The sequence below is a fragment of the Telmatherina bonti genome, assembly GCF_933228915.1.
Source record: "Telmatherina bonti genome assembly, chromosome: 13".
Classification (NCBI taxonomy): Eukaryota; Metazoa; Chordata; class Actinopteri; order Atheriniformes; family Telmatherinidae; genus Telmatherina; species Telmatherina bonti.
In genome coordinates this window covers 8,558,730-8,702,908 of record NC_136611.1, presented here as the reverse complement: position 1 = coordinate 8,702,908, position 144,179 = coordinate 8,558,730, and the positions used below count along the sequence as shown (strand labels likewise).

At 38.5% G+C, this 144,179-nt stretch overlaps 1 protein-coding gene across 1 annotated transcript; it reads left to right on the top strand.

The window, feature by feature from the left end:
• Positions 1 to 69,180: 69,180 nt before the first annotated feature.
• srrm4 (serine/arginine repetitive matrix 4) lies at positions 69,181 to 143,799 on the top strand (the record flags this gene model as incomplete). Its single annotated transcript, XM_079252068.1, has 13 exons — positions 69,181 to 69,383; positions 116,434 to 116,568; positions 131,050 to 131,133; positions 131,249 to 131,329; positions 131,415 to 131,441; positions 131,685 to 131,741; positions 135,115 to 135,198; positions 135,647 to 135,812; positions 141,053 to 141,375; positions 141,567 to 141,755; positions 141,875 to 141,976; positions 142,085 to 142,240; positions 143,550 to 143,799. The coding sequence occupies 13 exons, from the start codon at positions 69,181 to 69,183 to the stop codon at positions 143,797 to 143,799; spliced, it is 1,857 nt and encodes a 618-aa protein (XP_079108194.1).
• Positions 143,800 to 144,179: the final 380 nt, after the last annotated feature.

The following is a 144,179-nucleotide window of genomic DNA, read 5'->3' as shown; positions in this document are numbered from 1 at the left end:
ACTGAAAGTGAAAGCTGTAAGGTTTGGCTGTGGGAGTGTTGCAGCAATCACTTACTGGCTTCTCCCTGAATAGCATTAATAGATGTAAAATTAGCAAACACGCCTTCGGCCCTCAGCCTATTATCCGGCCATTACTTTGCAGAAAAAAAAACCAAAAAAAAAAAACCACGAAGAGTCAATTCATTTGGAAGATTTCACACTCCAAAAAACACACTCACAGATTTGGAAGGAAAAGAAATGATTAAGTGTGCTGCTGAGTAATGATACACTTCCTCAAGTGTACCGCTAATGAGACGGTCTGAGAAATGGAGTGAAGCTTGTGAAAACGTTTTGCGTGAGTTTTGCAGGGAAGACAAAAAGGGCTTAAATTACTCAGTGTTGTCTACTTTTGTACGACCTGTGCCTGACTTTTTGTAAATGAACTGAGTACAACTTTAGGAATCCTCCTCTCATCGAGGACGTCCACTTGGGATGACAAGGAAGGCGCCCACAAGAGTTGTTAATACACTCATGCTGTGAGAGACTGAACAAGCTCCTGGCAAGGAGAACACCGCCGGCACTTCCTCTTTCCCTCCGTCCACTGATCGGGATAACAAGAGGGGTCAGTGGCAGTGATGGAGGAGATGGGCGGGAGTGGCCCCTGGGGGGGGGTGGGTGCATTACTCACCGCTTTAATCGGTGCACTGGTAATCATTTGTGGCAGGGACTGCAGGGAGGCAGTTAGGGCCTATTTGCAGCTCAGTCAAAAGTACGCACACGCTCTGATTGATAATCTTCAGTGGTGTTTGGAGGATATGTGTTGGAGAATCAGAACTTCAGGATGTGCCTGCTGACGGTTGGCTGATCAGCGTCTGACAACTGGGTCTGACCTCAGTTTTACAAATAAGGGAGTTTTTAATCTTGTATGCAGAACTAGAACTTAAATTAGAAAAATAAGAAGTGTAGAGATGTCAATTACATATGGTTCTTTTCATTTTTAATGAAAAGAAATGTAGGTATAAAGCTTTAACCAATCCAACAATTAAATGCCCCAAATGTCCCCAGTGTGGGGCGTCTGGCCCAGCTGCTGGGATGGCCATAGATATAGTGGATATAGAAATGGATTGATGTCTTATTGAAGGAACCCCTGAAACTTTGCAAACAAAAGGCTCCATCTGGGATCAGATCCCAGCTCATAAACTTGTCAGCACTAGACGTGAAAACTTTTAAATATGTCAAGTACTTTTTTCTGTTACGAGTTAAGACTCATTTATGTTGAATATGGATGGATGGAACCGTTTGTCCATCCTCTGGATGCATTTTGTGCACTTATCAGTACATTTTCAGAGAACTTGTGGATAATTATGTCACATAGCAAACAGAGACTTACTACTGGAATTACATGGGATCAGTGTTGCACAGCATAGCTCACTTTTTTTGAGAATTTGCAGGCTGATCTGTCTCTACATTTGCTTTTGTAGCTTACTGTTAAAACCTCTGGATCTTGGAAGTGAACTTTGAACTCTGCACTTCTTTCTGGTGGATATATTGTTTAACAACCATATAAATAGCTGTGTTTTTATCACCCAAAAAATTGTACAAAACCTAATCATTGCCAAAAAACAAACTACATTTAAAACAAAAAAAATTAAGAAAAAAACTCAAATATCACTAAAATATTTTTACACTCTCAGGTATTTTTTCATGCGCTCCGATATATAAGAATGTTTCAAAAATGTAATGTAAAATTTATTTCTTTCTCGCATTTATGCATTCCTGGATGTGACATAGGGGGTCACATGACCAATTCATTTCAGACAAAGCTTGTGTGGTATGAGTAGACGGAGGAGTTTTACAAGGGATCAGAAAGAGAAATGATGGAGAAGGGCTTTGAAAAGTTGTGGCAAATTTTTTTGCAGCAAGTGGAAAAGCCCTGAAATAACACCACATGGCTACCTGGTAACCTAGCAACCTGACAACATGGCAAAAGCTGTTCTCGTAAAATTTTTCCAAGATCTTACGAGAACTGTGGTTTATGTGATAAATACCATTCAATCAAAACACCTGTAAATCGTAGCTGCAGTTTGTCAAAATTTTAGAAATATCGCCTTTATTCCTAAAACTGTAAAGGAAATGTGGTGACAGTAAAGCAAATTTTTAAACCAACTTTTCCTATTTACGTCTACAAAGTTGGCATAAATGAGCCCTTATCAAGTGTGTGAAAATACTCACGCTGTGGTTTTGGAAAAATGTTAGTTTGTTGAAGAGGGTTTAAATCGTTAGCTTTAGGCAGAAAAAAAATATCTTAGAGGAAGCAGAAACTACTAAAATTGGGTTAAGAACTGTTCAGCATATTATTAATAACTGGAAGGATAGTGGTGAACCATCATCTCTCAGCAAGAACATTCAGTTATTAAAAATCCTGAATGATGGTGATCTAAGATTGTTTAAACATTTGGTGAAGTCTGACAGAAGAAAAACAACAGTGGAACTCACAGTTATGTTTAATAGTGACAGTAAGAGCATGTCCACACACTGTTCAAGGGGAACTTAAGGGACTGGAAGGAAACAGCTGGTTGAAGTCCTAAACCATTAATCAGTGAGACTTATTGCAGCAAAAGGCATTCAGTTTGCAAGGGAACATAAAGATTGGACTCTGGAGCTGGAAGAAGGTCATGTTGTGTGATTGGAACAGATTGACCCTGTTACAGAGAGATGGGAGCATCAGGGTAAGAACAGAAGGAGAAGGGAGGCAACCATCATGTCTAGTGTCGGCTGCACAAACCTTTGGGAGCAGTCTATGATCTGGTGTTGTTGCAGCTGGTCAGGTCTAAGTTCAGCAATATTATGTCCAAAAAATGCAGTCTGCTGATAGCAGAATATACTAAATGTGCAGGTTTCATCTAGTTTAAATTGCAAAAGAGGTATTAAGGGAGCATGAGACGTCATTTTCATATGGATTAGCCACCACAAGGGTCCAGACCTGGACCCTATTGGGAATGTTTGGCATGTGATGAAGAAGGCATTGTTTGTTTCATTGATTTTTTTCCCCTCTCATCATCAGTTGTCAGCGGTTAAAAAAAAAAAAAAAAAAAAGCAACTCTGGATGGAAATTGATTGTGTGACGTTGCAGAAGAAGTGTGAGATTTCTGCTTTTGTTGGCGACCTTTGGTTATTTGACCAGGCAGCTCAACCAAACTATACAAACTACAAGAGAAAAGTACTAAAACAAATTTGGATTTAAATTATACAGTGAAGTCAAGAATAAAAGTGATTAAAAATAATCAAAATGAACTGAAATGACAGTCGGCCAAAAATACATTTTTAATGAAAAGACAGGTTCATAAAAAACAACTGCTGGATTCACAGCTGTAATCCAGCAACTTGGAAAAGCTTTCACCGTTTACATTTCAGTAGGAGGAATACAGAAGTCTGCAGAAAATTATGTCACAACACTCGATTGACTTTTTATTTTTCACTGAAACACAGAAGCATCAGTGAGCGTGACGCCTTTTCCTCTTACTTTAAAGTGCTGTTTGACATGTTAACAGGAGTATGTGGAGGTAAGTCTGTTGATAGAACACTGCTCCTCCTCACTTCATCTAGAGGTTCGCTTGCGAAGGAGAAGCGAGATCAGCGCAGAGCCCGTATCACAGGAGGCGAGATAAAATTAGAACTTTGCAATGATGCAGGAACACTTTGCTATAACACACAATTTTATTAACTCAAATTCATCTGTTATTTGTGTTTATTACTTTAAGTTCAGAGAGTATTGGCTTGTACAGGAAATGAGCTCCTGTGTTTCCTTTTGAAGAGCTTTTTTTATATGATGTGCTGGCAAACCACCAGAGTTGTAAGAATTATACATGAATGACGACTTTGAGCTTAACTTCATCCCACTAAATGTCATCTTCTTTCTCTCAACCTACAAATGAACATGCTACCTAAATTACAGGTGTTAAGCTCCAGTCCTCGGAGGACGGTATCCTGCAGGTTTTGTTGTCTCCATGCTGCAACACACCTGGCTGAAACTTATAAACAGGTTGACAAGAAGCTGCTGGATCCATTTGATTTGAATCAGCTGTGTTGGTAGAAGGAAAACAACAAAAACCTGCGTGAAATCAGCCCTTTGAGGACTGGAGTTTGACACCCCTGACTTAAATGATCTCATCTGCAAACATCTTGTCTCATTTTGTTGCCAGTAATCAAAGCGTGTCTGGTGTTTGGTAAGTTGTCCATCTGCTTGAATCTAATTTTGAGCTTCCTATCAGATGAATTGAAAGCTCTTCTTTCTTTTGCTAGTGAAGGACATTACTGCACTGGATAACATAAGACACATTTCAGTCATGCTAAAACATTCCTTTCAAGACAGTTTAATTAATGAGAAGTATAAATTTGCATTACTGTGTTCAGATAACTTGTTGCCAGCTCATAGGAGGCTCATAACCATCAGCTAGTGTAGCCATCTTTTGGCCAGGCAGTGTGTTTATATCACATTCCAACCTTTAACTGCATGATGGAGTCACTAAATTCTGCTTTCTATCTGATTTACACCACAACTTACATGGCGAATAAAAAAGAGCCTCTGTGCTATTTATGTTGTCAGCCACTGACATCTTTTCTTTTATTACTAGCCACCCATTAGCACAAACAGAAAGACTTTCTAAATGCTTTTTCCCATTAGATTATCAGCTCAGCTCTCTGGTTTTGCATTGCATCAACAGATGTTATTACACACATTTTAAAACAGGCCTCTGCTTGTCAAACACAACAAACGTGTTTCTACAATGATAACATCTCTGAAAGCCTTTGAAGCAAATCACTGAATAAGCTGATGGTTTCTAAATGAAAATATACTCTCCATCAGCCATTCCGGGCTGCGGGTGAAGACAGAGCACTCAGCTTTAGTTTCTGTCTGTGGTTCTTATTGCTGCAAAGATGCATGGTTTATTACAGCCCCTTTTACGGACCCTCTGCGTTGGGGTTTGGAAGTCAGGGTTTGGCTCCATAAACCGGCATGTTGGATTGGAAATGAAAGAGTGACTGTAAGGAAAAAGTGCTGACTCACAGCTTTACGGTGAAAGTGTATGAGAGTGTTCTTAACTTTATTGATCAAACAAGAATGATGCTGAATATCATACTGTTCCTATATTTGCTTAATAATGGTCTGATATATATAATATGACTGACTGGGTAAGCTGGTAAAAAAAACAACCCACAATGTCCACTGTGGGAAAAACCAACTTAGCATCAATTCCATGACTTTACAGAAAAAGTGTTTTTTGCACTATTATTAAAGTGGACATGAGAAAAATCCCCACAGTCAAAGTCGGGCAACTATTTTAGCTTCTGTAGATCAAGGCAGGAAAATATTTAGTTAAGTGATTTTCATGGTGTGGGTAGATTTTACCTGTTTAACCAATAAAGGTTCTAAATATTTTTATTTACTTTGTTGGCAATTTAGCCTGGAAAAAAACTTTAAATCTAAAGAAACAAATCTAATCATATTGGTGTTTTTGTTGTTGTTTTTTCCAAGGTTGGCCATTCCTAATTTTTTACCCAGTAAGCAGTTCCTAACGTAGTATCATTTCTGGGGTTTTGAGCTGACTACGAACTGTACCCTCATCTAATAATTTCACAGAATTTCCCTTTGGAATTAATAAAGTGTTTCTTATTGAGATTATCTGATTTTGATTCATTTTATTTGAAGTGCTGGATGAAATGTGAACAAAAGAAACAACCCAGCTTTGTGGTTTCCCAACAAAAATAGTTTGTTAGAAAACAAATAAAGAAACATGACACTTAATATATCATTGAACTGCAGCTCAAAAGTTATTTTGGATGGATGGGGTTGGTGGGGGTTCAGCAAGATGCTTTGTTTCGATATTAGCAATGCCACCAAATGCTGTAATGTCACCAGATGGCTCCATAATAAACCAAACAAAACTGTTGTTTCCATAAATAAACTCATAAACCAAAAATATTAAATCCAATATTTACTGTCTCTACATAACTTTCTGAAAACTTCCAATCAAACTGCAAACATAATTTTGCAATTTATGCATAAGTCATGTGTGAATGTGTTCTCTCATCACTTCAGCACTGAAATAATGTCAAAGAATTTAATACAAGAATCTTTTTTTTAAATTATTATTATTTTCATCCATTAACACTGTAATAAACAAAATTCTCATAAATGTAAACAAATTAACATTATCAGCTCCTAGTGATATCCTTATATGGACGACATAGTCTGATCTCTCACTGAAGAGATCTGAATAATTTAGCGTAACACCTTATATCGCTCTTATTTTCCAGTCCTAACTAATGTGTTTATTTGATAACCAGAACCTGAAGGGTGATGACTGTTGTTTTTAGGGAATGGCTTAAATGCAATGATAAATTCAGCTTGTCAGAAAGCACAGGGAGCGGTTTTATTGTGTATCACCGCAGCTCAATCCTGTAATATTAAATCTGTCAAGCACAATTGGTTTCCTGCCTGATTAAAGCATAAAACTGTGGGGAAGACACCGTTTTCAGCTTACCACCATCTGTGCTGTGTGATGTGACACTGAAGTAAGACTTCATAAATTATTAGGTCATTAAATGGAACGGCAGTGCATCACCATTTGCTGTAGTTTGTTGCCGTTTTTAACTCTGTATTTGGATTTAGGATGAAGGTGTGTTTATGTGTTACTCAGGAATGCAAACAGCATTTATTCCTCAATAAAATGATCCCACAGAAGTATGTAAAACATATGCAACCTCTTTGCTCCAATACATATTGTGGCAGTAAATGGAAAAATAGCTGCAAAAAAATCAATAATCTGATTTCTTCTCATTCATTTGATGAAGAATAATTACTGTCTCAGGGTTATAAAGGATGTCTTCATGAAGATGAGTGAATGCAAGACTCTCAACCAAGAATTTATGCTCTCACCCAGCTTTTAGTGTGTGTGTCGTTTCCAGCTGAACTGTTGTCATGTGTGAATGCATGGAGGTGAAATTGGGTCGAAATGGATCTGGATCGGATCCTTCTCTGGGCCAGACTTGTCCTTCAATCTACATATCTTACAAATTAATGTAGCTGTCAAAGACTGAGCTTCCTTGGAAGAACTACTCTTAAAATCAATCCCAGCTGAAAAATCTTCTGAGGGCTCGTCAACACGTAGCAGGTATCTCACAAAACAAAAATGTTTTTCTCCGACTTGGTCTGTCATCCACACATAAACACATTTTTTCTACTCAAAAATAATTCCTGAAAAACTCCTCAGACCAAAGTGAAGATTTGTAAATACTCCGTTAGCGTGTCTGTGTGTGGACATAAATAACTGGGGTTTTAGGTTTTGAAACGTCACCTTTTGTGACAGACAATACCATGACGTCACATGTGCGACCTTTGTTTTCAACAGCATGGACGTCCTCGAAACTGTGTTGGTGTTATCCCTTGTTCAGGTGCTTTGTTTATGTTTTTGCACTGCCATCAGTACCGCTCCACAAAGACAACCAATCACGTAGGATCAGATCCAAGACAGTTATTTTCCACCTCCTAACCATACCATTTTGGAGGAATGTTTTGTTTTTTCGTGGAAGTGGCGTTATGAGATGGAAGGTTATTCTGATTGGACAGATAGGTGTGGATGGATTTGTCTTTGAAAAGTTAGGTCATGTGGATTAATTTAGAAATTCGGGTTTACAAAAACCCAGCTATGTGTGTACATGGTCTGAGTGATTACTCTGTTGGAAGACTGGAGTGTAATCAAAGATAAATATTTAGAAGTAAGACATCAATCTATGTAGGTTTTTCGTGTGGTCTCATTGAGGTTTGAACTCAGATTGCTGGATTCAAAGTCCAGAATGCTGACCATTACACCGTGGAACCCACACATGTACACTTTTTTAGATCAAGCAACAATGGCATGGCATTTAACTGTCATGATTACTGGTATAAATATGTTGGCCCATTTCATTATGGCTGCCCTGTGATGGACTGGCGACCTGTACATGGTGTACCCTGCCTATTGACCAATATTGCTTGGAAAGAGTCCATCTTAGGTTACATTAGATTGGACTAAGCGGTTAAGAAAATGAATAAATAAATGCACTCTTGCAAGCAACACAGAAGTAAAGCACCACATTACACATTTTGTTTCACCAATTGGGCCAATATTCTCCCGGACCAGCGATAATAATCCATGCCAATGTGCATTTTTATTGTAGCATGCCGGCAGGGTTCTATGGTGTAATGGTTAGCACTTTTGACTTAAAATCTAGCAATCTGAGTTTAAATCTCTGTGAAATGCTCTTATATGGAGATTACAGGTTCCCAGTAAGTGACTGTGGTTCCTGCTTTTACAAAACTTTATTTAGAAATGTGCAATGAATCACGGCTTTGTTGAACTAAAAAAAAGAAAAAAGAAAAGAAATCATGGAGATTTTCAAACATTTTTGCATGTTCTTCACCTTTATCCCACATTTCCTCTTCTCCAGCTTGGTCACAGCCATATTCTTGTGGGACAGAGTTGAAACGGAGATTGGTACCCTTCACAAAGAGCGGCGAATTCGCAAACACCCCAGTGACAAATGGATCCACAAAACATAAGTTGTCAGTAGCTGGACATGTGTTTTCAGTGTCTCGGAGAGCATCAACATGCTGTCCAAGGCTTCTTGCTTTGCTTCAAGATCAGATGGTTGGCAAGGAAAGAACAGCCCTATCTGACCAGAAATTAATAGGAAAATATTGCTGCAAAAAATGCCAAAAATGACCATGTGTGATATATTCATTTCACTCTTCCACTAGTTTGGCTGGTGTTGTGTTGAGATGAAGCTGGCACTCACAAGCAGCAGATGCCTCTGATGAGCTGCCATTTCTCCTGTGTGGTATCAAACTGCAAACTGCAAACATATTCCTCTTTCTTCCCATGGGTAATCACACATCCAATATTATTTTTTGTGCATCTGTGTGTGTGTGTGTGTGTGTGGGAAACAGTGAACAAAGCTCTTCCTCATCCTCCTTCTTTGGACGGAAACACAGATTCAGGTTGAGAGACACCATCAGGCTGGATCCTTGGGAGAGGGTGCCAGAAGATTAAAGCAAGCTGGTTTTGATGCTGCTTCAACTCTTTGGCGAGGAGAGTGGAACAGGATGGAGAGCTGAGTTGTTGGTTTGTCCAGTATTTGAGTATCCTCTTTTGTCAGGGTGAAAAAGCAGCCGTCGTCTCACACTGTTTTGTTTTGTGAAATCAGTAAAACCTGATCAGAGCTCTACTTGACCTTGCAATGAAAACTGAGCTATTTCACATCGCAAATGCAGTTTTACAGTGAAAGATTGATGTGGCATTTTCTTTAGAAGGTTTAGAACAGGAATAAATAGGTTTAGATTGAATTATTGTAGTTACGTTTAGATTATAAAAATACAAAACATACATGATCAGTTATCATGATTCCTGTCATCACATGTGAGTTTTCCTAAACTAAACAACAACCACATCAAGGTCTATATCAGGGATGTCCATCTCTGGTACTCGAGGGCCACAGTCCTGCAGGTTTTCCATGCATCCCTTCTGAACACACACATGACTTAAAGTAATAAGTCACTAGGCAGAATGTCATTGGCTGTTGGATCTATTGAATGGAAACCAGGTGTGTTGGAGCAGGGATACATGGAAAACTTGCAGAGCAGCGCCTCTTGAAGAATCGACTTTGGACACACCTGGTCTTCATCTTACAAAATACTCACCAGTCAACTTCTTCAGTTGCTTGGTAAAACAATAATCAGACAATCAGCACAGCAGCAGCTCTATACATGCAGGCATGTTGACATGATCTAGATGAGCTGCTGAAATTCAAAGTGAGCATCAGGATGAGGAGGAAATGGGATTTGAGTGGCTTAAAATAGGGGATTGTTGCTGGTGCCAGAAAGGCTCGTCTGAGCATTTAAGGTTTGCGGTCTGGGGGTCAGTCGTCTGGGTCAGAAAACGTCTTGTTGATGTCGACGGTCTGAGGAGAATGAGACACTGACTGTATGTAAAGTGCCATCTCTGAATACACAACACGTCTAACCTTTTAATGCCACTCCTGTCAACCAGAACAGGATCTTAAAGCTACAACTCACACAGACTCACCAAAGCTGCAAAAACATTGCTGAGTCAGATAAATGTCCATTTCAGCCACACATGCATGGTCAGAATGTAGCATAAACAACATTAAAGCATGGACCCATCCTACCCAGTATCATGATTTAAACCCAAAATCCTACCTGAGTATTGTAGCTGTAACTAGAATGAAAGTATTACATCACTTTGCACACCTAATCGTTTCTGTCTGAATCTCCAAACACAGATGAAAAACCCCGTAAGTGTTTTTCGTTTAAAATGTGACAGTTCTTTAATATTTCCTTTCAGTTGTTTAATACAAATCATTGAGATGTCTTTTATCACTGACCCAATAGAAGAAAAACATTTCATAATATACAAGAGCACGACGTCACACTGGTTGTTTTTGTGTTTGAAAACTGATGAAAGCAAGAAAATGATCCAAATCAAGAGGGGAAAGATGGAAGGGAGAGATATTTCTCCATGATTGGTTGCTTCATTAGTTTGTTTACTCTGTTATTTATTAAGTACATAATTAGCTCCTCAAGATGACTAAATGCTCCTACGTCAGCTCTGAAGATGAATTCGACTTTCGACTTTAATATCAGTGCTTGATGAATTTGTTCTATATCCCCGTAGGACGGGATGAGTCATTACAAGTTATCTTCACCAGGCACATTGAAGGATGATGTTTTGCGGGAAAAATCTGAGAGAAATCTGCTGTAATTGATTCATGCTTCAGTGAGAACATCAGCTAGTTTTTATATTGTGGTTTTCATTAAAACAAAGCAAAGATAGAACAGGTGAATCTAAATTTAAAGGTCATAATCTGGATTTATATGCAGAGTGTTCTCTTTAGCTGATTGAATCAACAGTGTGCAGCATTAATCACTCTTTCTTTGTTAGCACTGTTTGTTTGTGTGGCTCTGTCGCCGAGCTGTTGATGATCTTGAGGGGCATTCAAGTCTGAGAAAATTAAGGCCATCAACGATGTGTCACGCAGAGTTGCTGATTGCAGAATTCCCACATCAGGGAGCAAAGTCCATTATCATTACTTATCCACAGATATGTGCTGCTGAGAGTCGGGGATGACAGAACGAAGAGGATGCGAGGAGGGAAAGGTGAGAGGGGGAAAGGAGACGAGCTCAGAGGAGGACGGAGATAGGAGAGATGGAAAAAAGCAAGAGGTGGGAAGAAGGGACAGTGAGGGGAGAAAGTGAGAACAAAAAAGAGCTATTGATTGTGACCTCTGCAGCTGCCATACTGTAAGAGAAAGCACCAGACAAAATGAAATGTCATCATTTTGGAAGAGACCAGTGGGCTCCCTGAGTCACCCTACACAAGGAATACTTTAGTTGTCAACTGTCATTCGCCTCCAGCATTCGTCAGTGCATGCCCAGTGTTAGTCATAGCGAATGCGTGCAAGAGAAATACAGGCAGTTACTCACAAACATAAAAGTCATGTAAGAGATTAGCAAGAAAGCGGAATGGAGCTCCAAGTGAAGGGAGTCGCACAGGAATAATAAAAACAAAGTGAAAGGGATTTTTCAGTTCATGCTTTTTGATGGTCAGTATTTCGGTATTTTCAGGGTCCATAACAGTTTAACATGGACAAGATGCGAAGGAAAAAGGAGAAATAACTCTCATCAGAATGAACTGTTGTCCTGCGGCTACCAGCTTACATAACAGAGGAAGAAACACCAACTTTAAATCACCTACTAGTTTTAAAAGTTCTCTGCTGCCAATCACTTTTTATCAGTGGGGATATTATGTCGCAGCAGACACTGTTGCTATGGTTACCTGCAGTTAAATTATCTATATGATGTTTCTTTTTCCAGAGTTAGCTTTCATCTTATACATCCGTTCATTATGTCAAAACAGCAAATGCAGAAGTATTTTTGTTTTTAAAGTGATGCTAAATGTGTTGATTTCCAAAGATTCTTTGAATTTGCTGAAATTACAGCATCATGCCAGCCTTTATGGAGAAAAAGCAAGTCAACCAGTTTGCAGGGGTTCATTTAGGAATGGGAGCATTCAGCGAAGTGAGAAGTTTTCTGTGGGATTCAGGTCAGGAATCCATCGCAGCTGCATGAAGTCCTCGTTTTATCAATGCAGTGTCAATGCACTCTGTACGGATGAAGCTCCGGAGCAGGTTATGTTCTGGAAAGAGATCGACAAGTATAAAAGCACCAGCTCCTGACCAATCAGCTTTCTTGTAAAATGACCTGCTTGTGTGTGGCTACTGAAGAGGAGCACTTCGGAGAGAAAGAGTTTTTAAAAATACCTGCAATCCTTTTGATGCCCTTGATGTCATCTTCATTGGTTTCTGCTATATTTGTCAACTGAAAGGCTGCAAACAATATCAAATAAAGTTGGCTGATTTTGTCCACGTAGCAGAGTCAGTGAGAAAAAGTAAAACCTTGTCACTGATCACTTGGAAGTGTGTTTTTATTAAGTCTGTTCAGCTCCACTAAGGTTGCGTCAGAATGAATGAGGTTAAAAAAAAATAGTCACACATTGCAGAACCATGACTTTATGCAAGGCGCAACTACTGGTTCCGTCACATTGAGGAATTAATATTCCAACACTAAACACACTCACACATGGTCCTGAGCCTCAAAAGAAAGGAATTGCACTGAGAAAGCTGTGCCCGACACATCTGCACCATATTAAAGTAAAGATGAATGAACTGAGTGGCGTCCATTCATAATGTCCGATGAATTAATGTTGCATATTTTAGTGAACTTATTCATTCAGAAAGTTTGCCACCGGCCCCTCCTGGTTGTCGCTGCAGCAAAAGTGTTGCTGTAGGAATGGATGATGTGTTTGAATTCTTCATATGTTGAATAAGAAGATACATATGCATATTTATATATGCAAAGATAAGATAAGATAAGATAAGATGATAAAAACATACAATTTTTGAAAAAAAAAATGTATATACTTAATTTGAGTAAATTCAGCAGAGAAAAACAGCTTCATGGTCTGTCTTTGTGGCCGTCTATTAAAACAAATCTATTTAACATCATTCCTTTTCAGCCTAATCAATCTTTTCATTCTGCAGTGTGACGTTCACTTGTCTCCAAATGAAAAGCTCTTCATTTGGATGGCGTACTTCTCCACCTTCACTTTCAAGGCCCTCTAAGCAATGACTGGAGAGAAAAATGATTTCAGAACTAATGCAAATAGCTCCTTATCATCTCTGCAGCAATGAAGCATTTTTCACACTGATTCTTGACCCCTTTTGACTGGTGGATCTCTAGGCGAACAGTTTCTTTGCTTCCATTGGTGCAGCTTTTTCTCTGACAATACTTTGTTGCTGTTGTAAGGTAAGAAGAGAGGGAAGGTTAACGGGACAAAATGAGTCAAACATCGAGTGTCAACAGCTTTACTTCCTTCTTATTTGATATATCTGCTGAAACAGGCGTTCTTCTCTCAGCTCTCATGACGTTGTGTGGACTTGACAGATATTTTTAAAGGAAGGTAGGTGGCATGTTTTCAGCAGCATTGACTCACTCCTAATGAGCATGCCATTCTTATTGAATAAAAGGAGAAGAATTCAGATTATTATTCATCACACTTGAACAAGCTATAGCTGAACCAACCCTTCTTAAACATAAAGGCTGTACTGATGTCCTTCCTGGACTTTCACAAAGGTTTGATCAAAGCAGTTGGAGAAAGCGTAGTGCAAATACAATATAATCATTTCTGTTCCTACATGGGTTGTTTGAACTGGAAACAGTTTAACAGACATTTAATTTTTTTCAGTTTTTGAAGCACCTTTGCCAGAACTGGTAACCTCGATTCTTCTTGGAAATTATCCAAGTTATGTTCACCTAACCGCTCAAAGTTTTTCAATTTTTTTCTTGGCAGAAATATTTTTAAGATTCACAAGGTTGGATGGGTAGCTTCAGGGCGCAGCCATTGTTCAGTCTTTCTAAAGATAAAGATTCTGGATGGTTCTTTCCAGGACTTCCTGAACAAAGTCTTTAGTCTCCTCACAGGCAAACTTTAAGCCAGTGTCTTTACCTTTTGCTCTCATTTATATGTATTATTCATTAAAGCAAATTCTCTTGTACAAGCAAGCCATGTCCATGTTGGTGACACAATCACACAAATAGACACGACGACTCCTGAATAATCTGCAAATTTAAGTCTCCATTAAAAAGTCGAGAAGGTCAATTAAAATACCTACCCCCAAGTCACATAAAATATCTTTTCATGGAAACAACAGTTTTAGCAGGAGTTTCTTTTAATGTAAGTAAGTCAGCAGTGTGTTCCAAGCCAGAGGTGTTCATTATTGTGCAGGCATCAGATGCAAATGTTCTTATATCTACGGACAGTTCTACACCAGCCTTGCTCTCTTTTATTCATATTCTGCACAGATGTTTCTGTGTCATGAGGTGTGTTTTGCATCTTTAGTTCTGGTTTCCTGTTTTAGTTTGTAGTCTTCTCTGTTTAATTCCCTTGAGTCTTGTTTCTTGTTTAGCCTTTGTTCCTGTTCATTAGATTCACCTGGACTCATTAGTTGATTCATTATACTAGTGCACAGGTGTCAAACTCCAGTCCTCGAGGGCCGATATCCTGCAGGTTTTTGTTGTCTCCATGCTCCAACACACCTCACAAGTTCATAATTAGGTTGACAAGAAGCTGCTGGGTCCATTTGATTTGAATCAGCTGTGTTGAAAGAGGGAAACAACAAAAACCTGCTGGATACCGGCCCTCGAGGACTGGAGTTTGACACCCCTGCACTAGTGTCTTGTTTGGTTTCCCTGTATTTATACCCCTTGGTTTCTGTTTCCATTGGTGGCCCATTTTGTTTGCTTCCTGCGGTCATGTGTCAAGTTTTTTGGATTAAAACCTCTTGGTTTTGCATCCTGTCCCTGCATTTGGGTCCACACCTCCACCACTAAACCATGACATTTCTGTAAATTATGCCAGTGTAAGCACCGGTTTCTGAAGAGCTGAATTGAAGCTCGGTGGGTGGTTCTTACCATCGCCATCTTGGCAGAGTTGTGCGTGTCATCTCGCCTCGAAAATATATATATGGACAAAGAGGTGGAGCTGAGAGGGGGGCTGTGAGTGTCATGGTGGATGATTGACATCGAGCGAACTCCGAGCTGCCTGCAGCTAAGAGCTAACCGAGCTAACCTGGAGATAACAGGAGCTAACCAGCTAACGGAGGTAAGCGAGCTGATGCTGAGTCACGTTGTTAACCAGATAAAAACCGCGATTGTTCTACGTTCTTCTGACTTGAAGCGGGAGATCGGTACCTGTCAATTAAAAGTCAACATGCCGTATTTCGAGATTAAATTACTTTGAAACGGGCGAGTTAGAAAAAAATTCACTTCCTCCACATTTATCATGAAGGTAAACCTGACCTATTAAACCGAAAAATGGATTTTTCAACGAGGCTGTAAACATGTTTATTATTGCTGTGAAGTTGGTCTTTTTAACATGGGAGTCTAAGGGGATTCACTTTGTTTGGCAGCCAGCCCCTAGTGGATAAATAGGGAACTGCAGTTTTATGCACTTCCGAATAGGCTTTAGTTTTAACCGCCGGAGGTTGCTGCTTGGTTTTCCTGCTGCTGTAGACGAACAGTTGCATTACTACTTCGGCAATGTCCACTTGGTGGTGTTTTAAGCACAAGTTTGTAATGTATTGACAAGTTGTCAAAAAAATAAAATCAATACATATTCAGATTTGAAAAAGGTTTATCAATATGAGGAAAATAAGTTTCTATTGCCAAAAGAAATGGAAAAAAAAATAGTAAAAGCAAAAATATCTGTTAATAAGAGACCCTTTACAGCTTATTTCATTCTTATGGAGTGCAATTAAGTATGACATCATCAGCAGATCTAACTACCCGAGCTGATACCAACACCGGCTACTTGCTTCTGGTGTGCCACATATTCATTGCCTGCCAGTATCTTGAATCTTGATGTGACGTACTGGATTGTTTCAGGGCCCACTTTGCACATTCTGCACCTGGAACTCTAATCCACTTTACCAAAGGTTTGGTGGGTCTCTCAGGGCTATTAAAACCAGGAAGATAGAACAAGTAAAGGAGAAAACTTCTGGAGCACCCAATAACAGAAGCTGCAACAGGATGAAAGGATGTACTTGCATGGAGCCTGTAGGTTTATATCCAATTGAAAAATGTGCTTTTCTCTGCATCAGGCACGGCCGGTGTGGGAGAGGGGGGCTATAATAGACAATAATGGGAGTGTCTGTTTTGATGTGCGGCATTCAGTGTTGGGTTGTTATGGCTTTAAATCTTTGGAAATGAAACATAACAACTCCTCTACAGTAACAGCGAGCCGCATCACAAACCAAGTCTGAAGGAAAGCAGAAGCTGAGCCGACTGTGGGGATGCATTGCCTGTTTTTATTATTTCATCACTCAAACACATCTTGCACTTGGATACACACACACACACACACACACACACACACACACACACACACACACACACACACACACACATATGATTTTACTAGGAGGTGCAGAAACTGTGTTCTTTCCTGTTAATTAAAACAGACATTAGATGTTTCCTTGCCCTTAATCAAAGTAACAGCCTGATGAATCCAATTTTAAACACTCGATACTTTGAACCCAGGTAACACTGCTCTGCTCTGGGCTAACTTTGCAAGTTAATAACTTTGACCTTGATGTTCCACAGAGGCAGTGGCTGTTTTAAAATAAATGCAGTCTCACAGAGCTGTTGAGGAGACTGAAATCAAGCAAAAAGATGTCCAAGGATACGTGGGATCTGCTGCAGAGCCACACTTTTTATTCAAATGTCAAACGCAGACGCTGATCTTACTTCATCTGAAATGCAAAAACAGAAACCAAATGATTAAAAATGTAAGATGCTTGAAGATGCTGTTTGAAAAAGAAAAGAAGATATATTTATCTAGTGAAACACAGAATGATGGTATTAAAATGCTGGATTAGATATACTATAATTAATATGATTATAAAGAAAATGTATGTATATATGATAAACTCATAGTTATATTAAATACAATAATAGAGAAATACAGTACCAAGGAAGGTGAGGCGCAGTTTATCAGTACTTATCTGCCCGTTTTTTATTCATTTCTTCTGTTAGCCTGCTTTAAACAATTACATGTTTTTCAGTGTGGGGAAAAAACTCATGGTGGACAGAATTCACTACTGTTCACATCTGTTGTTCCATCCATCCATCCAAACATGTTTTTTATACCTTTTCTAGCAGCTATCAGGGTACACACTGGAAACATCACCAATCAATTGCAGGATCAACAAAGAGAGACAAACAACCAGTAATGCTTGCTCTCATTCCATGGGAGAATTTAAAGCAGCGGAGTGTGAGAATTACTCCCATCCAGTGGTGCGCTAAGCCAGGGATCCCCAATCCCGGTCCTCGAGGACAGGTGTCCTGCAGGTTTTCCAAGTGTCCCCGCTGCACCACACCTGAGTCGAATCAATGTGTATTTAGCAGACATGTGCTAAGCTTGTTTGAATCTGGGTCAGGTGTGTTCCAGCAGGAACACTTGGCAAACCTGCAGGACACCGGTCTCTGAGGACCAGGGTTGGGGATCCCTGCGCTAAACGAATGTAAACAACTGTGTAGCGCTCTCTGGCACCTCCTGGTTCAAACACATAATCCCTATTACTAAAGTCACAAATGTCAAAATCTTGCACAAAATGGAGCATCCCGTCAGGTGATGAGGGACAGAACGATGCAGAACTCTGTTTTGTTATTGATGTCGATAAGTTACAAACATGAACTCAATGTGTTTGGTACCAAGCTGACTAGAGTGAGTAGAGGGAGGATAGTTGCAATAAAATCCTCCCTTTCCAACTATTAATATTCGAGAACTGATTCTCCAACTCGATGTCTTTCTCACATTAATAAGTACCATTAACATTAACAGAGTGAAAAGCAACTAAACTGTAAGGATGGGAATTATTCCCTCTCCCACCTGCCATTTTCATGTGCAGAATAAGTCACAGCGTGTCACGAAAGCAGTGGAGATGTGGTGTGGACCCAAACGCGGAGACAAGGGAACAGGGATGCAGGTTCAAGACTGATTTATTTTTAACCCAGGAAACTAAGAACAGACAAACTAACTGAGGTACAAAATGATCCAGCAAACAATGAGTGAACACGAGTGGTATAAATACACAGGAAAAACCAAACGAGAAACAGGTGAAACAAATGAACCCAGGTGAACCAAATCAATGAACAGGAAATCTAAGAAGCTAACCAAGATCCAAGACAGGAAAAACTACAAAATAAAACAGGAAGCCCAAAAACAAAGCACAGAAAAACCCAAATCATGACACAGCGTAGCGTTGCACTCACTGCTCAGGGATCAATCAGTCCAAAGGGCTGATATTTCAGCTCCACAAACAGTAAAGTCACACAGTTTGATGTGTCTTTAAAAGTTCTGAGAATCAATGAGAAGGCAGAAGCAGAGGTGATGAGGCGATCTGGTGAGAAGGACAGGTCGACATCATAATGAGTCATTTGGTGCTGCAAGAAGTATCCGTGCATTAGCAGGTACTGTCCAGGTACGACGGGAGGAAATGTGGAGCTGATGTGTTGCTGACATTTGGGGAAGCCATTTCTATCTGTCTGCTAGGTTTGTGTTTTTCTATTCTATTCTATTCTATTCTATTCTACAGTCATTTAGCAGACGCTTTTATCCAAAGCGACTTACATATGAGTAAACAAACACAAACATGAAATCAAACAGTAGAGGACATCGTAGGAAGGTGCTGGTGGACTGTCCAGTTGGACGCAGGTCCTTACATGAAGTGCTCCAAGTTTTTTTTTGTTTGTTTGTTTGTTTTTCTTTTTCTCCCTTCCCACCTCATATTATTACCTATGTTAAAATACAAGGAATTAATACCATGATGTTTGTTGCAAAGAACTGGGCTAAGTTCTCCAACTTTCCAAAAAAATATAGCTAAACTATATTTATATTTATACAAGTGGTTTTCTTGTGGATAAACGGCAGGAACTCCCTGCAATCTGAAAACTAAGGTTTCCCATCTTGTTCCAATGTGCAGCAATAAGTATGGTTATGATATAAGTAATGAAATGATTAAATGCTACAATGAAAAGCTCACATTTTTCAACACGCCACAATGAGGTTGTCTGGAGCGCAGATCTTACATGGACCAGCTGAAATGAAAATATCCAGTAAAATCAGCTGCTGGCAGCTTTAAAAGAAAAAAGAACAACAGTGAGACATTTGATAAGATAAACAATGACATCAATCAGTCTCAGCTGGTTGACCGAAGCTTTTCAAAAGGAAGAATAGGCCGATAGACATGATGGCCTCATTCAGTTCAGTATGGACTGCTGACTGCCGAAAAGGACAAACTAAGGAAGGTGTAGATAATGTTTTTAACACTCTTTGAGGAGGTGGTGAGAAGACGTGTAGAAGGAGCAATGAAAAGACAGACAAGGTGGAGAAAAGAGACAAGAGGGCATGAGAGAGAGGGGGAGTGGTTTAAGCGAAACACAAGTTGCTTCAGTTTTAATAGATCCTGGTTTTTATTTTGGCATCTTGACACGGGTGGGAATGAGTGGTGGGCATCAGTTTTATCTAAAACCTTGCTTGTGTGGACGTCGGCCAGCATACTCCGCGATGCAGTATGAACAAAAAGACTGTGAACAGGAGATGTTTCATCACAATGGGTGATGCCCTTAAATGTCTTTTATGTGTGTGTGTGTTTTCTTTTTTTTAACCGTATCCGCCTCCATTTCATCACTTCCTCCTCAGCATTAAGGTAATGCATGCCAGCAGCAGTTCGAAGCATTGATTGGTGCACTTTTAACGTTTTCTGGATCTGTCCTGCATCTTTTGTTTTTTTTAATGCAAACAGAAGTTTTTCCTTTAATGACATGAAGTCTGTTGCTGTTTGAAATCCAGAACGGGTGTAGCTGCACTTTTCATTCTTGTCCAGCTTGTAAATGGCCTTTTGTAGCATGACTCGGGTATGTAGCTTTTGTTTGTTCTCACTGCAATGGACACCATAGTTTATAGGTTGCTATGGTTACATATAAAATACAGTATGTGGCGAGACAAATTTGGCATTTTTTTTGTTTGGCATGAAGTTGTACCATCACTCGTTTAGTGTCAGAAAGAGACCATGGTTAGGGATGATCTGCTTGCGTGCACTTTCACCATCCGGGTGTTTGGGAGAGGAGAGTCTCTGTGTTTGGTTTTTTCCATGACGCGGAACATCTTTAGTCTGTTCTAAGAAAAACTCTGTTCAGAGTCTGCGAGACAGATGAAAGGAATGGAGATAATTGCAGCTCCAAAGATTCACAAGATGTTATTCAGTATTTGACTCTTTGTTTTCACCAAAGATGACAAAAGCTCTGAAAATGAATCACCCTGCTGAATCACAAGGAGAACACGAGCCGAGTCCCTTCACGCTCAATTTGTTCTTCTGAAGGGCAAAGTTGACAGTAGGTGGTCAATGCTGACATCCATCACAGGGCGCAAATGGATCGATTCGGCCCCCGCTCAACGCTAAACACTGTGACTCACACACGAGCACAGAGCAACTGGGAGGAGTTGAAAGCGTGGCCTGTATGCCAAGATCTTCACCAGATCTCATGAGAAAGGCACTAAAGGATGTTTTCAGACTGATTCAAGCTCATGAGTTCATTTGTGTGAAATAAGTCCTCTTCTGTCGTTTTAAAACTAAGAATACCCTCATCTGTTTTACAAACTATGGTACATTAACGTAATAAATATTCACCCTTTCATGCATATTGGCCATGTAGTAGTAACCTATTCACAAGTTTTTTTTCTTGCATATTCATGAATGAGGATGGTATTTTTGTAAACAAACCGTTTCTGTGGATGTTAGTGAGTCATCCAATACGTTTCCACTCACTGGAGAATAAATAAATATGTGATGTAATTGAACATAATGTAATTACGCAAGTTTGCCTTTGCAATTATTAGGAAAAGAAAATGATATAGCTATGTTTTATAGAAGATTTACATATTATGATTATATAACATTTTATAGAAAATAAATATTTTATAAATATAATTAAATAAAAATAAATATTTTACATAAATGATAACTCATGATAAATTCTAAATGTCACTAATAAACAAAAAAGTATCATTGCATGTGTTTGTTTAGGTAAAATACTGTATTAAAAAAAAAAAAAAAAAATTGCATTGTGTTTTATTAATTCATGCATGAAAGGGTTAAACTAGTTCCCAAATGGACAACATTTCTATATCAGTTGCATACGGGGCTTTTAATTCACATGGGAGCATGAGGGATTAATGACTCATACCTACATTGCACTGCTTCATGTCACTGTGCTGTTTGTGCTTGCCCAAAGCCCTCATTATGTTCTTATCCCTCAAACAAGCAAGCATTACTCAGGATTTACCTCACCTCAAAGGTCCTTTTTTTCCCTTTTCCCCTCCAGTTTTGCACTCACTGGAACGCTGCATCCGACTGAAATTCAGTCATAACAAGCTCTCACAACGCAGCAAACAAGTGTGCCTCCTCTCATCTGCTGACATGAAATTCTCAGAGAAAATAGCTAAAACTGCTAAAATTGTTCTTTTTTCCCCCATGTTTTAGGAGATTAAGAATAACACAGGATGATGTGTTTACTTGGTAAGTTGTCTCTTTGGGGAATTATGGAAAGTGTGTTGTTGGATTTTTAAACTAAAGTTTTGGACACAAACAACTTCTGGTGACATTTTTTTTCCTTTAAGTCTAAACACAAAATTTATTATCAAGGTGCTTGGCTCCTTCTGATCCAGTCTCTTCTCTGAGCTCTCTCCAGCCAGTAAAAGTTAGTCTGATGTCGACTCTTGTCTTATCTTTTGGCATGTCCCTTTCTCTTTTTTTCCCCTTATTTCATAATGTCTTCACAGATTTCTTTGCCAAAATGCATCTTCAAAACTGCTAGTGTGATGTACAACTTGTGTATAGGAAAACTGTTATGAGTTTGGTTTGTATTAAGTATTAGACATATATGCATTGATTTGCTGTGATCCTGCTGTGTTTTGTGTCTATGCACAAAGCTTTCTTTAAGTTATATGATCCTTGTCTGGGATGTGCTGACAAAGTCTGAGACAGGAAGAGTTTCCTGCAGGGCATCTGTTTTTGTCAACTGCTTGGTTGACCAGTTGTCTAAAGGTTAAAGGTAATAAAGTAATATAGTGAGTGATTGATGCTTAGTGAGCTCAGTTTAGCTTTGGAGGAGAGAATGATTGTTTTCTGTGGTCTGCCCAGCAACTAGGAGGAGTTAAGCATGGTTTATAATCGGGTGTTACTTCAGCATCTGCAGAGAGCGTTCTCTCTCCAAGCTCCAGTGTGTGCTTGTATTAGTTTATAATAAAATGCATTACAACTTCTCAAGACCAGAGTATTTTCCACCACACTTGCCTGTAAACATCATGCTCATAAACGTGCTGTAACCCAATAAGTCTGACGTTGTCTTGTCTTTATATTCTGTCCACAGTGCCATTAAAGTCCACGGCATGACTCAAACACAGCGACGGGTTGAAACACTGTCAAAAACTAGCCCTACTGTGCTTCGGATCATGTATTTTCTTTTTCCCCTCCAAATACATGATAGTTTATGTTTACTTTTAGCAACCACTCTGAGCTCCGGGGGGGGGGGGGGGGGGGGGGGGGGGGGGGGGCTTTTATGCTGTCTGTTATAAGAAAACAAACAAAAAGATATTTTCTCAATATTTCATTGGTAACCGAAGAAAAGAAGCACTCCAGGAGTGTAAAGGCTAACAATTACTTTAGGAGGGCCAGTGAGGGCTGTCTGTGGAGAAAGTTATTCATATCTTCACAAGTTCTTCACTAGGAGATAAAGCCTCCTGCGATCCCCCAGCAGCACCTCCATATCAGCGGAGTCAAATCTCAATTGGCCCTGCCCGGCTGCCTGGAAGTACCTGGGGGGGAGAGAAAGGAAATCATTTGTTATAACCTTATAAATATATTTGAGTCGTAGTGGTGCACAAGCGCCACCACTTGCACTTTCAATGAATAAACAAAGTGAAGGCAAAGTTGTTTGGATCTTATACTGCAAAAAAAAGGCCTTAAAGCTTCAGCACTTGTTTGGTTTCAGGATATCAGTTTTATTTGTCTATTCTGCCAGATTCTTGATGGATGCTCCAAGATAGTGCTGCTGGTGGACGTCATCTTCCGGCAGTCAGTTGTGCTTCACAAGTTAATCGTCAGCATTACGGAGATACAGAACCACTGTCATGGTGAGGATGTGGACCCAAATGCAGGAGTCAGGATGCAGAAATCAGATGTAATTTAATGCCATGAACATGAGCGAGGGCAAAACTAACAAAAATGAACCAGCAACTTAAGGCAAAAACTGAGGGGTATAAATACACAGAACAAAACGAGACACAGGTGACATTTATCAGAAAATCAAACCAGGTGAAACTAATGAACAAGAACCTAGACATCAGAGAGCTAAACAAGGAAAACTACAAACCCAAACAGGAAACCAGACTAAGGAGAAACACAAAACACATCATGACAACCACAGGATGAACTCAGTCAGTGAGAAGGAAGAGATGGTGCTGCATGGGAAAATACTTTCACTTGTGTCCAGCTGGGACAAGACAGTAAACAGAGGTGCTTATTTTGTCTTAAATGGCTACAGCAGATTGGAGAAATGCCGATCAGGAGCGTAAACACAACCAGTCATGCCGAGTAATATTCAATAATGGACAACACCTGGACATTTCCATTTTAGGTGCAGTCAAATTAAATGGCAGCCAAGATTTTAATCTCAAGTGGTTCCAATCATATTTGCACCTAGAGCCTGAACCAGTGAATAATTCAGTGTTTGTGTGGATCAGAACACACACCCACAGACACACAAATCAGGTGTTAGTGCGAAACTAATGACTTTCTTTGCGGCCCAGAATTACTCCAATGCCATTCAAGAGTCTAGTTTCCCCTTCAGGTATGTAATGATTCATTTCCAGACTGTTCTAATCTGCTGTGATGCTGCAGATGTGTGTCTTTCTGCCACAGGTCAGGATTGTTCCCCGCAGAGCCAGGGGCGGGAACAATCAAATCAATGTGTGGCAGGGAAATGTTAATGTGGCATTTACTCTTGCATGTTGTATTTTTGTTTTCTTTTCGATCTGCCTTTTAAAGCGCAAGCATTTAGAGGAAAAAAAATCATTAAAAAAAATGTTGGATCTTTTAAAAATGACACAGTTAAGTAAGTGAGGGGAACCAATCTGCCTGCCTCTGCATCAAGTGTGGGTTTGTGAGGATTTGGGGGATGGCTGTGCTTGTGTCCACAGTTGCAGGCAAATACACAAACTAACACACACAAAGCTGCCTTCGACTCTGTGGTGAAACTAATCCTGTTACAGTGTCTGGAAATGTGTCTCCTCTTGCGAGCTGTAACCTTGATTCTGCTGACACGGTTACAAAATCAATGTTTTTTGGGGGTTTTTTTTGCCCTCTTTCTCTCTCTTCCTTTTCTAGACTTTGTCCTTTTATTTTATCTACAATGGGCATGCAGCTCTTGTCACTCGGATTTCTTATCAATGACTGGCCAGAAACCCACCCGCTAACCCCCCTGTGGCCACCCGAGCGAGTTACAGCGGATGACTGCAAACATGTGCGCATTTATACGACACACTGACTCACACACACACACACACACACACACACACACACACACACACACACACACACACACACACACAATCACAGCTGATATGAGAGACTGAGAGTTTGGGTTTTACCCAAATGAGTTCAACTCCTGGCATTACATAATCACTTGCAGATTGCTGTGTCCTAAGTGCTTGCATGAATATGTTGTTTGCATGTATTATTTGATTGCAGGTGGAGTCTTGCCACAAAAAAAAGCAGTGCAACTAGCAAATACATGCAAATGAAGACAGCATATTCACCATTTAGATTGCACATCTTCTGTATCTCACAAATGCATCATTATAATTGCAACACAACCTACAAGAGGAAGAACAAGTAAATAGTAACGGTAGGAAAACCACTGAACATGGATGCGATCTGTTCAGAGCCTTAGCGGCAAATAAACGCAAAAAAAAAAAAGTGTTGAAGTTCAAAACAAACACTTCAGAAAGAAATTTTGTGCTCAATATTTATAGAAAATTTACCGCTTCTCTACTCTTTTCACTGATCTTCTCAAATGCCGTCTTTCTTTCCTTTTTCTTTCACATAAAACTCCTTGGTATGGTTTGACAGGGATATTTATCCTCCGAGCATGCGGAGCAAACTTCAATTACTGGTGGGGAAAAAAAAGCACCAGTGATACCAGCCGTCTGCTGCATGTCTTCACTCTCCAGTCATTTACTTGTGACACAGAAGAAAAATGAGGCATTTTATGAAGCAATTGCACACAATGGCATATCTAGATGAGTGTTACATTAACACCCTCTGTTGCTCCTCCTTTTTTCCCCTCTTCTCTTTCCTCCTCACGAGGTGTCGAGCACCTGTTCATGCTTAGTGTGGTGATGAAATTCTCAGTCTAGAAGAGAAAAAAGCCAAAGGCTTGAAATAGAAAATAGTGTATCAATGCAAAGGGGAGAAGCAGCTTATAATAAATGTATAGTGCCGTGTTTCTGCCTTTACTTACCTATGATCAGGGTGCAAAGTATTTCCAGTTTTGATTTGAAGGCTTTACACATCTGGATGTATTTGTTGCTTATCATATCTAAAATACATGATGAAAACCTTAGATCGGGGATCACTAATCCATGTTCTTGAGGGTCCATGTCCTGCAGGTTTTCCAAGTGTCCCAGCTGCAACACACCTGATTCAAATCAATGTGTATTTAGCAGACATGAGCAGAGCTTGTCTGAGTCTGAGACAGGAGTTTTCCAGCAGGGTCACTTGGAAAACCTGCAGGACACCGGTCCTCAAGGAACAAGAGTGGTGCTTAGATGATTGCCTTAGATGATCACTCGATGAGTTACAGTATTTCATTTGTTATTTGTCCAAGGAGTGACCGTTCCTGCAGGCTCTGGGATCCAAGGTCAGATATACAATCCTCACTAAAAGTGCAAAAGAAAGTCTTCTTTTTTTTCATAAGTCCAAAAATCAAAAACACTTTGGCTCTGTCTCTTATTCTTTTGCATGCATCACTGTGTTTTGTCTGCTGTAAATTTTTTTCCTTTGCCAGACACATACTTGACCTCTGCTGTCTTTATTTAGGTGAGGGGTGAACAAATAATAGCAATATAATATATGATGTTTTTGCACCTCCAGTGTATTTGGTTGGCAGGAGAACATCTCTTGTTCGATTCACTTTGTTTTAAAGGGATAAAAGAGAAAAATAATCCGGCTGTGCACATCTTCTTGTTTTAGGGCAGGGATCACCAATCCAGGTCCTCGGGAGGCCGGTGTCCTGCAGGTTTTTCCAAGTCTCCCAGCTGCAACACACCTGATTTAAATCAATGCATATTTAGCAGACATGGTTGTCATGCTTGCAAACAGAATTACTTTAGCATTTGAGTGAATCAGTCACTTTTTTTTCCTCGTTTTTTTAATCCAAAATGCGTTCCCTGATTTTCATGGTCATCCATGATGAACAGCATTTCACCACTACAATGTGACTCAAGAATGTCTCCAAAACTCAAGATTAAATTCCTCCTCAGTGAAAACCAGATGACCTTTCAGAGAAGAAGACTGGTCTCCAACTGCATTGCTATAAGAATGTTGCACTACCCCGCCTCCCAAAATAATCACAGTTGCAGGTGCATGTTGTAAATACTGCAGCTAATGTGTGCAGGATATCTTTTGGTTTCTCATATCGGCCAATCTTCTCATTTCGGAGAAATGCTTTGCCACTGCCACTAAATAGTAGGGATGGCCCCTGTGTTAATTGCATTTTGAGATTCAGTTATACAGCAGTTGGAGTCTGAATTAAGTTAGCTACGGTGAGGATTCCTTGTGAATATTAAAAAGTGTAATATGAGGTACACAATACAACGCACGTCACCAGCTACGATGGGTGTGACTGAGGGTTTTTATACGTTGGGGGGTGCAGAGTAAAATCACAGGAAAAACTATCCAGAATTTGGGTAACTATTTAGAGGAAAAAGTCCAGCATTTAGAGGCTAAACTGATTTGGGGATGAAAACCAAGGATGCCAGATGAGAAATAAATGTTTAGATTGGAGACAGATAGGAAAACTAAGAAAATGAAGCGATATATATATATATATATATATATATATATATATATATATATATATGTGTGTGTGTGTATTTATATATATATATCTATATGTATGTATGTATGTATGTATGTATGTATGTACGTATGTACACGGGGAGCGCACCAGCAGCGCTCCCCGAGCACCAAGACCCTCCACGCACCCATGTACACGCACACATTGTTTTATTTAAACAAAAACTAATCATATTTTAGTAATCACTAAAAAGGTAATTATTCCCTTTAACTAATTCGTAAAAACGAGAAAAATAGCTTTAATTATTAAATGACACTATGGTAAACATCATTCAAAATTGGGGAAAAAAACAAACAAACAAACAAAAAAACACTTCAGACTATCAATCTGAGGTTTATTTGGGCTGCATCCCATTTGTGCATCTAAGCGCCTCGTTTCAGTGGTGGAGCATGCGCAAATGCAGAAGTTTCACTTAGTGGAATGCACCCCTCATTAGCACACCTGCGCTGATTCCGCTGACGGTCCAAATCTGTCCTGTTGGGAAAAACAAGAGCTCTGTTGTCTCGTAACAAACTATAATGTACAATAAGTTAATATGAAACATTTTTAAAGGCTAGAAACATATTTTAAGTAGCCATTATGTTTTTTGTTTTTTTTAAGCTCGCTAGTTTTTACATGTTAGCAAACTTTAACGTGAGGAGAGAAGCGACAAATGGATGCTGACAACAAGGCTACACCTGCGCTAAAGGTAAGAAGGCCGCTGTGATTTCTCTAAACAGAATATGTCTTTCCTAAATCATTTAATCTATCTCTTCCTTTGGTCAGTACTTATACTTTCTCTTGTGGAACAGTTTATTTGTAGAATAATTTTAGAAATATTGCAGAAGGTAGTTGTAAATGTGCAACATGGACGTTGTTTTCATACGCAGTAGTGAATTCGACCTTTCCCTGCTGCAACACACCTGATTCAAATGAAACGGAAAAGCTCTGCACAAGTCTGCCAGTGGACTATTAATTTGAGTCAGGTGTGTTGCAGTAGGGAAAAACTGATACTTGAGGAAAATGCAGTTGCATGGGTTTTAACCATAGACATCATATAAACATAGACGCCGCATCGTATCACTATCTTGGATGGGTCTCCCATGCTCCTCCAATGCATTTATTTGTAAGGTGTTGGCCCAATCACAACAATAATTTAACGAATTTCTACCTGATTTTTCTTAATTTGGTTTGTTACAAAGAGCAGAGATATTGTTATCATACAGATCACTGTAAAACATTAAAAAATTATGTGCTTTTATGCGAAAATTTTTTATAATGCTATTTAATTAAGACGTAAGGTAGCTGCAATATAAATAAATGTGTACATTAAGTTGATACTAACATGTTTTTTATTGATGCATTCGGATTTATCTATTTTTATCTGGTTAAATAAATTATTATTCAACTTTGTGAAATGTAATTCCACATGATCTTTCAATATTTGGCTGGTTATTGCAGCTGTATGCTGAACAAAATACAGGAATAGTTGCTGGCTTTCTCTTGACTACGGTTGACTCTTTTATTTATATTAATTTATCAATATAGAGATACAATGTGCACAAAGTCTGAAAATAAAGTATTGTATCAAAACTGTGCAATTCAGAATACCCAGAAAAACACTAGAAGAACGTAAATCTCCACTAAGGCCTTTAAAAAGTTCCTGGATCCAAACGGTGATCTGGATCACCACCAAAATTAAATTTGTTCTTCTTTTCACGTTTCCAACAAGTCCTAAAAATTTCATGAAAATCCATCTATAACTTTTTATATTATCTTGAACACAAACAGACAAAGCTGGTAAAAACATAACCTCCTTGGCAGAGGTAATTATGCCACCATGTAAAACTCTTTGTCAAGCATTAATATATTTTTCCATAAACACCTCATAGGAGTAACATTTATCAGTTGCATTTAGTATATTATTTACTGAGTTAATATTATTTAGCAACCAGTTATGTAGAAAAGTCTAAGTTTGTGTGTAATATATACGCGTTGTTTCACAGAAAACAGTTATGTGGGGGAAACTACGTTGAATCTGCAGCAAAACTGGAAAGTGGAGACCCATCCAATATGGCGGCGACACTGGTTCACTCTCCAGCACTCAATGAGGCGTCTACGTATATATGGTGTCTATGGTGAGGAGAGAAGCAACAAATGGATGTTGACAACAAGGCTACACCTGCGCCTTAAGGTAAAAAGGCCGGTGTGATTTCTCTAAACAGAATATGTCTTTCCTAAATCATTTAATCTATCTCTTCCTTTGGTCAGTACTTATACTTTCTCTTGTGGAACAGTTTATTTGTAGGATAATTTTAGACAATATTGTGGAAGATAGTTGTGTAAATGTGCAACGTGGACGTTGTCTTCATACACAGTAGTGCATTCAACCTTTCCCTGCTGCAACACACCTGATTCAAATGAAACGTAAAAGCTCTGCACAAGTCTGCCAGTGGACTGTTAATTTGAGTCAGGTGTGTTGCAGTAGGGAAACACTGATACTTGAGGAAAATGCAGTTGCATGGGGATCCCTACAGCAGCTCACCTGAAGAGCTTGTTGATGCTTACGCATCAGGGGTCATCCAGGGCTACCATCCTGTAGGTTTTAACTATTTCCCTGCTGCTACAAATCAATGCATCGTTGTGAAGCTGGTGCAGACTTGACAGCAAACGGTTGTACTTCATTTTTATATCAGGTGCGCTGCAGCAGGGAGACATCTAAAACCTGCAACCAAGTTTAATCAAAATAAACTCATTGTTGCAAAGATGAAAGCAGATAACATGCATCTGAAAAATGGGGATTTAGAAGGAAAAATGGATGAATCCAAACAATGTCAGTACAAAGAGGGAATTACAAAGAGGTGAAAACAAATAAATCATGATGACTGGGCCGGTAGATAGAGGAACTTTGATCAGATTAGCTCCACTCTAGTTTTGCACGAATGTTTTGGTGTTTGAGTAGAAATATTTCCCTGTGGACAGGATGCCATTTTTGTAAATTTTAAAGGAAAACAAATGTTTGTCATGTAACATCACAGTTTGGATTTAAAGTGATGACTTTATGATCTATTTAGTGACATATTTAAGTGATTTAGTGATGATTTCTCATTTATTGAAAACTACAGCTGGAAAACCCACCTGAAAACTTTTTTTCTTGGGAATTACAAATGAATTCAATACCATTTAAAGGTAATATTCATTGTATTTCTATACAGTAAATGCCAGATGATTTATATTTTCTGTTAAAACTTACATAACAATTACAGTTGGTGGCTCAGTTTTGCAGTTTTGTTTTTATTGTGGGACGTCTGTTGGAGATAAATTCCGAAAAAGAAAGGGATTGATTCAGTAATTTCTACCTTGCTGTGCAGGACAAACCCATCCAGAAACTGGGACTAGAAACAAGTTGTTGGTTAAACTGCAGATTTGATCATGACTCCACAGCTTTGAACAGTGACTCATTACTATTGGCTTTGCTAAGTGCAAAGCTTTTGGGATTCAAGCAGATTATTTATGTTTAGTCATGATGCAAACCAGTACATGGTGTGGATGATTTTCAGGGGACTAATACTGGTTTTACAAATGTTTGAGTTCCTTCTTTGTGTGAGGCCACAGCAATTACTGGGAACAAAACAATCCAAAGCTATTTTGTGCATCACAGTTGGGGGTGTGTGCTTCAAGGAGGACCAGACATTGCTGTCTCTACTACGTGTAATGGAGGCCATTTCCAATAAAGAAGCTACACAGTTTCTCACATCATTGGTTCAATATACGACCAAAATGAAGGCGAATGGGGGTGGGTGGGTAGGTGGGGGGGGCACCAACACATCAGCAGTGAGCTGCAGTCTTTGTACGGCTGGACAACTACAACATAGTAATATATCAGAGCCACAGGATTGTTTTTTCAGTTTTCAACTGGAAATATTGGACTGTGTTCGACATGATGAAATTCCTTTGCAAGAGGTTTTCCTCCTTTCCACCTTCTGCTTCACATCAGCCTGAGATGATGTGTTGTTATTAATTATGAATGCTAAAATACCCTGATTTCTTTTGTTTCCTGACAGTAATATGTTTCTCTAAAAGCTGAAATGTATTTTCAAGCCAAACTTGAATAAGTTCAATGTAAAAAACTATGAATGAAAAGAACAACAAAACATTGGGGCTGTTTATTTGTACAACTTTACATTTTAAAGGGAAATTACACAATTTGACCTGATGAGTTAAAGCAGACTAACCTGCTTTACGGCGGGTGAGCTTTTTGTGCTTTAGTAGACTTGCTGATTTATAAACAAGACGGCAGGCGGTAAGTGGAAAGTTGGCACACAATGCTGATCTAAAGTGAAAATGACCAAGAATGTTGAAAAATTGCTCTTGCATTGCTTTAAAAATGCAGGTAGCAGCGATTTGGATATTACCTAGAGACAGTCAGGATGTTACAGCCCCTGTTTCAGTTTTGACCAGCTACAAGTGGTCCTCAGTTTACGCACGAGTTCTGTTCCTACACCGTGGCGTAACCGGAAATTTTGCGTAAGTTAGAATGTTACCCTTAAATACCCCTTTAATCACTAAATAACTATATAATTACAAGTATTATACATCATATTAATGGGAAAACAGTACAGGCTATTGAAATAGACTGTTCAATTAAAGTAAAATAAATATGTACGCACTGAGGAATTGTCTCAGCTCCCGCATCACGCCTCGTAAGAGCTTTTACAAAACCTAGTCACTTTGAAACTCGCTTTATTTTTGCATTTACATTTATTTTATGAGCATTGTAAGTTGAAATGACGTAAGTTGAGAACTGAGTAACCCGAGGACCACTTGTACATAAATGAAGGCTGAATGATAAAACAAAATGTTTACATTAGTTGGACATGATCGCCCCTCTGAGTTAATTTAACCTGATAGAAGTTGGACACAACAGAAGCTTAAAAGTTACATAAAGTGGATTAGTGATGGAGATCAAGTAACAGTTTTATTCAAGGTCCTTGTGTTTTTAGTTATAACAGCATTTGCATTTATTATGTTTGATTTTAAAATACAGTAAATTTAATCTGAAAAGCTCTGCTTAATAGTCACTTGCTTCCATTAATTATTCTGCATGTGTGATCTTGTGGTCGGTGTTGTCGGTCTCACCCAACAGGGCTTCAGCGGTGTCTGCTTTTCACCCTGGGCTTGTTCCATTTTGGCTCGAGGTTTGTTGGCAGAGAATTTAATTGTTGTCTGCCATAAAAACATCCCAGCCAGCAGAGACAGAATGGCTTTAAGATTTAGCCGTACATGTAGCGGAAATGTTTGATGTATTAGTCAGTAAACATCACGGAGCAGGACAATAGATTCTCTTTACAGCTGTATCATAAAAATTAGTGTTTTTTTTTTGTTTTTTTTTTTTTATCACAACAGATTATAAAGCTGGTTATACAACAGAGAGGATGAATAGCATGTGTTTGGCATCATTTGTAGCACATTTTACTTAGATGATAAAGTGTTGTGGTAGAGACATGGTGAGAATATGCTTTTATACAACATGAAATGATTCAGTCTGCAACCTCTTGTATTACGCAACATGTCACATGCCAACAACTGGATATCAACACAATGACTGAGGCAGCAAGGAAAAGAGAAAAAAAGTTGACATCTGACTAGGGCTGGGTGATGAGACCAAAATCTCATATCCCGATATAGCTCATTTTATACCCCTATAACAATATACATAACAATATAAAATTGTTTGTGCAATTTTTGTGTCAGTCATCAGTTATGTGTCAGATGTGCTTGGTAATGTAAGCAGTGATCTCCCATCTGCGGGAACTATGGCCGTATGACGTTTCATAGGTGTTTTGCTGCCTGTTGTAGCGATTATGTCTGGAGTTTATTATGAGCTTTCGCCTCCACTTGACGCTGCTTTTGCAGCGTATGCTCATTGACTCTATTCTTTATTCTGTATTCTTTATCCGGATTCTTGCGCAGGTGATAAAATGAGTTAGTTGTGTCGGAGCCCGTTGTTGGGACTGGGAGCTAGTCTGTTGTCGGTTCCACGTTGGTCTTTTTATATCCAAACCGCATCCATCTGACAGAAATTTCCCCTCTTTTAGGAACAAGCTTATCAGTTTGGGTTGGTTGGTCATCTTTTAGTAATTTATCCTGCTCTGAAACACGTTTGCTACCATCTTCCTTCATGTTTGTTTTTATATTGCAGCGCGCATGCTGAAGCGCATTTTGACGTAAAATACTGTGGTCAACCACCTTAGAGTGGTGTAAACGACAGAGCTTCATATGAAACGATAAACATTTTCTATCATTCAAACGATATATTTTGTCATATCACCCAGCCCTACGTCTGACTGGCTTTTACTGGCTGGAGAGATGCAAGACAGTTGGTAAATTATCTTTCATTAGGGGGCACCAGAGTGCTAAAATCTACCAAAGATCAGTTGTGCTTCCTTTAAAATTGCATTTCCAATGTTTTCTATTTCCTTTAACAATATTATATCTTTCTAACATTTGTTAAATATATAGATAGATATATGTTAGATATTTAATTGATTGTATTTACTAAAAACATGCAACCTAAGTAATTTAGTTTCATAGAGCATCTAAGTAAAGACATATAATACTAAAAGTACAAATTTCAGTAAAAAAACATAGATATTTTCATCCTTAATGGTACAAATTCGAAGTCCTTACAAATGATAGATATGGAGAAAAAAAAAAAGTTAAACAGCATAACTATAAATCACCTAATGCCTCTTAAAGCCCAGAATAAAGTCTCCATGGATTTCTTCTTTTCCCTGTACGTAATAACAACGGTGTTTAGCTTTTGTTGCCTGTGCTCTTGTTTTCCCCTGAGCCCATTTTCTTTGAGACGTGTAGTGTGCCTGGGACAAGAATATTTATTTGAACACTATTATCTGAGAAATAGGCCCCCCGCTAGCCTTCTGTATCCCCATTTAGACCTCAAGTTGTGCAATTATCCTTGTAGATTAAAATGAGCAGAACAAGCAGGAGATCGGTTTTAAAAGTAGCAAGGCGCAGAAGGAGGTGGAAGTTATTTCTGGAGTAATCTGACAGATATCTGATGATTTATTTGCCAGCTGTGGTCAGTCAGTGTATTTGAGTCGTGTCCAATAAGCATTCTTTCAAACTTGTATTGATGTAAAAAGATTTCATCAAGTTCCGGATATTCAGCAACTGATCTTGAAGCAAATATAACGTCAACCAGTAGCATCTGCTGATATTTTAACTGTGATTTGTCATCAACGTCACCAAGTTTTTTTTTGTTTTTTTTAAAATTTCGTTTCTAGCTTGTAACTTTTGTTTTGTTTGTAGCTTTTTGTTTTGTTTGTAGCTTTTGTTTTTTTAAGTTTTTCACATAAAAAGTTTTTCTTATAAAACGTTAATATGGACGGTTCTATGAAACATTTAGTGAGGGTTGGGGTTAATTTTAAAATAAATAAGGATGAAAATTCAAAGTGTTTAAATGCTCAGTACTTTGACTGACACATTTTATTGTTTTCCTGACAGAGGGAAAAGAAATGACAAACGGGTATCAGCCATGCTTATTTCTAATTTCTGAATCAGTATTGGACCAGTATATCACCTTTTATATAACCTTTTTTTTTTTCTTTTTTTGAAGGTTTTTTTTTTTTTTTTTTTTTAAGAAGTTTTTAATCGTAATACAGACTGTGTCATTAGTTTTGACTCAGGCCTTATCCACATATATCGCAGGTATCTCAAAAAACAGAGATTTTTCTCTGATTTGTCCTGTCATCCACACAAAACTTCAGATTTATGCAATCAAAAACGTTTTGTTTAAAAATTTTTGACCAAAGTGAAGATTTGCGTTTGCATGTCTGCATATAACTGAGGTTTTAGGTTTTGAAATGTGACTCTCTGCAACAAAAAGCGTTATCCATTTTCCTTTGTTTGTATACTGCAATCAGTACCGCTCCACATAGACGACCAAAGGTGAAGAACGAGATTAAGGACCGTTATTTTCCACCTCCTAACCAGATCACGCTCGAGAAATGTTTTGTGGAAGTGACATCATGAGACAGAAGATAATTCTGACTGGATACCATTAGGGGCGCTACTGCCACCTTAAGATTTGATATTCTTATGAATGTGCTTAACAACGTGGTTTTCGGAAATGGAGGTTGTGTGGGCTCTCGTCTATATATATATATATAGATATATATATCTATATATATCTATCTATATCTATATAGATATAGATAGATATAGATAGATATAGATAGATATAGATAGATAGATATCTCTCTCTATCTATCTATCTATCTATATATCTATCTATATATCTATATATAATTTTATTTATTTATTTTTTTTTTCTTCTCCATTGGGGGGGTAAACACGGCTATATGTGGACATACCCTTATTTAATGGTACAAATTCATGTCATCCTGTCTTCTATTTTCCACTAATTAGCTTCATATTGTCCACATTGGTTTTTCTTATTTAAAAAAAAAAAAAAAAAAAAAAAAAAAAGAAACATGCACCCATTTTAAAAGTGAGTGTTGTGTTGTGGTTACAAAAAGCAAATCTGATGTTTTGGAGTGAATATTTTTACAGGAATATATGATTTGACAAGCTGTAGCCTTCCTGTCATGCAAGTCTTGCCTATGATATGTCTTAACAGCGCTGCAGGCTCAGCAAATCTGGCAGTGCAGAATATCACAAAAAACAGCCTAAAGTCTGTGTGAATCAGATTGTGCTTATTATTAATTAATATTATTTCTTTCTGTGAAAGAAAGTGGGTTCAGTATCCTCCTCATTCACATTCCAGGTATATTTGTGGCATTAAACCCTTGCTTGTTGCATGATCTTGGTGTGTATTATACTGAAGAATTTATTATATTGTTTTGATTTAACACTCTATTGAAACCTTTTAACAACAAAACTATCCATCACCTCAAAGAAAAACTCCTAAATGCCTTAAAAACGTTCAGCTCGCTCAGAAAACAGAGAAGAAATCTGGGGCTAATTATAATGAACAGCTTGCAACAATAGCTTCAGAGGTTTTGCCCCTCCTTTTTTTTCTGGAGCTTTAGCATTTCTTATTTCCATAGTAACTGATACAGTGTCATTGTGGGGTTCAGCGGGTCTCCACTTAGTCTCTGATCCTGTAACCACCCAGCAGTTGAAGAATTCCCTTCATTGCACAACTATCAAGTAAAACCTTTTTTTGCCTTCTGCTGCATTTCTTTTTTCTCCAGTATATTAGAAATATTAAGCCTCATTGCTTTCTGCATGGGAATTGAATTAAACTGAGAATTTGGTGCAATCTGTTGTTGTTTCTGTGATCTAAACCATATTTTATGAAATGGCATCATATAAAGTCTGTTACACTGAATAGAGCTGAATCACATTTAATGTAAATTGAACTTGTTTGAGCAGAGTTTGATGTGCAGGACTTGGATTTAAAACCACATGATGCTTCTTTAACTGGAACACAGTGGAAATTTGTCAGATGGCTGGAATAGTGACCAACGTTCAGTTCAGCTGAATTTGTTCCTATAATGTCACTGACAACAAAGTCATCTGAAGGCACTTTTAAGACATGGTCGAGTTCAATCCAGTGCTCTTTATTCCAGTAGCAATCCACCTAAAGTACAAGCCAAAAGTCTTCATTAACCCTTAAGAACCCAGCGTGGCATATACATCCAGTTTCTGACACATTTGGTATCACTTTATGGAACAAACTTTGCTCAAACTCCTGTGGAACACAATGTGATTTTTGTATTTTGTCCCTGAATGGACACCGGAAACCAGAAGATTACACTATAAAAAATGTTGCCATAATAAATGGTCAGTACCTATAAAAAATGTTGGTGCTTTATTTTACTTTTTGTTAAACGAACAACTAAAGATCACATATATTAAACAAAAAAAAAAAAAAAAAAAAAATTTGCTCATTTTACCATGGGTTGAGTCTTTATGGGTTAAAGCCAAATCATAAGGAAAAAGGCAATGGAAACCTATGCATCACATCTTCTGTTCAGTGCAAACAGGGTTGGTTTTTTTTTTTTTTTTTTTAAATGTTTTTGTTATGAAAAAAACTGTAAATTTTGACTTGAGTGACAGCAGATGAAATATTTAATCTTTAAATCTGCTGCTAAAAGGAAAACCTGCCAAAAATGAGAAAATCAGAAAGGTTTTATTATATCATTGCCATCTGCAAGTCCTAAAGCCTGACAGGGACAGTACAATATTCTGGTTACATCTTTATTTTATTTTGCCATCTGCAGATAAAGCGACAAATCTTTTCAAAAGAAATTAAGTACAAACCCATCCTGGAGATGTTTTTCCTCTAATCAAAAGCAACTTCTTGACTGCTTATTCACTTGGGTTTTCTTCCAGGCATTTCAGATCTTTCAGATTATGACGAAATCGTGATTGTTACTTACCCACCTGCTTAGTGGTTGTTTGACCATTAAGTGGTTTTTTTAAAAAAAATTTTTTTATTTTATTGTACTGTTTAATAGATAATTAAATGCACCTGCTGCATTACATGTGCCGTTCATGGTTGTTACTGAAGCTGCACTGTTTATTCATCTAAAGATATTAGGAAATAAAGACAGATGGGACATTTTAGATGTATTTTAACTTGACATTTTGCAGGATTCTGATGCTGCATATAAATTTAGTATGTCATCGCACTGGGATTTGCTGAAATCCAAGAGTTAATTTAACTGGCATTACGATGCCCGCATGTTTCTCATCATAACAGGTGCCTTTCTTCAAGCAAGATGGGAAAGTAACTTATCATCATTGCATATGTTTGTTTGTCTCCCCCAGCTGGCAAATGCCTCAAGTTTCGAGTGAATGATGATAACTTGAGAAATGAGACTGATTTACTGTGAATTTTAAAACTTTTTGTGGCACAGCGTTCAGTTTCATGTTTTTCACTTATTCTGTTTAACTTATACTGTTACTTTAAATGACTGTGCAGAAGCAGGCTCTATTTTGGAGCCACATAAGGACGAAAGAATGTTTTTTTTTACCCTTGGGCTGTTGCCACATTTGTGGCAGGTGTAAAACGAGGTGAAGTGGTCATCCACCAATCAAAAGCTGGACCGTCAACCCCGCGAGTCCTCCTCTTGGAGTGTACATGATATATAAAATCAGTCAGCATTTATGGGTGTAGAGTTTTCAGCAGGATGACTGGTTAACTCATTTGTCTATTGTGCATAAAAAAAAAAACACTTTTTAAACCTTTAAGCCAATTACAGAAATATAGCTGGACCCAAAACTGAGCCGTGGTGCCATATGTGGGAGAATTTAAATCTGGTCTGTAAAATAATGTGTACAAAAAAATTATTTTTCATGTATGGAGGAGAGAATATAAAAAAGACAAAAGGAAAAGTTAGACACCAACCTTTCATGTAAATCACTTGCATTTGTTTCCCTTGATTATATTCCTTGTCCCCAAACAAGGGGACAAGTATTGGAGACCCCTGCTTGAGGACTCAGGCTTGTTTTTAGTCCAGCTGCGTCACTAATGTGGCATTAGCTCCAGCTCAGGATACAGTTGTTGTTCTCATCAGAAGGTTTCTGGTTTGATTCCCCAGTTCTAGAGCCCTTGTGTCTGTGGGCAAGAAGCTTGACCCCCACATGGTTTCTGATGTGTAGCTACCAAACTAATCCTGATAAATGGAACCAAACAAGCTTGCAATGTGACATAGATGTATAGATAAATAACTTTATTGATCCCAAAGAAAATTGTAAACACCGGCTCCTCATACACTCATAAACACTTTCATACTGAATAAATAGACCAGATTAATAAAATAAATAAAAAATAAATACTTAAAAAGTACACTTACTAAAATCAATAAATAGATTAAAACATTGTCGGTAAAATAAGACCTAGTGATGATAATAAACACAATAATCAGTCATAATCGTCAGTGTGCTTGAACATATTTCAGCTCCTCTGCTTGGAGATCTCACGTCCACTCCTCCTCTGCCACCCTCCCTCTCCACGCCCCTCCAGAGCATTTCAATGCATACACGTATATGCACATACATATGTATGTATATACACGTGCGTGCACACACACACACACACACACACACACACACACACACACACACACACACACACACACACACACATACCCATACATACACGTACATAATAATTGAAAATTCTATTTTACAAATGTTTAATGACCATACATTTTATTTGCTGCTGTTACAAAGAAATTCTATCTGTCCGTCCATCAGATTGGAATAAAACTGCAACGACATGGTAGAGCTCCTCTTTTTAATGCAACTCAAGTGTTTCTGTTACGTAGTGAACAAACTATGAGGAATGGGGATTTAATAGATCTACATTTTAAGAATGCAGAATTAATTGTCAGAAAATGCAGTGGGCAGAAAAAAATAATTCTGTTTTTCCCTTTCAACTGTTTGATCAAAGCAGAGTAACTTGTGGGATGACGCTTGTTTTTCTCATGTTTGTTTTTTTGTTTTTTATTTATTTATTTTTTTTACATCTAAGTTTTGTTTGTACTATTCCTCAGAGGAAAAAACATTCAGGTTTTGGGTTTTTTTTTTGTGACAATTTACGCATCTAAGAAAACTAAAATGCTGGTCTTCGTTTATTTTTGAGCTAATGCAAATCTAGTGTCACTCCCACTGATGAAGTCATGAGAGAAAAGATTCTCACATTGCTTTTAATACTGTTAAGAACTGTTTCTTCTCTTGCCACCATTATCATCCAGATCTGTACCAGTTTGACTGGAGTGTGGATCTAAAGGCTGCGCACTCAGTTGGCAGGAAGTGTTGGACACCATCGCTGCCTCCAGAGTGGATTCTAGACAGCTGTGATTGTGTATGGAGGGGTTGAGGGAAAGTTTGTAACAGCACTGTGGCCACATGTATGCAGTTTTGGGAAAGAAAAGCTCTCTGATGATCATGCTTTTGTGCTCCAAAAGGCTGTTATGTTTTTGCAGAACAGATTTAGTTTAGACTCAGAGTTGCTGCTCTGTGTCTTCATGTCTTGAGGAATTTTTTTCCAAGTCTGAGTTTTGAGACTTGTTAAACGTCACAGTATTGTGCAAAAGTCTGAAGCCAGCCTTCATTTCTACTAATGCTGAAGAGAAAAGAGAGAAAAGGGTTGTGGCATCTATTTGAATGTGCTAACATGTGAATTCAGTGTAAAAGCGGAAAGGATTTGTACAAGTCTAACATAACTGAAAGTCAGTATTTGGTATTGGCACCTTTTTTTTCACAGCCTGAAACTTCTTGGGCATAGTTTTTCCTGTAAATCTTTGAGTAATTAGTTTTCCAGACATCTGGAAGGACATCCTTGAAGCTCTTTGGATGTTGACTGCCTTTTTGTTCTGTTCTCTGTCAATATGATCTCTCACAGCTTCCATATTTGACACCCATCCTTCCATGGAGACCGTCATCAATAAGGGTTCAAGCCTGATGTGTCTTTCAGGTCCTGTCTCAGGTAATTGTTGATTTTTTTCCCCCTTTTTTTTTAACTCATTCAGTGCCTTTCCTTAAATTTATGGAGGACATATTGCACAGCATAGTGAACTAAGCCAAGCCTTTAACTAAAAGCTCTTTGAATTGCATGTTGTTGTTATGCTTGTCAACGGTTTTAAGCATATTTTATTTATTTTTTTGAATGGAACTAAAAAATTGGGACACGATGTGTGTCTTTGCACAAAGCTGCTAATGGTAACATGCCTGAAGGTCCAATCCAAAAAGTTGTTTCCAAGTTTTGTTTTGTTTTTTTACTGAGAAAACAACCCTGATTCAATCTTTAAAGGATTTTTTTTCTTTTAAATCTTTGAATGCTTCATAGGTCGGTGTCAAATGCCTGAACAAACAAATAAAACAGGAAAAAAAAAGGTCAGGTATTGGAAACTGGTGAAAAGCAGCCAGTGTGCAATAAAAGTCTTTGAATTACTTTTTAAAAGACTCATAAATTCATGAAACCAAGATTAGAAGAAAATCTGAATCTTTTGAAGCAAAATGTGAAGAAATGAGAAGAGAGGTAGGTTAAAACTTTACCACGGTAAAGGTCAACCCTCTCTTGTTGTGCATCCAAATTACATGACTGATTTCAAAAGATGTCAGAAAAATGCAACCCTGCTTAGACTCTGTTTTAACTTTGATATAAAAAGAAGTGGTTTTAAACTACACACGTTTTAAAATTGTAATAGACAAAGGAAACGCAGTTTTGATCAGTTATTTTACTAGATGTTTTTATGTACATTACTGCTGCTTGTATAAAAAAAAATGTTAATAGACAATTCTAAAAAAAAAAAGAATTGTGCAAGAAAGAAAGAAACTAAAAAATGCAGCACATCAGCTAATAAAAAAAAAAAAAACAAAAAAAAAAACTTAATGACATTGTCACTCATCTTAATGCTAAAAGAGAAGTTGTGGAAGAATGGGGACCAAAATCCTCCAAAGAAGTGCTGCCTCCTGGGGTTCAGGAGGACTGAGACTCTGGAAATGTCAGGCCTGCGTCCTCCTCTGTCTTGTGGTGAATGGTTTCTATTTTTAGACATGATTTATGCGGCACTTTATTGTTTCATAAATAGTAAAACCAGCAGAGACTTTGCCAGCATTTTGATTTAAATAGGTGTAACTGTGATTGCTAAACTTGTACACAAATTTTCCTAATAAATTACTTACATTTGGATTTCAGTTATAGTTGAGGTTTTCACACAACAAAGTCTTCCTTTCTAAAATCAGTTTTACATGTTTAGATTTTATGTTAGTATAACTTTAGGTGCAACTTTAGGTGAAAAAAAACTGTAAATTCACACGTGCTGAAGAAATGACAGGTAAACTGGTTTAAAGCTGAAACATAAAGGCAAAATATGGTATTAAAAAATGGCCGATTGTACCCTATATGGTTCACTTAAACCATTGTAACCACGCGGCTGCCCTGCAGGGCCTGAAAGTTGTTCTAATCCTCAGTTAGTGAACCACGCCTCTTACCTGGTAGTTGCTGGGATAGGGACCACTTTCCCAGCGACTTGAATCACAATAAATGAAAATATATGAATAAATGAGCAATAGTTCACTTTGTTTTGCTTATATAAAGATAAGTCTGTCTTGTGTGTGAAATATAACACGAGGCATTTTTTCCCTCTGTATTTCTACAATGAAATATAATGAAGCAAAAAACCAACCTGTTTCTGCTGAGGAAAACCTGCAAAATCACCTGAATAAACCACATCTTGAGGACTGTCAAGCAGCCCGTCAACTAGTAACGATAATGAAATCAGTAAGGTACAAAACAACTCATTGCCCATGCCACACAAAGAATACTATTTTTCTTCAGACAATTTTTCTTACGGGGCCATCTTTTGTGAGTGTCCTCTGCTATTGAGTTTTTCTGGCATAAGAACTCCATTACAATGATTCGGTCTGCACAGAAAGAGTGTGCACTTAAACAAAAGTGCACATACATATCCCAGCACATACACCCTCAGGCTGAGGGACCCATCAATTAGAGTAGGTTCAGTCAAGTCATCACCATCCTACTCTTTTTTTTTTTTTTTTTTTTTTTCTTTTCTCCATCAGTGCACAGAACTGGCACACAATGGACTCTCAAGCCCTCTGAGCACCTCAAATCTGGAGCACTTGCGTAAGACAGTATTTTGTCAGCTCATAAGCAAAAATAAATCCCAGACTCTGTTAGGGTATTGAGAGATGAATCTGTTGCACGCCAAGCAGGGAAAGTAAAAAAAAAAATTAGAGGGGTATTTTTTGGGGAGTGAGGATTGTCAGAATGAAATTGCAACCAGTGGATTGTGTATTGTTTGCTGGTTTCAGTTATACTTTGTACCTCTGCTGTTGGCTGTCCTGGAAATGAAGGATGCTGTGGTTGTCAAGGGGCTACATTTATCTTGTGCTGTCAGGTTTTGTCCCAGGAAAATGTTAAGTAAAATACACACATGGCTGTTTTTGATTGCAAGTATCATTCACTTGTTCTATAAACCAATGTATCATTGCGATATGTTTTTTAAAAAAAAATTAATTCTGTCTAATTTTACCATGTTTCAGTCAATGTAATCCATACAAAATTACTCTTATTAAAAAAAAAAAAAAAAAAAAACAAAGGAAAAACTAATCCCTCATCACTTTAGGTACAATAAGGGTAAAAAAAAAAAAGGACAGTTTTGTTTACCTTTATAATAACACTTGTGTACTTTTGCAGATTGTATGTATGGTGACTAATTGGGCTTCTGTCTTGCAGCCTGCCTCTACTCTGAACTCTCTCCAGCAAGTAAAAGTCAACCTGACATTGACTCATGTCTATCGAGTGCGAGAGCCTTTGTGTTTACATGTTTCTTTTAACACTGATTTGTTATAAAACCATCATTTATCTCATTGTCATGAAAACAAATTTTATTTTCTTCTAAAAAACTGATTTTTCCACATTCAGGGTTTGCACGGAGTAGAAAACTATACCAGCTGTTCCTAGTCCATCTGTCAGGGACCAGCAGTGAAGCCACGAGGACACAAAAATGTAATTTGAAAAAACTGGGCTTCTTTTGACTTGAAATTAATACAGAAATCCAATAGCATGAATAAACCAGCCGGCCTTTAAATCAGGCCAGCTAAATATAAGAATACTCAAAATTTTAGCTTAAAGAGGTCAAAATCGGCTAACAAAACCCTCCCACCCTCTACCCCATGATCCAGTAGGACATGGTTGGGCCTGATAAGCTAGTGTCTGGATTTAAGGCTTCTCAGTCAAGCATTCAAGCATTCAGTCAGGCTTACATTCACTGTAGAGACTCAAACCATAGTGGAGCAATGCTGGTTTCCAGTTTAACTGATGCAGGAGTCCTGGACTTATGATGGGGTTTCTTCACATTTTGGAGCAGTCGGTCCCTGAGGGAGGGCTGCAGGACTGTCGGTGTTCAGGAGGGTTGGGGGCAGCAGGAATGGGGCTGTCCTTGAAATTGGATCACAGCTTAGCTATTATCATCATCTCTCTGACCACCTCAACTGGTGGGTCCAAGGGACATCCCAGCACAGATGTGTTCTGTAATGGAATGACTTGGCAACAGATGCAACCTCATATCAGCGCAAGGTGCATCCATCACTGATAAATGCATCCAGTTTGACTTTATAGAAGTCTGACCAAGGCTAAAATTGTGACATTTGATAATGTTTTGTGAATCACTCAGTTACAGAATTGCACATTAACCTGTCAGAAGTTTCCTCTCCAGCTGTCATTGGGGTAAAGTTTAATCAATAAAGGTGTAACACAGTAACAACACACGTTTGAGCCCCTCCTAATTGTCTTGTTTTGAGAAAAACCATCTTTGTTTTCTTGACATAAATTATCCCGTCATGAGGAAGTGGCCTTCTTAATCTCGAGATAATAAGAAAATGAACTTGTTACGTTGAGATTAAAAACCGTTAGAAAGTATAATGGTCCAGCACAGACCACTCTAGGCTTCCGCTCTTGTTTTGTGTCCTGATCAGTCCCTTTCTGTCTTTCTCTTCTTCGCTTCCTCTGAGGATGTCTTCTTGCATTTCTTTGATGAATCAGCCATGCATGTTTGTTCATACGGTGCTTGCAAAGTGTGTTGATAGTCAGTTATACGCGTGTGACATGGTGCATAAAGTGAAACCTGGCTGTAAAATCATTCAGCGTGGTTTTAGAGTCTCAGGAAACTGTTGGGCAACAATGGCTTCGGGAATGTATGTATGTAATGTCCGTGTGTCATCAAAACAGGTCAGAAACACATCCTTAAGGTTATTCTGCTACTTACTTCCTTGAAAAATAAATTCCAGTTAACTTTCCTTTTAATAGCAAAATAATCTGGCTGAGATGTGTTGAGCAAAGTTCATACAAGATCAAATACACTAGATCATCCCAGTATACTCGGGTAATGTCCCATAGAGCCTCTAGTGCTGCTAGATTTAACAGTACACAAACACAGACCAAGTTTAAACCATCTACTCAGCCATGATTTAACTCTATAAGAGCCCCTGAGGGGCTCTTTTTGTACAAAAGAGCACTCATAGTAATGCAACTTTTTTTTATAGCTGACCTGGAAGTCAGAAATGGTACCAAATTTAAAATATTTATTTTTGTATGTATCCTAACTTGTAAAAATGTGTAAATCTTGAACATTTTTGTTGACATTTTGGCAACCCAGAATGCTACATTTATAAGCTCAAATGAATCCTGTATTGAAATTGGATGAATTGATAGATCAAAAGTTCACACACACACACACACACACACACAGACACACACACACACACACACACACACACAAATGATCCCGACACTTCTCACACACAGCCATTTCAGATTGTTTACATATCCTAGTTTAATTGGCAAATATTTGCATGCTAAAGATAACTCATGTAAACAGCTTTATGATTTATTATTTATTGATCATATGGCATTAAATCTGAATTTAAATCTTAATGTACTTTACAGAGTATTTGTTGATAAAGGATAAACACAAGTATTCAGGAATATCTGTAATTTTCAGGAGACAAATAAGGTCTTGTTGTGTCATATCTTGCAAAGTTTTAGCCAATAATTAGTAAATTTGTCAAAATCATTGTTCAAAAGTTATTTTTTTATATTTTATATATTTCAGTAGGTGTGCTGTATTTCATGTGTGTATGTCACGTTTGCATCTTCATAACCTTGTGTCTTTGATTCAGGAAATTTGTTAAAAGCAAACAGTGTTGCATTCAGTGCTGATTCTACCTGGCTGAAAGACCTGAGAAAGCTTGAAGCACTTGGTGCTTCTGCCAAGTGTGGGTGTCTAATTACACAGGATTACACTTTACTTACCGCTGTAAACTAAATCAGACAAGCCAGAGAAAAACTCAACAGTAGTATTTTTTTTATTTCTTTGTAGTTTTCTTATGTAGTAGCTCAGTATAGATGCAAACGGATTATCGTATTTAAAAGCACAGCAGCTTTATATTACGGCAGCTGAGGCTAGTTTGAGATAAATCAGATTCTGCTTTCAGTTTGAATCATCACAGATAACGTACAATAATGGGCTTTAATGTTCACCACAATGAAAGTAGTAATAATCACTGATCAGAGTGGTTTAGACAGATAAAGGTGTATAACAGTCATTACTATTTTATTTTAAAGATTTGGTTATTAATGAAATTTAGGTGTCATGACTAATTGAATTTTGACATTGTATAAAAAAAAGCTGACCGTGCCAAATTGTATTTTTCTTTACTCAGTGTAGCGACAACGTGTGCAAAATGTGACCTTGTTGACAAATCGAACAATTTCTGTCAGCATATTTGTAAAAGACAATAAAATAGGGACATATCCAAAGCTGGCATCTTTCAGCAAGAAACAGTCAACTGGATGAACTTCATGCACTGCTGCATTTCAGATTCCAGACATTTCTTTAAACTTTATTTCTTATTTGTAAAGAAAGCAAGTTTGTCATAAAGTTTGAAATGAAAAAGTCAAGGCTGCACTTTGTGTTGAGAAAAATGTTGAAACACTTCTTCTTTTTAACAACAGAAAATTCCTCAAGGTGGTTTCTTTTACAAGAAATATCACAATAATCAAATGACCTTTATTGGTTTTTGCATGTTTACATTGTGTTATAGGCTATTTAGAATGAAATTAGTATAAATCACAAACTCAATGTGGGTTTAAATGGTAATAAAGAGTTTACATTCTGTTATTTCTTTACCATCAGTGATGTAACTTTTTATTATCATTTTAATGGAACATCATAACAATTTCTATAGGAATTTCCTGGGATTTTAAATGGTATACTGGAAATTCCCATTGCTTGTACTGATATATTGTACATGAGTGGGATGTTCATGGTCATTTAAATGTGTTTTCATGACCCTGTACCATTTACTGATGTTTGAAGTAAAAAAAAAAAAAAAAAAAAAAAGTTTGACTTTCAGAAGTTGCCTGCACCAGTGTAAGGATGTTAAGGCCATAGAGACTGGAAACCAGGAGAAACGGCACACCCTGGCTCTGCATTGAAATTACCCGTTTATCTTTGAACTTTAATTTGTACAACTATGTACAAAAATTTTGGTGGAATATTTGCTGGTGAATTAAAATGGCCTCACTATGTTCCTGTAAATGTTAAAGATAAATGTTAGGAATTCTTTGTGTGGCTGCATCCAGCTGCATTCATATTCTAGCATTCATTATGCATTCAATCGCTGGCAATACCACCATCGTGTGAGCTTATTTTAGAGCTCCAAACCAAAACACATCCCTTCGGAAAGCTTTCTTCGTTTCTTCCTGCATTGAGCGGTGCCCTTCCTGAGCAACCTGTTTTGTAAGTGAGTCCAGTGATGAGTTTCTTTTGCTTGGGGGTCAGAGCAGCAGCCATATTGATTTTGCTGTTTATAAAGACAGTGGCAAGCATGACAGACTCTGAATGCCAACAGGAGTGATTTGAAAAAGCACAGCCTCAAGGTGCTTCTCTTTTCCCCTGCCTTTGTCTGCCTCTCTGTTTACCTTGAATGCATTTTACTCAGTCTTCTCACCAGCTTTCCTTTTCCTTTCTGTGTTGCTCTCATTCGCTTCCATTTTTATAGATTTTGTTTCACATAGATAAGTCATTTTAAATAGACAGACAAAAATTATGACATGACAAATACAGCTGTTACAAAACAGAAGTGAAAAAGACTGAATTTGTCATGAGAAATTCTTTGTTGTCCTGCTATGGATTCCTCTGACAAGTTGATAAGTAATGCAATTAAAAAGATTGCATGCAGAAGAAGAGGGATTATTTATTCACGGCTAAAGCTCATTAGGTTTTTGTTACGAAATCTTCCTTTGGATATTTTTATGGTATGTGCATGTCTTTTTTTTTTTCTCATTTATGTAACTGTGTCAAACTGTTTCTTGGTTGTTGTACGTGGTTCATGTGTCAGACTGCGACTGAGAAGAAAGTCAACAAATATTTATAATAACCTTTTATTTAACCAGACAAGTCAGTTGAGAAACAATTGTCAGTGATTTGCAGTGATGACATAGGCCAGAGGAAACAAGAAAGCATACATTTAAATGTACAGAATACACAATCTGGGGGGAAAAAAAAGAAAAAAGTAGTTCTAAAAATAAGGAACAGCTAATGATGGGAACAGCAATCGCAAACAATATTTTGCAATAAGTATATTTGACAAAATTTGAAATAATGTTGTTTTTGCTATGACTTAAGCATTCAAAACAACCCCCAAAAGATCAAACGTAAAACATAGCAGAAGTTGGATGTCTGGGAAGTGAGGCGACCAGATGCAGCAGTTCTAGGAGAGAAATCCCCTTTCTTGTCTAATAAAGTATTCTAGCTGTTTTGGCTTTTGCTGTTGGCAGATTTTTTTGGTTCCTGTTTTTATCAAATATTTTCTTTTGGTCCCAACCAGTAGAGGTAACATGCAACCCAAATAAGTCACATAGGTAATGCAGCTCCTGCAGGATAGAACATCAACCCAATGTGGCAAGGTTTGCCGTGTCTCCCAGCATAGTGGAGAGCATGAAAGAGATACTAACGGTGTGTTCAGACCAAACGTGTTTTGAGCCTCAAGAGCGTCAGGTTTCCATGTAAAGTCTATAGGGAGGCGTGGCAAGGGGGCGAAAAAAACTTCTTAAAATTTTCTAAAGCTCGTCAAAAGCCAGAGATGGGCAAAGCTAAACTTTGGCCGCTTGACGCGGGGCGTCAATCGATCAGAGCGATCAGCTCGCAGCTCCTGGAGGATTTCTGTGATGAACCCAGACACGGGGCTGAGATGCCAGTGCTCCGTGCAATATTTAGGATAACCATTCCTTGCTAAAAAAAACAAAAAGCTGAATGTTACTGATTTGGCAAAATAGCAGGATACGTTGCCTAGTAACACTTTGTTTGGGGGGGGAGGGGGGGTGGCAGCTCTCTGCTGAGTGCATTAACAGTGACTATCACTGCCCTATGACAACGTTCTCTAGCTTTATTTATGAAATAAAACCATGCCATCTATCTACTGCACCGCCATCATTCAGACTGACCGGAAGAAAAGCTCCGCCTTTCCCCCTCTCTTTTTCGCCGCGTTTGCTGCTTGCTCCAGACAAATGCGTCAGGAGCGTTTTGAGCGTCGGAATCAAAAGTGGCAGTTTAGTGACCAGCGTCGAGCGTTCAGCGTTTTGGTCTGAACACACCGTAAGAGACTTGCCGGTGTGTCGGGAGTTGTGCAGGGGGACCTAGGAAGACAACCCGGCAACATGATCACTGTCTGCTCCTTTGTCCAGGGAGGAACAGGAAGAGAACTGCCCGCGTACTACAGAATTACCCCCAGAATGTCACGAATTTGCATGTTTTTGTTCAAACTGTCAGAAACATGAGGGGTGTTCAGGAGGATAAATGGCATTTGCCAGAGAACACCAGGCTTGGAGGATGGGTGCTCTTTGTGGATGAGAGCAATTTCTTACTGAGTACATGTGACAAACCTAAGCGAGTCTGGTGACACTGTGGGAAAAGTTCTGCTGCTTGCAACATCCTCCAGCATGACCAGTTTGGGTCAGGGTGGGGAGAGACATATCCTGGCTGGGCCGCACAGACCTCCATGTCCTAGCCAGAAGTACCTTGACTGCCTCATGCACATGGTTTAATCATATGATGCTGCAGTTGGACCTAGGTTCCTTCTGATGCATGACCATGCTTCGTTCAGCTGGAGTGTGCCAGCAGTTCCTGCATGACAAAGGCATTGAGTCTATGTACTGGCCTACCTGTTCACCAGACCTGAATCTAATTTGGCACTTCTGCCACCATTGCCAAGTTGCACCACAGACTCTCCAAAGGTTGACTAATACCCTGACCCAGCTTTAGGAGGAGGTACCTAAAGAGAATATCCATTGTGTCATCAGGAACATGTCCAGACATTGTGAGGAGTGCTACAGCCATGTGGACGCCACACATGCTATTGAACCTCATTCTGAATAGTCTTGAGCAATTAACTGTGTGATCTTTACTCTATATTTTTTTAAACAGGATACTAAATACCAACCCTCATGGTTTAACGATTTTGATTTCCATTGATCGTTCTTGTTTAAAGCACATTCCACTATGTAATATCAAAAGGATTTTAACTAGAACATGTCATTAATAAAGATCTAATATGTGTCGTTTAAGTGGCGCCTTTTTGTTTTTTACTCTCCCAGAATGAAAACTTAATGGGGCAAGATTTATCTATGATGTTTTTAAAATGAACCACTTATTATACATCAGCCATCGCATGGTGTCAGTTTTATTCCACCAGGAAGATACTGTGCCACTTTATTAAACATTCATGATGTGTTTATGCAGTAAAAGTTCAATTTGACTTATTTGTCTTCCTGGGACTTGTCTGTTACTATTTTATCTGCCAAACAACCATCATGTGGACTCAACATGGAGCATATATATCAAGCTCTCAGATGCTTTTTTTTTTTCTCCATTCAAGGTGACCATTTCTATAGAAAATTAGTTGGAAAACAGTGGTGGCAGTGGCTCCAGCGGTAGAGCCCGTTGTCCACTGGCCTGAAATACGATTGCTTGAATCCCCCACGATGCAGCTGCAAGAGGAGCACAGGCCAGTCTCTGTTTGGGGTGGTCCTTAGCCTGCTAAATTCAGGGATTTCATTAGGGAGGGCACCCAGCATTAAAACGTGCAAATACGGCTTTTGTACTACATTGGTAGGTGGGAGCACCTTCAGAATAGGGACAAAGCCGAAAGGGAAGAAGGAGTTAAAATACATACATTTAAGACACACTACAGAACTTGTCATTTTCCCTGTCACGTGCCCCGTATCTGAGTAATTCTGCATCCATCTTGCTTCCTACCTGACCTGTTAGCTCTCTAGCCAGCAATTCAGTTGAATTCAATTCAGTTTTATTTGTATAGCGCCATTTAACAACAATGTTGTCTCAAGACAGACATGTCATTTACAATCCAATTCATAAATAGCTAGCTAATAGAAAGCAACTGATTGCATTAAACCTTGATTTTGATCCAATCCCCCATCCTTAGCATGCATGAGGCGACAGTGGGATGAAAAACTCCCTTTTAACAGGAAGCCCTCTGGGAGAGCAGTCATCTGCCTCAACTGGTTTGGGGTGGAGAGGACAAGGAAAAACAGATCAACATGTACAGCAACATTTGTTCAGGAAGGCCTGCGGGAAAAAGGAGACCTATATTAATGATTGTGATACTGTCATATATTTATACATGAAGGAAAAGGAGCAAGGAAGTGCTCAGTGCATCAGGTGACGTGCCCATGGCTGCATAACTAATGGATGCCCAGACTATCCCGAACTAGCAAAACCTGGACAACTCACGAGATGCTCATCTCCTGCCTATAAGATTTGTTAAAAGGTTTTTTTTTTAGCTTGATCTTAAAGGTAGAGAGGGAATCTGTCTCCTGAACCCACAGTGGGAGCTGGTTTCATCAGAGAGGAGCCTGATAACTAAAGGCTCTTCTTCCCATAGTACTCTTCAAGACTCTGAGAACCACAAGTAAACCTGCAGTCTGGGAGCGAAGTGCTTTATTTGGAATATATGGAACTATGATGTACAATGGAGCTTGGTCATGGAGAACTTCATATGTGAGAAGAATTTTAAACTTTATCCTTAGGGAGCCAATGAAAGACTAAAACTAGTGAAATGTGATCTGTCCTGCTAGTTCTCATCAGAAGCCTCGCTGCAGCATTTTGGATCAGCTGGAGACTTTTCAGGGCAGCTAAGACAATCTTATAATCACTCTTGTTTAGTCCCTTTCTCTCTTTCAATCTTCTTGCATTTCTTTGCTGAAACAGAGACATTGCATGTTCAAAACGGCCAGTTCCACGATAGATGTCACTGTGTAATCGAACAAGTCCGGGGAGGAAGAGTTTTAAGGTAAAAAAAAGTTACGTAATGCGTCTTTAAAAGGTATTCTATTGAGTCATTCTGTCGACTACAATGATGCAAGATAAAATTAAAGCTTTTGGTCTGGTTTATTTCAGATTGTTTTTAATTTTTTTATTTTACCTTTGACAGTAGTTGTGAAATTAAAGTAAATCAATAGTCTGCACGGAAGAGCAGCCATTCAGTGAAGCTGGCCCCACTTAAAACATGATTGTTTTGGAGGCGTTGCATTTTTAAGTATCAGGGATTGTGTGGAAAATCTGCTGCTTATTTCAGAAATATATTGAGTCAACATTAAAGTGCGATTAAAGACCTTTCTCTCTCAGTGCTCTCTGCTGTCTTTTTATTGTCACTTTCCTATACCATGCAAAATCATGTTGACACTTTTGAAATGAATTAATTAGAATAGTTATAATTAAACCATTACTAAGAAAACTGTACATTGCAAATTTTCTATTGTACATTCATACATTTATTGAGTCTTGATTTGTGTCACAGCGAATTTTCTCAGAGCAGAACGTTTGTCTGAAAATAAACATCGTTCAATAAAGGATAAACATCAGTCAGTAAGAGTGAAAGCAGAGTGAAGTTCCAGTTGCATCAATCAGATCTTTCCCGTATATCAAGATTTTCAGGGAACTAGTTTTTTATCAATATGATTTTGCATGGAAACTGTTATACATTTTTTGTCTTTTAAATTTGGCCTTTATGTATACATGTAGTCAGAGACATGTATACATGTTTTGGACAGAGACAGATGCAGACAACATAATCCTGAATATAAATAAAAGTTCAAATAGGCAAAAAAGCAGGTTATACACACTAAAATCAAAAAGCAGAAGAAATTAGGAAAGGCTTGTTTTAATTTATACTTTCTTAAGGGTCATTCCAGCATTAGACAGTTCTCTAATAAATGGATTGTTCAAACCAGAACATGTAGAATAATGCAGAAATAAGAAATAGAGAAACTGGGAGCTGAAGCCCTGAAAAGTTGAATATAACGGCAGCTGTTCAAACTTGAATTAACTTTGCACCTCATACACAAATCTTTTGCCACAATAATCTTTACAAGACTCAAAACATGACTCCTTTCCTCTCGGTTGACAGCTTGTGAGATGACATTTAGCTTGTCTTTAGGGGTTTTATGCAACATTCAAGTACCCGGTGCGACAATCATCACAAATGAGCGTTATTCTGTATCCTCCAGGCCGAGAGACAGATCTGCTTCATCGTCCTGCAACCCTGCGGTTTGTTTACCCTCATAGACACCAGTGATTTAATTTGGCAAGATGTCCTCTTACCCTTGCCCTGTGCAACTGGACCTCTTCGTCACCCAACCCCCGCCCCGATTGTCTTTTCACCTGCCTCATTTCCACTGTGCTGAGTCACCGAAGGAAAGTCTTTTATAGACCAAGAGGAGACTGTAAACACTCAGAGCACTCTTATCCTTTTTTTTTTTTTCTTCAGTTTTTACATAAAGAGATCTGAAAATGGGTCAGATCTTTGGGAGGTTGCACGTCTCTCATTTTACCTACGTGTTTTATTTAGATCATTTAGAAAGCATTAACAGATTTGTAAAATAACAAATATTGGCCCTTTATTCAGAGAGTTTAATTTAGATTAAAGGTAGCAACAACTAGAAGAAAGAGGCAAGTTAGACCCTAAAGGAATGAACCTTTTTCACTTTATGCATAAAAAGAAAAGAGCAAACTCATGTGTTTCGAATTGAATACTGCATAGAGAAGGCAAGTGGGATTTATCTGCTGATTCTGGACAATCCCATTCATTACAAGTACACAAAACATCTGGATAATTATAAAGAGAAAAAACATACATATTTACAGACTTCTTAATTATGTTCAGTCATTTAATATCATGCTGTATCTAAAATAAAGAAAAAAACTAAGTGGAAAAATACTTTATCTTTCCAAAGACAAAATAAAAAAAGATCAAATATTGTAGATTAGTGATTGCATCATAATTTAGCATATGTGCATTTAAAATGCTACTAAAATGAACAAAATTGGGTTTTTAGTGATTTTACTTTTTGTCGCCTAAATTTTCTTGCAATCTGCTTCATTTTACTGACTGGATTGGTGTTTTGGAGCAAATAAAAACCTGGATGAGAGAATTTTCTCCAAATACATGAGTGTGTATTGGCAAACATTTTGCGATATGTGTGACGCCTACAAATGTGGGATCACAAATGTGATTTAATTTGGGTTTTTTTTTATGAAGAATAAGGTCTTAGCTCATCTATAGTAAACCTGTTTTAAATCTGTTGTTTTAAGTGTAATTGCGATATTAGGACAGCAGAGGGCGTCTGGGTCAAGGTGAGCACTGGGTGTGGTGATCTGCTGAGAAGCAGCGCATGCTCAGACCAGAGCCTGCCTGCCAACAGGTCACAGTTCACGCGTGTCTTTTCCTTCCTGCAAAAATATACAGGTTGGTTATATGGTTTTTCTTTGGACTTGTATGTATCGTGAAGCTAAATATAATCATTTACAACTAAACTGGTAATTGTTATGTCAGAATTTTCTTTGTTTTGAATGATAAAACTATATAAATTGAGCCCTGAGTTGCAGAGCAGTAGTTATGCAGCACGTTTTCCAAGTTAAGATGGCGGACCTTCACGTGGATCGTTAAGTGTAATGTATGGCTCCCGGAGTGTGACTTTTATTTGGATTTTATTTGCAAATGGCTTTAAGTTATACTAATTGTGTAAACAGTAGGATATATGTGATTATTTTCTTATAGACTGTTTACTGAGATGTTGCTGTTTATATGTGTTCTTGTACTTGTATTCTTGGTGAAATATAGCATATTGTGCTGCATCAGTATTTTGTAATTGAAACTGCGATATGTTTGAGTCAGACAAGTGCTCATAAAATCACTGTACTAAAGGAAAGCTATTATACTGCACATAGGTTTTTCTGTGTTTTAATTAAGACTTTATACATAAGAATTCTAAACAAATGTCTGCATTTTGAAATGAGGAATGTTTGACAAAAAAATATGATTGCTAATAAATGCAGACCAGAGCCTGCCTGCCAACAGATCACAGCTCACGCGTGTCTTTTCCTTCCTGCAAAAATATACAGGACTCATCGGAGGCCTGTAACATATGCTATGCATTACTATACGAACCACCGATACAATATATTGCAATATATCAGGATACTATGAACGAGACAATATACTGCAATTTTTCTTTGCTAGTAGTAAACCCTGAACGCTGTTGCATGGTTGAAATCAACTTACTCAATAGGAACAGAGGATATACATTTCACTGCAGAGTAAATAAAAACGCTGATCATTATTTACAAGATGAATAAAGAAATGAAAATCTGCCTCATCAGTTGAAATCTTACACCCCTAATTAAATGAAGACGAAACTGAGATCATTCTGTTTGGTAGTGCACATAAGAGGGTCAGTGTTGGTAAAAAACCTGGAGACTGAGGCTTTTAAAATCACAGACCGAAGTTTGTAACAGCCACGTCAAAGTTTCCCTAAGAATCTTTTTACCGACTCGGAAACATGAACAGAAGGAAAAGTTTAGTTTCCCAGTAAGACCAGGAAGAACTCCTCCATGCATTCATCTCCAGTAGACTGGATTATTGGAACGGTCTTTTAACAGGACTTACTAAAAAGAGCTTTAAACACCTGCAGCTCATCCAGATGCAGGTGCTGGAGTTTTAACTAACTTTCAGAAAAGGTCTGAAAACATTACACCAGTTCTAACATCTTTACACTGGTTTCCAGTCAGTTACAGGATAGATTTTAAATCCCTACTAATTGTTTACCAATCCCAGAATGGTTTAGGACCAGAATACATCTGTGATATATTCAGAGAATATAAACTAAGCAGATCCAAAAACTCAGGTCAGCTAGTCTAGACCAGAATCCAGACTAAACATGGAGAAGCAGCATTAAGCTGTCATGCTGCAAGCAAGTGGAACAAACTGCCTGTGGAGATTAAATTTACACCAAATATAGAAAGTTTAATCCAGATTAAATCATTTGTTTTCTCAGGTGCCTATAAGCATGAAATCTGCACTGCAACTTTTAATGTACATTGCTTTTAATTATGCTAATTTGACTTATTTTACTGTGGTTTTTGCTGTTTGTTGCTGCCTTTTCCTCATTTTAAAGCTTCTTTACACCATCTGTAATACTCTTAATATTTTATGGAAAGCACTTGTCTTGTACATGACAAGTGCTACACAAATCTAATTCTCAGTTGTTACAATGATCCTTCAATTTGTTTCTTTGGGCCAAAGTTCTTGTGATGAGCCTTATTGATCCCTGATAGTCAATCATGGAATGGCATACATTATAAGTAAATGCAGATTTCTTGAGGTATTATACAAATTAATCAGTCTTTCTCATATCAGTCATCATCACGAAAGAAAATGAAAAAAAAAATAGATCTAGTTATAATGATGATGGATTAAACTAATTTAAATGCATTTCTAGAGCATCAAGCGAGGTGTGACATCTCTCTGCATCAGGAAGGTGGAAGATGAGTTAAGAGCTCTTTGTAGCGGAGCGCTGAGCATTTTCGGTTATCTTTTTTTCTCCCACATCTTTTTGCGTGAAACTTCTCTACTTATACTTTCTGTAATTGTTCTGGCAGAGTTCTCCATGTTTTCTATGCAAACCTGGTGCCATTAGTTTCCTACACAGATGGATATATGAGGCAGGCATTCCTTTTAGTTAATTTATACTTTCACTGGACGTCCTCTTCCACACACCAACTCTCCTTTCCCCTGAGCACCAAACACACAATAATTCAGGTCTATTTAGTCGCAGGTACTCGTAGAGGAGGATCAAAATCCCATTTTCATGGAAGTCATTTGAAAATCGCAGTAGCCTGAAAATGAAAATATCTTATCAGGTTTGAGCAGCCTGAGCCAAGCCACCTACAATTTAGGGTTTGCATTTGAACGAAGGGATTCTGAATAAACCATTAAACCTGCCGAAGAGCCTGTGTCTTTTTTGGCAGGAGTTCTACACACTATTACTGTCTGCCCCGTTTTATTTAGTCACTTCGGCTTATTTAGTCGGGTCATAATTGGAAAATAAGCCTCAAAGTTGAACAAAGGTCAGATTACTTTCAGGCCTGTAAGACATTTAAAAGTCCAGCAAAGAAGCTTGATTACAAATCTATACCGAAGTAGGAACTGTGTACGAACAGGACGTCTGGTTCTTAGCTGAACAGAAAACACATGCAGGCTTCATCCAGCCTCATAGATATTGTTTTGCAGCCAGTATTGCTCAAATACATTTCATAAAAAGCTATCACTTTACCATTGATAATCAGTTTTCATCATTATTATAAATTAAAATCAAATAAAATTTAATTTATAAGGCACTTTTCATATTTTAGAAAATAGCAAAAACTGCTACACACACATTCAGGTACATGTACACACCCACACCCTATAAAAACCTAATTAAATTATAGAGAAAAATAGCTTTTGCTGAAAACAATGCTCTTAGTTCCAAACTCAAACTTCATACTAAAGTTGCAATGTGTTACTTCTGTATTTAATTTTTTCTGATTATTATTTTAACTAAATTATTTATATTCACACTTTTAGTGACGAATAACTTTGTAGATTTTAAATAAAGGATGCAGAACTTGTTTGAGAGCAGCAAAGACCTTCATTTGATCCCCAGTGACAAATTATTGCTCCCATCCATTAAAAAAAAATCTGCCTCATTTGTATCTCCATTATATTACCTTTGATGTGAAGTAGTATAAAAAAAATACCCCAGTTGTTCAGTATGTGAATAGGTCTACGATGGATAAATAAGCCCAGATCAATTTTGTGTCATTTAAGGCATTTTTGCACTTTTTACTTGGAAATCAAAGTGCTTGGTTTTTATTTCAGGCAGTGTGAGGAGAGCATGGGTCTGATGGAGGCTTGGTGTAATCCATTTAATGAGCAGCTCTTCTGAGTGGCATGTACGTAATGGAGAATATTCACGGGGAGTTTAAATTCAGTCCAGTTTTCTGGGGGGAAAAAAAAGGACCAAACAGAAAATGAATCAAATGTGAAAAGTCAAAAGTATTATCAACATCTTTCTAAATGATTCTATACACTTCCTTCTAATTGTTGCCTGATACTGTTACGCACAGTGTGTGTCGCACACGGTGTGTGAAGGCTTAATTTTATTATGAGAAATAGCTTTTATAACGAAAAGCACTTTGTCTTGCTGGTTGCATGAAAAGTGCTTTATAAAGAAATATAAAGTTTAAAGCTTTAGCGTTTGACATGATAACAAGTTAATATTTATTTCAGTTATTTGAAAACTAAAATCTTCAGTAGTTTCTAACCTTTTTAATGGAAATGGTTTAAATTCTGCGATTTGTACTTGGCCTAACTTTTTGTCTTATACTGGACTATTAAAAGCAATCATAGATTCGTGGTTCAAATTAAAGGGGAACTTCCCTGAAAACGTTCACTTGAGACAATAGGTGTAGGTTTCCATTACACCTAGAATTGTGGAAAAAAACTAAATATCGCAATTAAAAAAAAACTGCTAATGGAAACACCTACATGTGTAAAGAAGTCTCAAATATCACATAAGTTTTTACACTCATAAGGTGGTTTTTCAGACTTTTGATATAAATATATATTGCAAAAGTGTAATGGAAGTTTTTTTTTTGCATTCATGTGTCCCTGGACGTGATATTGGGTGCCATATTGGGGATCATGGGACCATATAATTTCCGGTAAAGATGGGGCGGTGTGGAAGAAACAACAAATTTCATAGTTTTAGAAAATAAAATGGAGAGGAAAGCTTCGAAAAGCCGTAGCAAATTCTCCACAGCAAATAGAAAACGCCAAAATAACGCTACATGGCTACCTTGCATAAGTTGCAATTTTTTGTAAAGTCTCACACGAGCAACGCGATTTTATGAGACTTGATGTGTTAAACACGGTTTAATGGAAACACCCGCAAATCACAATTGTTGTTTGTCAAAACTTACAAATATCTCTTTTATTTTGTGAAAAAATGTATTGGAAACTCAGCTAGAGATGGATTTTTTCCACCAGCACTTACTAAACCCCACCCAGTTTCAGCCGACACCTCACTACTTGGTTTAAATGGTTTCCATTACAACTGAAGCGTCCTCAGTTTGGGCAAGGCGGCTCATAAGTATAGTGAAGTTTGTGACACAAACTCCAACAGTGGAGGATGTGGAGTTCATGCTTTACCTGCTGCTTGGTCTGGCTTGTAATCAGTAAGAGTTTAAGGAGCTGCGATGGACTGGCGAGCTGTCCAGGGTGTACCCTGCCTTTCGGCCATTGACAGCTGGGATAGGCTCCAGCTTCCCCACGACCCTGAATTGGATTAAGCGGTTAGGAAAACAAATGAAAGATTTCAAGGAGAGATCCAGAGAAGGCTGTTGCTGGAAAGCCATCGTGCTTCTGCCTGCTGATACGACCTGATGTTATTGAGAGTTGTGCTCATGACTCATCCTGTGACATCAAATTCTGGCCATGTCACATTTTAGCCTAACTCCACACCGTCAGAATCTCAACAGAGTAGGTGCTAAAATTGTGTGCACTCAGTAAAATCCTGATGGAAATGTATAGAACCCATTGACTGTATATCAAAAGATGGACGGAGCCTCTGTGGCGTAACCCACTGGTTTCCAAAGAGCTGCATTAAAGGTCGGTGGGCAGTCCCTACCATCGCCATCTTAGCAGGGTCATGCGTGTCGGCTCTACCGGAAAATACAAATATTGGCAAAGAGGTGGAGCTGAGAGGGGGCCTGTAAGCGTGTCATGGATGATTGACATATAGCAATCTCCGTCCTGTATGTAGCAAAGAGCTAACCGAACAAACCCGGAGCCAACCAGCCTATGGAGGTAAGCGGGCTGAAGCTAAATCACGTTGTTAAGCAATTAAAAACCGTAGTTGTTCTTCTTAGTTGAAGCAGGAGATCGGGTACCTGTCAATCAAAAGGACACGCCCCTAAATATGCCAAATTTAGAAATTAAATTACTTTTAAACGGGGGCATAGAAAAAAAATTCACTCCCCCCACAGTTGTCATGAAGGTAAAACTGTCCTATTAAACTAAAAATGGGTTTTTGTACCAGGCTGTAAAAACGTTTATTTCTGCTGTGAAGTTGGTCTTTTTAACATGGGAGTCTATGGGGATTTGCTCTGTTTTGGAGCTCCTAGTTGATGAGGGAGGTAGTACAATTTTTGGCACTTAAAGGCACTTCCTTTAAGAGTTATATCTATTCAACAAGCTACAAACTGCTCACGTGTTGCTTCACTGTCTGCTTTAAATAGCAGCTCGTCCTTCAGTCTTCAATTTGATTGTTGTTTCAGCTTCTTGATTCTGCTTCTGAAATTCTGTTGGTTGACACGATGCGACTCTGTTTGGTGAGGAAATCCCAACATGATGCTGGTGTTGTGCTTCGCAAGGTTTCTGTGTATAAACTTTGCACTCAGATCGTATGTGATTTACTGAGTAAATCTTAGGCCACACTAAAACTACTAAACAATTGGTTTCTTTCACAGCAAAATCTTACAGAAGCTTTAAAATGTTAAAATGATTGACATGCAGAGTTCACGTAATTCTAAAATTCACAGTCTTCAAAAATGATTATAAGACAATTTGTTGCACAAGTTGAAATTTGTATGACACATCTAAAGACAATAAGCCAACATGAAGATATGGAAACTGCAATCAAAATGATGACACTGAATAAAAAAAGGAAAAAAGTATTCATTTATCAGGCAGTATGTATTAGAGCTGCTGAACCTCATCATTTTACATGTGTGTAATAATCAAATCTTACGATGTAGGATACAAATGAAATTGATATTTTCATCAATTTTAAGGGTACCTGACACAGGTTTGTTTATTTCCAGTGGCAATAAACAAACCTTTATGGTAAAACACAATTCATATTTGCACGTTATAGACTGAAACATGTACTCAGGACCGAACACAAAAAAGAAAGTAAGAAAAACACAACCAGTTGTTGTTTTCCTTTCGACTTGTCCCTTTGAAGAGGTTGCCACAGCAATTCATCACTCAGGTGAATTGGCAACTGTTTAATGCCAGATGGCCTTCCTGATGCACCCTCTGCATTTATCCGGGCTTGGGACCGGCCCTCAGAGAACAGTTCCCCTCGATGCTGCTGCAGTGTTGGGGAGCAGGACTCGAACCGCTGTCCACCAGGTCATAAAAGACAACTAGAATAACTCAAAAACAGACAGTAACCACACTTGTAATGTTCACAAAAAGAGGTACGATGAGTGCAGGTTAACAGGTCAACAGGACTGCAGGAGAGCTGCATAATTTAAAGTACTATTCAAGTCATCTGTGTAAAATTCCTGTTATTTTCATATCGCAATGCTTATCACAGGGTTGGAAAAAACGTCAGTTTTTCCCAATATAGTGCAGCTAAATTCCACGACACCTGGTAAAAAAAAAAAAAAAAACTTTCACAGCAGCGTCTGTCACACACTTTGACTTTACACTGCAGGCAGAAGCAAAATAAGACAAATTGCCACATGTGAAAGTTTCTTACAAGCTGGGCTATACAACAATAAGAGTTTCTGGTTCCTGTTGAAGAAATGTGGAGGTGTGTGTGTGTGTAGAGAAAGTCAGAAATAAATTAAAGAATTGAACAAAGCTGTGAAAAGAAGAACGCTACTGAGGGTTTTGAAAGAATGATGAATCTTTTTTTCAGATTATTCATCAGAGTGAAAATGTCACAAAAAGAAACTTATTGATGCTTGCTGGCAATGAGAAAAGACGTCTGAACAATTTGCCTTCTCTCTTTTTGTTGAAAAGATTTACAGCTTTAAAAAATCCATAGAGATGAATTCATCAGCTTTAACAGCTGCAATTACTGTCAAGCTAAAATCTGGGCGCACAAAGCCATCCAGCCTCGTCAATAACTCTTACACGTATTCCCTCTGCTTCTCTCTGAAAAATTCAGCTAATTTGTGGTTTGCTTTTACTTTGGCTTGGCTGTTGCTGTGTATTAGCTAACAGAAAATTACTGCGAAATGTTGAGTTGTGAATGGGCTTTAAGTTGTTGACGCCGTAGAGCTGGATGCCAGATAGCTCAGTCAGTAATTACTGCAGCTCTTCATGTTATTTTGATGTGATGCTTTTAAACAGAGAAGCATTAACCGCCAATGGCTACAATTGAAAAGCCTCTCTAGCCACGAATGTCTTTCTATAATTTAACATTGTCGACAACATTTCATGTCCTTCAGCTTAGCTTTCTGTGTAAGAACACTTCCAGTAAAAGCTTTTCATAAAAACACTCAGTAGGAGGAAGTCCGACCTGTTGCCCTTGGCACAAGGCTACAACATTTAATTTGACAGCACAATTGGATGTTTGATATTCCTGACCATAAATGAACCATTTTATGTTTTGCAGGACCATCTCATCCATGCCCCCTGGTTTGATTTGAGAGTGCTTGTGCTCCATCTTTATGCAAAGCACAGCGATGAAGCAGCCACTTATCATTAAGTGTTTGGTTGTGTTATACATCAAGGTTCCATGTTATCTGCTAATATATGCACTATTAATCCGGACAAGGTGCAGAGCTGTGTCTTTATGCATACCTATTAGGAGGCTGATATTAATTCCCACCCACGCCTGCAACTTCTCAGCAAGCAAAAGTGTAATTCACATGGCTGTTGGTGGAACAATGCGTGGAAACTTGTGTTCCTGACACCTCGCTCACACTCACATCTCAGTAATATGGACGTGTTTGATCCTCATTATTCCTGTGTGGAAATGATGATAATGTTAACTTGCAGAAATGTATATTCCATTTCTTTTTCCTCAAAAGGAAGACAACAGTTACACAAAAGACAGGTGGACAAAAATAATCCTCTAATCCTTTTGTCTTCTATTCCTTATCCTTCATCCTTCTGTCTGCTTTAAATGAAAGCGTTGGCTCGTGTGAAAACTGTCTGGATATTAACACCAGAACAGCAAAACATGACTGCTGATTTCAGACACAGCGGTGAGCATAAAGTAAGCATCATTCATGAAGATTTTCAGGTTGTTGAGTCTCATAAATTTCTGGCCATCGTGTTTGCATCTGAATGTTGTCTGAGTCTGTTGGTTAAATTAAGTTTATTGTTCATTTAGTGCAAGTCTGAACTTTTCTTTGATCTTCTGGTGTTATGGAGTCAGCCTAGCGACATTGTTAGGATGTTTAAAGATACACTACTTACAAAACATTAGATATTGAATTTTCAGGTAAAACTTACAGAAAACGTGAGGAGTTAATGCTACACGGAGATAATATAAATGTAGGAAATCACGCCATGGTAATTCCATCTTTCAAAACAATTTATTGACACAAAAGGTTATAACAGTGGCAATGTGTCAATAACTTAATATTATTAAGTGTAAGTGTATTAAGTGTAATCTCTGAAGGTGTAAAAATACAAATAATATAACAGAGGACTGTTCACCAGAACATTTAGTGGTTTATTCAGGGATCAGACACTGTTTTTTTTTTTGTTTTTTTTTTTTGTGTGTGTGTTTTTGTGGTTAATTACCCTGTTAATGATCAGCATGTTGTCATAAAAAGATTCAGTCATACAAATCTTTCCATTAGAAAAATCTGATGTAGAGTCGAGCAGATGCTTTGCAGGAAATGGATTCAGTATTTTACTGATCATTATATTTTCTTCTGCTCTCTTTAAATGGATATCCTCTTTGGTTGTATTTGGCACTGACAAAGTGATGCATGGTTTAGTTCCCAAATGCAAATATTTCACATTTTGTTTTATGTAAAAAAAAAAAAAAAGAAAGAAAGAAAAGGGAACTTAAGAATATTTGTTTACAATATTTGTTATTTACAAATAATCCACCAAAAAAAAAAAAAAAAAAAAAAATGCTGTTTCTAAATTTCTAAATGAATTCTGTAAAAAAAAAAAAAAATAAATAAATAAATTAAAAAAATCTGTGGCTAAAAATTGCAACTCAAGCTTCATATCTCTGATATGCTTTGGATTCTTGTACGGTTATAGTTTGAATTGCTGTATTTGTTGTTAATAAGCTGAAACTGGAAATCACATTGATCATAGACACAATCAGACTGTCTTTACAGCCGATGTATAAAAGCAGATAAAATCTGGAAAACTGGGATGGGATTAAGTCTTGTGGAAGTTTTTTAAGGCTTTTGTAAACAGCTTAACTCTTATTTGACCCAGTTTGTCATTTGACAGTCGTGCCATTATTAACCTAAATATAATTCTTTTGGCCTGAAATTTAATGATTTTTATTGAAGTAACTTAAAAAAAAACTTTTGCTACAGATGCTACTAATGTTTGGACATTAAGACTTATTTGGGTCACCTTTGACCCGTATCTGTTTGGCTGGACCTTAGACGTGCTGGAATGAATCATATCAATGAAAACTATGGGTGAATCTTTAGACCAGGGGTAGGCAACTCTGGTCCTCGAGTGCCACAGTCCTGCAAATGTTGCAAGTCTGCAAATTCGCCATTGATTTGAATCAGGAGTTTCCCTCATAGACTGAATATAAAGAGAGTCTCTGTGACGTCACCCATAGGTTCCTGAAGAGCTGAATTGAAGCTCGGTGAGCGGTTCCTACCGTCACCATGTTGGCAGCGTCATGCGCGTCGTCTCGCCCGGAAAATACAAATATGGAGGTGGAGCTGAGAGGGCAGCCGTGAGCGTCATGGTGGATGATTGACATCGAGCGAACTCCGAGCTTTCTGTTGCTGAAAGCTAACCGAGCTAACCCCGAGATAACAGGAGCTAACCAGCTAACGGAGGTAACCGCGCTAAAGCTAAGTCATGTTGTTAACCGGCTAAAAACCGCAGTTGTTCTACGTTCTTCTGACTTGAAGCCAGAGATTGGTACCTGTCAATCAAAAGGACACACCCCTAAACTTGCCGAACTTCGAGATTAAATTACTTTAAAACGGGTGAGTTAGAAAAAAATTCACTCCGCCCACAGTTGTCATGAAGGTAAACCTGACCTATTAAACCTAAAATGGATTTTTGAACCAGGCTGTAAACATGTTTATTTCTGCTGTGAAGTTGGTCTTTTTAACATGGGAGTCTATGGTGATTTGCTCTGTTTTGCAGCCCCTAGTGGATGAAGGGGGAACTGCAGTTTTATGCACTTCAGCATAGGCTTCACTTTTAACCGCCGGAGGTGGCTGCTTGGTTTCCCTGCTGCAACACACCTAACATTTGCAGGACTGTGGCACTTGAGGACCGGAGTTGCCTACCCCTGCTTTAGACTGTGGCACATTAAAGGTCATGTTTCTAAAGTCTTATCTTTTCATGGAGCAGAAGTAACAGAGTTACTGTTGTTATTTCAAACCTGTAAAACTGCAGACTAGTTCATCATAATTATTTTGTCATTTCGTCCTCAAAAAGAATGATTGTCCTGCATTAGCTAGATAGATATAGCTCAGAGGATGTTGTGCAGTGGTTGTATTGTCAAATGATTAGATGGTAAATTCTAACAGTTTAAACCAGTCTTAAATGAAGTAAAATAAATTAAAGTTAAAATGGCTTTCATGCTTTTATGTTTTTTGTAAAACAGGACATCATACCATGTAGTAATAAATGCTTTTTTCCAAAAATGAATGTTTTAAAACTTAAAACAAATAAATTCCCGGCCCCCTAAAACATTTATTAGAAACAAATGATCCATGTATTAATGTGACAAAAGCTGCAGCAACAAGTTTGATGGAGAAACTTACTACGATGGAAGTCTTTGTCTCCGTCAGAACTGACCATATGAAGGCACAAGACATGAACAGTATGTAAGGGTGAAATATTTGTATTCCCAGTCATTTATTCAGCAGCAGAAAGCATATTGCAGTAGCATTACAGAATGTATGAATGTTGTCAATATGTCAGCGAGGCCTCCAGTCTCCTGTTACAGCTTGCCAGCAAAAAGTCTATAAATAGCTTTTATCCTTTTGAGTATTAGACTTTTCTTTGATAACCTAAACAGCATGGCTTCCCTGTAGTACCAACTAATCCCACCCAAGAGTCCTGAGCAGTCGTCCTCATTACAGAACACGGCGTATGATATGAGGCATTAGGGACAAGGTGAAGATGAGAGGGGTCGGGCGGGAGGAAGAGAGGGTTGAGGAAATGCTGAACTGCGTCGAGGCAGGCTGAGAGAAAGAAGGTGGTATCTGTTGGCAGGGAAAAACTGAAGCCCTGAGGGTAGGTTTGTGTCACCCACATGCTCTGGCTGGCCCTCACTGAGCCGGGCCTTTTGTTATGCTGATTTACTTGGTCTTTTGTCCAAGACACTGATGGAGCGAGCATGCGTGAGAGAGAAGACAAGAAAAAAAGGCAGACACAGTTCGAGTGACAATGCAGACTCCACTTAAAGAGGACATCTCATTACAGGAAAAACTTTCTGTTTAGTGTTATAAATAGTTACTGACTCAAAATTTCACATTTTGTGGAGGCTGTGATGGTTTGAACATGTAGCACTGAGATGCTTAAAGTTTCAGAGGATTTCTAACATCACAGGCTTTGGACAGAGTAGAATTCCCCAGTTTTCTTCTTCATCTAATCAATATTTACACAATCAAAATAAGTTAAAGAAAGTAGTTAATGATCACAAAACTGTTGGATCAGCCTCTAAGATCATATCTGAGTCTATTTCTATGACTCTTAATAAAATGTTTTACATTTTTGTTCGTTGTCAAAGGGGGATAAAAAGTTTCTAAAGTTTTAAAAATAACCTGGTTATCATTCTGTTGACTTGCAAAACCAAAACTTTTTTCCAAAATGGTGATTCTTCCTCGACTGGTCATTTTTAGTTGCAGCATGCAGCACTGTGTGTGACATTTCTGCAGTGTCATTTCGACCACAAGAGCAAACTTGCACCATCAGTCAGTTAGTTTTAATTTTAGGAGTAAAGCTACACCAACATAATAATCCTCTGGAATAAAGTATCTTTCATTCTGTAAACAATGGTTTTAATTTGGACCAATTAAAACCTAAATTAGTTTTTGTAGCAATATAATTCATGCCCAAAAATGATATTTTCAGATTAATAAGAAGCTGTAGGAACGGCTGCATAAGTCCAGTCAGTGGAGAGGAATGGAGTGGAGTTGTTACAGCCCAACATCAGAAACCAGTACATGTAAAAGATCTTTAAAGCCACGATGTAAACGGGCTCTCTTTTACAGTTTCTGTCATATTTGGACTAATATGTATAATATACTCTTGTATGTGGCATTTTAATAAGAATAAATAAGAGCAAAACGTTTAAACACATTTACACAAGTTTTAATTCCTCTTTAATTCCAAATAAAAGTTCAATCCGCTTTAAATGGATGAAAAATGACTATGTAAACACCTAATTCCGAATTAAAATGACACTTTAGAATTATACTTAACTTAGAAATAAGTGGCTGGTTTGTTCTCGTTTTAAATCCAAATGGATTAATTCCTCTATCATGTTGGCGTTCATTCTGCTGTAAGTTCATTCTGGTTGTTCTGCGCATGCTCGTCCCGTTGACACACATTCTGAGGTTTTGCACCTCCGGTCTTCGGTACTTTATCGTCCTTCATCTCCTCAGCTGCTAAAAAACAGTGAAGCAGTGTTCTTGTTTCAAGCTGGTGCTTTGAAATTATCATCAAAATCAAAGTGAAAATGATTCTGTGTTTTTTTTTTTTTTTGATCAGAAAAGACAAGAAGCAGGAAGCAGCATTTGATTTTTCTGGTAGATGTAAGTACGTCATATGTCATATACTTATACGTTATGCGTCATATACTCTGTCCAATCAGATGCCTTTCCAACCCACTGATCTAAAGTGGAATTAAATAAATAAACATGTTTACCATTTTAACCCGGAGGAGAATACTGTAATTCAGAATTATTTGATTCTGAATTAAACGTGACTGCAGCCAATGTGTCTCAGGATTAGTTAGCAAACGTATTTTTATCAGTTTGTAAATTTTCGTGAACTTCAGGAATGGCTAGTTGCTGTAGCTTTCGCACAACTGGAATCCAGATGTTTTCACTGGAATAACTGCAGAAGATGCGAGCAGACAGAAAAGCAGGAAAGAGTTTCTGATGATGGAACAAAGGGACACAGAAGAAGCAAAACAGACGGTACATTTCAGGATGAAAGTGAACCAAATCAAAGCTAAAGCAGAACTAGACGAGTGTAACACACTTGCAAACACAGAGGATGACGGGGGGTGTCCCTCTTCCCACAGTCCAACCCCCCAGTTTGACGTCACACACTCAGACACAAAACAAGCCCTTCTCAGCTGAGCTTCTCACTCAAATCTCACTCACACACTGGCACACACACGCACACTCTTGAACTGGCATTCAGACCTGTCCTCAGACACGCTGCAACACTTGCTTCAACACCCGCTCAGCAGTCATCCCCACCGCGTGGGCGCATGCTCTTCTCCACAGCTAAACACTTAAGCAACAAGAAAATGACTTCTCCACCCGTCTGAAACACGCCCATCTATCACCAAGAAATGCCTCATTTTGTGTGTGTCTGCTGACGAAGGGGGGAAAAGGAGCGTTCCCGCTTCCAACTCCGAGTCAGACCCCATCTCAAAGAGCAGCAGATGTGACAGAAGAAGAGAGGCGGAGAGAGTTACCCAATCTCCCCCACCCTCTCCCATCCTCAAGAACAATACCCGCCTCCAGCTGGAGAGGGTCAGCTTTTGTCCTTCTCCCCACGCTCCCGCTCAAGAGTGAAGAGGCGACAGACGCGCTGACACATTGACCCGCTGCAGTGAGAGGAGAGGACGCTGCAAAACAGCCGCTGCGCTCTGCGTGCTTTGATTCAGTACTTGGACAGCTCCTGAGGAACGACCGGCAAGACCGCGCGGGTTCGCATGAGAGTGTGGAGTTGTCTGTCAGATCCGGGACCGAGGCAGATCCGCTCTGGAAATGCAGCCACCTTTGTCACTCCAGCTTGGCCCCTGTGGCCCCTCGCCATCCCTGGGATCGCAGAGCAGCACTGCCAGCTTCCAGCACCTGGGAGAGAAGCAGCTCTTCGAGAAGTTTTGGGAAGGCACTTTCAAGGCTGTGGCCACCCCGAGACCAGAGAGCGTCATCGTGGCGAGCATCACCGCCCGCCGGAGAGTTGCTGAGTGAGTTGGCGTCTTTTTTTTTTTTTGTTGTTGTTTTCAAGCCGCTGTTGTTTCACAGAAACTCAGTTTTCAAGCTGTTCAACTGGAAGCGACACAAAGATTTTATTATTCTGAAGTTTATTCCTGACATTTAATGCAGTGTTGCCCTGAATCTTTCTGTCAGTTTTCTACTTAAAATGAGAAAAAGTTGGTCAAATTTTCCAAAAGAACAACAATAGTCGTTTGGTAAGTCATCGTTTATATCTGATATTAACAATGTCTGAGTCGACTGAAGGCTTTTGAAACAGCTGCTATTTGTAACTTTTTTTTTTATTTTTCCATTTTACCCAGAGATAAGCAGAGTTGGAGCTCCTGTTGATGTAATTTCTCATCCAGCTTGTCTCTGTATGATCATTATCTGCATATGTAGCTGCTTTGTGACTTATAGTCTGGATACAGCTGGCCTGAAGAGAAGGACTTTCAGATATTTGCCCCCTTTAAGGTCATGTGACAGCACCTTCTCGCTGCTAATGTCAGACTTGTCCACTCTTCCCTCTGTGACATGGCTTTGTGCCGGAGTCTGTCAAAGAGGCAGGATGTAACGTGTTTGTTCTGGCACTTTCATCCCTCTGACCAAAGGTTAGCTGTAACACAGCATCCTTTAGGGGCAAGGAGGAATGTTTGATGCCCTTTTCCTTGCTTATCCTCCTGTCTGCTCGATCAGCCATCATCTGCTGCCTTTGACAGCTTTATCCATTTTGTCAGGCACTGTTCTGGCTGCTTCTCCTGCTTGACAAGCGCTGCTCATCAGTGTCAATCTACTTTGTGCTTGAATAGTCTGTATATGCAACAGTGCAAAAGAAATAAATGCTTCAACATTTATGAAGATGTTGAAAAAAGCCCCCCCACAGAGACGTGCACATGCCTAAATATCTAGTAAATGGTGCAGCTCGGCTGGGTGACCTTTGAATGGTTTTGACACTCACTATCAACTTTCTCTTATGTGAAATTAGCTATGTTAATGAGGATTAGAATGGGCCATTTCATCCACATCGACATTAGCAGTGGAAAGACAGTGAACCAAATAATGTGTTTAATAGCTTCTCTTACTGCAGCACCATAATGCTGCACATGGCATGCTTGTAAAGGATTTTATTAGCTTTTTGGATATGAAGAAAAAAGACTTTTTTTTTTTTTTTTTAAATTCTGAGAATATAACCAAATTAGGCAGCGTTGCCAAATAACTAGCTGATCAGCCATAGCCTCACTAACGTGATGGATTTCAGGAAATTGAGGGGAAAAAAATAATAGAAATGGAGTAAATGGCCTCACAAAAACTGAAATGTAATGTGGCCAGATGCCGTGAACTGAGCAGCCGATGTGAAACTGCCGGAGACTCTGGAGCCGGGCCTATCTGTCTCTTCAACTTTAGCTTCTCTGGGAGGGAAGCTCTCCTCAAGTGGCTTTGCCTCTCTATAGGCTCCATCCTGGTGACAGTGATGATGATGGCAGCGTGGCGGGCGAGAGCGAACATCCCCAGAGAGCAGACATAATGTTGCTAATTCGCCCGGTCGGTGAAAGACAACAGCAGCATCCCTGTGGTCTGGAGTTTTGTCTCTCATCCCTCCCTTGTGAATATTTACAGGAGGCAAAAATATAGAGGAGTTTTTCTTCTTTTTTTTTCTTTTTTTTAGGTCATACAAATTGTGACTGAGTGATGTACACACACACACACACACACACACACACACATACAAAGTCAGAAAAAGCAAACAAAATATCCAGAGAATATGGAGACAGGAGGAGGCTGAGACCATGCTGCACTGTTGATTTTGCCAAAGCAGAAAGTGACTGGGGAGTGCTTAGACAACCAGAATGCATGGCCTTAGGCTTGCTCCTCGGCCTCCTTCCCTCCAAGAGGAAACATTATTATTCACTGTGGATAACTGAGGGGTGATGAACAATTGCAGTGAAAGTGAAAGGGCATAATGTACAACAAGCAGAGATGGAAAGAAGAGAGGAGACAGGCAGAGCCACAGGGAGATGCTTCATGCTCAATCAGTCTTTCTCTGTCTCTTCTCCTATCCTTTTCTCCTCCTCTCTGCCTCAGCTTGCTCCTCTTGCTCCTGAGATAAAATGCTGGAGCTGCCCGATAGCCACAGAGGAGTAACTATGTTGTCATCCCCCTTTCGTCCTCCTCTGCCTCCTCCCCTTAAGGGCAGTCACACAGAGGAGGGGAGGAGGAAGCTGGCTCCGTGCAAGAGGGCGTCTTTTTTTTTTTTTTTTGTTGTTTTGTTTTGTTCTTTGGGTCATTGTTCGGTATCATCATTATAAAATCATTATAAAACTTAAGTCGAGTGTGGAAACAAGTGTGTGTGTCTGTATTAGAGATGTTTCCCTGCAATTGCATGGCTTTTTAAATTAGGGTGTGTGTGGTGAGTGTGTGTGGCTGCTATGTTAGTGGGTTATTGTCTAACTCTGTGGCAGATGGCAAGCATGAGAGTGTGCGAAGGGAGGGTGTGTGTGTGTGTGTGTGTGTGTGTGTGTGTGTGTGTGTGTGTGTGTGCGCGTGGTAGGGGGTTTCAGGCCTCTTACCTCAGCAGATGCTGGTTTAATGAGGAAGAGGGGGAAAGGGGTTGGAGGAGCTTGTACACTGACAGCACCAGAGGGAATACACAGCAGGCTGGACAAAATAACAGGAACACTTTTAAAAAGAGTGTAATAAAGTCCACCTGCAGCCTCCAAACTGACTACAGGGTCCGAATGCAGCTGAATTATTTAGTTTAGTCACATTCTTGTCCAGAGCTGAATATCTTTGGACTTTGACAGTCAGAAAAAAAAGTTGGAAAGCAGTCGAAGTTTTTTTAGCTACAGGAACGCAGCTTAGGTCGGAAAAGAAAGTCCTTTTATTAGATTATAAGCATGAGGAGTTGTGTTGTAGAAAGTATGTGGGTAAGTAAGTAAAGTTGATTTGTATGGCACAAAGTACTTTACGTAGAAAGTAAGTCGACAGAATTCACATCCTCATGAATGCACAAAACAAAATGCATGAAATGGAAGTAGAAAATGTAAGATCAGTCATCAGAGTGCCAGTCTAGCTAAAAGCTTGTTGGTATAAAATGCCTGAAGTTTCTCATTCCAAACTACGTTAAGACAGGGAAAGGTTAGTCTGGTTGCTGCTGCTTGGAAAGCTCCGTCTCCTTCAGTCCAGAAGTGACTGTGAGGAACCATTAAAATATTCTCATTGGATGACCTCCAACTATGGCAGGATGTAGACGACTGAAGCAGGCCAGCAATATAAAGCGGAGCCTGGCTATGAAGAGCTCTGAATGTTGAGACCTAGATTTTGAAATTATTTCTCAAATCGACTGGAAACCAGTTAAGTTACTTTATAACAGGGGCTGCATGAGCTCTTCTGTTTGAGTGAGTCAGAAGCGCGAGTCAGAGTTCTGTAGCACCTGAACACCTGCTCGATCCTCATTCACACAGGTGAACAGACTGGTACACTAGTTTATTCATAATGAGATAACAGCACAAACAAGCCTTTCTAGTTCACTTGCTGACACAGTTCTGAGTTTGAGATGATCCTCAAATGAAGAGTAGACTGGTATGAAATATAAAATATATATGGTATGGTATGATATGGTATGGTATAGGCCCACAGCCCCCCTCTAAGCTCCACCCATATTTGTAATTTCCAGGAGCAACAGCACGTGCAACGCTGCCAATATGGTCGGTGTTGAAACCGGCCAATGAGCTTCACTTCTGCTTTTCTGAAACATACGGGTGATGAGGCTCCGAGTATCTTTTATTTTCCGTGGTTTGAGACAATAAACCAAACTAATGAACAAACATAAAAAACAAAAACTGGTTAGATCAAATATTTATAAATCTGATTACAGATTGGCATCTTTCTTTATGAATAATACAAAACAGACTCGGTTAAATGAGAAAAAGAATGATGTTAGCTCAATAGGTTACTCTAAATTGTCCCTAGTGTGTGTGAGTGTGAATGGTTGTTTGTCTCTCTGTGTTGGCTCTGTGATGGACTGGCGACCTGTCCGTGGTTTAACTGCCTTTCATCCAGTTCAGTTCAATTCAGCTTTATTTGTATAGCGCCACTTCACAACAATGTTGTCACAGGGCACTTTACAGACACATCATTTCAAGCCAATTCATACATATCCTATAATAGAAACCAACCGATAGCATCAAATCATGACGTCGATCTAATCCCCCATCCTGAGCTGCACGAGGCGACAGTGGGAAGGGAAAAACTCCCCTTTAACAGGAAGAAAACCTCCGGCAGAACCCGGCTCAGGGAGGGCAGCCATCCGCCTCGACTGGTTGGGGTGGAGAGGACAGGAAAGACAGATCAACATGTACAACTGCACTTATTCAGGAAAGGAATGCTGGGATAGGTTCCAGTTTCCCCACAACCCTTAATTGAACTAAGTGGTTCAGAAAATGACTGACTGACTTCCTTAATTCATGTGGACGAACACACCTATTACACCTTTTCTCATTAGACCATGCTTTTTATGAGTAAATGTCTTGACGTCACAATGTAGTCATTCGTCAGGAAAACCTTGGAATTGTAGAATTTTTCAGCTGTGATTGCAACATCTTGCACTTTATGGCTGATGTAGTTACTCCATATTCTGGCAGGAGGCTGCTTTTACACATTAGACATGTAGTTGATAACTCATAATCCTTTGTCATCTCTTGGTTTAACATGCAGTTCGTTATGTCAGATAAATCTAATACTGTATGATCTGCTGTGGAATTGCTGATATGTTTTTAAACATTTTAAACTATATTATTAGTTTTAATGAACTGTGCCTGTCAGGACTAACTTTCAATATCAAAATATCTTTAAAACATAAAATTTTACTCCTAAGAAGCGAACATGAACGAGCTTACAGCACTGACAAATTCAACCTCACAACTTGGGCTTTAATTAACAGCTTGCTTACAATTTGGCTTTTCATCTGTTTTCTGCCCGTATGGTTGTTGCTTCCCAGTTTCTTTTAGTCTATCAGATACTTGTGGTTTTTGCCTCATCAGGGGTCAATTTATTGATGGTTTGTTTCCAACTCCTGAGCATAAGAACTGCATAGTTTGCTAAACAAAATGCCATGGCTTTGAATTGCTACGACAAAACACGCTGGAACCTACACATGCAATCAGCTACATGCAAGAAGAATACTGTGAAAGTCAGAGATATTAACTATGGGATATATAGATTCTTAAAGCATCAGCAGACTCCTGCAGAGGTGAGGTTTCTCTCTCTCTCTGCGTCCCTGCGGGAGAATGACAAACATAATTTAATGATGGACGAGGGGTTTGTCCACCGTTATACATCTCTGTCTGTTCTCCTGCTCTCTTCATCGCTGAGTACCTTTCCTCGACTTGTCTCCCTCTGCTCACATCAATATCGCTCTTCTTGTTTCCTCAGTATCTCTTCAGTGTACGTTAACTCGCCCTCTCTGCGTCTGTGTCATATTACTCAGAGTGTGCAGGATGTGGCTGCTGAAGCATGCCGACAAGAGAGCAGGAGATGATGCCAACTCCCCGGGCAGGAATTGGGCTCATCACTAAAGTAGATTCATATTTGATATTGATTCCCGAATCCATTTGAAACCGTCCACTGTCCCTGTTTTAGTGCTTGATAACACGGATCTTTTTGTTTTATTGCTAGATTTTCTTTGTGCACGAGAAGATGAAGCAGAGATATTAACTGGTAATGTTTGGGGTTTTTTTTATTGTGGCTTATAGCTCACAGCTGTTTATGAGGTGTGATTTTTTTTTCAGTGACACCAATAATAAAGTGTTTTTTAAAGGAAAAAAAGGTTTAAACAATTTGCAGACTGCAGATTTTTCTGGTGGGAAACTGTCACAGAAATTCATCGGTGCAGACATGAAAGCCTTCACAGTAATATGACCTTACTGTGGAAGCTGAACTGAACCGCTTCTCTTTCTGTAATCAAACTTTGGTAAAATGTCGTTTTAAAATGTTTGAAAATATGCAACAAAGATGTCTGACAAAAGGCTTGGTGTGTGTTAGAAGGGATCTGAAAGACTGCAAGTTTTCTTTTTTTGTGAAGGTCTTGAATTCATGAGATTTTGCAAGACTTAGTTTTTATGCCTTTAAAGCTCCTCAGTTAAACTATTTTTATGTTATTCTGTGTTTTTTCTGAACACTTTACAGCCAGTAACAACCATCTATGTTGTCTCATCTCTTCTGTTACTTTCACTGTCTTTTCCTCCCTTCCTCCAGTAATATCCTCATGTTTATTTTTCTGGAGTAGTCGCGGTTCAAAATGACCAGTGGGTTGGTATCCAGTTGCTAGCATGTGACATTAATCCAATCGGAGCTGTTAATTCATGGCTGGAAAAGTTCTTCAGTTTGGTTTCTCAGCCCTAAGATGCTGCAGGGCAACAACTCCAGGAATATATGTGATAAATGTTTTATGGTCAGATAGTTATGTACTGTTGCTTTAAAGTCACATTTTGAATTTGTTCAGTGGCAAGAAGTAGGTCTTGGTCTTCAACTTGGGCATCAACTACATCCAGAACTTTTTATGGGAAATAACAAAGTGCCTGCAGTGGCTGATGTGATCACTCAAAACAGTTCTTTAGTGCTCATCAAAAGTAAAGCTGAGTTAGGTAAGAGCCCTTAGTGACAATTACTGGATTATACAAAGAGCTTAATCATACTGAAACAGTGGTTGAAGAGGAAAAGAGTTACAAATATAACTTTTCTTTTGATTTTTGGTAAGATTAGACCCCTAATTTTACCAACTGAGCAACAAGTGAGCCTTAAAATAATAATGCAAATAAAGAAGTGTGACTAAATTAAACAGAAAATTATGTAATATTGTCTTTGTCCATTTGTTCAAGAGGCAGTTTTTATGTAGCTCATGGTGATGGCTACCTGCACATGCCACCCAGTCAGACTCCTACCACGGTTTTAGCAGGTTATGTTCACCAGTACCACCTCTTCAAAGTGCTGTTGGTTGTATGGACAAAGTTAAAAATGTAAATTTCACTGTGTTGTTATTTAATTTTATTTATTTATTTATAACAGATGAACACAGTTTAGCAAAGGAATCAGTGGGAGAATTTGTTCACTTCATCATTAACAAGCTCAGCGTCTAACAGGCGGAGCGGCAGCACAGTAAATGTAGAATAAGAAAGACATTCACTGGCCTGCAGCTCTGAATGACTCTAATATATCACCTGGGGGGGTCAATGAGTTATTGATCAATGCTAACAACTTAAAAATGACTGTAAAATGTGATATTTCTGGCTTTTAAAGCACACTTTAATTTCTGATTTTCACTTTACTTTCTGTCTGTCAAAGTCTCAAGCTGTGAAAAATGAGTTGAGCTTTACTGACAGAATTATTGATTCTGGCAGAATTCACCGTACTGTAGTGCTAACTTGTAAAAGATATGTAATACAGCCTAAGAATGACGGCTATACCTCCTGTGCCTGAAAGCAGCGAGTCTGTATGGACGGAGAGCTCAAAAGCCGCTTTGATATTTGAATCCAGCCAATCCCTCTTTTTTTTGTCTGCATCACACACTCCATGAAACGATGACAGCTCTGCTTTTGTTTGTGTTTATGAGTCAGAGGATGCTCAAAATCCCCCCGGGCAGTGTGTTCATACACACACACACACACACACACATATATATATATATATATGCAATATTATTGTGTACAGTGTGTGAGAGCGTAAAACTCCTACAGGCATCTACATTCAGTCATCTACATTCAGTGAAAAGAAACATGCCTGAAAGGAATCGGCTTTAGAGCGGAGGGCGACTGTGGCCGTTTTGTTCTTCGTCTCATCCTCTGTGCAGGATGAAAAATAACTTATTCAACATACAAAGCAAAGATCTGAATAACAGTCTAAATGCAAAAAAAAAAAAAAAAAATTAAAACAATTGAAAATAATTTTGACAGCAATGAACTTTAATCTGTTTAGAAAAGAAGACAGATTTAGACAAATCTTCAAAAGTAAATAAATTACACAAACACATACATGATATGTTCTTGTCACATTCATTAAAAATCTGAATTCATTTAAGAGCTTTGTTTCTGAGGATGTTCTTCTTGGGAGTATATTTAGGCATGCATGAATAGAACAAAACATGCTAAACGCACTGGCATGTGAAGCTGCCTGCCAACGTGCACATGAAGGCAAGCACGTGGACACGCAATATAAAGGAATATCATTTCTGCACATATGTAGACTGACACACATTGAAGTGGAGCGGTGTTGGAATGCAGCACAATGATTCCTCCAGAGCTGGAAAAGCCGCAGCAGCAGCGTTTTTCCAGATCAAAGCAACGGGCTGAGTGTTAACCCTTTCCTTCGAACGTCGGCTTAAAGCTGCTGTGAAATGTCCCCACAGGAATCACGATTCCCTGAGTGTGGTCCACCTCTGCAGGGGAGGAAAATGCAGGATCTTCTGCCTTCCCTCTGCAGCTGGTTAGAAGTCTCGACTCTTCATTCCCAATTGGCATGTTACAGTCTTCCTGTTGTACATATCACAAACATTGTTTTCTGTTTTTGTTTGTTTTGTTTTTCTTGACGGGAGGTTTGTTGCAGGTGTGAAATTCAACTTGACAGGTGTAACCTTGATGGCTGCCTTAAGGTCAGACAATCATCTGGTGTCACAATGAGGTCTTATATGTTGTAGGAGTTTGATTCCACTTTGCCAACTGGTATCCAAGTCACGCATCTAAACGTTAAGGAAAATTACCTGGTTAGTCATTACATGATTCATAGCCGTTCAAGTTATATGTGGAGGTCAGTTTTTCTTCACTCAGACATCACTGAGGAGTGATTGTAATGTGTAATTTAGTAAGCTTAACCTAAACACCAGGCATTTAGGACTGATATCTATGCATCCTTATTATTTATGAACACACTTTTACTCATGTAGCAAGCTGTCATGAACTGAAGTAACACCATCATGCACTACGCAACCTGGAGGAACACTTAGAAAAATGCCAGTCAATGCCAACAATGTCTGAGAGGTGCTCTTAAAAATTGTCTGCCATCTTGTTGAACACCGATCTCGTGTTCATGCTCTTCTCCGTATGAGTGCCAAAAGTACGACATGATATGTACTCGGATGCATCACCTTTAACGAGTAATCAAGTCTTAAACTGCAGGAACCCCCTTTTTTTCAGCTAAGTCCATTTCTAACAACAGCATCAGTGGCTAAACAGAGCTCTGGGGGCAATGATTTTTTAATATCACATGTTTTTCTATACGTAAGGTGCACCAGCTTATTAGGTGCATCATGGTTAGTAGTAATTCTGATGCCAGTTGGCAAAAAAAAATGACAAAACTTGTTCAGCAAGTTAAATCACCTTTATATCACGAGGTTGCCGGCGTCACTATAGCAACACAATAAGCTGATTCAGATCAGCTGGCTTTCGACCGCAAGTTTAGTAAAAAAAAAAAAAAAAAAAAAAAAAAAAGAAATAAACATTGGCTATGAAATGTTTACTGTGTGGGACCGTCCCATAAGCAATTAAAAACTGGGATCTGTGTCTAAAAACTGTGCATTAACGCGCCGCTTCACGTCGTGGTATTTTAGTCCTCACGTTATGCATTAAAACCCTACCGGTAGTGCACAGGTCTAAGTTTTTTAATGCATTTATTCCATGATCCCACACAGTAAACCTGTACCAGTATGTTGAAGCCAAAGCACGCATCACTCCACGAGGCTGCTGACAGCCGTAAAGCCCCATAGCGGTGCGGCTTCGTAGCTTACAAACGTAGTACTAAAACATTTTGACAGCTTTTTGAGCGCAGTGTACCACATAAAATCGGTTTGAGGTCAATAAGCACGACCATAATTAATAATACATAAGGCTCACAGGATTGTAAGGTGCACTGTTTTTTAACAAGTTTAAAGATTTTAAGTGTACTTTATGGTCTCAAAAATATGGTACTTTTATAGTTACCTGGAACTTTTGAGTCGGACCTACAATGCTAAACATTTCTCCATCTTTCTGCCTGTTATCTTACATTTAATCTCCATTGTTGATCTCATTAAGTCTGTTAACCTTAACTTAAACCTCTGGGATTATTTTTTTAACAACCCAAATGTGGTTGAGCAAGCCCAGGAATGAAGACAGAGTTCTAGTCATGGCAGAAGCTAATCTGTTCCTTTAAATTTTATTACCTTTCCATTGGTGGGGTTCGTGACGGACCTCATTTTGATTGGCTGTTCAGCAGAAAATAAGTGAACAAGACACTGAACAAAAAATAGGGCTGTTTATATTCTCTCATTTCTTTAGTCACAGCTTCTGTGACCAATGTGAACATTTAATAAGTCATAATTCATGTAAATTCATGCGAGTAAAAGTCCAAAAATAGAAGGTAAATACACAAAGCATTAGAACTCTGCGTTGGACGGATTGCAGTGACGTCTCCTTCATATAACTATATTTTATAAAGCTTTGCAAAGATATAGATTTTTGTCAGCCTCAGTAAAACATGAGGGACCAATGTGTCATGGTGGAGGAAGAAATTTTATGCTTCATTGGCAGAGAAGAGGGAATGGATTTAGTTTGAGTTTTTATGCTGAATTAGTTTTATTTCATAGTGAAGGGAGGAAGAGGAAGGAAAACATCATTTAACCCCATCCAGAGGCGGAACTAGACTGGGCAAGACTTCTTTTTGTGGGGGAGGTCAGAAAAAATGTAGCTAAAATATAAACATATTTCAGTTTGCAAACACATATATTTACATATGTAGGTATTATTGAAACTTTAACAAAAAATTAAATAATTTAAATAATTTAAAGAAACATGGTGTAACTTTAGACCTAAACATAAAATCTAGAATTGTAACCTTGCAGGAGCTGATCCATCTCTCATGGGATCATGTGACCTGGAGCGCTTTGCTTTACGGCTCCCCTTCTATAAACATAGAGGGCTCTGCTTTGTGCTGCTATTTCCTGCTCTTCCGACGAAGGTTTGTCAGGGCTGAATTAAGAAACAGTGTAGATGTAAAACCCACTCTCTGTTGCCTCAATGTTATTAGACATTTTAGTTATGTTTGCCTGTTCTGCAAACATGCCAAAATGTGATGTAATTTTTCACATCTTTCACCCAGCATTTATCTAAAACACTTGCAGTGATTACCTGATGAGCTGCAGAACGTTACAGTCTGTGTCTTCATTTAGCTGTTTAGTAGAAACTAATTGCGGCTAGTTGAAGCTAATTGGCTGCAGACCAAAGCGAACATGACTCCCTGAACATTTTACAAAATAGATGGATGGAGTATGTTTAATTTTTTATTGTTTTAATCTTGCATCAGTGGCTTGTGGGCAGTTACAGGTTTAGTGCCCCTAGTGGCCAAATGCTACATCACATCCCTTTAAGTCAGAAGGGATGCGATGTTTCAGTCTGAAAACAAACGGGAGGCGTTTCTTAAGAGTTTCAGGAGTTCAGATGTGAAAGATGGTCTGAAAACTTAAGGATATTAAGTAAAATACATTTTTAGTACCAAACAGGAATTATATTAGTATAAATAAAAGAGAATTTTAAAAAACTAAACGGGAAATTTTGTAATGCATTGTTCAGTTTTGTGAAGAAATGGGAGGAAACAAAAGATTTCTAGATGTGAGACCTTATTTGAGCTAATAATTCATTTCTGCTTTATTATATTTACTGGGAAAATAGGCTCTGCATTTCTTCATCTCATTTACTTTGTTTCATTCATAAGAACTTCTGAGTGTTTGTGATTCAGGGGGAGAATGAGCCAGTTTTATGGATCTACCCCCGCTTTGTGATGAGAATGTGATGACATTTAAAAAGACACATGGCATTTAACTCATTTAACTCCATTAACATAATAAGTGTAGTTGCTTGTTCACACTATGTGTACGAGCGACTGACTTTTTTTTTTTTTTTGATGGTCGGGTGCAGACTCTCTAAGAACAAATAAAATAGTGACAAGAAGTAAGAATATAATAGGAATGAAAGTAGATTTTCAGTAAAAGTTTCATGATAATTCATTTTATCTGCTGAGGAAAGTGACTGCTGTAAAAAAAGATAAAACAAAGAGTGAAGGACAGCTGAAAGAATGAATGAGGGAAGGAAATATAGGAAGAAGTAAGGAGGCTGTGTGAATGACACAGCAGCCAAGGTTATTACTTTTTGGTGAATATCATATTTCTGTTCCAGAATAGAAATACTCCCTTGAGTTTGTTACCAAAGGAAATTGAATCATACCCTATGTGGGCACATCAGATACAATGAATAAACTCATAATAGAAAGAGAAGGTGAAACTCTTCGTCCTCTGTGACTCTGGATGAAATGGTCAGTTGTACATCTTACAGTCAGGCCTGTTACACTGAGCAGTTCATTATCAGTCAACGTGGTGTGTGAAGAAAGTTTCATGCATTAAAACCCATTAGGGGTGTCGGACTCCAGTTCTCGAGGGCCGGTATCCTGCAGGTTTTTGTTGTCTCCATGGTCCAACACACCTGACCAAAACTTAAAAACAGGTTGACAAGAAGCTGCTGGATGCATTTGATTCGAATCAGCTGTGTTGGTAGATCATCAGAGATGCCTCACAAAACAAACAAACCACTTGCAAACTTTTATCACAACTGTTTTTCAGTATCTGCAGCAAAGAGGATCTAAGAGAAACAAACAGGCGTCCCTCTAAAATTATAAATCAAGCAGATTTTACAATTTCGAGCACATTCCAACAGTGCTTAATGCTTAACTTTAATTATGCCTCTGAATGGAGCCGGTAACCTGATTGTAATTGCTCCTGTTATCTCTGTCTAGAGGCAGAGTGGCAGAATTCTGGATAAGCTGCAAAAAAAAGATGTATGTTTGATTAATACCAGCATATAAAGCATTGCACTAATGAAGACTGGAGTTAATGGACTGAATGGCCTTGTCCATGTCACTGAAGACGAGGAATGACTTTAGTTGAAGTTGAAAAAAGATAGTTTTCATGATGTAACCAACTTATCTGTCCAGTTTAAAGTAACAGGCCAGTTTCACCCTTCGCAAAATATATAAATAATATATATATATATATATATATATATATATATATATATATATATATATATATATATATATATATATATATATATGTATATACACACACGTTTTTTTTTCATTTATTTTTTTGTTGTTTTAACCATCTGATTTAAGTGAGGTGCTGGACAACTTAGACATTATTTGGTTTAAGTTTTGAAAGAGCATGTCTTTTAAACATCAGCACACAAATGAAAAGAGAGATTATGACATACAATAAAAGGGAAAGCATGTATAAAATGATAAAGAAGCACAGATCCCAGAATGGATCCCTGCAGAACACCAGAGGTCATTGAACTCTGAGAGAAAAACAGAAAATGTTCTTTGCATTAAATAAATGGGCTTGTATTTATATAGTGCTTTTCTAGTCATGCAAACAACTCCAAGCGCTTTACACTACTTGTCACGTTCACACACACACTCATTCTACACACTCATACCCCGACAGGCACATCGGGAGGCAGTTTGGGGTTCAGTGTCTTGCCCCAGGACACTTCGACATGTAGTCAGGGGAAACCTGAAATCTACCTCCCACCTTTTCAGTTGAAAGATAAATGCTCTTCCTCCTGAGCTTCAGTGGCTTAAAATTATAGAAGACTGCAAACCAGGTTTTTTTTAAAAGAAGCCAGGTGTTGATGGGCTTAAAAACAGACTAAACAGAACCTGAACTAGTGAAAGTATTAGTGAAAGTCAGCACACATGGACCAATGGTGTCAAAAGTCTGGTTGAGATCTTAGAGGGAATAATATGCAGAGGATAGTTGGTGTAGTTGTTCAACCACCTCAGACTTGTGGTAACAATGGTAGCTCCAACTGATCTGAGGAGGAGCGCATATATTTACACATACATGTACTGACAGTGTTCTGCTTAAATGAAACTGAGTTTGTTTTGTTAAAAAAGTAGTTTATGAAGCCATCACAGGTGAAGTGTTTGCACCTTTTAGAACATTGACAGAAGGATTGACAGAAAATGGTGTTAAATAGGACCCTCGTTCGGATACAACTGGTGAAAATGTTACAGCAAAGATAACGTGCCTTGGCTTGTTTAACAGTATTTTGATAGTCACAGAGACACATGAAGCCTGTCCTTTCATCTGCATTCTGCCAATCTGCAGAACTGTCTAATGGTGCGGGTGGGATCATTAAGCCAGGAGTCCAAGTTCATTTTTATAGATGTTCACTTTAGAGGCACAATGGAGTCAGAAATCTCTGTGCATGTGTAATAAAATAAAAATGACATGGCCAACTTTAAATCCAGCAGCCAAAGAAAGTCAGAGGAAATCACAAGAGTTGGTCTCAATCCTGCTCTGACATTTCAACTTTACTTGACATTTCTTTTTATTCATATATATATATATATATATATATATATATATATATATATATATATATATATATATATATATATATATGTATATATATGTATATATATGTATATATATGTATATATATGTATATGTATATATATGTATATATATATATGTATATATATATATATATATATATATATATATATATATATATATATATATATATATATATATATATATATAAATAAAATGTTTTCTTGAATCTAGTAAGAATGTTGGCAGTGAGGATTTATTTCCTATTGACACCTGTTCACTTTGTTAGTCACTGTTTGAATTCTGCCAAGCCTGAATTGAACTAAGCAGTATTTAAAATGATTAGATGGATTATTCCATACAACACATTGTTTGAAAAGTCTTTATATAAATTATCCTTCCCTTCATTCTCACTGAACAAATGTTTGTAAAAATATCCAAAAAAGCCAAATAACTTAGAAATTTAAATAACTGTGGCTTTTATTCTTTAAGAGAGGACTGTTTTCCTTCTCTCAGCAGTCAGAAGTGGGCATTTATTCCTCCTCCTGCTTCTGTCTTCTGTCTGCTTACACTTAGGCTCATAAAAATTCTGCAGTCTATACAAAGTGTGTTTAAGTGAAGTGATTAGACTGCTTGCTGCTCGACTTGATTAAGGTTATTCTAAATTTTAGATCAAGTTTTGTTGATTAGTTCGTGATTCATTTGGATAACTTCAGTCATACATAAAAGCAAATTCACTTCCAGCGTCTGACTGACAAGATATCGTGGAAATGCATCCACATGATGTGTTCCAAAAACGAAATTAACTTGTATTAAAATAATGCAGCACGATTGATTAGCTATGGATTCCTCTGTATTGGCTTTCCATCTGGTTGTCCACAAAGAGACACATTAATCACTTCCTTTCACAGCTATGTTCAAAAAATATGATTCTGCTGACACATTTCCAACTGACATTTTAACCTCATTTAAGTATAAAATGAATTTATCATAAATTTTCCAAACATTTATTTTAAGTGATCAAATATTTAGTTGTATTTCATTTTTTAAACATGTTTATTTTTCCTCTTATCCAATATTTTGGATAATGCAGCATCACCTTTTTGTACATTGGTTTTAGAATTAAAAATAGAGAGTTGCACAAGGAATAAACAGCTGTAAGCAGGACATTGGTGGTAGACGTGAAGGTGTGTATCTATGGGGTGCAATGCTGTTTTATGTATTTATGTATCAAATTGTGAGCAATCCACCACTGTTTTTTTTTTTTTTTTGCTTTCCAACATACACGTCTCGAAGAAGACTCGGGGTAAGTCATTTTTAGTATAAAGTGAAGCTGTTGCTTCTGGCCTTGACTGGGTAAAGTTTTAAGTATTATCTTTATTGTTCTTGCTTGTGCTCTTTATAAGAGTATCTGTCCAGGTTGTATCACTAAGTAAGTGATGTGCATAACCGATGCTCAAAAAACATTGATCAAATTTCCTTTTTCTTATCATTTTTATTTTGGGGCTGTAGTGGTATTTATTTAACCATAACCTTATCTGGTGCACATCTGGTACAAATTCACCTGGACATTCATCTTCTTTTAACTGTTATAGGGCTAATAGGGCATGGGTGAGGGTGATTGTGTCTGGCTGAAACGGGACTATGGGTGTATGTGTGTGTGTGTTTTATCTATTTTGATGTAAATTGTTTTATAATGTAAAACACTTTGTATTGTTTTTAAGCACGAAAAGGGCTATACAAATAAAGTTTGATTTGATTTGATAGATAAACAGAGAGGGGTGACATGTAACAAAGGGCACCAGGACAGGGTTCATACCTGAGCTGCCAATATAGTCTCAGTACAAGGAATGGCTACTCAAGTAGTCCAGTGATGCCGATCACACACTTTAAATTCATGATCTGATTTACTTTGTTGATGACAGAATAATAATAATAATAATAATAATAATAATAATAATAATAATAATAATAATAATAATAATGAAGCAGATATAATGCAACACAAATAAATGAGACCAGAAAAAAACTATTCAATGACTTTAAAGTTGGGATTTTAAAGTTCATGTTCTGATCTTGGTGAGACTAAAATCGGATTAAAGCAAATCTCCCAAGATGGCACCAACATGCAATGTAATGCAGTTTAAACACTCATTTACAGGAGGTAACCTCAAATGATCCTAGGTCTCTTTTACTTATCCTAAAGTTTTATTATATACCAAGTAAACCTGTTCTTATTTACATATTTATTTAGTTTTTCTTTTGTTATGCATCAGAAACTGTTCCTGCAAGGCTGCATGTTATGTTGATGGACATTTCTGCAATATTTATGTATATATTGTTGTATGTGTGTAGTATATCTACGTATGTATATGTTTGTATATGTACATATATAAATGTATATTTATATATTTATATATAAAGAGAGACAGAGAGAGAGAGAGAGAGAGAGAGAGAGAGAGAGAGAGAGAGAATCTGAGTCAAATCTTAAAAGGTCATTGTATCATCTTCAGTTTATATATAATTGTAATTTTCCAATAATCATTTGTCTCTGCCACCCTACTAAGGAGATCGCAGAGGAGTGATTGCAAACTTCATACCTTAAATATTTTTTTGAGCACATACAATCGTACTGTGCAGTACTTTCACTGCACTCTATATCATTCAGTATTCTTGAGGAAATGTTCCAGAGGAACAATCCTCCATGTTCTGTCTGCATTCGATTTGCTGAGCCGCAGAAAATTAACTGGCAAATATATTTGAGTAATTTTTCATAATAAAAATGTCATATTTTTATTTTTATCTTAATTCTTAACACAACAATCTTAGCTAAATGGAATCTTTGGCAAAATAACATATTTGGACTTTTCACTTTTATGTGTAGAAGATGTGAACAAGCAAAACCAATAAATTCATTAAGGAAAATAAAAGTAATTATTCCCAGTTGCAGCCCAAAGAGCCTCACTGTAAATTATTCATGGTGACAGGTGCTGAATATACAGTAGCTGAAAAAGTGATATTCATAATAAAATCGGCTGTGCTTTCGGGGTAGACAGATAGTTATTGCCACATCCAACTGGTATTTGTCATGAGGTAGCACAATCGCTCATAATGACACAAGGCTGAAATCTTTCTCACTCCAAAATTGCAGGAGGCAAAGGCATCATTAAATATGCATGCACATCCCATAGCAGGCTTATTGGAAAACTCTGGAAAATCCTACATAATAGGCTGAAGTCCTTTTGCCCCTGGCAGTAAATTTAAATAAAATAAAAAAAACTTTACCATGGCATTAGAGCGCACATTCAAACAGACATGGAGGACATTCAGAAAAACAACTTTAGCCTCATTTGTGTCTCACAGCAACTGTGAGCCATGAGTTTCTTTTTCTTTTTTCCATCTTCCTTTCTTTTTTTTTTCTTTTTTTTTTGCCATGTATGCTTTTCGTTTTCACTGGACCCCTGGAGCGGTCATGATATTCATTATTAAAATGGAAACTTATCAAAGTCAGCTCCTCATCACTTAAATTAAATCATTTCAAGGCTGAATGGTTCCCACGTCTCAGCCTCCTCCTCCATTTTTCATTTTCGCTTCTTGCCCATCCTCATTTCATGAAGACGATCTGCCATTCATGTGAAATTGCTGCCATTTGCATAACTGATGCAAAGGTGAGGGTGCAAACTGCAGCAGTGTTGATGTCACAACTGCAATCGGAGATGGTAGCGGAAGAATAAATTGGCTGGCTGCATTACCTCCTTTCCTCTTCCTCATTCTCAGCTCTGCTGTCATTTCTTGACATAAAATGTCACACAATGACAACCACTTCCAGAACTATGGTACCTCTCAGGCGAACACTCACTGAAAGCTGAGCTTACTTTGCTGAAACTTTCTGCTGAGATTTAGCTGGAGACTGTTATTTAACTTTTATGTTTATTTTTGAAAATATTCTTTTAGTCACTGAAAGCAACATTTTCATCATCATTTAATTTCTACATGAAAAATTCAAGTCAAATCTCTCATAATTCATACTTCTGTTTTAATATTCATATAAATGTATAATTTTTATTACATTCTCTGTGAAGATTACTGATTATCATTGGCAGCCCCCTCCAGTTTGGGGACATCTCAGTAAAGAACAGCTACTCATTACTGAGGTCGTTGCGGCTCTAAATAAGATATGTATTTTGTTGATGCACAGTATCAGACAACTACAGGATATAGTCATACTGGAGGAGAAATGTCAGGGATCCTAGTTCAGTTACAAAAAACATTCATCTTTATTGTTTATTTAAACAGTAAAGTGAAATTCATTCAAGTTAATGTCTAACAGTGAGCAATATTAGTCATTACGTGGCAGTCAATATTATAGACAGGGCATGTTCCAGAAAAAAGCCCAAAACAGCATGTTAGCATGTTAGAGTTAGTTAAAGGTAAATTAAATACTGAAAGAGTTGGCTTAAAGAAAGAAACAGAAAAGACTACTCATAGACTGAGACCTGATTATTAACTGCTTACGTAGTAAATTCTGTCTTAGAAATTTCTAGTAAGCTGTTTTGATGGGACTGACCTATAAAGCCAGAGATTATAAAATGACAATGCTATCATAACCTATTAACAGTGTGGTTTTCCTCATTTTTCCTCAGCTCTGCCTGTCAGAGTACAAAATGCTTTGAGACAGTAATTAGTTAAGAACTGAGCTAATGAGCTCCCTAACTGACAGAACGCTAACTTAAAGTGAGCAACTTGAGCTAGCTTGGATAGCTACTCTCGTCCGCTTTTCCAATGCTCCTTCATGGATTACACAACTCAGACAGCATGAATATAAGTACAGTGGAAAGTTCAAAGCATCATTTAAAGTGTCTGATGTTTGCATGTTACCAACTTGTCAGCCTGTTGCCACACAAACGAAGCGGTGTGTTGTGTTGGGACAAAGTACAGGTACATCTCAGAAATTAGAATATTATGAAAAAGTTCAACATTTTTTGTCACTCATTTCAGAATGGGAAACTCATATATAGATTCATTACACAGTGAAACATGTCAAACATTTATTCTGTGAAACTTTGATCATTGTGGCTTAAAACTAATGAAAACCCAAAATCCAGTGTCTCAGGAAAAAAGAAATTCTGAGATATACCTGTAATAGGAAAAGCTTTGGCTAACAATTTAAGTCGTTTATTTTACTGTCACTAAAGGGAAAGTCTGTTTACAGACTGTCCTCAAGAAACAACATCAAACATTAAAACCTCGCATACAACAAACATGGCTGGTAAGTTTGTTAGAAATTTAACCCACCAAAAAAAGTGGAAAAAAAGAAGCAAAGTATATTTCTTGATATAAACATTTTTATTTTTGTTTCAAGCCCTCAGTTTAATGTTTGACTTAGGTGTGTCTTAGCTTTCAGTCAGGTTTCAGAGGTTCACACTTTCTAATGCACAGTGGACAAGCATGCCAGGCTGTCATGTGATTCACTGTCAATGTTAGAGCAACGCCGCGCTCATTTGTGGATTTATTCTAGTTGAGGGTTTCGGGGAAGCTGGAGCCTATCTCAGCAATTAACAGGTGAGAGGCTGAATACGCTCTGCACTATTTTTTCACAAGGCCAACAGAGACAAACATTCATTCTCACACTCTCTCAAGGCCAATTTAGATTTGCCAAGTAACATAACATGCGTGTCTTTGCATGGGGGAGGAAGTTTCTGTGTTTCTCTTTTTTTATGTCACTTGTCAAGTAGATGAAAAATATTTTGTTCAGCTAAGGACAAGTGTACTGTACTATATGTTTGCAAACTGAAGAAAATCCTTAAGTAGTTACTATCTAAAATGTTTTTTGTTTGCTAATGTGCCATTGCTTTCTTTAATTTAGTCTAGCCTTGTTAATTTTCCTAAACTCAGAAACATGTCTGGTCAGAGTAAACAAGCCTTGTCCAACACAGGTCAAGAAATTACTTTGCTAATTCATTCTTCAATATGTCTGGTCTACGTTTGTCAGAAGTTAATGTCAAATACTGAAAACTCTGTTTTTGTTCTCAGCTGCCTTTACAACAATATGAATTCAGAGTTAATTAGCAAATATTAGCATGCTAACATGCTGAACTAAGACATTCATCAGCGTGCTCGCTTTGTTGGCGTGACTCAATCTATGCATGGCTATCGTCTTGTTGAGATACAATTTTTCCTTCCTTCTTTTTTTAAAGGTTTGGAAGTTGTTAGCAGCTGTAATTGACTTTGCAGCCTTCAAAGTCAACTGCATTGAGGAGAGGCGATATATATTCAGGGCCGTGATGAATTAGCCATAGACAGCCCTTATGAAATGAATCACAAGTCCATTCACTTGATGACAGATTTGCTCTGACAAGGATAGTTCATATTCATGTCACTCGGACGGTGAAGAGATTTGACAAGTTTTAGGAAGGCACAAGTGCACAAAGACATATGCCTGCCTGTGAAATGCGCCGTCTGATCCGTGTTTTATTCTGACAAAATCCGTCAGTTCCAACAGGAGAAGCAGTCATTACAGCATTGAATTGAAAATTTAAATAAAGTACAGCTGCTTGACTGGGAATCAGTCTCTGATAAAACCTTGACATTGAGTCATTAAAAACTGAGATGTGCCATACGCAGAAGGACTGCGTTATGCAGAGACAGCGAATGCTGCAGTTGAATTTCTACTCTAATTAAATTTATCTGGCAGTGATCAGGGTGATGTGAGGATATTCTAATTATAAGAAACATAATTAATGTCTCTGGTTTATGAGCTAATTTCAGTGGTTCTCTATCACTTTTGATGGAAGCGCAGAGAAATTTTTTTTTTCAGGTTTGCATCAATAAAAGAAGCAGTTATCACCCTGTCCCTGATTCATTTCGAAACATGAAAGCCTCTCAGATAGCCACATAATTAAACGGTTATTTTGGGGGCATCCAATTTAAACTGGGGCTTGGTTTTGCCCTTGTAGGAGAAATAGAATTGCTTTCTCTCAGGTCTAGTCACAGTAGAACACCAGATCTAAAAACGACGAGCGGCTCAGAATTAATGATTGCCTTTGATCCATCCAGGGCGATGCAGGAGTGCCTTTTGTCCTCATCTAAATGAGTCCTAGTCCTTTGGAAGACTTCTAAATTATTCAGGCTGTGGTAGAAGTTCGACTGTTTGATTTTTCTTTTCCTTCATTGCACAGAGGAAATTCTTGGCAAAGAACCCAGAGATTTAAATTGGAGAAAACCCTTAACTATGTTTGCAATAATGCTTGAAAGACCATAGTTTCTGAACATTTGTCTAATCAAGTCAACTTCCACTTTAACCAGCATTTTCTATATTTGGAGACTTGTGTCAGGGTGTACTGCGAAGCGCAGTGCAATATATTATCTGATGGACTTTAAAATGCCAGCTACAGTTTGACTTCAGGGCATGCTGAGGTGGGGGGTGGCTTATCAAGAGATGATTTACATAAACAAATAGATCCTGAGTGGTGGCATTATCCTTTTATAATAGCCAAAGGGCAAACTTAATGCACTGAGACATCAGCGTCAAAGTCAAAGAGAAGGAAAAGTCTATTTTTAAATCCACTTATGTGAGGCCTTGATTTCTTTCTCTTCTGCCTCATTATTGAGCCTGATATAAAATCCTTTTGAGATACAGAGTGGTTCAGGTGTAAGTTTCTGTGTGTGGGTAATGAAAGCAGTTTATTTAAACTAATTCTCCATCTGGGAGACACAGTTTCTGGTGCAGCGATGTTTGAATTTGATGTTGAAGATCAATGAGCTTGTTGACTTTTCTCTTCAGCTCCTCAAGAAAAAAAAAACAAAAAAAAACCTCTCAGAGCTTCGAGTGATTGACATATTTACTTCTTCTTCAGCAAAGCCCACTACCGTTCCCCTCACTATCTGTCACTGCTCCTAACGACACCTCATTCTGCTGAGAATGGACCGCCAGAGGCAGGAGCTTAGGGGTTTATACTGTATTGGAAAGGACGAATAATCTCACAGACACCCTTTTCTTTTCTCATACACACTGAAGCAAGAGGAGAGTACCCCCCCCCCCCCCCCCCCCCCCCCACCCCGACTGACAGACTGGTTTAAAAAGTGAATGACAACTACCAAAGTCAGGACACATCATACTGGAAGAGTCAAGTTGTGAAGCGACATACCATTTAGGCTCTCAGGTCATCATTATGGACAACCATCGGTGCCATCAGGTGTTACCGTGGCCTAAAGGCCCGTCCTCCAGACTCACACTGATTGGAAATGTGAGATGGTGTTGCAGAGTCTTATGATTAATTGAGAAGTTGACACAGAAATATAAATTCTGACTGACTACAGATGGAGTTGCGGGTCCCATGAAAAGAGTCATCTGATGTGAATTTATCTTTTACTTTTTTAAAAGGGTAAAAACTCTTCCAGTGTAGCATTTAATCAGAAGATTTAGTTTCTGCTGATGTGTTTATAGTTTTACTTCTCAAAGTAACTGAAATGTTGGGAAATCAGCAAGATTTGGGTGTCACTGATCACACAAGAATGAACAGGGACCCAGAGCCGCCAATCACACTGGGTCTGGAGAGACCTGTCAGTCCTGGATCAAAAAAGTTGTACTCTGGGGGGTGTTGTGGTCTCTGGGGTGACTGGCTGGTGCACTGGGCGCTGGCCTGTGCAGGGTGGCTGTCTGGCCTGGCCCTGCTCTCCCTGGTGCTGGGCCGGGCCTTCCCCAGGGTGGTTGATGGCTCTTGGGCCTGTGGGGTCCTGGGTTCTGTCCTTGACTCATGCATGGGGGGGCCAGTGCCTGGCAGGGCTGGCGGTCTACAGGCCTGAGTCCTCTGGTGGGGGAGAGGGCTCTGGTGGTGGCTTTCCTCTGCTTCTTCCTGCATGTGGGCATACTGAGCTCCATTCCCTGCAGTGGCTGCTGGTTTCTGGGACTTGGGGCCCTCCTGATCTGCGCCTGACCCTTGGAGGAGGCGTGGTTGCATTTGCATGATCACCTAATATAACTCACCCCTAACAGGTGTGTGAGTGTGTGTTGGCGTGTATGTGTGTAGGGTTGTAGGTGTGTAACTAGGTATGTGTATAGACGTGTGTGTCTGTGTGTGAGTGTATTTGATTGCTGGGGTATGGGTGTGTGCTCCCATGTGCACGTATGTGTGTTTACTACATGCCGGTTTCTACTCTGCTTGTAGCTAATAATGGTTTCTCCTCGTAGGATGTCTATCATCCTTTCTCTGAAGCTTGATGTTTCTCTAAAGGTGTAAAAGATGATTAGTTTATCTGTTGATGGTGTGACAGTTTCTACGGCTTGTTTTCTACTTTGGTTTAGTTTTTCAGTTTCTTGTTCTTTTGGGTTTTTTTCTTTCTCTTTCCATAACTTCTCTCTTTTCCTCATCCTCTCTGTCTGTTGTCTCTTTTCATCCCGTCTGGTCCAGCAGTTATAAGCTGAAATAACAGATTTATGATATAAATAATAAAATAAAGAATGAAGGTTAAGAATCAAGGGGAGTCTCGTATCGATGGGCTCCTCTTGGAAGAGTAAATGTGTTCAGAACAACATGGCATCATTCTGCTGTCAGGATGCTGGACAGGACAGGGTTTTTTTTTTTTTTTTTTTTGTTTTTAAGTTATTTCCTGCAGTATGTACCTTTTTTTTTTCATTTAAAAAAAAACAAAAAACTATTTAACTATATTTTCAAATCCAATGTGATAAAGAAAACAACTTCTCCTATTTTTGCATGTGAATAAGGTCTAACTTTAATTTTCTATAACCCAGGAAGCGGAAGGTTTGCAGGGTTATTTCTCAGTAGCATGTTGAACGTAATCATGCTAAAATGCTCTGATGTTTCTCTTCAGTCTGCTTTCATGTGGTTTTTCTGCTTCTCCTTATGCCACTCTGCTCAGAACACAGCGAGATCAGACTCACCTCGTTTTAAACCCTGACTCATGCAGCTACTTTGGAAACAAGAAGTGGACTCCCTGCTCCTGAGTTATTTCACTTCGCCCCTTCCTTTGATAAATTTCCCACCTTGAAAATGTGTTCTTTGATTTTTTTTTAGCCAAAAGAGGAGATTCACGTTTACTTCAGTCAACATTTCTTAGAAATCGTGGCTCCTCAGTTCACTTAGGAAGCAGCTACTGTTTGCCAGCAAGGTGACAAAATGCATGCTGTTAAGATGCTGGTGACATTTAAAGCAGATGACAGGCTTTGCACTATTTGCCACATGCATGCCTTAAAGGATTATTTTTATACATTTCTCATTTCCAAATATGATTTGCAAACTGGAAAATGTTATAAAATGTAGGATTATATAACACTTGTTTACCTTTGATATAAAGCTGTGATTCCTTAAAACAGAGAGTAGTTTCATATATCCAGCATGTCTGCATTACGTGTCTCGAATTACACGTGAAATCTGTGTTCATATCAGATGCACAATCCTGAGAGAAGAAGTGAGAACTTACTGCTAATTGTCGAGCTCACCTGTTAGCCTTATGCTTTAATTAAAACACTTTAATAATCTTTACATGGTAATAATGTAAAGATTGAGAAATCATTTTCAGAAGCAAGTGATTAAAAACACCTCAGAAAGTCCTGCTTCTGCTATGAAATACCCTCGCACACTTTACCAATGTTATCTTAAATCTATACTTGTTTTTTTTTAATCTGTGTTCTTAAATATAACTGGTTCCTTCATCATGGTAACTCTTTATGTCGTTGTCTTCTAACTGCACTTCTGATCAAATATTTCACTGTAAAGACCTAAACAATAAAAGATCAGTAGTAGTTGGTGTTAATATGCCTGCAGAACAAAATGGCAGCTGTGCTAAAGATATTAAGACCCAAAAATCTAATTAGAGCTGATTTCTAAGGATGTTCACAGCTGCAAACAAATGAGGTAAAAGTAGCCTCGGCTTACAGATGTTTAAGATGCTGAAAGACCAAAAACGCTGGAAAAAACACTACTTAGAGATGTTATTAAAGCAACACTACATGATCAATAAATCTCTATTTATTTATTATGTAAATCTTTACTTAAATAGCACTTTTCATACATTGTGTAGCTGCAAAAACTTGTCAGGTTTTTTTTTTGTTTTTTTTCCCCCCCCTTAAACTGACATTTGTCATGCACATTGCTGGAGCTATCATAACCCGACAGCATACTGAGGCTGAAAACCTGCACTTCACAACTTTTTTTTCCCACCCCACGGCATCATGAGACGGCTGTATCTTACTTTACAGCACCATATCACATGTCACCAACACATTAGTCATTCTGAATGCCTCCATGGCTGATTCACAAAGGAAACCTAAGTGTGTGTTATCAGAGGAAGAGATGATAAAGAGAAAGATAAAACAGAAATGTCAACAACAGATTGACTTTTACTGGTTGGAGAGAGCTCAGAGAAGAGACAAGTCTTTGCAATTGTTAGGTTAAGTGGTGCAGCTTTAAACCAATAAAATGCTTATAAAACATTATTCTGCCATTCTGCATACCTCTGCCAAGGAGGTTATCTGTTTGTTTGTCTTTTTGTTTTTGTGTTCAAGATAGCTCAAAAAGTTATGTAAGTTTGCGCTCTCCAAGTGCTTTTCTAGTTCATCTTTGTTCTATTTTTTCTTTGTTTTTGTTTGTTTGTTTTTGGTATTTTTGTTATTGATCCAAGCACTTCAGTGCTCATAAATGTTAATATTGTTGATATTGTTTTCCTTTTCTGGCTTTTTTTTAAAATAGTAAATATATATAATCTACTATGTTCTCTTTGTATTAGTTTGATTAAGTTGAAGATTACACTTGGATTTTTATAAATGTTGCAAAAGTGTATTTGGATTTCTCTTTACAGTCATTTATTTGATCCATAATTACAACTATACAGTGTGTGCAGCTTGACATTGCTGCCTGGTGAATCCCTTCAACTAAACCTTTGACTTTTAAAGGGATTATCCTTTAATACGATATAAGTCAAATACAAGATGACGCTTTAATTAGGCCAAAACTTTCAAGTCAGGCGGGTGGAATGTTTTTCAATTAAATACCATTACAGTCATGTGTTTGTCACATCAACCTCCAACCGGGAATTAAAGAGCATCAGGACATAACTCATTCAGCAAATAAATATATTTATATATTATTATTATTTCAGTGCCCTGCCTGTCTTTGATTTATTTATAATCACAGTATATTCATTTTAATTTAGACAAATAGGATTTTCTCATAATGAACTCATCACAAACCTTATTTTTTTTATTAATAATATGAATACATAAGAGAAGTACATGCTTCAGATGATTTAAAGCTATTCTGAAATGCACATGAAAGAGTCTGCTTGTCAGTTGTTTATTTATTCTCTTTGTTTCTTCCCGGTGAGCCGAGGTTACATAGCTAAATTAATTCCTATGGGACTTCTCTGCCCACACATTACAGATAATGGAATAATTCACTTGCCCTTGAGCCCCCTTGCCGTGCATCCACACAGAACTTCTTATTGGACTCCCAGCAAATTGAATGAACCTGCTTTCCATAAAAAGGTAATGGACTCCTCTGAATAGCCTTCTAAATAACAGGGACGGAAGGGGAGGTGAGATGAACAAATTTATTATCCGACTTCGTAGAGGGTGCATGCGAAGGGTAAGGTCACACTCTCATTGATCAGCGGTTTTCCCTGTAGGGAAATGATAATTATGTGTACCAACATCAGGTCACCTCCAGCCGTCGCCAGGAGCAGGTCATGTATTCAGGCTGTTTCTGAGCACAGATTCAACCTTGCGTTTGTCACTGAACTTGTTTTAATTTGTGGAGATTTGTAGGTTTTTGTCTAAACTACGAAAAAAATCGAATGTCTTCACTGGTAACATCTGAATTCATGTGGGAGGTGTTGATGAGGGGAGTGCCCAATATTCTTTTACATTTTATGTTGGGTGTAGAGACAACATTTACTAATGCTGGTTCAGAAGAGACTGCTGCTCTTAGTTCAGTGAAGGGACATAGAAATTTTTTTAACTTAAAATGTTTCAGCTAAATAATCATTATGTTCATTTTATTTGTTTAGTTTAGTGTGCAACGAGCAAGTTTTGCTTCAAGTATTGAAATGTTTTTGTGTTCAAAAGGTTTTTCATACAGTTTATCATGGAAATCTGCACTAAACATGTTTGTTATGCATCGCCAGTCACATCACCAAAATCATAACGTTAGTCTGCAACATAAATCTGTCAGTTAATTGATGGGATGGAAAGGTAATAAAGCTTCCATCTGGCATCTATGTCTGCCTGTCAAACTTTAACCAGGCTAAAGAAAAATCTTATTTTACATAGTGGGAACATTGTGAATGAGCTGCTTGAGCTGAAAATATGTTTGGGGAAAAATATTAAGGCAAAGTTAATTATGATATGATGGTGTATAGATTGAGAGAAAAGGGTCCTGATCTTTGTTTCCTTGAACTCTAAAGGGCCAACAAATCTGTTTTAATCTCGTCCAAGACTGCAAACCTAAAATCCTCATGGTTGGTATCTGATGAAGCAAATCAACTGATTAAAAGTCTTAAAAATGTCTCTTCTTTTTTTTTTTTTTTGCCTCCAGATATTTTCAGATTATTTTATCCTTTTCACAGTTATAAAAATCTAATAATGACTAAAAATAAAAAAGAAAAACTTTTAAAGCAGCACTTCTGAGCTTTGTCACATTTGTGCACTCTTGCACCCCCTATGGGGATTTTATTTTACCTCCTCCTTGCATCTTTCCTTTCTTCTGATCCCTTCCTCTGTCCTTTTGGGTTTTTTACCGAATCAGCGGTGGTGCAAGTTTAAAACGTCCGGTTTGTTAACACCCAGCTGTTACATGTGTCACTGTACCATACAGTCGAACACAGCTGTCATCTGGAATGCAGTGTTGGGAAGTGCTGCAGGGTGATGATGCCTCCAGGAGTAGATCTAATAAAGGACGATGTGCTACCAAAATGAGTCAGAAGTCAAACTCGGAAATGTATGAATCATTAAAGTTCAACAAAATGTTGAATATATTTTTGGCGCTTTCTTTTTTAAGCTCTTTTTTTTAGCTTTTTTTTTTCTTTACATTGCAAATGTATGACAATAATAATAGATTATAAATGTAATAAAACTCAAGGCTTTAATATTTTTCTGTTATAGTTCAGCAGCTTACAGAGCTGATATATTGAATCTGTCTGAAAAACGTCTTAGAAACAAACCTTTTTTATCCAAAGACACCAAAGTTTACCCTTTCCAGTGCTTTCTCAGGTGGAGACAGAAGCCCAGAAGGGACAAACCAACTACTGGACCTTGAATCTCTTGGCAGTTTTTTAAACCAGAAAAACACCCTGAAATTCAGTCAGTAGCTGCTTCAAAACGATAAAATGAGATAAAACAAACCTAGGCTCCATGGAGACTAAAGTCATGAAGTAAGAAGAAACAAATAAGCATCTAATAAAAATGAGTGAATCATATTTTTTTCTTTTTATTCTCAGGCTTGCAGGTTTAATAAAGTTTGCTGCAACAGACAACAGGCTCCTCAGAGAGCGCACAATGTTAGACATTCAAATCTAAAACCTAAAATTGAGCTTATCTGACTTTTGCAGATATGTAGAGGTCAGCACCTCGTGCCTGATAAGAAGGGACGCTTTTGTTCGCTGTTGGCTGGTTTGCATAATCATACTATGTCTGGCTGACCACTTCTCTATCTGAAGTGCTTTTTGCAGGCTGCTTTGTTTTTCTTTCACAAGCTAAATGCATTTCTATCTCATAGTCATATTGAATCTTTTAGACAGCCAGCAGCTCCCACACTGATTAGCAGCACGGGGGAGAGGTGGGTGGAAGAAGGGGAAGTCAGCAGGTGTCTTCGTTGCTCTCTGAGGCTGTCGTACTCTCTGTCCTGCTTAGTTTTTGAGATGATTATTGTGGATTTAAATCCTTGGTTGTGTGCTTAAAGTAAATATTGAGTGCTAAAATTAATAAGAGCAGCATGCTAATTAATGTTCCACAGTGCATATTAACGGTGGATGGGAGTATCATCTTACTATTACAGTGTTTACCATTACCTCTCTGGGGACATTGGAGGGACATATGAGTGGAGATGCACCATAAAAACAGACAGATGATATTAGAAACAAAAAGAAAGGAGATGTAGAAAGAGAGACATGACACCTGCAGTTTACTTTAGCAGCAGGTGTGGGAGGAGGTCCTGACTCTAACGCACCCCAGACAGCAACCGTTATGGGACTCTGGAAGTCATAAAAACCTGAGAAGCAGTTTCTCTTATGAGACTCAGATAGATGAAGACAGAAGGTTAAAGCAGCGCAAAAACAAAATCGAACCAGCCTGGAGGTTTGATAGAAACATACGAAGAGAGAGAGAGGCGATTTATTTGGCCTGCTAGTATTCCACTGAGGCACATTTACAGCATCAAAATGCTGGTAGATCTGCTGGAGCTGTTGGATGCTGCGCCTCCATCTGCCTGTGCACCACACCTGGTAGGTGGCAAATATGGAGCAGTGACGAGAACACGAGGATGGCTCATGTGGATTGCTCACCTGTTCATGCCAGGACCAGCATGATGAGATGGAGAACATGGTGTGAAAACTATGAAGACAGGTGAGAGGGAAAAAGACAGGTGTTGGGTAATTCAAGTTGGAACCTGAATATAAAAAGCTTTTCTGTGGTGTTTTGGAGTTCTTGCATCAGTCTTATTGATATTAATGTTTGATTGACTTTTTTTTTTTTTTTTCCCTCTCAATAAGGCAACATTTTGTTTTTCTATCACTGACAAATAGCTCAACATCACTTACATAGAGCTTTTTTTTTTTTAAGATTCTCGTTGTAAAACTGATATTAAAGGACTAAGAAGACTCAGGATTCCTAACTTCACCTCTTTCGGAGCTTTAAACAATACCAAGGTGGTTCCTCTTAACCTACGTAGATCGCTATGGTAACCTGCAGAGCTAGCCTGATCCTGCAGAGGTTATGTGATTTTTAGAAAATAGTTATATCTTATAGATTATAAGACAATGTCAGACATAAAGATTAGATGAATAAAGTTAAGAACATTTTATGCAGCTGTCAAGTTAGAAAAAAACTTGCAGGTGTTCACATTAGAAACAATCAAAACAATATTCTAGTTTGCAAATGGATGTAATCAGAGCCTCCTACATCATTTGATATTTCATTTCCTCTCAGGTCTCTATTATTATTATTAGCTGTCTAGTGAACTTCCCATATTGTATATGTTTGAGAATGTCTGCAGATCCTGGAGAACAAACTCTCCAGCCAGTTTTTTTTCCTTCCCAAGTCGATGTCACATGTGACGTCTGACCTTCCTGCCAGCTCTGTAGGCCCAATAGACACATCCTTCCCTCTGACTTTGTGTTGTAAATCATTTTTTGCCACATCTGTTTCTCTACGTGTGTTTGCTCTCTCCATTGCTGTCTTTCAATCATGGCAGAAGCCGTGGTCGGAAACACTGCCGGCTTCTGGGCCGTGTAGTTACAGTGTCATCTGACTGAAAGGAAACTACAAATGGTGGCTTCTGTCCTGTTTTTTTTTATTTACAAAGAAAAATCTCCATCTACAGAATAAAGCAATGTACAACCTGAAATCCTAAATCTTTAAAGTTGGCATGAAGTCTGTGGTACATGCTGAGGCCTCTGATTTTCAGTAGTCAGAGTAACAATACATTTATGTGCAAATATTACAAACTCTGTTGATACGGTCAGACCAGGCTGGCATCTTCTGTTGCCACGTGAAAAGGTACGATTTGTACTTATTCTTCCTTCAAACCCAGGCGCACAATCTGGTATGACGAGCCATAAACCTCTGCTACCCTCTCCACATCCCGACCGTCTGACCTGATAGTGTGAAGTGCTGCAGCTAAAGAACATTTCTTTCAGGGATCAATGTTGTATTTGCATGTAAACCACGGGTAAAATCAGCCGTTGTCAAAATACCAGCTTTTACAGACAAAGCTAAGATGAAGAGTCAAAACAGGACTAAATACAGGCAGACAGGTAAAACCAGTAAAAAACCAAAGACAATTAAACCCTAACTACAAATGAGATGCTGGCAAACATTGACTACACACAAGCCAGGGGCTTAAAAATCAACAAGACAAGAAAACAAAGACAAAGAAACTGAAACCAGAAACAAACAAACAAAACCCAAAATGTGAAAAACACACAAGCACATCGTGGTTTTATCCAAACAGCTTATCAAAGAACGCCTGGCTGTGAACTTGCTTCGTTGCACGCTCCTGTTATTGTACAGTGCTTCTCCATTATGAGGCAACATCAATCCACTGGGAGGAATAAAGGAAACATTCTTGTCCAATTTCCATTCTATTGACTTATTCTATTGAATTTGTAATGAGAGAACAGACCTTGATAAATGTGATCATAAGTGGAGCTTTGTGAATAATTCACATGGCTGAAGGGTTTTGCATACTAAAGTATTCACAACTTAGCATGAGGTTAAGGAAAAACAAAGAGTTGGTGAGTCAAAGCAACGGGATGTATTTTCTCCACTCTGAACTCGTTGTCTAATTACCTGTGTATGTCAAGATCTTGTCAGGAGTTTCTTTCCTCCCACTCCCCACACTAAGATGTTGATTTGCCCGTTGAGCATTGATGCTGCCTGTCGTGGCTGGCTGCAAACCTAGTATGTTTACTGGCACAAATAAAGGTGGAACCCCGGCAGCTCATTAAGGCAGGAGGAGGAGATTGAAATGTCAGAGCGTTGGGTCCCAATCTGTTTACCCATCAAGGTCTGAGCATTCAGACAGGTGCGTGGAGAAACATTTAGTTAACGCTAGAAATTATTCCCATAGAGCAACTACATGGAAATGTGATGGAGGATAATTGGAGGCTGAAGCGGGAAAAGGCAGCTCAGAGTGTCCTTCCTGCACAGAAATGCCTGCTGGTCTGTCAAAGCAGGTTTTAAATTAGCTTCAGTGTCATGGAAAAAGTTATTTACTGTTTATTTTGCACTTGCTGGGAAATATTGCCTGCTTAATTGGCTGATTAAGTTTCAGCGAGATGGCAGTTTTACTTTTTGTCTCTTCTCTCAATTAATTGGGAGAGGTGTGCTGCAAAAGTTCATATTATTTCTTTGGTTGGGAAAAAAAAAAAAAAGAAAAGTTTTCTCTCAGTTCCCAAATTCCCCATTTAAGCTGTAGCAACTGAATTGTCCAATACTAGAAACATCTGTCAGCTGCCTGTTTGCGTGGGGAAATTATACTTCACTGGCAAATGAGTCACTTTTCACTGCAAATACACACAGCCAGCTTCCCTCGTCCAAGATCTTATCTGCTTTGGTCATTATCAGCAGGAAAGGCCTCCGCCAGTCACCTGGAGGCCTCGGTAGCTTCCTCCATATGCATGCTTGGTGTCATAGTTGTGCTAATTAAGCACAGGATGCACAATGATTTTTTTTTTTTTTTTTTTTTTTGCTAGCTGCTCTCCACATGAATTAGCATATGAAGAAGCCTCTTCAGCACAGGAAGAAGTGTGACGTGAAAGTGTGGCTCGCTAACTGTTAATTAAACCTAACTATGCCCACTTCCCTCTCCCCGCCTTCACACAAAGAACCTTCTAATCACTTCCAACTCAAATTGGAAGCAAGTAATTGATGCACATGTAAGATTTATGATGCGTGAAAGGAGAGAAACACTCGAAGTTTAGATGTTAACATTTTGTGAGCGGAGCGATGAATGCCAGTTTTCTGAAACGATGCGGTGGATTTTAACCACAAATGTCAGAATGACAAAGATGACGGGGACACTGCTGACAGCCTGATGATGAAGGCAGCAAAGTGTTGGCATTCATATAAGTTTGCGGGTTAATCAGTTGTCTGGGGAGCTTCTATAAACTTTCTGTCTGAAAATCAAGCTGCGTTTTCATGGCCATCACTGGAATAAACTGGAGCTATTTGCTTGTGAGACCGAAACGGCTTCTGGAAGCAGCAGCTGCAGGGAACCGTGCCACTTTCTAGCAGCCTCAATCTGTAGTTTTTAATTCACTTGTGCTGCTGCCATAATTATTTATCTCACATGTCAATATCCAATGAGACTCTTCAGCTCAGATCACACACAGTTTGTCGTTTGGAGATATTTTCCACTTGTTAACATACATCAACATCCCTTCCTGAGACTTCTGCCTGCTGCTGCTCAGCCATAGTGAACCGCACTACAAACAGCTCTTTCACTCACAGTGGCGGGGATTTGATTTTAGCTCTGTAGAGAAGGCAAATAAGAAAGAGCTGCCAATGAAATCCAGCAGGTTTGCCCGAGTCAAGTCAATCCTTTAGGCTGTAATTCTCTGGCTTAAAACATGAATATATTTTCCTGGAGGGTTTGTCTTCCAGTTGATGTGCGCCGTTCTCATTTACATAACTCTGGAGAGGAACATCCAGTGATATTTTAATTACAATTTCAAAGAGATGTTCTTCAGTAGTAAGGCTAAAAAGACCACCAGCAGGGAGTTAAATGGTTGGATTTTACTCAAGCTCTGGTATTTTTTTTATGGAAACAGTTTTTATGGAAAGATTTCTAATTATAAATTCTTGCTTGTTCAAACTAAGATTCAGCCTTTTATTATTGTAGTTATTAGTTTGTCCTTTCATGTTAAGTCATTTAAGGCAACAATATGTTATCCGTACATCCATGATACTTATCACCAATCCTAAGGATTTATTCAAAGTCTTCAGTGGAGGAAGGAAATACTATGAAATAGTTCTAAGGTCAGATATCATGTGTCACAATCATCTTATTTCACTATTAATCATGCTTTTAAAAGTCACATTTAACTAGAAAAATGCTCTTCTTGCAGAAGAGCAGATGTGAATGCCCTTTTATGCTGAATGGTTGATATGCAATTGCATAAACATTTGGAGAAGCAGCACAACTATCCAACTTAATTTATTATGGTATTATGGTATTCAAGCCCACAAACATCTGAATATTAGCCCATTTCTTTAACCACTACACCAGCACAGCTCTCAGCTGTACCCTGGCAGAATTGATGGAATAGTTTGTAGCACTCTGTGTGCAACAGCTGACATACCATCATGGTATACAACAATTGATCCTGGATTTGATCCCTTGCCTTGTATACCAATGAGTACCTGTGTACTGGTGCACAAAATTGACCAATCGCTGAGCTGAATTCTGTTCTGTCCAATCACAGGAACAGATTTAAAAAAATTGACAAAAACGTGAATACCTTAAAAAGTTCAAATGTTACAAAGACCAAAAGTCACAGCACATATCTCCTGAATGGGCTGAAGAGTTTGATGCATGAATGGTTGCAATGAGACAAAAGGTATATGGATGCCCCATTAGCATTCACATGAATTAATTGCAAAGATCTTGCAATACTGTCGCTTTCAGTGAAGCACGATGTCCAAGACAAACAGGTAGATCAACACAAGTCACTTATAGAGTAAAAACAAAGTAAAAGTTGTTGCTTGTGTCAGTTTTTCTTTCTATGTGAAGAGGTGTTTTCAAGTGGAAAAGTATGATACAATAACAGTTATTTTACTCTGAACATACAGTTCAGGTCATGCTTGTTGGATTTCTTTGGTTATGGGTTAGGGCCAAAACAATAAGACCAACTTGTAAGCATGACATAAAAAAGTTCCTGTAAAAGAAGGAAAAACACTGAATATGTTCTACATCCTGACTTCATACACTATAGGAGAAATTGCACAGTAACAGTTAAATTATGTTTGTGTTTATCAAATGTAACACTGAAATATTAAGCAAAATTCATTCCTTATGTAATTTTATTGTAGATGACTCATAATGATAGTTAAGCTGTGTTTGACAGAGAGCTTTGCTGTTAAGTGGTGTGTACACAAAACATTTAATTTCAGATAAACAGTCTTTATTTCCACTATTTCAGCATGATCTTTCCAACAACAACTCATTCAGCTTGATGTTTTACCATGTTTTTAAATTCTTTTCAATTCAGAGCTAACATGTATTATTGCTCACAGAGCAGAGAGGATTTTGTTGGAACAGGACTTTTTGGTTATTTTGTTGTTTGATAGGTTAACATCAAAATATAGAATGAATTAAAAATGAAAAACTTGTTTTTAAGTAGTGTGTGATGATCATGACTGTAAATGTACACAGAAGATCTGTAATTGTGGCATTTCTAGTTAGAAGCTGCAGTTTTCTTCTCCATCAAACCCCATCTACTTTCATTTTGCCAGATTTCTACTTACAGAAGTAACACTCATAAAATATCCTCCATTCTTCTACTCATGCACATTTTAAGGGCCAAAATCTCCTGAAAGGTGTGTATTGTACATACTGTTTGAGTCGAGGAGCTGCCACTGTGTTATTATATGTTGACATTTGATTGTGGTTCTCATTCCCAGACTTTTCCAGCAGTTTGAAGCAGCCAGTAGTTTCAGATTGTCATGCAATATAATGATAACTTCAGGCTCCTAAATCACTGTTTCTATGCCGTCGTGCCCACTTCAGCTGTGCATACACAATTTCTATTAAGATTTCTGACATTTGCAAAGCTTTCCAATCAACATGGGTAACCTTTGCTTGGAGTTACAGTTCTTAGGTAAACACTTTAGTGGCCGGAGGCGGAGGTCCGAGTTAGTCGGCTCATTTGTTCTCTTTCAAAGTGATTGCTGCCGAGTGGCGACTGCTTTAATTTGATTGATGTGTGGTTCACCAAGCAGTGGATTTGGTTGTAATTACTCTTTGTGCTCACCACGATAAGGGAGTTAATCAAGCCATTATGTTGCTCCCATTTTATCATCAGGACACAATAATTGAATAAACCAACCTCGCTTGTCTCCAAAGTCACTGTGGCTTTCAGCGTACTCATCCGCTGGAGGGCTAAAGGGCTCGCTGTTGCTGATAGTGAGGTGAGGGTGTCGAGCATATTTCACATTCACAGACACTGTATTCACGTTGTTTGGTGTAATCAAGACCATCCATCCATTTTCTGTAACCATTTAATAGAAATCAGGGTCACATGGGGACTGGAGCCTAACCCAGTTGTTATCAGGCAAGAGGGAAGGTCCACTCTTTACAGACAACTGAGGCTTTGGCCAGTTTTAGGGTAAAATCACCCAAATGTACATGTAGTTAGACTGTTAGCGAAAGCCAGAGAACTCTGATATGTGGAGTCATGTACAAAAGGAAGACTGGTTTCATACAAGTTCAGGGTTTTGCAAAGAAATGAAATGAAAAAATGTATCTGTTCTGTTTTATTCTATTCTATTCTATCCTACAGTCATTTAGCAGACGCTTTTATCCAAAGCGACTTACATATGAGTGAGAACAACACAAGCACGAAATCAAACAGTAGAGGACATCGTAGGAAGGTGCTAGTGGACTGTCCTTCCATGAAGTACGACAGGCTTTTTTTTTTGTGTGTGTGTGTGTGTGTGTGTGTTTTATGTTTTTTTTGTTTGTTTGTTTTTTGTTTTTTGGTTTTTTTTGCTTGTTTACTCCCTTCCCACCCCATAATATCACCTATGTTAAAATACAAAGAATTAACACCATAAAGTTTGTTGCAAAGAACTGGGCTAAGTTCTCCAACTTTCCACTAAATATAGCTATGCTAAGTGTTGAAGTGCTCCATGTTCTGCAAGTTTTTATTGTATTGAGTTAACCTCAAACAAACAAAACAGACTGAAAAGAGACCAGAGGAGATGAAGTAAGAGTGGTTTGTGTCAAACATAAGTTTCTACCATTTTAGGTCAAATTTGGGGTTTATTTTGGAGGAGTTGAAGGTCTACCTGATGTTTGCAAGATGTCCAGTGGTTGATTCTGTAGCTGCACAACAAGCCCATATCATCACCCCACCAACACCATGCTTCACTGTTTGTCTCAGGTGTCTCTGCTGAAATGCTCCAAACATGATACTGTGCATGATGAGCAAACATATGAACTTATATAACAAACAAACATATAACAAACGTATCTCCACTTTGCTCTTTTCTATCCAAACGACATTGTTCCTGAAATGTTGATCATGTATCCTTTCACAAATCTAAGCTGTGACACCTGCAACCTCTCCAAATGAGCCATATTGGTTTAGTCTTTGTACTTGTACTGTCACACATTTTACTGTGTAACAACAGGATGATTCAAAGTGATTCACAGAAACATTAAAACATTAGAAAATAAGAAGCATCATTTAGAATTAAAACAAGAAAGGAAATATTAGATAAAAATGATTAAAATCATGATCTGTTCCAGCTAAAGAGAAACATGCAGATTTGGACTTAAAATAAACTTAAATAAAAGCTGAGAACAGGAGGGTCTTTACCCTGGATTTCAGCGGATCTGAGGCTTTCTGGGAGTTTGTTGCAGACATGTGGAGCATAGAAGCTGAATGCAGCTGACTGAAGCCTGTAGCCTGCAGCTCTCAGGGCTTTTGCACTGCAGTGTACAGTCTGACTTACTGGAACACCAACTCATGGAAACTCCAGGATATTTAGATCATAATTTTATAATTCCATCCCATAATTGTATTATTTTGACTTTAAAAGATTAGAGGATTAAATCAGTCTTTGATTTAAACCTCCTGCTTCATTGTGTACATTTCTAAGCCTATTACACATTTATATGTGAAAAGATAAACCGTAAGGTAAATGTGATTTACCCCATCATATTTGTAAATACTAACAAATACAAGAAAACAAGTTTCTAAGTTTTCTTCAAACTCTGCTTAAATGCTCTGCTCTGTTTCTTCCTGCTCTGTGTGAAGTCTCTTTATGGAATAAGCCCTAATTCATAGTTAAATCGTGTTATTACATGTCAGATTTGAAGAGAACCAGCAAAGACAGAAAAGTGCCTGGAGCCTCTGGTACCTCATGACTGGAACTGAACAGTCTTTAGATCTTTTCCTCACTTCAGACTGTCTGCCTCTCCATCACATGGCAGAGGAGTCAGCTGCCTGAAAGGATGTGCACCTTTCCATGCTATTTATTTTTGGAAGTGGGGGTAAGGGACGTTTCAAGGTTATTGTTTAGCCATTATCTGTGTTTTTATTGGCCAATAAGCGCACACCTTACTAGATGTGCCAGCTCAGTCAGAGGCTTTATTAGATTAATATTTCCCAAATTTCCAAATGTCATATCATAACGCTGAAGCTTGCAGACTCGCCGCTTATTGACATTTCCTCCGGTTCTGAAGGCAGTTTAACTGATGAAGTGGTTGACTCTTTTGCTCATGTGCGTAATTGATTCCCGCTGCGTAATTGCAACCCTGTTTGTGTTTCAGCTGAACGACTGCCTCAAACTCTCTCAACACTTAATCAATAATACTTGACCTTAAAGTATCCGCTTCTACTTCAGCCTGAAAGATCTGAACATGTTCTGGGTCCGGTGAGACTCGCCGTGTGAGGGATGCATTTCATTCACTCTGTTTAACTGCGGGCGTGTGTCCTGTTTAACACCGGGCTGGCAGCACTTTTTTCTTGCGGGGCTGCGGGAAGTATCGTGTGATTGGTCGGACATTGGAGGTGGGCGTGGTTAACACAGAGAAGGCATGAACCGGAGTTGCCGCTTCCGTGTTTTTGCTGTTGCCGGCAAAACGGATGTTTTGATTAAAAACAGCTTATCGAGGTGGTGAGAAAGTACCAACATTTTTACATGTGGCAATAAAACACTCGGACCCAGCCGCGTGTACAACCCGCCCTGCCGCGGACGAAGCTGCTCGTTAAATATGAAACTAGAAACTCGAAGAGCGGAAACCTCCGCCAAGCACAATGTTTAAGAGTCCTTTTAAAACATTCCTGGATCCAAACGGTGATCCGGATCACCACCAGAATTTAATCAGTTCTTCATTTTTACATTTGCAACAACTTTTGAAATATTTATAAAATCCCTCCGTAACCTTTTAAGTTATCTTAAGCAAAAAGACGCCAGAGAAAACAGCCTCCTCGTAACAACCGGGTTCATTGCACATAAAGCAGACATCTGCCCCCCGCGGTGACCCCCCCCCCCCCCCCCCCCCCCGCTGCAGACGTGCTTCTCGTGTAGTATGTATGGACCTGCCGAACAAGACGTTTTTTCTTGTTCTTGCAGCCTCGAGAACAAGAACTCAGTTCTTGCTTCTTGCTTCTCATGGAGGATGGAACAGGCTTAAGGGCGGTGATGAAGTTGTGCTTGAGTTGACGCTGAAACTTGGGAAAACAGTCTTGGTATAATTTAAAGCTAAGTGACTTGGGCCCACCCTGTTGGGGTTTTAATTGTGGTAGTAGATCATCTCTTTCCTTGGTAATTATCTCAACTATCATCACTCTTACAATAACGATGATCAATCGTTCCTGGTTGGTCTGACAGCCATAATGAAAAGTTTATTAGCCTCCCCAGACTGACTGGGGAAGTCTTAAATCACCAGTGGAGAGCATCAATTCTTCACTTTTATTGTCATGTTTTGTTTTGTGGTTTTTTCTGATTCTTACAAAGATGGAGGCCATGTAGACCTTCCTCGATCTCCATTAGCTGCTGGGACAAGCCTGACATGTTTACAAGCAAGCAGCTTAACAACAAGGCTTATTGAAAGCTCATTTAGATGACTTGGCCACCTTCCATAGAAACGTACAGAGATGTGAGGCAGTGTTGTTGTTGTTGTTGTTTTGGGGGGTGTTTTACGTGTTGTTGTTTCTGCATTAGCTGTATCGATCCTTCCAGGTATGTTCCCTAACTTGTTTGCCACAGTTTATTGTGGACTGTCTTGGAGATGGGTCTTCTTGACTCAATCGCTCAGCAGAATTGAGCTCCTGTGTGGATGGCATGGCAACCAAAATGACGCAGATGTTGACCATTATGGATTTTAGACTGCTGGGTCCCACAGTAGCCGAGGTTTCATAAACAGTTTGTTCTTGGCGAAGCAGAAAAACCTTATCATGCAGTATAACAGGCAGTAATAAAAGTTTTGAGAATTTACAGTTCGGATAAAGTAAGGCACTTTAAGGGATTTTTTATTAGCTTTTATTCCATATTTATAGGATTTTCTTAAAGAAAATTTAAAGTAATAAATAAGTTTCATAGTTTTTGACACCAAGACGGGATTATAGTTTACTCACAGTCATTTCAGAGAACTGCTAGCAAGTCCAAGTCCTTTTAAAAACTTTCAAATAAGTCACAGATTCCAGTTCTGCCTTGAAGTTAAGCTAATTTAAATTAAAAGCATGTGGACACTTGCTATCCAGTGTACACTTTGGTCTTACATTTGCAAATCAAGATTAATTGAGGTAAATAAAGCATAGAAGCTGAGGCTTCAGAGAGCCCTGATTTACGCTGAGAGAGCAGAAAGCATCTCAGACATTTACATCAGATGAGAATAGAAAATGCACATATAAGCCTCCAGTGTCTGTCAACTCAATCTTGTAACCTCTATTTCTGTCATATTGAGGTGTCTACAGGGTTAGGAGAAGGTTTGTTGGTTTGGTTGTTTTGTTTTTTTACTTGAACTTTCCAGAATGTTCACTGAGAGAAGCTGTAAAGAGGAGATTAAAACATCAAAAATAAGTGCTGGAAACATGGAAATACATCCTGCATTGGCTTATTTGCATGTTCTAATGTAAATACAGAAACTGTGTCACAGTGTTTTGGCAGATTAGTTTACTGGCTGCACACCTGCACACTGTCAGCTGGTGTTGTGAGATCGAGCCCTCTGACAGCGAGCCGTTGTTCTGCACAGCAGCTGGCAGATAACTGAGCAGCTCCTGGTGGAAATGGTTGCACTTCATCTCAATTTTATCTTGCTAATGAGGTGTGGACAATGAAACTGTACACAAAGTGAGATGATCCTCCTGTGACTGTGGCAGCTGATGATGTTTTATGAATATCAGATATGAAAGATGACTTCACAGAAAGTGCTTATGTTGTTTTGAATACATGTATGAGCCATAAACTATCACTTATGTCTCGTGTAAAGCTGCAATTTCTTACCCAGATTTGTACTCTTTCTCCTGTTTTTGCATTTGACACAACAAATTTACTGTACTGGGCAAGAAACTACCCCCAAACACACACACACACACACACACACACACACTATCCTGGCGTGAATATTCCCTCAATATTTTATTGATTTTAATGTTAATTTTTATTTTGTCTTATACCTTATATCTAATATGGTCAGCACTTTAACTGTGGAGCTTTATAAATAAAATGATGATGATGATGATGATGATGATGTGCTTCCACTGTTCTGTGCCCGTTTTCTTCACAAATATGACATTTCAGACCAGTCAGTCTTTGTTTTTGAGTCTGGTTTCCATTATTGCTTTCAACTTACAGTCTAAAGTTCGACAGTAAAAGGAGAATAAAAACATATTAATAACAGCATTTGCTTTGGTTGAGTTTTGTGCTTTTTGCAAAATGCAGATGGAAATACCTCACATGAGTTGGTTCTAACACAGGAAACATATTACTGATTATACTGATCAAACAAATGATCAGATTGTTTTGCCTCTGGACAATAAACAGGCTTTATTTCACTTATATGAGAGAATCAACATAAAAAGAATATCTGAACACATTATTCTTGCAGCTATGGCTGATGAACATAACTTTGTCTTTTAACTTCTCTTCCTAATGGCTATCTCTCTGTTTGGCATCCTCTCCAAAGCAAGTAAAGGAATCAAACATTTTCTATGAAGGGATGTTTCAAAGGTTCTCTTTAAATGAGCTTCACAGTTGGATAGAAATGGTGCTAATAATGCCCTTTGGAGTGCTTTGGGCTTTGTCACTTGGCAGGCTTTATTTTAAACCCATGAAAAGACATTGAACAGTCGAAAAAGAAAATCCAGAAGGCTTGATGTTACTTCCTAAACATGACCTGTGGTTTCATTCCCCACTCAGGAATAAGAGCTCCTGTTTGGGGCTAATCTCAGCTGAAATGTTAATGCACTAGTGAACATTTAGAGCAACAGGATTGTTGTCATAAAAGATGTTTCCCAGAGGCAACTATATGACACGCTGTGAATTTGCCTGAAACTCGCAGCTTGACTCTGGTGTTTTGGCTCCGCTCTTATTCCTTATGACTTGTGTGTTTCAGGAGAATCCCACTTTCTATTTCTTAACTCCAGCATCCAAATATATGTCTATGAAAAGCCTGTTTTGTTAGAGAAGGTTTTTGCACATGCACTGTCCTGTTTGCTGCATGTTTTATTTGCACAAGCGGTGTTCGATGGAGCTTAGCGGCCCCATGCTGAGAGGAGTTTGACTTTTCTTCTGACAAAAACCGGACAAAGAGGTGGTGACAGGATGCTCGACATCATTTGTCATCACCCTGGGAGTTGTGCTAAAGCATACATGCAGAGCGTGACATTTCTAAAAAGAGAACGAGGGCAAAAAGTCAGAAAGTAGCATGCTGCCTCCCTCTGCAGCGTCTCCGTGAAGCTGGATTTCAGTAAGGACCTGATCCCAGCCAGCTTTCTCACTTTTACCTGCTTCCTGCCAAACAAATCCAGCCGGGATTTTACAGGATTAATGTCCACACAATTCTGGCTTTTAGTCCTCTCAGTATTCACATTCATTTTAAGTTTTTTTTTTAGGTTTTATATGGACCCCATAAAAACCATCCGCTGCTTGACAGACTGAGTGACGGTGAGTTGAGAATATGAAGCATTTGTTACAGATTGTGATCAATCTGGGTTGTTTAAGTAGCAGCATCCAATCAGATCAAGGGGTGTGTGCCGTTGCAGTGGTGACGTTGTTTGATTTAAGTGTCAGGAACTGGTTAAGAAAGTAACTAAATGGGGGTAAATAAAAGAGGCAAGCTCTCTGTTATGCTGTCCCAGTAAATGTTTCCATCTTTTACTCTTCTGTCAGATTCGTCATGTACGTATCGTTCAGATCTTTGCAAGAAATACTTGTATTTCACTGGCTGGATGGTTATTATTATGTTGTCATGGGAACGCCACTAACCTGCATTTGATTTTCATTACAAATGGGCTTAATGGCAAACTATGAAAAGACAGCAGTTGTTTTTTCTTCTTGCCATTATGATGGGCTGCTTTATTGTCTAATAGCTGCAAAATGAGTGATTCTTATGATTCATCAGTCTGTTGTTTTACTGGCAGAACAAATTATATTGACTCAAATCAAAAAGGAGTTTTTAAGATGAATTGTTTCTGAAGGTTTCTGTGTTCTATTTTGGAAAGGTTCATTTAGTGTCAGATGTTGTTGAACACTTGATCAGTCCTCTGCAAATCTCCTACATTTTTATTGTCAGTTTAAGCTTTAATCACAGATAAGGTTGTGACTTTCTGGGACTTGATTATCAAAGAAATGAAGAGTTTTCCATTTTCCCTCCTATGTGAAACACAGCGATAATATTTTTATGATGTTTCTATAATAGAATATGAAACTGTCTTTATGATAAACCACTGACTTTTTAACAACCTGTCTAAGTGCACCAGGTTGTTGGACCTTTTTTCTTCTCACTCTAAACCATTTTACAAAAGAGAACTGCAGCTTAGTGGACTTTTTATACAAATAAAATCTTGACTTAAAAAAGAAGCTGCGGCATAATTTACTTCACCAAGCAGGAGCCAGAGTGTCCAAAAAAACAGTTTATATCTGGTTTCGGTCTGCAGGGTTGCTGCTGTGGTGACTGGCCTGGTCTGGGGGACTGTTGGGGTTTTGTACTGCAGCCCTGTGTCTGTGGTGTGGACCCCAGCCTGCCATGACCTGAGTGGCTCCTGTGTCAGTGACCTCTCATCCATCAGCTTCAGACAACAGCGTTAAAAACTACTGACAAAGCCAGAAATCTGGGTGTAGTCCTGGTCTCACACCTAAATCTCAGCAGTCACATTAACTGTGGATGGATCATAGACTGTACACGCTCAAAAATAGAGGTACAAGATAAGGACATTTCTGTACCTATAGGTACATTTTAAAGAAATGTTCTCTCAAAAGTACAGTACTGGTCTTTAAGAGACCAGAAGCACACCTTCAGAGTACGAAAAAGGGTTCAAAGTGACAAAGTACAAATTTGTACCATTTCGACCATAAGGGTACCTGCAGCATTGATAAATGTAATGTTAATGGCTGTAATGTTACAAACCAGAGCAGAGTTGAGTGATGACAGTAGTACTACTTAACAGTCATTTACTACACCAGACAATGAAGGTCAGATGCTGCAAACTAAGTGTATGGCTGGTCAGTATTGTGAGTTTTTGAAGATTATTTCTAGATTAAAGATAAGATAATATTGCTAAATTGCATGGACCAGGCCTAATCCTGTGAAAACATAAAAAAACATGACTTGAAAAGGTGAGGTTGAACTTGATAAGGTACAAAAATAGACCAGAACTGAAGGGTACAGAAATGTCTCTCAAAAGAGTACACCCCCAGCGACATGCATTTGTACCTTTTTAGGTACAAGCTGGTACCTCTATTTTTGAGTGTGTATATTAAAGATGGACGGAGCCACTGTGACGTCACCCATAGGTTTCTGAAGAGCTGAATTGAAGCTCGGTGGGCGGTTCCTACCATCGCCATCTTGGCAGCATCATGCGCGTCGTCTCACCTGGAAAATATAAATATGGGCAAAGAGGTGGAGCTGAGAGGGCAGCCGTGAGTGTCATGGTGGACGATTGACATCAAGCGAACTCCAAGCTTGCTGTAGCTAAAAGCTAACCGAGCTAACCCCGAGATAACAGGAGCTAACCAGCTAACGGAGGTAAGCGGGCTAAAGCTAAGTCACGTTGTTAACTGGCTAAAAACTGCGGTGGATCTAAAGACATTCTTCTGACTTGAAGCCGGAGATCGGGTACCTGTCAATCAAAAGGACACGCCCCCAAATATGCCAAATTTAGAGATTAAATTACTTTTAAACAGGCAAGTTAGAAAAAAATTCACTCCCCCCACAGTTGTCATGAAGGTAAACCTGACCTATTAAACCTAAAATGGATTTTTGAACCAGGCTGTAAACATGCTTATTTCTGCTGTGAAGTTGGTCTTTTTAACATGGGAGTCTATGGGAATTTGCTCTGTTTTGCAGCCCTTAGTGGATGAAGGGGGAACTGCAGTTTTATGCACTTCCACATAGGCTTCACTTTTAACCGCCGGAGGTTGCTGCTTGGGATGGATCCCCACCCCCCCTAAAAAATGAAAAAGACCTGCTTAATATGTGTGTATTTGTTCATTCTGGTTTGTTTTTTGCCAGTTCGTCACACTGGTGATGCCGTCGTGTTCCAGATTGGAGCTGCCTTTTCATAGCAAAACATGGCTGTCTAGAGGTGCTTCTGCAGATAAGGATTTTACACTTACTGAATTTCTAGAGCTGTCTTTGAATATTTCCACAGAGCAGCTGCAGCAGGGTTGTGTTGGAGAATTTAAACATCATTTTCAGGAAGCTTGACTCATTAAAGCTTTTGAAGTTTAGTAATTGAGGCTTTCTGAGTATCTGGCAATGATGAAACAGGATTGGCTTTTCATCCACCGTTTATAGCAGGTTGATTGTATAACGAAGCTTTCTTATAGGCCCAAACTGTTAAGAAATAATATATTTGTGGGAAGATATGCATGTAAAACATGGCTGCTTGGATTGGTAACTAATATCTTATTATTATTTATTATGCATGTCTTAAAAAATGTTTTTAAACATGAGGAAAAAAGACAAATCACACGAGGAACTTGACACAATAACATTCAGCATTTTAGGATTTTCAGTCTATTATTAATCTCATCCTGATACAGTGTCTGTTAATGAAATATTTAATCAGGTTTAATTTGATTAAAACACATTCTGCCATTTTTAACATCATCAATCACACAGGAGACATTTATCTGCACAAGCAGAAAGTTTGCCTGATAATCAGTCTGTTTAAGGGTTGCTTCCCCTTCAGCCTCTTTCATCAGACTCATCATCCTTCTGGTCGCTGTCTTTATCTCCCCAAACACCTTTCCCACTGGCGGTCATGTCGGGGCACGCAGTCTGCCGTTGTACATCATTAGATCCCTGTCAGTGGGACTTCCTCTTACACTGAGAAGCCACTGAAAACCAAGGTGAGGAAGATGGAAAGTGACGGCTCCTGCCTGCTCGTTGCAGGGGGAAGTGGAGGAGGAGATGTTGACGGACTAATCTCTGACTCTGATTATATTCTCATTACAATCAGACGGGAGCCACTCGACGAAGAAGAGAATCTCTAATTACGTTCAAATCTCTCCTGACTGCAAAAAAAAAAAGAGGGGCTTGGACTGTAAGCCCACATGGAACCACTCAGCTCATTTAATCATGAATATCTTTGTGTTTGAATCAGTAAAAACGTGACTAAACTTCTCTAACATTATTTTTTTTTCTAACATTTGTAAAAAAAGAGAGAATAAATTCATGAATTTGAACCGTTCCTGTGAGCTGCATCTGTTCAGCGGGAGATAGAAAACAACATTTACTTAAATGTCAAGGCAGCTGAAGCGTGTGAATAACTACATTTCAATTGACACATCGATTTGAAAGGTAAATGGCTCAACTCCAGTTTTCATGGAGAATAGCTGGCAAGAAGAAATGGAGAGGAATAAAACACAAACCCAGCAGACCAGAGGGAATGAGACTAACCAAGCATGAACCTCCACCCGCTGTCTGTTGTATGATGGAAGCTTTAACTGTGTGGACTAGAAAAACCTCGACCAAACGACTAAATCTGTTTTTCTGCTTCTCTTCCAGCTCGGTAACAACAACCTGCGAACCGCTCAAGACTGATGGGAGGGAAGCGGTGGACACACGGGTGGACGCTTCAGGTAGCAACGGCTGCGTCAAAGGAAGCGGACGTAAACGGCACCGCCACCGCAGGGCCAGGAGGTGAGTCAAGGCCGTACGACGCCACGCATGCCAAGCAGAGCTTTACACACAATCCAGAGAGCCTCCTGAACACAAGAACAAGTGGAGGTGAAGACATGAGAAAGCTGGGAGATGAGTTCCAGTTAAAAAATGAAGCTGTGATGAGAGCGGCACATTTCCGCTGGTGAATGGTATCAGGTTTATTTAGAGTGTGCTTTTGTAGATCCCTTCACCAACGATAAAGGCTTTTAACAATACGCCACAAGTCCTCCAGGGCCTGACCCTGTGAGTAGAAAAAAAAACATGCTAATCTTTCTTCTGGTGTGTGGATAGTAAACACTCTTATCAGGCCGGGCCCGGCGGAAAAATACAAGAGTTCTGTGAGGAGTTTTACACTGTGTCATTCAGATTTTCACTTTCACCAACACCTGGAACCAAAAGAGCTTCTTCACACGCTGAGGAATAGTTTTAGGCATCTTATTCTGAGGTGGGAAAAATCAATCCAGGCTGCTTTTTTTATTTTCTCAGAAGAAATCTAATGAATGTGAAACCTTCAAAGCTTTCGGAGTTGCACAGCAGGGAGGCAGCCGGCGGTATGTAAAACACATCTGAAGCAGCATCTGAACTGTAAGAGGATCATAGACATGAAACCCGTTGAACTTCACCCTGCGGCTGCTTGTCTTTGTTTCAGAATTTAACAATAAGACAACATGCAGGCATCTGAAAATCATTTCTCTGGCACATGTGCAGGGAAGAGATATGACAGCGTGGAGAAAGTGTTTCGTCTTCAAACTTCACCTTTTCTAACAGCTGCATCTACACCCCAGGGTTTCAGATGGCAGCTACACGTCGTTTAAAACCTAAATACTCTGAAAACAACATCTAAACAATTAGGTTCTACATTAAAGTGAAAAGTGTCAAAGAAAGTTCCAGAGTAGCTTGGAACAAATATATATACATATATACAGTCATCCTCAAATGTCTTCATCACCTTCATCAGAGAAAAGCTGAATTTACAGCAGTCAATCAGATATCTGGAGACTAAAAAAGCAACAATAACTACAAAATTGCTACATTATAATTTGGTGATATAAGACACAGTTTTTTCATTCAATTCCTTTCAAGAAAAAGAAGCAAAACAAACAAATCAGTTCTGGACAAATTAGAAGACTTTTCTGATGAACAGTGGAAATACCTGTGGACAGGTGCAGAAGTCTGACTGGGAGGAACAGAAAACACCTGACTGGAGTGGAAACATCAAAGGATTGTTTATACTCGTTATAATAATTTATAAGAGATTTAACACACATTATTTTATCACATTTATCTGCTTCTTTAAAAAAAATGAGAGAAAAATGTAATGATTTCATAAAATATTTATTTATTATTACTTTTATCAATTTCAGCTTATTGAACAGGTAGCTTTTTGTACTTTTAATGGTGGATATGAATAAATCTGAGGACAACTGTATACCACAAAGGTTTGTTGTTGTTGTTTTGTCATTTATGTTTACGTGAAACAAATAAGAGGAGTCTGTTCCAATAACTGGTCTGGTCCTCCACTTATGGTTTCGAAGGTTTAAAGTCAAACAACTTTTTAAAATAAAGATCTTTTTGAAATATGATAAAATATTGGTGGAACACCAGAAACAGCTAGCCTTTCAGAGCAGATTTCAGAGATTTTGGTCTGTTTCAGTAAGGAAAGAGGATGGATAGCTTAGATAGTGAAGTCTAGTTTTCAGTGTGAATGTATACCCTGATGTGTTTGTGACTAACTAGGTGAAGTGTTATAAAATCAAGTACCTAAATCGATTTGTTTGTTAGAAAATGTGACATTTTGTAGCTTCGAAAGGATCACATATGAAGATCAAGTTTTTATTTTGACTGTTGGAGTTAACACTCTAAAATTTGGTTAAATATTTCATGTTTACTGTGTTGAGAAGAGATCTGATTCATTTTCTCTTATTTCTGATTGATGCCATGGTTTATCACAGACAGACAGTTTTCTTATCTTCTTACTTCTTCTTATGCCACTTGATTCCTTGTGGAACAACACTCCTCCATCGCACTTGGTTCTGGCTGGTCCTGCATAGCTCCGTCCACGTGTTTTCCAGCAGCCTTCATCTCAGCTTCGATGCTTCTCCACCAAGTCTGCTTTGGGCGACTCACATTGCGCTTGCCTTGAGGATTCCAGTCAAGGGCCTGCCTGGTGATGTTGTGTGCAGGCTTCCGCAGAGTGTGGCCAATCCAGTTCCATTTTCGCTTTCTAATCTCACTCTCTATTGGAGTTTGGCTTGTTCTCTCCCACAGTTGTTCATTTGGGATCTTCTCTGGCCATCTGATGTTTAAGATGTTCCTGAGGCATCTGTTGATGAAGGTCTGGAGCTTGTGGGTGCTGGTCTTGGTCACCTTCCATGTTTCAGAGCCGTAGAGCAGGACCAATTTCACGTTGGTGTTGAAGATGCGGGTCTTGTTATGGAGTCAGAGGGCAGCTGATCTCCAGATAGGTCTCAAGGCGTTGAAGGCATGTTGAGCTTTGTTTATACGACACTGGATGTCATGGTCCGTTCCCCCGTCATTACTAACGGCGCTGCCTAGATAAACAGTTTTCTAATGGATACCATATATTGTAACTATTAAGTCATGTGATATACTACAATTAAAAATATATTTTATCTACAAGCTTATTTGTACTTTTATTTATTTCTTTTTATAGTATATAATTTGTATTTGTAAAGATTAAATGTATAGTTTGACTCTTTAGATGGTGTTAAATATGAGTGAATAGCACCAACTCTGTTTATAGTTAAAGAAAACCCACTAACAGATCTAACTATTGACTCGATATACTATACTATATATACTCTAGTGTTGAAAAAACCCAACTCTGATTGACAGTGACGTGTCTTACATTTTGACTATTGACAGACGTTTTGGTGTGGACTCATGTAGACACTTCTAAAGTGTTGAAGTCTACTTCCATTGGATCAACCCTGCTGATTTTGCTGTGTTCTACTACTGTGTACAAGATGGTCACTTAGATTTTCACCTTCAGCTTCCATAGCAGCTCAGCAGTTTATACATTTTAGTTGAAAGTGTCTCAGCTGGTCTTGACTTCTTGTGAGACCTTCGCTGTAGCGCGCTGTGGTAAACCTCAATTTTCTCCCCAGGAAATCTGTGATTTAGACCGATGAAGCCAGAACACTTCCATATATGTTGCTTTGCACAATGAAACTACATTCAACTAAAAGGAAAGTGATGAAAGCAGCTGTGGTGTGTGTGGGAGTCGTGCTTAAGCTGTTGGAAATGAACTGAAAAGAAGTCCAATTTGAGAACATTTTCATGTATTTAAAGGTTAGCAGATGCCAAAACACTACACAGCGGGGTGTAATCCTGTAAAACATAAGTTTTCACACCTGTTGCAGATTCCAACCTAAGCTAGGCCATTTTTTTAAATTCAGCTGAAGAATATGTTAAATATTAAAAGATTTAAGAAGGGTTTAGAAGACCTTGTCTGCAACTTCACATTCTGTAGCCTGCTGCGGGGACACCTAAGTAAATCTTAACATGTCTCAGCTGCAGTCCATTTAAAACCGATGAGTCCTAAAAGGACAGGACATGGGAGACATTAGTCGCTGGCTGTGTCCAAATGTCCACACTGTTCCCCAACCCTTCATTTAAGGGCTACACTGTATAGCAGACTACATAGCTACACAGCTCATTCTGTTGGCGATGTGGACAAGAAGCTAGCTATTTTCTCCTCATGGCAGATCACATGACTACCAGCTGTCACCATGGCAACCACCACATGTTGTTCCAAATCCAATCCAGACTTGTGTGAAAAAAATTGTCCTTATATTGTATTAAATTCTTTCTTTCTTGCATATTTATTAAACAAATGAAGGATATAAAATGAATGATTTTTAGGTTTGGGTTATTATTTTATTTTTTTTAACCTGCTTTGATGTTCGTGTCACTTGCCCACACCTGCCTGCAATGCATTATGGTTTATATCTACCCACCTAGTGACCCTCAATGCTGGTTACTTTTTAAGATGCATTGTGGGTAATTTTGAGTGCACTACTTTTTTTTCTCTATGTCTCATCTCTTTATGCTGCTTCCAATGGGGGGACCAAATAGCAGTGGGTCTTTTCCAGCTTCTATGTCAATGTGGTTTCCAAACTGTTTGTTGTCATGACTCAAGTTTCACATGTTGGCGTTTGCAAACCTTTGCAATCGTACTTTAATTTAAGGCTTAAAAACTGTTTGATTTCAAAGAAATAAGTGGTATTTGGAGGATGTAGTTCATTGCTGTGACAAAGGGTCTACCAGTACTTCCCACCATGATAATGCCAATTTCAGATTCTTACCATGGCCTGTGTATCAACTCTCTTGTTTATCTGTTAATGTTTTAAAAATTAATGTGCCAATTCCACATATTTATATCTGCATTAATGGGTTAATTTTGACAACCTAAATGATAATCATAAAGTTATTTAAAGGAGCAAAAAAGTGAAATGGTTCACCATTAGGTTTTACTGTTGAGCACTGCCTGTACAAGAAGTGGACACAACACAGGTGTTGTTACTTACTGTAGAGGAAGACCTAGCTCCAAGTCAAACTGAAGCCTGTTAGCTCTGGCTGTGCTCTCCACTTTGGTAACACAAGGTGTTGACTGTCTTGCAACGCTTGTCTCTTTCTATGGTTTCTTTAGTTTAAAAAGGGGAGCGCTTGAAGATTGAAGAGGGGTTGTACTTTTTACTTTAACAGTAACCGATAATGCACATAAACAGAGCTACACGCAAGCTTGTGAAGATTGTAGTGACAGACATCGTGCTCTAACACAAACCCAACGTCAATCTGGTTCTGTCCCTCACACAGTCTAAGTTCTTCACCAATGTTGTTTCTTTAGTGGTAACGTTGGATCCTGGTGGTCTTCAGTGAACGTTTTGTTCGATTCTGTTTGATTTGCTTCGCTCTGTCTGTATTTATTTTGCATTTTCTCTCCATTTATGTGGGTTCTCTCCAGGTACTCTGACTTCCTCCCACATATTGATCACTTCCTAATGCAAAGACATTTACTAAATCCTCTCTAAAGAAATGGAAGCGAGAAGATAATTGAGACTCATTATTTCCCTAAATACTTCCACTAAATTGGGTAAAATTTATTTTAAAAAGCTAGTTAAAAGCACAGTTTTATGACCAAAAATGTTCTCCTGTGGAGTCTCCAAGGCAGGATGGTAGATAAGATTCATTACAGCTCTGTTGAGTTAGTTGTCTCAGAAATTTCCAGTTAACAGCACCTTGGATTTAAGATCGACTGCTCGTAGACATATGAGTCACATAGACTGCATGACTCATGGTCCAAATGCATCACAGTTGTCCTGCTGCCAAAAATAAAAAAATAAAACTCTATGGAAGAAAGACAACAAAGCAGAATATCATTTGCTTGAGCCAAAAACATACAAAGAATGGACATTAAACCAGTTGAATGCTACATTTTGGTTTAGTTTGGGATTAATTGTGAAGGAAAATGACCTAAACAACCTCACAATCACATAAACTTCTCTAAAAAATAGTTTATTTCAGCAGAAGAATAATTTAATAGAAAATATCCAGCCTTTGTAAAGGCCATGATCCATCACACGGCCCCCAGCAGCCACTACAGGCACTGTATATGAGAAATATTAGGTTTTTGTCTATTTATTTATGTAAGTGGCTAATGAGCTACATCCATTTCCAAATACTTTGTCTCAGTTACAAAGTGCTGCCTGAGAGAAGTCTCCGCTGTTGAGAAAGACGTTCGTTCTTTGGATTGTTATCTTGCTAATTGGCTGGCAGCAGCACAATTCAGCAGAGAAATGAAGCATTAGTTATAGGATGAAACTACAAGCTTGTGACTCTGGGCTCCTTCTAGATGCTGTATGTTGGCTTTAATGAGTTTTTTTTTTTTTTTTTTTTTTTTAAAGAAAAAAGTATTGATGCCAAATTAGAAAATGAAGCACAGAAATAACCCTTCATTTCTGTTGAATCAGTTAAGACATTTCACTATGTGGGAACTTTATTAGATAGGTAGAAATTCCTGTAATTGCTGCGTTTATTTCTAAAGAAGACATCTGTAGGATGTGTTGCATGAATAGAGAAAAAAGCAACATGTTCCTCAGGAAGATGGTTGAATTCGGTTTTTATCAAATTCTCATTAATTGTTCCCATATCCCATTTTCATTCCAGATTGTTTCACTAAATCTCCATCCCCAATGTGGCTGGAAATTGACAGAGCTCTAATTTTGCCTTAGATTCCCTCCATCTCCTCAAAAGGAACTAATTCTGAAGGCAAAAAGAAATGCAAATGTGCTTCTCCGACAAGGCCAGAACGCTGGAGGTGTTAAGGAGTGACAAAGCATTCTCATTATCAGGAGAGGGTACTTGGGCTTGGTCTGTCTAATCAGCCCTAATGCAGTTCAGTTTCTAATGCTCCCAAACTGCCGACCACGCCAAGCAGAGCCATTTGTTATAGGAGGACACTCCTCTGCATCCATTGGAACAGGCACTTTACTCTCCAGAGCTCTGTGCTCGTATATATCAAGGAATGCAGTGTGTCACTGTCTGAATCAGTCCTGATCACATACCTGTCAGCATGACCTTCTGCTTGTGTAACATGGAGGTCTCCTTCTTTCTATTTGATATATAAATGGCAACATTTATCCCCCCACTGACCATCAAAGGGGATGTATTGTACACAGCTTTAAATTCAAGATGTTTTGGTGTATTCTGTCCAAAGCTGATAAACTAAAATAAAAAAAGAAAAAGAGAGGATTCTCATTTTTCCAATTTAATATTAATGAGGAAGAAATAATCGAACTGAAATAAAATTATTACATTTAAAGAGAATTAGTTTATATTCTACTCTATTGAAGTCCTAATACATTTGAACTCCTACCTGTGTTATGGCGTTTTATTTATTTATTTGTTTGTTTGTTTATTTATGTATTTTTTTTGGGGGGGTGTAAATATAATTACATAATCTGGCTGAAACTGAGATATAAATTTTGCTTTCTTTTAATAAAAATGAAGCTTGAGCTTGAATAGATTTCATGGGTCTGAAAATGATCACATTCTACTGTCACTGTCAATGGAAGGACGATCCAAATGCAGACATGGGAGGCATGTTACACAAAATTTACTCAGTAAGTAAAGGTGTTCTGCAAACATGAAATCTAAAAGTCAAAAACAGAAATCCAAGCAGAGAATGGTTGGAACCAGGGTGTATGACAGGAATCTGGCAATGTACAACAACAAACATGGCAGTGTGTCACCGGCATTGTGTCAAAACCAATAAGTAATCTACTGAATGCCTGGGCATTGTGTACAATGGTAAAACATGATGTCAGAGTAAGATTTCACACATTTCTTTGGCATTCTATACAATGTCACAAGGCAAAGTCACTGTTCCCAGTGGTGCCTGGATCTTTGTTTTCTCGTGTAAAAGCATGTGTACTTACTGTGCCAACACAGAATTGTACTGAGTTCAGAATAGGGATACATTCCCACTTTTCCTGAATAGTAATTATAATATTTTATAAAGCCAAGTTATGACGTAATGCCTTGGACAAAATTATAATACACAAGTCTTACCTTCCAAAAAAATGTCAGACATTCTACAAAATACCTTGTTTTCACAAATTACTGGTATGGAGATACCAGCTAAACAAAAGGCAATGATGTGATCAGTAAATTTATTCCAAGGGTACAGAAAAAATCCTTTTCAAAAAATGTTGTTCCTAACAAACAGGAAGTAAAATTCATGCATAACATGAACAAATATTTCAACTCCAAAACAAAAACAAGATAAGAAATAACTATGAAAAGCTATCCCTTTTTGGTAAAGCGCCATTTTTATGCAAATATAACAGAAATATAATTAGAAAATAATCAGTGTAGCTTGTTTCACGCGTCACAGTGGTTTGATTCTCCTCAAACTACACAAGCTAACTTGATAGCTTAATTTGTAGCTTGAAACTAGCACAATGTAATCTAGCTTTTCTAAAGCATACTTGAATTGTGCTTCTAAAACAAAGTGAATTTCAATTTTAACACAATTTTCAAACAAAACATCCTGCAGGGGGGGGCAGCACTACTGCATTGCTCCCGGGTGTAAAAATGAGTTTTGCAGAGTTCAGGCTAAGGGCAAAACAGTTCATTTTTTACAAACTTCCGCTAAAAAGAAGAACTGTGCTTCTGCGCTGGTTGGCAGCACTGAAGAGGAAGAACCCTCCGATTGGCCCCGAGTCTTGTTTGGATTTGTTCAACAAGCTAATATAAATTTAACTTAAAGGATTTTTTAATCTTTAAACTTTATTGTAATTACAAAAGTGCAGTTTTTATACACTAAAAATGTTTTGACAGCAGGAAACAACTTCACACATAAGACGAGCTCCTAATGTTATTTTTAGCGAACGCTAATGTTTATCTAGTAATTAGCTAGCGGTGTTAGCCGGGAGCAAAATAAATCTAGACGTTTTATTAGCTAATTGCAAATGGAAATATTGTTTGCATCTTTTCCATCATATTACTGTTTCACTGCACAGTTTATTTTATTTAAGATGAAACCACCAGCGATTACTAACATTAGCTAGCTTTTCTAACAGTTAGCCGCTGTTAACCGGACGCTCCAGTGTCTCCTCTCGGACATCCTTCAGGGACGGCATGGCCACCTCGAACACGTCCACCTCCCCGCACAGTAAACCAAACGTGAGGACGTCAGTTATGCACGATTTACCGCGCAAGACATGGTCTAAGTCAGCCTCTTGGCAGCAGATCGACTACACTGTTGTGAGCATCACAGAACAGCAGCCACACCTACACCAGGTGGTAGTACCGACCCGCTCCGCCCCATAGAGAAGCACCGGCTCCTCATCTTCCTCCTCCCTCCTCATCACTGCTTGACTCACCCCTGGCTCAAAAGCGTAGGCAATGAGATTATTATATTCACTCAGTATTTCAGTTTTGTCCTCCATTGTACCACTCTTCTTAATTGTGTTACTGCTTTAGGTAGAATGGATTCATTCAGCTCGCAGCCAAAGAACCCGCCAACCCCGTGATGTCACCGTTTACGGTACTGCAAGATGGCGGCGCTCTTGCTACAAAAGATAAAACTAAACTACGTTTTTTTTGTAAATGTTAATATTTGTCACATTTGAAATATTATCGATGAGATTATGACTGGGTCTAGTAAATAATGTTAGTTTGCTTGACTGTTTCATTTCCACTTTAAAGTTATTTTCCATTTATGGGCTAAAAACTTAAGTGAATTGGTTCTTGCTCTGACACATCATCAGAAATTCAAAAACTTATTTAAGATTCAGTGCCACATGTTTTTCAAGATTTAAAACATGACTAATAATGGTTTTTCACATCATCTGTGTCAAGTTCAATATTAAAATTAAATCTAATCATCTCAGTTAGCAACTCTATCAAGACGTTTAGCCTTGCTGCTGTTGTGGCTAAACTTACATATATCATAAGTGCTAGTTATGAAAGATAAGATGATCAGAATCAATCATTTTTGTAAATTATGACAAAGCCTCATATAGATACACGCAGAGCCAACTGTAAAGTCATTCAAAATGCTCTTTCGCACATCTTTTCTTCTGTAAAAGGCTCAGTCAGCGAGCCACTTTAAGGGTTTTCATTTCCTTTTTCCACATGAGTCATGTTCACAGAGAAGAACAAGTGGACTTCTGGACAGCAATCAGTCAGTCCAACAGATGGAATCTGACAGTTCCATCCTCTGTGTGATCATGACGTCACACCTTACACATTAAAGAGGCAAAGGTTAAGAACATCTCAGCTTAGAAGGAAAAACCATTTGCACTTTCACAGGAGTCTGAGTGCTTGTCCACATATAGCAGGGTATCTCACAAAATAAAGATATTTTCTCTGATTTGGCCTGTCATCTACACATAAACGCTGATTTATAAAAAATAAAAAAAAAGTAAAGATTTGCAAAGACTCCCTTTGCACGTCTGCATGTGGACAAATAGAACCATGGCTTCAGGTATTAAAAACGTGACTGTCTGAGACAAAAAATACCATGATGTCACGTGCGAACTTTGTTTTCAACATCATCGACGTCCTTGAAACTGTGTTGGCGTTGTCCACTATCCATTCTGTAGATAAGAGCTAACCAGGCCAACCCAGAGATAACAGGAGCTAACCAGCTTACGGAGGTAAGCGGGCTAAAGCTAAGTCACGTTGTTAACCAGCTGAAAACCGCGGTTGTTCTACTTTCTTACTTGAAGAGGGAGATCGGATGCCTGTCAGTCAAATGGACACGCACTTAAATATGCAGAATTTCAAGATTAAATTACTTTTAAATGGGGGAGTTAGAAAAAAATTCACTCCTCCCACAGTTGTCTTGAAGGTAGACCTGACCTATTAAACCTAAAATGGATTTTTGAACCAGGCTGTAAACATGTTTATTTCTGCTGTGAAGTTGGTCTTTTTAACATGAGTCTATGGGGATTTGCCTTTTATGCACTTTTGCAAAAGCTTCACTTTTAACTGCCAGAGGTCGCTGCTTGGCTTTGTGGAAGTGATGTTGTGAGATGGAAATGCTTATGAATATGCTTAACAAAGTGGTTATGCAGATGATTGTTTGAAAAACTTAAAGTCATGTGGACTCTTCTTTCTTTTTTTTCTTTTTTCTTTTTTTTTTTTTTTTAGTGGCTAGAGGAGGAAGATATTAGGTTTTACAAAAATGCTGCTACGTGTGGACATGGTCTGAAATAACCTGAATAAAACATCTTTGTTTCTTCAAGATTTAAGTTAAACTTTATCATCCCACAAAGGAATATTTATGTTGGGTTTTCACTCTGCAGTGATGGTAAATAACCGTAAAATCTGCACATACAACTGAACTTATACACATAAGAATAATAAAAGATAAAATAATTAACTGTTTTAGTTCTTTTTTAAGTATAAATGATTTGATTCTTATTTTATTTTTCAATTTGTTTTGGATAATAGCTTGTATTACAGAGTTTATGCTGCTGGACCCGACCGGAAAGGACAGGAAAGGGGCAGAAAGAGAACAGAAAAGAAAATAAAATAAGAATCAAGAAATACAAGGGGATCATTACATCTACAAAAGTTCCCCTTGGCAAAATAAATTTGCTCAGCAGAACACAGCATCCAGAAAAAAAAAAAAAAAAAAAAAAGTATAAATGATTTGCAAGTATGAATCTCTCATCACAGATCATGTAAAGGAGGCACATTTAATTTGAAATGTAACATGGTTTTCTAATCTAAAATCCTCCCTTTGAGTTCAGTCATGCTGTCATTGATTGTGAGTGCAGTGAAGTTTGCCGGCGTTCCATCTGTTTTGTGCTTTATACCAGTTTAGATTGGATTTCATCTTGTGATGGGATCATCCCAAAAGGCACACAGATAATCTCGCTCGTGTTTGTTCTGACACAAAATCATGATGCATTTATGTGCAGTTTTGTGATGCCAGCAATGAATCATGCAGATCATTTTACTTCAGCCATTCTGCTGGAGTTATTGGTTTTAAATACTTAAGCCCAAACAAAAGGATAACAGGGACTCCCAGAAATGAATAAGTTGTGTTGTTTTGAGCTTTAAAATCTGAACAATTAGAATCAGATGAACAAATAAACAGAATTTTTTTTTATATCGATTAAAATGGCATAAAATTTACTCAAAAATAGAACAGAAAGAAAATGATGTTTTAAATGTAATTTTGTTTTGAAAACTAGAAAAGGTCTCATCAAGCGCAGACCTCCATAAAGCAGATCTTTTCTAGTCCTACATTCATTCTATACGGACACACTGTTAGGTTTCCGGATTCATTGACGATGAATGCAGTTTCTTGGCTTCATTATGGTGTTTTATGCATGTTTATATCTTTGTTCATTAGGAAATAAAAACAAAAAAAGTCCTGTTCTAGATGGTGGTTATCCAGCCTTTTGCTGGGATCCAGATCTACCATTGATACCTTGTAAAACCTGATGGAAATTTCAGTCAAGCACCCTGAGCAATAAATGTTGACTGATACACAAATCAAAAATGGCAATATCTCACAGAAAAATCTTTGGTTCCAGATGGTGATCCAGATCACTCCCTAAATTCAATGGAATCTAAGTTAGAACAACCCATCATAAAAATCCATCCGATACATAAAGTTGCTAAACAAAGAAAACACAACCTCCTTGACGGAGGTAATGAGGAACCAAAGTAGCAGCTCAGTATAACTTGCCCCCCTTTACACGTTTTCACTGCTGTGAGCATTTTAACTACAAGTTATACATTTAAAAATAAATATTATCAGGGCTCGACTTACATTTGGGTTTTGGGGGGGGGGGGGTGTTTTTTTCTGGGCGCTTATCGGTACTTTTAACGTTCTGTTTACGTGTATATCTGTGCACAGCAGAGCAGTCAAACACAGGCCAAAAGCATTCAGCCACAAGCAGCAGACACAAGCAGAAACACTCATGTAGGGACAGAAAGTTTTAACAAATAAGGTTAACGTTGTTTCCCGTCACATAGCACATGATAAACAAACGATGCTGCTCTCAGTAAACCACTCAAAGCTCTTTTCACACAGGTTTCCAGCTCAAAAGGATTTTCAGTGTTAAAGAAACAAAACAGTAAAGAAAAACACAGAATACAACAGCAGTGATAAGTATCGAAACGCCAGCTGTCTGTGACTACAGTAGCTGACTGATGCTGCTCTACAAGTGTTGATCTCAACTTTAGGAATGAATAAAATGTTAGCTACTGAGAACTTAAACCAAAACAAGTCAGATAAATCCTTTAGAATAATTTAGAATCTTTAAAAAAAACTTAATAAGAGTTTTATATTTAAATTTGGAAGCACACAGAAAGCCAATGCGGGGATTTCGCCTCTCCTTCTGGTCTTTGTAAGCACACAGGCAGCTGAATTTCATAACTGCTGTGTGTTTTTATGATCTTCACCTGGAAAAAAGAGCGTTATGGTTCTTGATTCTGCAGGAAATAGAAACTTGGATCAATATGTCTGTATTGCCTTTAGAGAAGATGCTGCTCTCCAGAGTGATGCAAGAAACAGAACAGATCGCCTGCATCGCTCAGACAGTTTCATTTATTAAATAAACACACAATACTGACAAATAAACGCTTTTCTTTTCATTTAACAAATAACAGCAACCTTATGGAAAATTAAATAGAACCTGAAAGTTGACTAATTTCCAACCCCTCCCCCCTCCTTAGAGTCTCAGGTACAGGCTTTTGGGGGATCCAAATTCCTCTCAGTTGTGTGTTTGTTAGATGTCATTCCAGTATTTACCCACAGAAATTACCATACTTGCATAAAGTTTTTTATTATTTAAGATAATAATATATTAAAATGAATGACTTATACTTACAATACAGCACGAAGCAGGTGAAGGGAAATTATCTTTTAAAAATAAATACAGTTTAAACAGGAATAGACGGATAAACAGACGGGCAGACAAGCTGCTAAATGTCCACAAAAAGGCAATTTTCTACATGATGTGCATCTGCCCAGTGTGATAGATTTTAGTATTGATTCACACACCAATCTTGTCTAAAACACACATCATATAAGCTGGAGGTAGAAAAGGCAAGTTTATTATGCAGCACCAAGACAATTCAAAGTGCTTTACATAAAACATTAAAAGCTTTACAGATGGTGTAAAGAAAGCATGAAAGACATCAACAAATAGCAAAAATCACAATAAAATCATAAATTCAATGGAAAATAATTAAAAGCAAGATCAGTTAAGTTACCATGCAGATTTTATGCATAGGCTCATGAGAAAAGAAATGTTTTGAGGAGGGAGGGATCTGGACTTGGAGAGGAACATACACGGGGGCAAAGTGGGTTCTGTTAAAGCCTTAACGCAATCAGATTGAATTTACCTGCAAACTGATCAACATTTCATTGGAAATCATCCCCACAGTTTTAGTCCACTTTAAACAGATGCACATGTATTACTGCACAAGTGTTTAGAGAGGATGTTAAAGCTACTAAACAGCTAATACAAAGTTTGACTGGAGCTTCCCAGAGTCCAGATCCACATGCTGCACCCCTGACTCATCAATACAGATCCTTAAAGATGACACGGACATAAACAGACGAAGGCTGGTAAAAGTAAAATCCAAAATAAAGCAAAAGAGGACTGATTTCATCAACATGTATCCAGATTACTGTTGGATTTAAGCATCTTTAAACTACACAAGACCACTGCACCGTTCACGCCTTGTTCCAGCTTCACTTGTCTGAAGAGAAAGAAGCTAAAACGGCCTTCTGAAGGCAATGAGGGTTTATTAACCTTTGAAATTTATAATTTATGCGTTGAAATGGTTGAATTGTAGGATATTAAAAGCAGCTGTTAAATTCTTGCACCTCAGAAATGATCTACTTTATTCCACTGAATGAAAGACGACATGATATCTTTTCTACTTGGTCTCTGCTTCCAGCCCCTCCTTCGATGAAGACTTCCTTCCTCGTCCAAAGGGGAAGAAGAAGAAGAGGAAATCTGAACGAAAGAGGAAAAGAAAACGGTCAGTTCTCAAAGTTAAGATGGCTCCACTGTGAGATGCTTTGTTGGAAATAAATGATCAGAGATGTGTGCAGGACTTCATGTTGTTTATTTTTGTTTTTTTTTCCCTACTTTAGGTCTCCTTCTTACAACCTTTCCCCAGTGAGGAAGAAGAAAAAGAAGAAGAAGAAGAGCTCCAAAAAAAGCAAGCGGCACAGGTAGTTCTTATTTCTGATCAAACAAATGGAAGCATGATGGGAGTTTTATTTAAAGATTACCCAAACTGTCTTTTCCACACTCCAGGTATTCCTCAAAGAAGTCAAAACACAGGTGTGTATGCGAGTCTTTGTTCTTTAAGGCTCAAACATTTTAATGAAATGGAGCTTTTAAAAGAAGAAATTGCTTGCTGGCCGATGTAGATGTGCTGTAACACTTAGTGCTTACCGTAAGATGCTTCGTCGTCAGACTGGTGCGTGCGTGTGCGTGTGCGTGTGCGTGCGTGTGTGTGCGTGTGCAGGCCTTGTCCGATATAGCACCTCCGCCTCATGATTCTGCACTTTTTCATCCCTCCAGCTCTTCAGGTTTAAAACATAAGAGGAAGGATGAACGCAAGCACAAGAAAAGGTCAGTGTGTGATTATCGTATCACAATCATGTACGTTTGTCCCTCTTCTTCCTCCTCCTGTGGTAAGCCCCTCCACCCTTTCCAGAACACTCACAGCTGAGGAATAAAGAGGAGATTTACAAAAAAATGTCACAAGACAGGGGCACGGTGGGCTAACGCAGAAACGTGCAACGCTCAGGGATTTTTTTTTTTAAAGGGTGAAAAAAAAAACCTGACAAAGGGGAACACTGAGCACTTCAGCCACAAAGACGAGGAAAAACGGGGGTGAAAGAGGTTAAGAGAAACCAATTTCATGCTGTGATCTTGCAGCGTTTTGTAATTCAACTTTGGATGAGTGTGTTGTTGTTTGTAAGCACCGGGCCGAGTTCAGTAGCTGCAAGCTTCCACACAAACCAGCTTTTCTTCTGATCATTTCATTCTTTCATGCTTTTCCCATCCCTGTTACTCTCTGATCTCGCCTGTTTTACACAAATACGCACACAGAGGGAAGGATGCAAATATCACTCGTCACACCATCATGGAAATGTTGACTTTCTGAACAATCAGGGTTTTAAGGCTCAGATGAATCAACATACTGGTATCGTGTTCATCCTTTCATAAAACCTTACGTCAAAAGGCCAAATATACGATATATCTGGCCCCGCTGGTTCAGATCCAGAACCTGACTAGCACCACCAGTTCTTTGGCTTTTCCACTGCCGAAGCACTGGTTCCTGGCCCTGGGAACTGGTTCTTACCAGGGACCCGTCCAGGAAACTTCTGGTCTGATCACATGTACAAGAAAGACTCCTGGGACACACAATACTTTTTCACAAACTGCCGCTCAGAAAAATCCAGAACAATTGAGTCCTGTCAGTAGTAAGTAAAGAAAATAAACATTAAAATAATAATAAGTAATTTAAAAAATATATTGTTGATATGCATGTACTTGGTGTTAATGAACAGCAGAGAAAATATGCTTGTCTTTGTAAACTGTACTAAAACAGAGAAGAGATATGATATTCTACCATAAAAATGTCCACACATATATATATATATATATATATATATATATATATATATACATATACACACACATATATATATATATATATATATATACATATACACACACATATATATATATATATATATATATATATATATATACATATACACACACATATATATATATATATATATATATATACATATACACATATATATATATATATATATATATATATATATATATATATATATATATATATACACATATATATATATATATATATATATATATATATATATATATATATACACACATATATATATATATATATATATATATATATACACACACATATATATATATATATATATATATATATATATATATATATATATATATATATATATATATATATATATATATATACACATATATATATATATATATATATATACACATATATATATATATATATATATATACACATATATATATATATATATATATATATATATATATATATATATATATATATATATATATATATATATACATATATATATATATATATATATACATATATATATATATATATATATATGTATGAAAATATAACTTCTGTCTTGTTTTTTGGACTTTAACTGCTGAAAATACGCATCAATATTCCATTTTCTTTCTTTCTTTATTTTTTTTTTAGCTTACAGAAGGTCCAATCAGGCTTCACGGTTGAATGTTGCCTCCAGTGATTATGCAGACTGTTTATCATTTTCTGAAGAAAAAAATTAATAAAATGTAAAATAACTAAACATTTTCTCTCTTATATACATCCGGCTTTACAGAGTAGAGTTGTTTATTTAAGTCTCCTTCTGAGGTCCATTATTCCGTTTGCTACTGTAGCGTTCGGCATCAGGATCTCAAACAGAGAGAGCTCTCAAACACCAAAACCACAGATTCAAGAGATTACCTAAATTGAGAAGATAATATTTTCTGGTATCTGCTTTTGTCAGACATCCCCAACATTTCACATCACGTCATCTGCAGATTATTCATGTTGCTTTCTACGACAGCAGAGAAATCACAAGAATGTGATCTACATTATGAGATTAGCAGCAGAAAACTCCTCATGTCCAGTAGGAGAGCGATAAGTTACAATCAGAGAGCAGACCGTTTTAATAACGTGTTCTTGAGAGACAACTAAGAGTCATTTGGCCCTGTTAGATGAGACTAGAATCATTTTTGCACATTGTGGAAGTCATTATTAGAAGTTGTGTTCTGCTGAACATGACTGTGTCACCGATTCGGCCAGAAATCCTGCATCACACTGAGGAGTGTTTGAAGATGATGACAGAAAGATTAAATGGACTTTTCAGTACCTGCAAATCCCAAGTCATGAAGATATGGATGAAAAACACACGTTCAGATTTGACTTGTACCGAGTTGTACACTGCAAAAACTGAAATCTAAGTAAGATTAAAAATCTGAAATTGAGTACACATATGCCTATTTTTTTTTTTTTAAAGGTAAGTTTTTATGCCAGAGAATTCCTCTTGCTTTAAGAGTATTTTTACTTGTTTTGGGAAGTCTTGACAAGCCAAATTTTCTTGTTGTGTTGGCAGATAATTTATCTTATTATAAGCAACATTTACCTAATTTTTGTATATTTTTTTCTTGTTTTTTAAGGCTGAGTTTTTGCAGTGTAAGGCTGTAAAAACAACAGACAGAACGATAAAACCCTCACACATGGAGAGATTTAGCTCAGTGAGGTGGAAGGAAACATGAAGTCACAACTAGTAGCTGCTCAGAAACATGAGACCGTAAAAGACAACTTGTACTTTTATAATAATCCTATTAAAGCACCAAAAATCTAATCTTCTGTAAAATGCTTATATCTGCGTACAGATGTGCAGTTTTACTCGTCAATAAGCCCTGCTTAAAACAAGTTTTAAAAACAATACACAACACCCCCCCCACCCCAAGCACTGAGGGCAAACAAGAATTTAATTGGCTTGTTTTAGTGGGTGTTTAAGCAACAAAAAAAAACTGGTTAAATCAGCTTCTTTTATGTAAAAGGTCTATACAAGCATTTGTCCTGCTGAATAAAGGATTTCAGATAATCAGGTGAAATATTGACCTGCATGCGTTAACTGCCGTGTTTGTCCTGATCTGCGTGGCTCCGCTGTGCTGCAGGATCGCGGCAGAACAGCTTCTGAGGATTCCCATAAAACTTAAAGATGTCACAATTCTTGTAAAATGTAAATAAATAAACGACTTGGCTGTGATGCAGCAGAATCTGATCTGATCACAGAGCAGTAAAAGACTGAAGCTCCTGCTGAGTTATTTCTGTCCGTCACTCATCCATCTGCATCTTTGCTCCTCTTCTGTCCTCCAGTTCTCGCACTCGCTCGCGTCGGAGACGACGCTATCGGAGGTCAGAGTCGGACACCTCCTCCTGCCAATCCTCCACAGAGGACAGGTAGGAGCCTCCTCCACCCCCCCTCGCTTTATCTTATCGGCCGGAGGTGCCTGCAGAGTTCTTGGTCAAACCACAGCTGTGACTGATAAGGCAGAGGTGACTTCCTCAACCTCAGGCACAGCCAGCCGTTATCACAACCTCACAGCAAACTGCCTCAAATTCACCCCACTGATCAATGCACTCATTTATAATAACATAGACATACATCGGCCTTGTGATAATGTGAAAGATCTGCTGACAGCTTTGACAGATAAGACAACTAAAACTGAATTTTCTATGAACTCAAACTATTTTTTATACTTAAACTTTGATTTCACAGCAAATTAAATTTTCTTTCTCAAGATCCATAAGTAAATGAATAAAAAACAGCATCAGCTTTACATAAGCCGTGACAAACTAGCACTGCTGCAATGATGTTATCAAATGTGAATGCATCATATTCCTGCAGACACCATCTGCAGAAGTCTGTGGTTCATCAGGCTTTTGGAGACCTGGCAGCTGGTGGAGAGGAGACCCGAGCAGAACTCAAGCACACGGACGCCAAGAGGAGACGTGCAACCAAATCAGTGTGTAAAACGGCTCCAAAATATCGCTCCATCCTCTCAACCTGCACCGTAAGTACTTTTTAGGACTGTCAGGATGCCGCCAGCGCTTGGGTTGGATTTTCTCAGTTGTGTTAAAATAAAAGAGTAAGATGGTTATACTGAGGAAGAAGTTTTAATTTTCTCGTTTAGTCTGCTTTTAAAACACAAGGTGTTGTTTTTCTGAAGCTTCCTGCAGCTGTAGAAGACATCTGTCCTCTAACTGATGAATATTCATCAAATTAACCAGAATCTGAGCATATTTTATAAAAGATTTACCTCAGAGCCATTCTATCATGCTGTGACCATTAAGTATATTCATACTAGGTAAAAGAAACTGTCAGCTAAACTTATAATGTGGGAGTGTTTGTATTATTTCTGTTTATGTTTTCGTTAAGAAGTTATGTCACATTTAAATTAAAATCACAGCAATAATTTGCACAGTTTTGTTGAAGTTCAGAATTGTATGAATTTTCAGGTGTTATCACAGTATGTAAAGGCAAAACCATGAAAATGAAGTGATAAAATACTTTTATTACTGTCAGGAATGAATCACCAGCATCACTTGTTTACTTTTTTAAATAAATTTTTCTAATATTTGACTAATTTAATTATGTATTAATAAAAATAAAAAAAAAAAAAGTCAAGCCACAATCTGAAAGGCTTTTTTTTTTGTCATGTAATGGCATCAAAGACGAGTGCAACTGTTGGCTCATCAAAATTTACAGAAATCCTTCAGATACAGTGTGAGAAAATGGAGACAACAAGCAGGGAGGCTGTGCTGCAACTTGTTTTCATAAATATGAAGCAACATTAGCAGGAAAGACAAAACCCACAAAGCACCTTAAACTGGCTGACAAACAAACCACCACCAACCAAAGTGTTTCCTGAGGATCCAACATGTGACAACTGTGCACACAGAGAGAAGAACGTTTCCAGTGTGAAGCATTTTTAAAGATCAACTTGACTTTTATCATAATAATACTTGTTAATAATAACAAAAATTTTAGGTTATGTTAACAGTAGGGATATTAAATATTGACTTTTTTTATTGATATTCAATAAAACGGTTTTGTCCAGCTGTTGCGGCTAACTGTCCAACGCCATTATCTACTTAGCCGCTGCAGGCTAAACACGGGAGATATTGATGTATGTTCTCCTTATTGCGTTTGTTTATTTTTATAGTTACTTTAAACAAATTACAAAGAACAAACAATACGCAGATCAAAAACATCTAATTGTGGTCAACAAAAAGTTTACTCCCGAGCTCACCCCACTTCTGCATCCTTACAGCCAAAAACGATGCGCTCAGGTGAGTGCAACTATTTGTAATGTGTGCGTTCACACCCAAAGTGACACACCCTCCACCCAAGTGCCAATCAAGCCTGCACACATCAGCATATTCACAGACATTCATGTCTTATAATATGGCTCCTACACCAGCTCTTAATTCCTAACACCGATATCAACTGATACTGATATTTTTGGAGTGAGTTCTGGCAAACAAGCGAAACTATCTGGAAAACTGACATGACATCCCCTATATTTTGGCATTTTGAGCTACAGAAAACTTAACTGAACAGTTTAATATATAATATGTTCATGTTGTGTAAAAATTGTCATTAAAAAAGTATAAACCAATACTGATCATTTCTTATATTGCATTTTAATGTTTATGTCAGCCGATAATATCTGAGATTTCGCGTTAACACTTGGCTGCAATGATGTCTTCATTGTGTGAATTAGGATCTAATTTAAAAGTTTAACTTTGATACCTTAAACCAGAGGTGTCAAACTGCAGTCCTGGAGGGCCGGTATCCTGCAGGATTTTGTTCTCTCTGTGCTCCAACACACACCTGGCCGACACTCAAACAGGTTGACAAGAAGCTGCTGGATCCATTGATTTGAATCAGCTGTGTTGGTGGAGGGAAACGACAAAAACCTGCCGGGTTCTGGCCCTTGAGGACTAGATTCTGACATCCCTGCCTTAAAAGGTCAAACCCAGTCCAAGCATCCCGACTTCTAGGAGTCGATTCTTTTGCTGGTGACCTACAGCCACGTGTTGCCATGACAAAATGGAAACTATCTGCAAACCTTTACTGCAATAAAATAATTTTTTTCATGCATTTTAATCCTTAATCTTGTTTTATGACCCTAATGAAATGCGTTAAGTGCCAACATTTCCCAGCTGGGTTCATCCCAGTTTTACATCTGAAACATTTGTTTTGCTGTTTTCTGGTTTGCAGCACAGCCTCCAGCTCAGCGTTGGACTGAGCTCTCCGCCAGCGTAGAGACCGTTTGTTTGGTTTTTTTTGTTTCTTTATTTGTGCTCCTGTGGTTTAAGAACTGAATCAGATTGTTTTGTGTCTGATCTCTTAATTCACGCTCTTACATTTGAACGTTTTGATCGACGTGATACTGTTCATAAGAGCCAGTTCCCTCGCTAAACTCTCTTTAGACGGCTTTAAACGTGCGGTCGCAGAGCTGGCTTTAAATCTAGCTGTCGACTGAAGATTCATTTCCTCTTTTTTCCCCTTGAAATGTTCAGAGCCCTTTAAATACTGCATTGTCTCCTGCTTGTTGGAGCATAAAATATATTTAATTTCTCCACAGCAATCATTAAGTTATGCTAATTGCAAAGAGGAATGTTTTTGATTACACACCACAGGTTCATAATTGAAATTCAATAAATTAATCCATATATTGAGTCATGCTAGGCATTAAATTTCAGGAGGACTTCAGACCTGGGTACTGAGAATTTATTTTTACTGAACCAGTTTTATCTGCTGAATAAATTACAAAGGCAATAAGGTATAATCTTTGTTTGTGAATTGCCACCTAAAATAAAAGAGAAGCAATCACACTGCAGAGGTGGGTGTGAGTGGACAGAAAAGACACAAATTTCTTTTTTTCTTTTTGTCGGGTTTCAGACCAGCAGTGGCAGCAACAGGAAAAGAAAATAACTCCATGAGGCCAACTTAACTTGAACACTGCCTTGCTGAAATATGTTGAGGTGACATTGAAGGAAAACATCAGTCGTATGTGAAACTTTAACTCCACACGATGCAGCTGATAGAGGACAGATGTGTTGACTTAAAGCCCATTTATGCTCTGTTACGTACAGAAATGAGGACGATTCTTTCCATCGTCGCCATACGTTCCCGCCATAGACTGTATATAAAGAGATGGATGGAGCCTCTGTGACGTCACCCATAGGTTTCTGAAGAGCTGAATTGAAGCTCGGTGGGCGGTTCCTACCATCACCATGTTGGAAGCGTCATGCGCGTCGTCCTGCCCTGAAAGTACAAATATGGGCAAAGAGGTGGAGCTGAGAGGGCAGCCGTTAGCGTTATGGTGGATGATTGACATCAAGCGAACTCCAAGCTTGCTGTAGCTAAAAGCTAACAGAGCTAACCCCGAGATAACGGGAGCAAACCAGCTAATGGAGGTAAGCAGGCTAAAGCTAAGTCATATTGTTAACCGGCTAAAAACCGCGGTTGTTCTATGTTCTTCTTACTTGAAGCGGGAGATTGGGTACCTGTCAATCAGAAGGACACGCCCATAAATATGACGAACTTCGAGATTAAATTACTTTAAAATGGGCGAGTTAGAAAAAAATTCACTCCCCCTACAGTTGTCATGAAGGTAAACCTGACCTATAGACCGAAAATGGATGTTTGAACCAGGCTGTTAACATGTTTATTTCTGCCATGAAATTGGCTTTTTTAACATGGGAGTCTATGGGGATTTGTTCTGTTTTGCAGCCCCTAGTGGATGAAGGGGGAACTGCAGTTTTATTCTCTTCCGCATAGGCTTCACTTTTAACCGCCGGAGGTTGCTGCTTGGTTCCCGCCCTCACACGCCTTCTACGTTGCCGTAGTTGTTGAGTCAGTCCCTCCACTAGGGGGCAGCGCAGAGTTCAGAGTCCACTTCCACGGTTTAGCGCCTGTTGCTAGCAGTAATGCACCGCTATGAAGTTGTTTCCAACCATCCAAAAACAGCAGAAGTAGAAAAGTAAAACCACAAAATGTTTTCCTTTACTCAATTTTTTCTCATATTCTTCTGGTATTTTTTATTTGGCGGTTTCTGCATCATCTTCTTCCTGCTTCTCTTCTTCTTCTCTGGTTGTTTCTTTTGCTGGTAGCGTGTCAGTTATCAATACTGCCCCACCAATTTCCATCTGTATTCCTCCATTTTCTGCATCGTGATGTGTAGCTAAGCCCCTTGAAAATGGACCAAATTACTCAGATTCGTCTCCTGCGTCGAGCATAAATGGGCCTTAACAACTAGATAATGACGTAATGTCTTGCGGAAAGATGTTACATTATTACAACCTTTACTGAGTCACTTTCTTGTCTTTTTTTAAAAAATAAAAAAGTCTAAATTCAGTACCTGTTCCATTTACCAGCACACACACCCAAACACACACAGCATTTTATGCTTCCCGAAAACACCAAAGTAACACACGTCTGAGGAAAGTGAAGGATCATTCCAGTGTAAGTCTATCTGGCTCTGGGTTTGAAGAGAGGGTTATTGTCTTTTTCATGTCATTTACGACTCTAATGATGCACTTATGTTGCCCGCTCTTCCCCTTTTTTTTTTTACACCTTACCTACTTAAGGAGGAAATCTTGATTGGTAAGTCGCTGCTATCCGCAGATTTAGGGATTTACTTGTAGGTCGGTGCAGGCTAATTATTCATTCTTCCAGGGGAAAATAAGCTCATCTGTCCTGTTCTGAAGGCTTTCTTAGTTAGACTGATGGGATCTCTCTTTGTCTACAATTCTTTTCATTTCTACATAAAACCCATTTTGTGATGTTTGTTCAGTATTCTTTAAATGAGGCTTTTCGATGGGGGTTATTGTTTACTCTTCTTCTCTTCACTCCAGATAGAGCCAGTAGATCTCCCCACGCATAGTTTTTCTTTCTTCTCTGCTCTTTTGTTGTTCTTTTCATATAATTGTCTTAGTTAGACCTTAGTTTGTTTTATTTCGAGATATAGTTTGTCTGTTTCTCTACTTTTAGTTGAGTTCAGGCTTTCTGTGGAGGTTAATCGCATGCTTCAGATTTGCATGATGTCTTATTTTTCAAAGCTTTCTGTCCCAAGGAAAAAAATACTGAGAACAAAAACAGAGAAATCTCTTCAGTGTGTTTTCTGGGGAATATGTACCTTTGTACTAGTGTATGCACAGTGCATCAAAGCAGGTTGCAGGTTCTTGTAAAAAAAAAAAAAAAAGCCTGGTTTTAAGCTGCAGCCTGTTTGTCTGTTTGCAGATTTTACCTCCAAAGCCTGGAAGCGAGGTCGTAAGTGGAAGTGGATCTCAGGGATTATCAAGTCGCGTTGAAGGTCCCCGTGATTACGATTCTGGTAATGACACGTCATCACCTCCGTCCAGCAAAACTGGTATTTCTCGGGCAAGTGTCACAGAGTACAAGAGGAGCCTCTGTCAACGTCTGGCGTCACCAAAGAAGCTGCCGTTTGCTGACCGAGACAATGCCTCGGATTCAGGAAACTCTGTGACCAGCTACGCGTCCTCCTGCAAACCTTATGGGGAGGACTGCTTGTCGGCGCCGCTTTTAGGTTCAAACAGCAAGAGGTAAATGTTGCGTTCAGGGTTCTGAAGGAGAGCTTCCTCAGGAATTACAGTCTTGTTCATACTCTCTTTGAAATACGTATCTTATCAGAGCAGATGAGATCATTTTTGCTTTAAAAAAGAAAAGAAAAAACCTGAATTGTTTGGGATTCATCGCTCGAACCAGTGAAACATCGTGCTGTATTTTTTTGCAGCGAGCAGATAACCTGTCAGGTAGAGGATGTGAAATCCCCAAAGACAAGCAGCTGTGAGCAGAGGCGGAGTGGGTTGTCCCGAAGGCGGAGGAAAACCCGGTCATCTAGCAGCAGGAGCAGGACCAGATCCTCAGGGAGTTCCAGATACTCGGGGCGCTACTCTCGAAGCCCCTCGCTGTCGTCTTGCAGGTAAATTGACTGACATATTAACCAGTACAGCTAATGTGTGGTGCATTACTAATGTCCAGCTCATTTGCAGTAAAATTTAATGATTCTATGTTGTTAATTATGTATTTTTCTCATTGCAGTTCGTACTCTCACTCTCCAAGTACTTCATCAGCTGTGAGACGAAGAGGCAGCGATGCTAGCTTGAGCTCCAGAGGAAGCTACTCCAGATACAGTGCTGACAGGTGACTCTTTCCACCAGCTGCTGCTTACGTTCCTTTAGAGATACATGAGAACAAACATCTCCTGATAAGTTTGTAGGGAAAATTTAAGCTTTCCATCTACTTCTTCAGACTGCCAGAGAGAAAAAGACCATTGAACTCCAGAGAGAAAGATGCAAAACACACACATAAGGTTGGTGGGAAGAGACGAAGACGCAAATCTTACTCTCCGATGAAGAAGAGGAGGAGAGACTCACCGAGCCACCTGGAGGCACGTCGGATCACAAGGTGCAGCTCTCTTATCTTGGTTATTTCTTTTTACATTGTACATTTTTTTGCTAAAAGCAGCAACAGTCTGCTGGCCTCGTGTTGATTTGAACTTTGAAATGACATTTAGCCTTCAGCTAAAAGCATTCGGGCTGAGGATGAGATTACTGCCAGCTCTGAAGTCACAGGAGAGCCAGCAAAAAGAAACGAGCCAAATCTGACAACACAGCTTGCTTCACATGAACTATTAACTTTCTTTGATTTCTTACTGAATGCTGGTGGAGACAGATGTGTAAACAACTTCCCCACTAATCAGCAGGACGTAGAGATGCTTTGTTGCTGCTCATTTTCCCAGCAGAAAACTAACCGTTTCCCTTCAGCATTAAAGGTGGAGTATGTAAGATTTTCAATATTTTCAAAATAAATTAACTAATAAAACAACTACAATCATAATTATAGTTTTTGAACATGTTGGTTCCAGTTTGTCCATATTTGATGTGTTATTAAATTACAAGTTTAATTAATGACAAATGACAAAAAGCACTTTTTTTTTTACTGGCAGGCAAACATTTAAGAAGGGTCTTTGTCATTAATTAAATTTGTAATTTAATAACGCATCAAATATGGACAGACTGGAACCTACGTGTTTAAAAAAAAAAAAACTATCTACTTATGATTGTAGTTATTTTATTAATTTATTTAGAAAATATTGAAAATCTTACATACTCTACCTTTAAGGTGCAGCTTGCAGACAAGAACGGTTTAAGATGCAGATTTTTATCTTAAAGATCAACAGGTTTTGTTTTACTTTAAAGGTCAAAAATCATCTCTGACAAGGAGGATTACACAACTGTCCAGTTGCATGTTGCTTTGCAAAAAGCAAGTTTCCAGTTTGACTCTGAGCTTTATAAGTCCTTCCTGTTGCTTTAGGTGGGTTTTCTCTTCTACCTGTCAGGTTAACTGGTAATTCTATAACAACTGTAAATATCAGGCCTGTTTCCAGTATTTTTTAACCTTTCTATATCCTTTATTATATCATAAGTTCAGCTGGATTCTCTGTAAGAAGTGATACTTTGCACCGATGTCTGTTTGCTCATAATGTCTCCTCTCTTACACAATGAAACACAACATGGACCGGCTGACAAAGTTCTAGTGAGGGAGCTTTAAAACCTGCTTAATTTGGAAAACAACCTCCTAAATCAGGAAATGTCAGAATTATGACCACAGATGTGAATACACAAAGCTTTCTGCAGATTGTCTCTGCAGGAACATTGCTGAAATGTGCAACTTCCGTCTTTCATTGCATCATTTTTCTTTTGGGTCTGCACAGCGCGAGGAAGCGGCCCATCCCGTATTTCCGACGCAGCCCTTCGTCGAGCAGTCGCTGCAGCAGCGTGTCGTCCTGGAGCAGCCTCTTCACGCGCAGCCGCAGCCCGATCCACAGCATCAGCCGCAGCCGCAGCCGCAGCTACTCCTCCTACAGGAGCTACAGCCGCAGCTCGTCCTGGAACTCCATCTTTGGGACTCGCAGCCGCAGCCGCAGCAATTCGTTGAACAGACGCAAGAAAATCAGGCGTTAGTCTCTCAGAGGACGATGAGAGGCAGATAGTTGTGTGTTTTAGTGGGAAGGGAGGAAAGCGGCTGCCATGCGATGGTGCAGCTGAGGCAGTTGTGTTCTTTCTGTCCACACAGACGCTGTTTTGTTCTGCATTCAGTCGCATCAGCAGGAACCGTCCGAGACTGTTCATCTTCAGGCATTAAGTGAAAAACTCATCTTGTATTTATTTACCCGACCACCTCGTTCCAGAATATTAATTTGTTATGTCTGCACTCAGCCTATCAAATTATCCTCATAAACTATTTGAAACAGCTTCAAAGTTAATATTCGATCAGTTATTGATGGTTCGTAATGCCTAAGAAAAAATCTGAGACACTGAAATGACTTGATGCTCATCGTGGT